The sequence below is a fragment of the Lactuca serriola genome, chromosome 9 (genome assembly GCF_051521515.1).
Source record: "Lactuca serriola cultivar US96UC23 chromosome 9, Lser_US96UC23_V15, whole genome shotgun sequence".
In the NCBI taxonomy this organism is placed as follows: Eukaryota; Viridiplantae; Streptophyta; class Magnoliopsida; order Asterales; family Asteraceae; genus Lactuca; species Lactuca serriola.
The window spans coordinates 39,479,513-39,623,691 of NC_136416.1; the positions used below are offsets into that span (position 1 = coordinate 39,479,513).

Sequence of the window (144,179 nt, forward strand, 5' to 3'; positions counted from 1 at the left end):
CCCACAATAACCTTATTCCCTCGCAGGGGAATAGGTACCAGATCCACTGAAAACTGCTCATCAAATAACTGAAGAGAACACCCTCTATGCACCTTGCCGACCCTCACGGTCCTATCATCCGCTATCTCAACCTCTAATGGACAATCCAGCTCCCCTGGAGCTCTACTAAATCTCTTGCTAAGCGCAAGCGATACGAATGATCGGGTAGCCCCCGAATCGAATAATACCATAGCAGAAATGCCGTTCACAGAGAACGACCTTGAATAAAACATACAATCATAAGCAATATACAATCAATAATAATAAAGAGATAAAGGGAAGATGCATACCCGTCACCACATCAGGAGTCGCTCGCGCCTCCTCTGCTGTCATTTGAAACGCCCTGCTCTTCGCCACTGGCGTCTCGGCTCGGCCCTGCCGGCCATCTGTAATCCTCAAGGTAGCAGGGGCAGGTGCAACCACCTTCCCTGCTGTGGCTAAGCTCGGACACTGGGACTTTTTATGTCCCCTTTGATTGCACTGAAAGCAAATCAGATCTGATGCTGCAACAGTAGTAGCAGGAGCCGTACAATCCCTACTCAAATGTCCAATCCGACCGCACTTGAAGCATCCGGAACTCCCTGCCTTGCACGCCCCTTCATGCATCTTCCCACACCTACCACATCGACCGTGGCTCAGCTGTCCCCTGGACCTGTGATCTGAAACCCTGGGCTTTTTTCCCGAACCGCCTGAACCCGAAACCACCTCCGGTTTCCTCTTCTTCTCCATCTCGAGATCAATCTCCCTCTCCCGAGCCCTAGCAATCATATCTTCCAGCGTTTTACAGCTGGACCGGCTCACAAACTGGCGGATATCGCTCCGCAACATCTCATGATATCGGGCCTTCTTCATTTCCTCATCAGCTACGTACTGAGGAATGAGAAGAGCCCTCTCCCTGAACTTGGCGGTGATCTCCGCCACTGTCTCTATAGTCTGGGTGAGGTCCTGAAACTCCCTAGCCAACTGTTGCACCTCAATGACCGGTGCAAACTCTGCCCTGAACCTGGTAGAGAAATCAGCCCAGGTCATGGCGTCCAATGCCGCATCATCCCCAATGGCATGTCCGACCTCCTCCCACCAATCCCGTGCCCTGTCCTTCAGAAGGCAGGACGCCAGTCTGACCTTGTCCCCCTCGGGACATCTGCTAGTGCGGAAAGCGTTGGCCACATCCGCCATCCATCTAGTACTTGCTATGGGGTCCCGCGCCCCATGATAGTCCGGAGCTCCACATGCCCTGAACTCCCTGAATGTAAGGGTGCGCGACCCCATCATGGCCGCCACCTCGGCACGGAAGGTGCCCAATCTCTCATCCATCAGCTCTAGAATCCCCTCCTTGATCGAACCGAAGATCACAGGGGTCTGATCTATAATGATACGCGTAATCTCCGAAGAAAGAAACTTTCGGGTCTGCTCGTCCATGCGCTCATCCCCCGAGCCTGAACCTGATCCCTCCCCGGCACCTCCACTGCCGGCTGCTGGCCTCGAACGTAAAACCACCATTCTGAAACATATCACAACTACATCAGAAAACCGAAATATCTCAAGGGATCATTGATACTACAACTAGCTTCTTGGCCTTGTCTCAGCCTTTCTTGATTCGAGTACGGATCCTCTGCTTTCAGTAGTACGGGCCCATACTACCTTCCACATCTATCCGTACTTTCTTCAAGAACTGCCTTGACTCCACCAAGTCACTTCTACTACTACTGATCTCTGCTACTCTCATCCTAGGCTTGCCCTAGGGAAACCTCAGACTCAACTCAACTAGTCCTCAGCTGCTGAAGGTCTCCTTATAATGCTAATTAGCCACCACCTGAACACCATCACATGTGACGAGGATCAGATAATCCTTCAAGTAAAAGACTCGTCCCTATAACGGTTGGACTCAAACAAGAGCTGCGCAATAGGGCCAAATCCAGCACTCTGAGATTATTCAACCCTGATCACATGTGATGTGGCGTATTCACCTAATGGCTAACTCCCACCACTCAGAGTCCCGCAAAGCACAAAGCAAGCAGCATTCGGATAAGGGAAACATACTCAGGCAAAACTATTCTCATAACGAGAAGCTACTCTAGCATACAATACTAAGCTCGCGCTACCAGGCATAACCTAAACAGGCTATCCTACTGCTGTTTACTTAATACTAGCATGCAATTCTCATAAAACTGTAACACATAAAGTAGGCACATAAGGCATCCTCCTAGATCCTTAGTCCTATACTAGCATGCTGTTCTACTGAAGCTGGAACAATTGATCATAATAATAAAACTTGTATTGGTAATTTGGGAGTACTTACTTGAGCTCGGCTGATCGCATGCACCACACCCTTATCTTGTTTAAAAATTTCTTTCCTTCTAAGTGCTTTCAAAAACTCTTTTAGAAAACATTTTCCTTTTTAGAAAAATCTTTTTATTTCCCCTTAGTTTGAGTTCAGATACACCCGGAAGTGCATCCGAATCCCTCAAACCAGGGCTCTGATACCAACTTGAAACGACCCAAAAATACGACCCAAAAATTTCGTTTTTCAACATAACCAAAAACCATAATCTGAGTGTCATATCGTAAAACCATACATGCTATATCTCAAAATAATAATAAAACACTGTGCGGAAAAACTGTATCATATCCATGTCATATAAAAATCAAGAACTAAATCAACTCCCAGGATAAAAGCTGAAGCTGTGGTGTGTGCGATGCCATCATCCCGAGCTCTTCCCTCTGCTGGCGGAAGTACCTGAAACCAAAACTGAAACTGTAAGCACGAAGCTTAGCGAGCTCCCCCAAACTACCACATACCAAACAATAACATATCAAGCACATACTGGGGCCTTGCCCCCTCCATCGGACGAAGTCCGAAGCTGGCTGACTGGGACCTTGTCCCCTACATCGGACCGAAGTCCGAAGCTAACTGACTGGGGCCTTGCCCCCTTCCATCGGAAAGAAGTCCAAAGCTGACATCGGACCGAAGTCCGAAGCTGACTGGGACCTTGTCCCCTACATCGTACCGAAGTCCGAAGCTCACATCAGACCGAAGTACGAAGCTAACTGGGACCTTGTCCCCTACATCGAACCGAAGTCCGAAGCTGTCATCGGACCGAAGTCCGAAGCTGACTGATCATAGCATAAACATATCACTGACATGAACACACATAATCCTGTCTGAGCCACGAAGACATCAGACATGCTAACTACTGCATCGAATCGAAATCCGAATACTACTGCTAGCTAAATGGGCCAGCATTGTGGCCTTAGACCCGTTCCTACTGAAAGGAAACTCACCTCGTGAACTGGCTGCTGAGTGTATGGCTCTGGAAGCTAACTGCTGCTGCTCCGGTATCTCCCCGGCTACAAGTCCATAAACACACTCAATCAAATACTAAACACTGCACTGGGTAAAATGACTCTTTTACCCTTGGTCAAAGTCAACTCTCAGACAAAGTCAACTCTCGGTCAAAGTCAACCCACAGTTGACCTGACTCGCCGAGTTGGGCCGCCAACTCGCCGAGTCCCTATTCTTACTCCTCGACCCTACTCGCTGCTACTCGTCGAGTATGGCATCAACTCGACGAGTACTCATTCGATCCAAGAACTCAGACAATCTTCATCCGACTCGCCGAGTCATATGAACAACTCGACGAGTTGTTCTTGAGCTTAAGAAGATTGCCTTGGACTCGCCGAGTTGTATGAACAACTCGCCGAGTCCCTCCATTACTGAGTCTACCCTCAAACTCGCTGAGTCCACTCCACTACTCACTGGTCCCACTCGCCACCGCTCAAAAGGAAGAAATCGGGGACTCGCGACTCGACTCGCCGAGTCGTTCTTCCGACTCGCCGAGTCACAGCCATGCAACTATTCTACACTCGATTCTGCTCGAATCCAAAACATACAAATGATAGATCTGAGTCCAATAAGCTGATTTACCACGTAAAGTTTCCAACTTTACGTGTACAAACACATGAACAAGGGAATAAAGGCTAAAAGATGCTTAAAAGGGGTAGATCTAGGGTTAATATGCAAAATAGACCCATAAAGGCAATAGATCTGGGCTCTACAACTCCTAAATAAGCAGATCTAAAGATATCTCGGCATAAGAGAGCTTCCATATCAACATAAGGCTTTAAGAAGGCATTAACAAAATCTAAAAAGGGAGGTTTAAGGCATAAAAGAGAAGGAAATCCGAAAATACCTCTAAGAGCTCTTGCTTTCCCCTTGAATCTCTGCTCTACAATCCTTCTCCTTGCTCCTTTCTTCTTCTCCTTCTTCAAGCCTTCACAATAGCACACAAAAATCACTTAGAATCACTCAAGAACGAATTAGGGTTTTCTCACAGCTTTAGAGGGTGAAGGAGGCGAGATTGGGGCTATAAGGTGGCTTAAATAGTGGGCAACCCGGGGATTTAGGGTTTCTCCCAGACGGACAGACTCGCCGAGTCCAGAATATGGACTCGCCGAGTCGCCAGCTAATCACGTGCTCGAAATCCCGACCCTACTCGGCGAGTCAGGCTATGAACTCGCCGAGTCCCTCTTGAAAAATTCAAAATAAATGCCAAGGAATTATCATACCGGAGACGGGTCGTTACAACGACACTGCGTGACGTAATAAGTGAGTTTACGATAAAGTGCTTTTTAGCCTTAGCGATTTAAACGAAAGTCGTAACATACGTTAAACCGAGATAATTTGCATAAAAATAACACCAAAATCTGACTTCGTATGAGGAAGTTATGATTTTTCTGAGATTTGGCATAACAGTGTACAACCCAAATTTTGAATTTTAGATCGATCGATTTTTGGCCAACGCAACCTAAATGAGAATTGAAGATCTTATTAATAGTAGCACAACGGTAAAAAGACAGAAGTATGAACAACTCGTCGAGTCCCTCATGTACCAAATCCATATAGTCGATAATACTCGAGCTCAACGCATCGAGAACCTAAATCTAGCCTTTTAGGGTCGACATTACATGTAAAGTTTCGGTCGATATTACATGTAAAGTTTCAATCTTTACGTGCATGCAAGGTGTTGGGAGCCAAAAATACCATTTCTAACTCTAATATGAAGTCTAGGTCAAAAAGGAAGGGATAAAGCATTATGAATTCGTGAACTTTATGGCTATAAGGACTGGAAGGAACCTGGATCTGAAGTTACAACTTCAGATCACACTGTATACTAAAAAAGGTTCACAAGATTGCTAAAAGATGGTCCTAAACTCAAACATGGAAAGATATATCAATACGAGGGTCAAGGAAGCAACTTTATACCTTAATGGGACTGGAAATGTAGCTTGAATCTTGGATCTACAATTTCCTTGGACCTTCTAGCTCCTTCTTCTTCTTTCTCTAGCTTCAAAATCACACCAACACTCTCACAAAGGATTCACACACTAAACAATGCTCAAGGGACACGAGTTAGGGCGTTCTGGACTAAGAGAGACGATGGGAGCTGCATTGGAGGCGGGTTAATGTGTTTATAGTGGGTGTAAACCCTAAAATTTAGGGTTTCCTCTAGACGAGTCTACTCATCGATTCGGGCTCTCGACTCGCCAAGTAGGTGACTTAAGTCCCGCATCTAAAATTCTCATCTACTCGAAAAGTTGGGCCTCCAGCTCGTCGAGTCCCAAAGTAAAATGTAACAACTTAAATTTAAAATACATATGGAAACTGGGCATTACAACAAGAGGTATATACCGATCCTATCTAAATCTGTAATATGTAACATGGAATTGTAACTAACATGCTAAATGAGATATTAGGTAGAAATCATCTAGACAGAAACTATGCCTGATAGCTAGCCCTTAATCCTTGTCAGTTCCATTTCTATTTGATATGTAAACATCTCTTACATGTAAAATTATATTTTTCTTGTTAATAACTATTAAGACGAAAATGATGAATTATAAGTGTGATTTTGAGAGAATAAATAAATGAATACGTATATGTGACTGATGATGGATTGTTTTGTTGCAAATGAGACTTTTATGACTTCCACAGAAGTAAAGATTTGTAAAAAAAAACAGATCATTTCTTCAACTTATGTGAAGGATACGGATTGTAAGGATATCTACCAAAAGGCTTAGCATTATGGACACAGATGTGAGAAACTTGATGGGTATAACGTTCGCAGATTCGGGCTAGTCAATTTAGAGACAATGAGCGTCAAAAATGACTTTTTGATGGAAGATTACTTATAAGTGGTAATCTTAATCAAGTTATAGTATATGTCACAAGGGTTTCGTACATATAAAGAACGCTGAAATCCGAGTTATAACAAAGAAGTTATGACCCGTCGAAGTTTAACGGGTAAACTGGCACGACACTGCGTGACGTAATAAGTGAGTTTACGATAAAGTGCTTTTTAGCCTTAGCGATTTAAATGAAAGTCGTAACATATATTAAACCGAGAGAATTTGCATAAAAATAACACCAAAATGTAACTTCGTATGATGAAGTTATGATTTTTCTGAGATTTGGCATAACAGTGCACAACCCAAAATTCGAATTTTAGATCGATCGATTTTTGGCCAACGCAACCTAAATGAGAATTGAAGATCTTATTAATAGTAGCACAACGGTAAAAAGACAGAAGAATTGAAGATCTTATTAGCCGACGGAGTCTAAAAGAAAGTTGTAGAGTACGTCTCCACCTATGCATGGATATAAAGAACGTCAAAAACGGAGTTCGTATAAACGAGTTAGAAATTATAATAGCATATTTAAGTATTAAAATAAATTATAAATAATATATACGTACACATATATATACATATGTATACATCATTAGAAAGGTATCGACGATGAGGTCATTATAAGAGTAATGTTGAGTTCTTTCGACATTATTTTAGTACAAATATCGTTAAATCTATTTAAAATAGTATTATAAGGTCATTAAGTAATTATGAGGAAAATTCAATTACTATAAATAAGAGCCTTAGGCTCTCATATTTCTTGCACCATTCTCTTGATTCAAGAGTTATTCTCTTCTTATCCCCGAGCATTTCGGTCCCTCGTGATTCGACTTCTCTTTCTGTAGTTTTAGTATAGTAAGGTGAGCGCTGAAGCGCTGCAAGAATCTTTCTTAGAAAGAATCAGCGACGAAGTTCTGCCCTTACAGAGCCCGGCTCCCAACTAAAACCTCATTGTAAGTAAGTTATGCTTACCCTACTTTAAGTATAACTTATATTTAAAATTAGTATTGTTATTATGAAATTATAATAAATATTTGGGCTATAATTATGACTTATATAAGTGTCGTTATAATATCTTTTTAAAGGTACGGGGAATTCGGTTGAAGGGCCGCTTGGGTTGCTGGATTCAGAAGTGCTATATGCCAAAATGATCTTGCCCTCCGGTGTTTCATGTTTGGCCCCTGTCTGTATATAGTGGGTGAAGAATATTGTTTTAATGCTTATATAATAATTATAATACCAAGACTAATAATTAGTCTCGTTGAACATTAGACTAAACTCTAGTGGTAATGATACTAGGTTTTGTCAAAAGAAGTTGTTTTAAGAAACGAAGCGTTGTCTGAGTCCGGAATCACCACCTTATTAGGTGAGTGCGTAGTTACTTTCATCTTACACATAGATATGAAGTATTTAATATAAATTACGTGCTATGTGTGCATCTTATTTGTATACTTGCTATCTATGTTGGATGAACGATTTTATACATGTTTTAAATGATTTAAACTGTATATGTATTTTATATCTACAAAATATGTAGGGTAAAACATGGGTAAATGTAATATGAGTTGGATGATGAGGTGAGAGGTGATATAGACCATGAGATAAGGGTGAGAGGTGAACAATGAGAGAAGCCTTTTACCCAAGTGTTGGCCCCGTCATCTAGCAGAGTATGGATGACAGCCACGAACTATTCTAGACAGTCTAATGGAACACTAGCAGACTCGCAACCTGTAGGTGTTGTGAACGACGTGTTCACCGGTGTTCTCTAAAAAAACTCATTGATATGTATTGCGATTGGACTCTCGAAAACAATACTGTCAATAAATGAGATAAACCCTGGCGACTATGAGACTTAGTGCCTAAACCCTGGCGATTATGCAACTTAGTGTATGTTGTATAAACTCTGGCGACTATGAGACTTAGTGCCTAAACCCCGACGACTATGTGACTTAGTGTCTGTTGTATAAACCCTAGCAACGATGGACTTCGTGCCTATTCCTTAGGAATGAATTAACGAGGAATTGTCGGTTCTTAGGGTAGATCCTTAAGAGTAAAGAAGATAATGGGGATGGGTAATTGGGTTGATTGTTTGATGTTTAAACATAATAATTATATTATTGTGGGTTGAAAACCCTATGTACTCACCAGGTTTCCCAACCTGACCCACTCAAGCTTATTTGTATCACAGGTGTCGATATGAAGTTACATTACACTAAGAGATTAAGGAGATATAAATCACTTGTGATAAGGAATGTAAGTTCTGTTTATGTTTATGTTACTGTATTGACGATGACATCCCAAATGTTTTAAAACGAATAAAAATACATTTCTTCGGAAATGCTTTGATAACGTATTTATCATGTTTTTCTGGGAACAAATTCCGCAACATTTTTATTAAAAGATATACTCTGATTTTATAAAGCATACACAAAATCGGTTTTTTCTTGCCGAGAAAATAAGGATGTCACAAAGGGACTCTTCGTTGTGTCTGTCTAGGAAATGACAGCTGGCATACACGAAACTATGTCACATGACTGGTGTACATTATAGTTTTATAAGTAACTTTACAAAGCATATGTTCTATGAAGTTACTTGTAAAACTATAATGTACAACAGCCACATGACTTAGTTTCGTGTATGTCGGCTGTCATTTATGATGGTGTATTTAATATCATTAAAAAGTTTGGGGGTTTTAGCATACCATGCAACTGCCATGTCTAGACTTAAGTTTATCAAACTTAGTATTCAATCTACTCTTATCAGCATATAATGAGATGATGAATTTATATAGATTTACGATGCACGTTCAAGATTAATAACAAGTTCTTTTGTAAAATTCTCTCAGGATTTTATTTTATTTTATTTTTATTATTTTTTTAAGAAACAAGTAAGAAATCGATTTTTTAAAGTTTGAAGCACAGTAAGTTTGACATTAAAATGTGGATATAATCACATCGTTTGAGGTTTCTATTCATTTTTTGGAAGCATGATTGTTCTGTAAAAGTGTAGGTAAAATATAGATCTACTAAATATGTTTACTAAATATGTTCAGGCTTTAGATTTAGATAAATAATCTTGGTTTTTTTTTGTCAAAATCACAAGAAAAAAGATTTAGATAAATAATCTTGGTTTTTTTTTTTTTTTTTTTTTGTCAAAATTACAAGAAAAAACATATGTAGATAGGCATATGTAAATTATGTCGTATGGATAGTTTTTGGATTTCTTTAAATTTTCATTATCGAGTGTTATTGAATATGGAAATAAAACGATATATATATATATATATATATATATATATATATATATATATATATATATATATATATATATATATATATATATATATATATATATAGGGGGGGGGGGATGTTAAGAGACTAAATTTGCTTTCATGTTGTATTTGTTTATTTGAGAAAAGAGAGATTTGAAGGTTAATGATTTGGTGGGTATATTTTTGTGGAGAAGAACATACATGGTCTAAATTTTGAGTTTCTACATATGAGTTATGAGTGGCATGATGTTTTCAGAAGTTTCTGTTATTTTTTTTTCAAGTTTAAAACATTTTATATTATTTTTTAGGTGAGTGATGCGATCAGTAAGTTAGAGGAATAATTGATGACGGAAGAAATGCGGCTTCACATTGACAACTAAGACCATCTCCAATGCATTGAACTCATATGGGTTCAATGGATTGACACATATACATTCCACTTACTATACAACTTTACCCATTAAACTTTACACTCCATTAAACTCTATACAATTTAATGGATTGTCACATCATTTATCATTTTCTTTTTATTTATGGTTATTTTTAAAAAAATTAATTAGCATGAAATTAAAAATTAAAAACTACAATTAAAATTAACATTAATTTAAAATAAAAAATAAAAATTAATATATATATATATATATATATATATATATATATATATATATATGTGTGTGTGTGTGTGTGTTTGTGTGTGTGAGGAGAGAGAATATAGAGTTCAATGGGGATTGAACTCCCCATTCCATTGAATCCTAGTCATTTTCCTACAATGGGGATTTTGGGTTTAATGAGATTAAACTCCCCATTAAACCCTCCATTGAACTCCCATTGGAGATGGCCTAAGGTTATATGTCCTCATCTGCTCCAGTTATGCAAAATTCCGATGATTTTTATTAGATAGTTGATGTTAATCTTGGTTTGCATGTATATGATCTTCTTAATCTTTTAGATTATGAAACAAATTACTTTCAGCCTATTTATAATGTAAGCATAAGTAGGGCTCAATAAATTTTTCATTTTTTATAAGAAAAAATAAAAGTAGCAAATTGTTGATGGATCTTTGGTTATGGGTTTGTTTATCTTTTAGCAAATAATTAGTGTCAAAGATATAGTTATACAAACTATATATTATTACTTAATAATGATATAATCTTACTCAAGTAGTTTGATGTTCTTTTTTACTAATAAACCCTTATAATTTCAGAATTTTAATTTTTTTTATTGCTTATAATTAGTGGATCTTATTAATTGTTGTTATAAATCAGTGATTGTCACTGATGGTGGATGGGGACTGCATGGGGGAGTGACGGCAGACAACCTTTCCTCTTTTTTCCTCACAGCTTTAATGTTAAAATATATTTAAAAAATGAAATGTGTTTTGTTGGAGTGTTATTATGTAAGGGTAAAATAGTAATTTAGTCTCATTCAGATATTTTATTGGTTATTTTACTGGCTCTAAATGTACGCACTATCAAGGGTGATGCTTATGGCAAAGCTTAATCAAAGTGGTATTGCATCAAGGTAAGTTGGTTACATTTCATAATATTATTTTTATATAACACAATTGACAATATTATCCTTTGCAGGGTTGTTCCTTGGGGCTCTTGGAGTAGGAGCACCTTTGGACAATGGATCCGGTCCAATTCAAGCTAAGACTTTACCATTAATGGCCCATCTACGGTCCATGTTCCAGCTTTAGCCAAAATTGTTTAAGATCTTGTTGGAAGCCCTACTGAGTGTTTACTCTTGGAAAAACAAGGTTTTTTTTTGTTTTTTTAGTTATTAATTTATCAGAATCAACATGTATTTTTTTAGCATTTATAGTGGTTTAATTTGAGGTGCATTAACAGTTTACAAACTAGAATTTGAATTGGATCAGACAAAACTCAGTACAACCAGTTTTGGTTTATCTGGTGTGAAAAGAGGTACGGAGGAATTTTAAGTCCCAATCTACTTTACTTTTCATTTGATAATTTGATCTAAGCCCAAATGATGAATGCGAATCTTGTCTTTTGGGCAAAATGACAAAATCACCTTTCACTGGATCTTGTGAAAGAGTTGAAGGTTTGTTGGATCTCATACACCTTCAGATCCACCACAAGAGATGCTAATTGATTTTATGTAACGTTTATTGATGATTATAGCAGATATGGTTATATATACTTCATCAAACATAAATCAGAAACCTTTGAAAAGTTCAAAGAGTTTAAGCACGAAGTTGAGAATCATTTAGGCAGGAATATAAAGATGTTATGATCTGATAGAGGATGAGAATATCTTAGTATCGAGTTCCACGACTACCTCAAGGAATGTGGAGTAGTTTCACAATTGAATCCTTCTAGGACACCACAACTTAATGGTGTGACTAAGAGGCGCAATCGAACCTTGTTGGACATGGTTTGTTCCATGATGAGTCGAGTCACTCTTCTCATTTCCTTCTGGGGTATGCATTAAAGACTACCACCCATATCCCCAATCTTGTCACAATGAAAAAGGTTGCCAAAACACCTCATGATATGTGGATAGGGAAACTTCCCTCGTTAGCACATATCAAGGTCTGGGGTTGTGAAACTTTTGTTAGACGAGAGGCACAAGACAAGCTAGATGACAGAAGTGACAAATGTATTTTCATTGGCTATCCACAAAATTCATTTGGATATTTGTTCTAAGACCTAGTGAAAACATGGTCTTTGTAGCACGAAGAGGAGTTTTTCACGTGAGAGAGTTCATTTGCAAAGAGGATAGTAGGAGCACAATTGACCTTGAATAGATTCAAGAGTCAACCAATGAAATAATATTAGAAGACACTAGAACTTAACCAGAGGAAGAAGTTATAGTTGAGACATTTGACACTTTCCTACCTCTTCGTCGATCCAGTAGAGTTAGCATGCCACCTCAGTTTTATGGTTTCCATATAATTGCAGAAGGTGTTATGTTTATTAGTGATCGTACAGGTGACTTTGGAAGAACCAGCTAACTACAATGAAGAAATAGCATGCCCTAAGGCTGCTAAATGGAAAGAGCCAATGGACAACGAGATCAAGTCCATGTATGATAACCAAGTTTAGAATTTAGTCGATCAAGAACCTGGTCAAAAGATAGTTGGTTGCAAATGGATCTTCAAGAAGAAGACCAACATTGATGGTAATGTGCACACATTCAAGGCACGACTGGTTACAAAGAGATTTACTCAAACCCCAAGGATTGACTATGATGAGACCTTCTCACCAGTATCTAAGATAAAATCTATTAGCATAATGCTCGCCATAGCTGCCTTTCATAACTATGAAATTTGGCAGATGGATATTAAAACTGCATTCTATAATGGGAAGTTAGCTGAGGATGTTTACATGAGTAATCCAGAGGGTTTTGCTTATGCAAAGTTTCCTAATAGAGTGTGTAAGCTTGAGAAATTAAAGCTAGTGGGAGGAGAAATTAAATATCCTCCAACTTTTTGTTCCTACAAATCCTCCTACCCAATTAAATAGTGACACTTGTAACATTTAATGTTCATTTAATGATCTTCTAATATACTAATATGACACGTGTCATCATTTAATTGGGTAGGAGGATTTATACGAACAAAAGTAGGAGGATATTTAATTTCTCAGTGGAAGTATAGTAACTTTTCTAGTATTGTATGTTGATGACGTACTACTTGTAACGCCCTGTTCCGAATCGATTCATAATTCGAGGTTGTGGCCCGAAGAGCGGTCATCATAAAGATTTGGCCTTTAAAAAGGTAAGATTTAGGCCTATTTGGATGCGGGTAATGTATATATGTGACCGAATAGTTCGATTTGCACTTTGGAGTCAAAGGGTAAAATAGGAATGTAGTGTTTTCAGACTTCTTTTATGAATTATGGATTTTAGTTCGATGTGTTTAATTCAAAAGTAATTAGATAGGGTTGTAGAGCTCCTCAATACCTTTATGTGGATATAAAGAACATTGAAAATGGAGTTAGAACGAAGAAGTTATGACCGTTTGAAGTTTGGGTGGTTTTGGGCCAAGCTGAGTACGTTGGGCATACAAAAAGGTGTATGTTGGGCGTACTAATGGAATCCTAAGTACGCTAGGTGTACCAGGAGTAAGTTGGCATACGTAATCAGTTCCCAAACCCTATTTTGTGGTTTAAGCCCTATTTAAGCTCCTTAACTCCCCCAAACCCACTCCATTCTCAGCTTCCACCCCTCCTACACCCCTTTCATGAAACCCTAACCTTAATTGAGCCTTTTGAGCTAAAAGAAGGTGATTTTGAGTGCTTTGGAGTATGCATGGTGCACCTTGGAGAAGAAGGAACTACTTATAGAAGTGTTGGTTGCATTGGAGCTTGTAGATCTGGACTTTGTTCACCTTGATCTATCTTCTAGAGGTATAAAGTTTGAATCTTGATGATGTATTTGTTAGATCTAGCTAGTTTTGGATGTTATGAGCTTTTGTTCATTTTAGTGCATAAAGTTAAGATCTTGAAAGTTTATGAACTTGTTATGGATAAAGTTGGAAACTTTAACCATCTAAACATCATTGTGATTTAGATATGAAGGTTGGAGACTTGGACTTAATGGATTAAGTTGAAAAAGATGCATTTTTGGTCCCATTTGATGCTTAAAGGCTAGATCTTGGTGGTTTGGACCATTCTAATGGATAAAGTTGGAAAATTTATCCATTATGGAGCTTTTAGGATGCATAAAAATACAATCTTGATCCTTTTATACCTTCCATGAGAGTGTCATGATGTCTTAATAGATTGATAAGTTAAGGTTTTAACTTTTGGACCTTTTCTAAACATGGAAAGTCATAAAGGTGGAAACTTTATGCTTTGAATGATGTTGTAGGACTAGATCTAAGTGTTAGATGAAAGGACTTAAGAGATTCACCATTTAATGGAAAAGTGTCATTTGGTCGGGTACGCCGGACGTAACTTCGAGTACGATGCGCGTACTCGTATGGGGTCCTGATTCTGGTTGGTAAGTACGCCATGTATACGAGCTAAGTACGTTGAGCATACTCAGCCTGAAGTTTGACTTGTTGACTTTGACTTTCGTTGGCCGTTGAATTTTGACCAAGTTAGACCTTGGGCCAAACTTGAGGGTTTTGGCCTATTAACTAAGATTTTATCTGGTTCTGGTATTGATAGCTTGGGAAGCAGGCGGGGCAGCAACTAAGGTTTTCTTCCGGGGAGCTTCTACATTCGAGGTGAGTCTCTTCACCATACCAATGGGTCGAAGGCACCAAGGCCGGCCCATTTATCTAGTTGTGATGATTATTGTGGATGTGTTATCGATATATTATGTATTTATGTGAAGACCATGCGGGGGTTCCCATGGAAATTAGTTATATGTGGTATGCTAGTTGATTTTGTGGTATGTGGTATGCTAGTTGTCTTTGTGATACTTGCATGGAAGACCCCGGGGGGTTCCCGAGGCAGTTAGATACAAGGCCATGTGGGGGTTCCCATGGCATTCCAGGCTAAGATCATGTGAGGGTTCCCTTGGCACTCATAGTAAGACCTTGGAGGGTTTCCAGGGCATCCTTATATATTTGTATGTATGATTTATATGGTAGTTAGTTAAGACCATGTAAGGGTTCCCATGGCAGTGGGCTAAGACCATGTGGGGGTTCCCATGGCACTCAGTGTAAGACCTTGGGGGGTTTCCATGGCATCCTTATATGTTTGCATGTATGGATTATATAGCTGATATGGTTTATGTGATTATGTGGTTGGTGTGGTTTATGTGATTATGTGGATTGTGTTGGGTATGTTATGGGAAACTTACTAAGCTTCGTGCTTACAGTTTTGCTTATGGTTTCAGGTATCATTGGTTTGGAAAGGAAGGGCCCGGCTTGATCGCAATGCACACACCCATGTTTCCGCAATATGTGATTTTGGGATGAACTCTGATAAATGTTTTTAATTAGTAATGTTTTTAGAATGCTTGGATTTAAAAGATATCTGTGTTTTGACTATAATAAAAATAAAATTTTTACCCTTTACTTTTGGATCGTTACAAGTTGGTATCAGAGCCTTGGTTTGAGGGTTTCGGACATACTTCCAGGTGTGTCTGAACTCAAACTGAGGATTTGTAAAGTTTTCAAAAGAAAAATGTTTTCAAGGAAAGAGTTTTCTAAGACAAGAAAGGGTGTGGTGCATGCAATCGGCCGAGCTCTAGTAAGTTTTCCCCAGAATACCCATATATGTTATCTATTATGACTTGATTTATGAATTTGTGAATCGCATGCTAGTTAGGGCTAGGAGAGATGCTTTATATGTTGTTTGATCTAGTAGACTTGCATGCTAGTGTGCCTGATATGTGATGCTTGTAGCTTTGGGGATACTGGATGCAATGTTGGAATGGGAATGGCTATTGGTATTAGTAACTGATAAGTGTATGCTTTGAAAATTGTATACGGTTAGGATCTTATAGCCTTAGAATAATTGATTTGGCCTTATTTCTTGTTTCTTGTCTGGTCGTGGTCCTAGGGTAGAGTCTATTATTCGACAGTCTATTAGATCTTGTTATGAGTATAATTTGCATGCATAAAGCAACCAATAGTGAGGGTGGATTTGGATAGCATGAGTTGTGGTATGTGGGTTGAATGTTCATATGATAGTTTCATCGGTTGGAAAGTTACTGCACGAATGCTTCTTACTTTGTGCTTTGTGGAACTCTTGGATGATGGGAGTCAGCTGCTAAGTGCATATGATGATATTCAGGAGGTTGATGGCTGGCATCATGAGGAGTTCTTCAGCAACTGATGACAGGGCGAGGTCGGAAACCTATGAAAGCCTAGGATATGATCCAGTGAGTTTAGTGAGGTGAGTTGGCGAGGTTGGTGCTTAGGTTTGAGGAAGTGACTTAGAGGATTCAAGAGGATTGTTGAGGAAAATATTGATAGGTGTGGAAGGTAGTATTGGGCCTGTACTACTGAAAACACAGGATCCATACTCAAATCGGTAAGAGTCTTGGAGAATCTAAGAAGCTTATGGGAAGGAGAATTCTTGGTAATGCTCTGATCATGCGAATAGCTGTTTTGCAAGATGAGGATGAGCATGTATAGGGAAGGACCAGGGTTTGGTCTCGGCTCCGATGGAGAGCCAGGTAGTGGAAGTACTGCCAGAGATTTGAGTTCACGTTGGTTTAAGGAGATGGAAAGTGTTTCCTGCACTAGTCCCTACCCCTTAGGAGCTAATGTTCGGTTCGCCTTGGATCTCTTGTATCGGGCAACAAGGAGTTGTTGGGGATTGATTGTGCGATCTATTACGCTTTCAAGATTGAGACTATGTCTTGGGGGTAGTTTGTAACCCAGGTTAGGGCAGAGGTTGCTCTAGCTATTGTAGTTCAGCCGTTGATGATTGAGCTGGTAAGGGTGTCAGGGTGCTAGACCCTAAATGATATGAATCCCAGATTCCAAGGGCAGGAGATCAATTTGGAGTACCTCAGGGAGAAAGGACCAGTCCATGTGCATTTAGTGGGGGGTCTCAGGAAGAGACCCCTAACTTCTGAAGAGGTTGGAGAGGCCAACAGGGTCGAGGTCAGTGTAGTGTGTGCGATAAAGGCACAATGGAGCTTGCCAATCCAGAAGTATGGGTTGCTACGAGCATAGCAGGTTGATCATGTCAGTAGAGATTTTTCTCTAGGGGAGGCAAGGCAAGCCAGTGCTTCGATAGGTGGTTCAGCGGGTGTGTTATCGTTTACGATTCTTTCGGTTTCTATCAAGCTACACTATAGAAGTTGTTTATGCTACAAATTTACCCACCAAAAAGTGTTTTTAAGGGAGTTCATATGCATTTGTATTGTTGACTTCCAAAATTAAGGGGTATTGCAGGAGGTAATAAAGACTTCTTGCATACTATTTATGGTTCTTCCGATTAATTGGCATGATTTTTTGAGTGAAATTCCAAGCTTTTGATACTTGAACTTTGTTTGCCTTCTACCTGTTTGATGAAATGCTTTTCTGTGTGAACTTTCAAAAGCTTCTGACACTTGAATTACTTAATGTCCAATGCATCAAGATATACATGTAGGATTTTATTCATTCTTGAAATATTTATATGCCCATGATGAAACCAAATTTGGGGTTTAAGTGGAAATTGCATCTTATTTCTTAATTAATTAATGATGATAACGAAAGCAAGAAACTTATGTTATTTACAAGTACTGATCATTGGTATTGTGTGAATAGATCTTTGGCAAAAGGGCTCTCACTATATAACCTTGATAGGTATCTCCAAAAGAAAAATAAATCCTCATTTAATTTAATTATTTTCATCTTTCTTATTTACTAATGTTAACATGATAGTGGCAAATTTATTATTTACTAATGTCAATATGATAATGGCAATGTTTGTATCATTGGAAAGATTGTTAGGAGTATTACAAGTTCCTTATTATTTGTTTCGTCTGAATATGTCTAAAACAGGAGTAATTCAACTATGAACATGGCAAGTCGAAATCTTACAATATTTCAAGTGTTTGAACAACCCACTTCAAACAACCATATCTCATTCATTACATATCCATTTTGTTTGATTCTTTTTCCTGTGTATTATTCGTTTTATAGTTGTCAAATTCCCAAATAAGCTTTTAATTAATTTTTGTCCAAATTTGAAACCTAGTAGATTTTTCATATGACCTCCTTTTAAGCTGATTCTTTTTGTTATTGGTTCATTTTCAAGTCTACTACAAGTTACCTTTGTAACCTTTTTCCTTTATTTTCCTCTAGGGTTGACTTTTATTGTCTCAAAGTTGGCATTTTATCACTTTTATATTGAATTAAAAATTTCATATTATTTTCCACTTTTTCCCTTGAACTTAATCCCTTACACCATAAGCATATAAAACTCGTATAACTCGTATAATTGTGACACATTTACTATTATATACCTTGTTGGTTACATAAAATAACCAATTTACCCTCTTTGACCATTTTTCCCTTTATTGTTATTTGTCAATTTCCAACTTATTTCCTTTTCTTTCTCACCTTCTAAACATCCATATGTCGGGATGTTACAGATATTCATATAGTTATTCATATTCATATGCATATAGTTATTCTTATAGATATGCATATGTATATACTTATTCATATACATAAGCATAGTAAATATGTATTTAATTACCTTATGAATATACTTATTCTTATACGTATACATATACTTACGAATATGCATATACATAAACTTATGAATATGCATATGTCATATATTAATTCTTATGCATATGCATATACATACGCATAATCATATGTATTTAATTGTTTTAGGTATATACTTATTTTATGCATATACATATGCATAATCATATGTATTTGATTGCAATATGCATGTATATATATATATATATATATATATATATATATATATATATATATATATATGCTTACTCTTATGCATATGTAGAGGCATTAAAATTGTTTTCTTAAAAAATACACATGTCTATATGCATATGTTTTTTAAAAATATGCATATACACAAAAAATATAAATACGCATTAAAAAAATATTTTTTTTAAATATTAAATTCGAAATGTAAGGAATAATTTCGTTGATTTAAAAAATAATAATATTTTTTTAAATAAGTGAAAATATACCTTATATTTCTAAATTAAGATTTGATAAAAGAATTTTTCAAAAAAGGGCATTTTTAATGCATATTCATATTTTTTGTGTAAATATATATTTTCAGAAAAATGTGCATATGTACATGTATATAAATTTTGTTTTTGTTTTGTTGCTTTTTTTTTTATTTTTTTTTTATTTTTTATTTATTTTTTTTGCATTTGTCTTAGATATATGTATGTACATTTACATGTGAAATTTAATACCTAAATTCATTATAGATAAAAAGTTTGTTGGTTCTCTTCCTCAATTTAGTTCTTTATTGATCTTCTCTCTCTCTCTCTCTCTCTATATATATATATATATATATATATATATATACACACACACACACACGTGTTTCAACCCGAAATTCTAAGCAAATCATTATGGATACATGGTGAATACAAATTAAACTCGTCCAACCTTAATATCGAAGATTTTGTGTAATTTTCACCATGGGTTCAATAAACCAAGTTAGTTTTACAGATTAACGTACTTTCATTTATGTCTATGAACGACTTATTTATTCTGGAATGCATACAACAATTACAGAATACGACTATCATCTTTGGAATGTTCCTTTCCCGTACTATTCCTCCCCACTAAGAAAAGAGCGATTGAGAATCTCGAGAACCTTTCTGAACGTCTGTCTTCGTGGGGCGATTTGAAAAGGAGTATATCTTTCTTGTAGTGCCTTCCATTCCACTATTCTGATCGAGAAAGAATCTCTTCTGAACGACCAAGTCATAATGAGATTAAAAACCGATGCTTCCTTGGCCGTGTGGAACATGGATTAGCATTATGTCATTCCTACAAGTGATCCCCCATCCAGGATTGGAATAAGTGTTATATGAGGACTTCGAGATCAAATAGAAGATGTTCCTTTCCATTCCTCGTGAGCCACTGATTTCTCCGAAACAAGAGATCAAAGTGATCTTCCTCCTTTTTCCCAATAAGTCGACGGCCTTACACCATTGGGAGACTTCGAATAAACTGGAGTACATATAGGATAGACCGGTGCTAAACCTTTTCTCAAGATATCTTCCAAACAGCATGTATTGTTATATTACTTTAAGGCATTGTTACCATGTATGTAACATAAAATTTGTAATCGATACTACATACGAAGTAAAGAACAATAGGTAATCTTGTTAAATATATTCCAGAATGTGAATAATGAGTCTGGAATACAAAGAAATGTTTTGGAATGTTCGGAATATGTAATTGAAACATCCCAAATATACAACCCAAAAAACTTTATTTTAATATTACTAAAAACCATAATATCATATGTTATAAAATAAAGCCATGAATCATATGTCTCAAAATGCCATAGTAAATGTATCAATTCAAAACTGAAGTCAATATCATATCAAAATATCTAAATAAAACTCCCAGGATAAAACTGCAGGTGTGGTGTGTGCCATGCCATCAACCCGAGCTCTTCCCCTTGCTTGCGGAAGTACCTGAAACCAAAACTGAAACTATAAGCACAAAGCTTAGTGAGATCCCTTAAACTACCACATACTATATAATAACATATAAAGCACATACTGGGCCTTGCCCACTCCATCGGACCAAAATCCAGACTAACTGGGGCATTGCCCCCTGCATTGGACCGAAGTCCAGAAACTGCATCGGACCGAAGCTCGGACTAACTGGGGCCTTGCCCCCTGCATCGGACCGAAGTTCGGCTAACTACGTCGGACCGGAGTCCGGACTAACCGGGGCCTTACCCCCTGCATCGGACCGAAGTCTGGCTAACTGCATCGGAACGGAGTCCAGACTAAGTGGGGTTTTGCCCCTGCATCGGACCGAAGTCCGGCTAACTGTATCAAACCGGCGTTCGGACTAACTGGCTGAACATAGCATAACACAATCATAACTACTAGCATAAACACATATACTTCATACTATATCGGATCGAAGTCCGGAACATATAACACAAAAACATGCTTGAATCACAAAGACATCAAGCACACTGAAATACTGCATCGGACCGAAGGCCGGAAGCTACTGCTAACTAGACGGATCGGCATTGTGGTCGTAGACCCGTTTCTACTGGAAGGAAACTCACCTGAACTGCTAAACTCGACCGATAACCCTTCGGATGCTAACCGACAACTCTCCGAAATGCTGCTCCTTTAGCTCCCTGAGCAACCAATACCAATAACAACACTTAGACTAAACTGTCCTCCCGAGGTCAACTAATTCAACTCTGGTCAAATTCCTAGTCAAAGTCAACCTTCCGGTTGACTCTACTCGCGAGTCACCTCATGACTCGTCGAGTTCAACATTCTCTGAGTCCTATCCCGTCCAACTCACTGAATCACTACTCAACTCACTGCTCTGAGTCTTAACCAGAAGAGGTTGGGGTTCTACGACTTGACTCGCCGAGTCCAAGAACAGACTCGCCGAGTCCAAGGCAATCTTCAACAGACTCGTTGAGTTGTTCTTCCAACTCGTCGAGTCCATGCCCATCTTTATATGACTCGCTGAGTCCACCCAAGGAACTCGTCGAGTCTCTTTAGTCCTTCATCCATACAGAGGCTTTTTGAGCCATGCAGGGGCTCCAAACTATAGATCCACTCTTCTAGGGCATAACCCCCACGTAAATTTGCAAACTTTGCGTGAAACCAAGGATTTAAAGGTCCAAATCACTCTAGGGCTAGGGCTTAAGACAAAGGGGCTTTACTAACAACTCTTTGACTGATGCTTTATGACATTCTAGACCAACACAAGTCTAGATCTGGAATAGCAACCTCAGATCTAAACTCCAAACCCGAAATAGATCTCAAACATACCAAAATGGCCCCAAATCTCATTCATGAATAGATCTAGATGCAAAAGAGGGAAGGTAACAACTTATTACCTCCAAGATGTGCCCAAACTGAAGTAGATTCTGGATCTACACCACTCTCTTGATGCAAGCCCTTTTGATATTCAAGTTTCTTCCACTAGAAACAACTTCTAAAGCTTCAATCTCCCTCCAAAGGCCTCACACACATGAGCTTAGCGTTTTCTGGTTTTCAAGGGCAATAAGGAGGCTGAGAGAAGGACATAAAGTCCTTTAAATAGGGTGCAACCCTCGAGATTAGGGTTTTTCTCATTCCAGCACCAACTCGTTGAGTCCAGCTTCCGACTCGGCGAGTTGGTCACTTAATTCGCGACCCAAAACCCGCACCGGCTCGTCGAGTAAGTATAGCTACTCATCGAGTCCCTTCTTCAATTTACACTCTAAGCTCTTAGCTCAAACTTCTGAAATTTGGGATGTTATAGTAATCTTGTTAAATATATTCCAGAATGTGAATAATAAATCATTCCCTTCCAATATTCAATGACTTTATGGACAAAAATAAAAGTACAATACAGAAGTGAGATAACTTTTTTTAAACATAATAATAAAATATTTTCATGCAAGTAGTTTTTAATTAAGTAAAAATAATAATAGTTTAAAATTAAGTAAAACTACAAAATAGATTATATTATATTAAAAAATGATTGTAATTTGAAATAATAATAATAATAATAATAAATGAAATAACAATACTTAAATAAATTATTTCAAAATCATTTAAAACTACCTATATTTTTTTAATAAATTAAAAACTTTATTTAATTAAATTCAAACACAACTTATTATATCTATCTTATTTATCGTATACTTAAATAATTATAAAATTAGTTACAACTTAGTGTAAAAATCATTATTTTAATGATAAATTCCAATAATATTGTTATTATAACATATAATTGTCAATATTTATATTACATTATTTCATTCAACTCAAGCGTTTACACTTCGATTACAACTCAAGAGTTTTTTTTTATTTTATTTTAAATGTAGTTTTGATTCCAAATTTAATATAATTAGTCATGTCTTTTTATTTTCCACTACATTCAAATGTTTTTTTTTTAAGTTTTGATTATTAGTGTTCAATGTTTTTTTTGTTTTCCACTTATTTATATGCACTATAGTTATATTTGTATTATATAAATAAGTTTTGATTAAAATATGTTTGAAAATATCAAAATATGTAACAACCTGATATTTCAAGTCAATGTAATGATCTAAAGTCAAGTAGTTTAACCTATTTTTGGGTTAATAAAATAGCGTCAAAAATGAAATGTTCAAAAATCTCAATTGGTATGTATAAAGTGATAGATATTGTAGCAAGGTTTTCAATAATATAAAGAACACTAAAATCCGAGGTATAACGAAGAAGTTATGACCAATCAAAGATCCGCGACAAATTCGGTAAAACATTGTTAAGCGTAAAACGCGAAATTCCAATAAAATACTTTTTAGCCTTAGGTGTCTAAATGAAAGTCATAGATATCATTAATCCGTAAGCATACATAAAAAGAACGTACAAATCTGACTTCGTATGAGGAAGTTATGATTTTTCTAAGTTTCGGAATAGCAGTACACAACTAAAAACTCTAAATAAAGATCGAGTGATTTTTAGCCGACGCAACCTAAACGAGAATTGAAGATATCGACAATAGAAGTACAACAGTAAAAAGACAGACGTAAACGGACGTCGGATAAAAAAGTTATGAATTTTTAACGAACTTTTCCTGTCCAGTCTATTAAAAATATAATATTAAAAATAAAGTAAAAATTAGCCGACAGAGTTTAAATGAAAGTTGTAGAGAATAATCTCGCCTACGCGTGGATATAAAGAACGTAAAAAACGGGACTCATATGCGAAAAATATGAATTTATGAAGTTCGGGCGCGAACTTCAACACCTGTCAGGGATTCACGTCGTGAGTCAGGAGTTCACGAAGTGAACCAATGATTGACGTGTTCCAGAGCCGGGCTATCACACGTCGATTCTACGAGCTGAATCATGACCAAGTTAACGATGTGAACAATTTCGTGTTCACGACGTGAACTCAAAATTTACACCTTATAAACAGAAACCGAGAGTCTGCGGTTTAGACTGCTCAATTCTATCCTCCCTCCTGCATTTAATCTGTTTTAATCTCTCGAGAATACCCCGACGCCCGGGTTATGTATCCAAGCTCTGAGGGAAGCCCGAAGCCCCAAAACCCAAGAAGCTGACCTTGTTCCAGTCGAAGTGTGGCCCACGTGAAGCTTAGCTTTTCATCAGATCATCACGCTTACCAAGTGAGTTCATACCCCTACAACTATACTTTTAAATGTTTTTTAAACACTTTTAGGGTGGAATACAAGTAAACACGCAAATAAGTCGTGTTAAAATATCAATCTTTTGCTATATTTTCTTGTTTTTGTTATAACTTTTATATGAAAATATTAGCATGCAAAACATCTCATGATACAATTTTACTCTCTCGGGATAAATTAATCTCTCTCTCTCTCTCTCTCTCTCTCTCTCTATATATATATATATATATATATATATATATATATATATGATTTATTTTATGTCGTTATAAACATCGTAAAAAGAGTAACCATTTCAGATGTAATGATATTCATTTCAAAAATACGTAATCTCGTTGGGAATTTGTGAGTCATTTGTCTTCCTAGTACCTATCAAGGTATACAACAAAACCCTGTTTTATAACCAGAGTCTCTGTCCAGAGAATGTGATAAGTGTGTATAGATCTATAAGAGACTGGTGATCATGCACCTTGGTTGTTATCTACAGCTCGACTGGCAGGTTAAGGGTGGCAAATGTCATAACATTTCGACGCCTGAAGAACGTCGCTACATGCAAACCTATCTTAGTACGGTTATGAAAACTCACCTGATAGACGACTTTTACGGTATTATGTTTTACGTAAGCAGTAATAATACAATTATCTTTACGTGAAAACACAAGCTTTCAAATAGTTTTATTTACTAATAAAACTATATTTTATCAAGTTAAGTATGACATATTTACTTACAAACTACGATCTTGGAACATTAAGACTACTTCTCAATTTTAGGAAAATATAGGATTTTCCGGGTTCAATACATCTATTTTATACAACAACAAATCATAACCCATTTTATAGAAAATATCGGATTTTCTGGAAACAAACATGAACTTACGAATGACATGTATTTATTCAAATAACTACTTATGAACCCACCAACTTAATTGTTGATACTTTTTCTTTAAAATAACTTGTATTCTCAGGGAATCGCTAAATCAGGTTATCAACTACTTTTGATGATTGACACTCAGAAGTTAATAAAATCTTTTGTACATCATATTGTAATTGACTTTTGAAACATGTAGCACTTACAATCATGTAAAATTTTCAATTATGTATATGATGGTTGTGTGTATTTTATTTATTATTCAAGTGTTATAATATTGTACATGACGTCATCAGCCCCAAATGTTTTCCGCCATTCAGGTTTGGGGGTGTAACAAAATATTTGTGATTCAAATATGAAAAGAATTGAAAAAAATGAGTTTTATCATATCAATGGTTATTTCAACGCAATTTTTAAATAACAATGTTTCTCTATATCAAATGTATGTTGATTTCTAAATATTCATTTTAAATGATTTATAAATGTTTAATAAGTTTTGTTTGATGTAAATGATATACTAAATGTTGTACTATTTTTATGTTGTTAAAAATTGTAGTATTTTTTCATATTATTTCTTATTTGTTTTATATATAAATCAACATATGTTTTATATATAATTAAACAAATTAAAACGGCCTACAAAATCATAAAAAGATATAGTATTTATTTTTTCAAACTAGTTTGTTATTTGAAATATATAGAAATCAACATAAGTTTGATATAAAATTTACACAACATAAAATGGTCTATAAAATCATCAATTAATAATAGAAAGAACTAATGATATAAATTTATTACAGTTAATAAAACTAATAGGTTAACTATATGTTTTATTTTGCTAATGACATTGGTTTTTGCATGTATAAATACTAAATCACAATTTATAAAATTTTATTATTTTAAATTAAATAATTATATTTGTGCACAACGCGCGAGGATTCACCTAATTCAATATAAAACCATGAGAATAAAAGTACCTTTCAATCAATATTGTCGGTGCAAATATTAAGTTTGCTTGCAAAATATGAAATACAAGTTATATTTTGTTAGAAATAATAATTAAGAGAAAATGTATAACTTTTTAAAATTTGAAAACTTACCATTTTCCATTTCTTCAAGGTCTTCAATTTTTTCAACACATCTTCATAACAAACTTTTGCAGTTTTATTAAACACACCCCGAATCCAATTTTGTGTGCATAAAAGCGGTTGCACTGTTTTAGGAGAAAGACTACTCCTAAATGAATCCAAATCTCTTCCCTCCATGCTAAATGTGGATTCCAAAGTAACTGTATAAACTGGAACAACCAAGACATCCCTTGCAATTTTTCCTAAAATCTTATATTTTGCTTCATTTGTCTTCAACCAATCCAATAAGTCAAATGACTTATAACTTGTCTCTTGATTATATGGCAAATATATTTGAAGCTCACTTAATTCTCCTGTTTTTTTTATCTTCCAAATGTGCCTTATATTTTAGCATATGCTTCTCTTGTATGCTAAGATTCTCATTAACTTTCCTTTTGATATGACTATTGTTTGAAGAAGAATTTTTGGCATGCATAGGATGTTTTTCCAAATAAAAGTCATAAATTTGAGTCAAAGTGGCTTTTAACTTTTTTTTTTCAAGTCGGCAATATCATAAATAGGGTACATTTCTTCCAAACTCCAATTGACATATTCTAACTTGTATCGAGGATCAAGAACATCTACATACAATAAAGGATTCATCTTTTCTGCATTTCCCAATCTTTATCATACTTTTCTTTCATATTCATAGCCATCGAACTCACCCGCCAATCATCACTTTTAATGCATTCATTAATATGGCTATGCAATGAACACATATCATGAAAGTAAGCACTAGAAGTTACATACAAAGACCTCGAAAACCGATTTGTCACTTTGTAAAACACCTTAAGAAAAACCATAAATGCTTGTTCAACATCCCAATCAATATCACTGGGTGGCCCGACTTTAGTGACGTCATACTTTGTTTGCATCTACGTCATTCAACAAGCTACTAGGACCTACACTAAAAAACCTTGCATAATATCCATCTTCTTCCAACCGATTAAATGTTTTTCTATACTTCAAAGCTGACTCCAACATCAAGTAAGTGGATTTCCACCTAGTGGAAACATCTAAACAAATAGCTCCTGGAACATTTAACTTTTCTATCTTCACACATTGCTTGGACTTACCCAACCTTAAAAGCGAGGATCTAACATACATCACAACATTTCTAATAACTTAAATTGCAAGATCACCATCTTTTAACCCATCACACACAATCAAGTTTAACACATGAGCACGACAACGCATATGCAAGTATTGAGCATCTAAAACCGCATGTCCCCAAATTTGTATTTTCTTTTTCAGAAAGGAAATAGATGTATCATTAGATCTTGCATTATCCACAGTGATTGCAAAAACCTTCTCAATACCCCATGTAATTAGAGAACTCTCAACCATTTTACTAATTGTGTCACCCTTATGATTAGAAATAACTTCAAAATTCAAACTCCTTTTTTGCAATTTCCATTCTACATCAATGTAATTGACTGCTATAACCATATAAGTGATGTTTTGACATGAAGTTCATGCATCAATTGTAAGACAAAAAGATTGTGAAGATTTTCGTAAAAGCTCTTTCAACTTATTCATTTTATTCACATATAACGATAAGATATCTCTAGCAATTGTAAGTTGTTAACCATATAATTGATGTTTTGACATGATGCTCTAGAACTGTGAAACTGTGATGTTAAGTTGTTAACCATTTCAATAAAAAAACACAGAGAAGCAAAATATTGAGTATGAATCAGAATCTAAACACATAGAACCTAAAGCTTTGATATCTAAACGAATTAATGATTGATTGGTGGTGTATTAGCTTTGATCAGAACATAACATACCTTATGTTCTGAAAATAACATACCTTATCAGAGAAGGAGCGACGAAGTTGTAAGCTAGAAGAGGAGCTGTTGTTGGCAGAGGCGGCGCTATTGCAGACGAAGGTGGAGCTGTTGCAGGCGGAGACGACGAGCCGGCAAGGTGTAGTCAGAGGGCTGATACTGTCTCAGAGCCTTAGTTGGCTACAAGTCAACGACAGTCAAGATAGAAACAACGAAAGAGAAATGGCGAGTTCGATTCGAGTTTTCGTTTTTACGATTAGGTTACGCCGTTACATGACTTACTTCCCATTTGGAGTCTGGATTCTTGGATTAGATTGGACACTTCTTGTTTTTTCAATTGGGCTTTATTTAGTAGTTCACAAAAGAAATTAGGATTGGGCCTAGTAGTTAAACGTTGTGGGTTTTAATTTTACTATTTATGTAAAATTAATATATAATACAGCAAAATACAATTACATATAAAAAATTTGATATATATATATATATATATATATATATATATATATATATATATATATATATATATATATGCTCCAGACCGGTTTTTATATGGTTTGAAATCTTAAAAACCGTAAGTCAAACTGTTCACTACGGTTTGAAAAGTTCAATACTGAAAGCCAAACTGTAAAACATATATATATATATATATATATATATATATATATATATATATATATATATGCTCCAGTCCGGTTTTTATATGGTTTGAAATCTTAAAAACCGTAAGCCAAACTGTTCACTACGGTTTGAAAAGTTCATTACCGAAAGCCAAACTGTAAAACAACCGAACAACGATCACCCCTAATTAAAAGTGGGGTAAATAACTTATTATGATAGTTAACTTTTCGTTTTGTTCACATTTAGACAACTTTATTTTTTTATAAACATTTGACCATTTAATTTGTTAAATGTGTTCACATATTACCATTATTAGGTGTTATAACCGATTACAATGATAATATGTAAAACATATAATAATTTAAATGGTTAAATATATAAAATAAAATAATAAGTTGTTTAATTATGAAAAGGGGACAAAAATATTATGCTATCAGTTAGTTAATTAATGTATATTCTTTATTCTTTATTTAAGAGAAAATGACAGAAATAGCCATTTACACTAATTACATTACAAAAATAGCCAAAAAAAAATCGAAATTACAAAATTAGCCCACAATTTCGCAGATGGAAATGCCTCATCTGCGAAATAAGCATCCCATCTGCGAATGTACAAGCAGCTAAAGCACAGCTGTGCTTTAGCTGCTTGTACATTCGTAGATGGAATGTTCCATCTGCGAAATGAAGCTGCCATCTGCGAAATACCTTTTCTTTTCACTATATAAACGTATTTTTTTTCTCCATTTTTCACCCTTCTCTACAAAAAAAATTCTCTCTATCTTTGGGCTTCTCTCGAAATTTTGGTTAGTTTTTGAAGAAAATGGAAGATTATGTCAACAATCCCGCAAATATGGTTAGATTTTAACTCTTTTAATGTTTAAACTTTTTTTTTATTTTATCATTTATTGTATTATTTAGTGTTAAAAAAGGGTAATTTTGTTGTGTTTGATAGTTTTAATATTTCTTTAGTATACTTGAATATAAATGCTATTTTGTTAGTGGTTGTTTGAATGTACAAGTAGAGACTGCGTAGATAATGTTTACAATTTGTTATTTTTGTTGTTTGTTTAGTTGTTGTATAACCTGAAAACTTGTATATTCTTATCGTATAATTGTTTATATAAAGTGAAAAATAGTTAAATTATAGTATGTGCAAAATAGTCGTTTGTATATATATTTGTCGTATAAGTATAACATTTGTATAAGTTGAAAATTTGTCGTATATATATTGTTAGAAATTGTTTGTGTTTGTCGTATAAGTTGAAAATTTGTATAAAGTTGTCGTATAACTTGCAAAATTGTTAATTTGGTTGTCGTTTTATTTGAAAATTTGTTTGTTTATATGGTTATAAAATGTTAGTTTATATAATTAGAAAGATAAAAATTGTTTATATATTCGTCGTTTAAGTTGAAAATTTGTTTAATAAAATGTTTATATAATTATGTATGATATTGTTTTTTATCGTAAATATATTTGTTGTATAACTTGGAAAATTGTTTATATGTATGTTATTGTTTTTTATCGGAAATATATAAATTATTAATTAAGAATTTGTATTTGCATTACTAATTGTTTATGTACTTATTGCAGTTTGTAATCATATATTTTAAAAACAAAATATTTTTTAGTTCTCTAATTTGTTTTTGTGTTTTTTTTTTTTTGCAGCATGATTTTAGTTTTATCAATATGAAAGCATTTGTGAACTTAAAAGGCTCGGGCGGTAACATATGGGAAGTATTTGAAGTTTTAGATGATGTCAGACGTGTCATTTCCAGAGATACCGTATTTAGTTATTTTTATTGATGTCCCTCGTTTACAAGGGACGCATTGTTGTTCCATAAAATGTTCCTTCATCAGATCCGGCCGGACCCTGTTTTATCTCTAGATGGAATAAAACAATTATATTTTCGAGTAGGCAATACGAAAATGGTTTATGGGCCGGAAGAGTTTTGTTTGATAACCGGCTTCAATTTTGGGGAGTATCCAAAAAACATTGGGAAAAAAGGGTCGGAAAAATTATTAAGCAGTAAAAAAAATGTTTATTACGTGAGCGACTATTTCCGGACCATACCAATAGTTTGGTGAAAATCGGCGACCTGAAACGTTTAATTTTAAATCGAACATTCCTAGAACTTGACGACGTTGATGCAGTTAAAATATGTTTGATATACATTTTGTGTGAATGTTTTTTGGGAAAAGAAGTTAATGATCGGGTGCCACAAGATTGGTTTTTTTTGCTGAGAATTTGGATCTCTGGAACAGGTATATTTTGTTTACGTTAAAAGTTTTATTTTATTAAAGTTATAATTTATATAAAAACCAATTTTGTTTTTTTCTTTTGTTAGTTTCGCTTGGGGTAGCTATCTTTGGGATTTTACTTATGTTGACCTTGAGGATACATGAAACAAAATAGATAATTATTTATCACTTTTTGAGCGTCGTCAAACTTTAAAGTACTCCGTCTCAGGATTTACGGCTCCAATAAGGGTATAAATATTTTCTTATATTTAAATTGTTTTATTGTTATGTTTTTTATTTTAATTTTAACTTTTATTACTGTAATTGTAAAAAATTGTAGATATGGATATATGAGATGATTCCGGCTGTTCGTGCATGTGGATTTGTATTGAGAAAAAAATAAAGACATGCCTCGGATGAAATGATGGAGTGGAACAAAAAAATTGAAATGGGTTGATGTGAACAAGATTAGGTCAAAGATACAGGTTTATAAATATTTCGTTTATTATTAATAAACTTGATTATTATACTTTTATATGCATTTTTAATATGTTTAATTTTTTAGGAGGGGCAACCACCAAGACAAAACATGTTACCGGGTGATGGTGAGATGACATCTTGTTATTATATGTCATTTCAAGAGTATGTATATGGTGAAGGGAAAGCAGTTCCATCCCCAGTACGGGACCATTTTAGGAGACAAGACGAATCTTCGTCTAGTATGTCGTCCAGTGGTCGCTCTCATGGTAGAGGTATGGGCAGTGGGAAACACAACCTAGACGAGGTGTTGAAACGGCTACATGCACTGGAGCAGCATGTGTTTATGAACCGACAACCTAAAGAGGTTTTTGTTGAAGAAGTGAATAATGACCAATTTTGGAACGACATTTTTTTTGATGATACGACAGTGTCACAAAGAAATTATGATGGACAGGTTAGTTACACGCTACATTATTTATTAAATTTTATTAACATATATGAATACCTGTGTTCATATTTTATATTTGAAAATATAGGTTATGCAAGATGAAGTGATGAATAAAAACAATACAACTGAAAATGTATTTGGTGATATTCAAGACGACAAGGTTGTTATAAATATTACCTTTACGATTTTAATAATTACTTTTTAATGTGTCTTTCGTTATTAAGTAAAAAGTTTTATTTTTAATGTAGATGTTGGAGGAGAGGAATGACTATGCGGGGAACAAATTTGATGATGATGTGTTTGATGTAAATGATTATAGTGAAGTTAAAGAGGTTCTTATACTTACATTAATTTATATTTTGTTTTTAGCAGATTGAATCATTTATTTAATTAGATATTATTGCTTATTAAATTATGTGTATTTCGTTATTAAGTATAAAGTTTTATTTTTAATGTAGGAGTCGGAGGAGAGGAATGACAATGCGGGGAACAAATTTGATGATGATGTGTTTGACGTAAATGATTATAGTGAAGCTAAAGAGGTTCTTATACTTACATTAATTTATATTTTGTTTTTAGTATATTGAAACATTTTTTTAATTAGAGATTATTGCTTATTAAATTAGGTGCCGGACGAAGACGAAATAATAATTACGGGAATTGTAGATTATTTTGATGAGTATGATGGCAAAGAAGTTACACCCGATAAACCGAGGACTCGAAAACCATCACAATATTTGTGCCCTCCTTACACCGAGGTATTCGTTTTATTTATAAACTCATGATTTTATGTTTATGTGAATTATCTGAAAGATAGAGATTTAAACATTTGAATATTGTTTTTAGTTGCACATGACACCGAAGCAAAAAAGAAGGTTGATATCAAATCAACAAGCCCCGTTCCTCCTCCAGTTTTTGGTGTTGCTCATGACTTCTCCATGTTGCGCCTGCAACCTTACGTAGCAGGCGGTGAGGTTGTCATCCAAAATTATTTATTTCATTCATATGATGTCCAGCATCGTTTGTTTAATTTCGTGTTAGATAGAGATTTTTGGAGCTCATTGTTTGGGCATACACACGACGGATGGTTGGAGTCAGCGGTAAATTAATTGTTAATTTATTATTTTAAAAGTTAATTGTTTTTTAGTCAATAACAAAAGTATCATGTGTGCAGAATATAACCATTTGGTACCGACTATTGATGGAGAGACGGTTTGAGGGCGACCGACATACAATAATGCCTCCAAATTTTTTTGTTTCTCATGCTTTGGAAGAAGGGCAGGACTGGAGGGCGTTTATGGCTGGTATTGCTACGTACCCCAACTTCATGGTTGCTTGGTGGGATGTTGATACGGTAAACTTAATTGTTTATATTGAAAACAATATCGTTATTTTTGTTATGTTTTTGTATTGTGATGTAAAGAAACATAATTTTATTTTCTGATCCTTATACAGGTCTTATTGCCGATTCATTCATCCCCTAATCATTGGCTATTTGGGGAACTACGATTAGCATCAATGGAAGTGCATATTTATGACAGTCTTGGTAGAGGGGCTTCTGAAAAATTCAAATCTGAAGGAATCTTTTCCAAATTTGAACGTCGGGTGGCAAATTATTTGGACAAGATTAAGTATTGGGCCCGGAGGAACATCCCAAGGATTCCATTGAATACGCAATTCATTTATGAAGAAAATGTTCCCCAACAAAGACGTCATTTGGGAGATTGCGGTGTTTTTGTTTGTATGTTTATGGAGCAATTCGTTTCAGGTCAACCAATACGTGTTCTTATTGACCCAAAGAACACAGCTTTAGAGTTCCGTCAACGGATGGCAAAAAATTTTTGGGGGTCTAGTCTTGGTCCTATGTAGTTGGATTATATAATTGTATATCTAAATTAATGTTGGATTTGATTATTAGTTTATTTTTACAATTTACTCAACGGATGGCAAAAAATTTAACGTTACGACAATTACAACAAATTAATGACCTACTAATAACTTATCAATACATACAACATAAGAACGACTACAACATTTGTTTTAACGTTACAAATACAACAATTTATTGACCTAACAACTTCAAAACCATAAAAACAATATTAAAAAGCTTACAACTTGTAAACAAAAACTGCCAAGAACAACACCCAACTACAAACCAACGCTATCTTTAACTTCTTATTTTCTGATTGAAAGAGCTTATTAGAGATAGCTACTTTAGCTATTACCATAGATGATTGGTCCTTCTCTTCATCAACCCAACTGATAAACCCACATTTTGGTCCCTGTTAAATTTAACATTGACAATAAGAAAATAAATTTTTGTCATGTAAACACGAGGGTTTAAATTTGAATGACGTTAACAACATGATACCAAATATGGGCAAGCGTAAAACAATCTTTCTGGGTTTTTAGCTGTACCTGAAATCCTAACGATACGTTCTCCTCTGCAATTGCAGTATGCCATTAGCCTTCTTTTTCTTTTAAATCGGAGTTACTTTCTCAGTTATATTTTTCATACTGAGTGACACCCATTTATAGAAGAAATCATATTACAGACAATTCTTTTTGACTATGAAATGAACTGGTTTGACTATGAATTCAAAAAGTTGAACTACGAAATCCAAACAAGTACATTCTGTAGTATTGTCATGTCGGTCAGTGAAATTTGACTATGAAATGAACTGGTTTGACTATGAATTCAAAAAGTTGAACTACGAAATCCAGACAAGTACATTCTGTAGTATTGTCATGTCGGTCAGTGAAATTTGACTATGAAATGAACTGGTTTGACTATGAATTCAAAAAGTTGAACTACGAAATCCAGACAAGTACATTCTGTAGTATTGTTATGTCGGTCAGTGAAATTTGACTATGAAATGAACTGGTTTGACTATGAATTTAAAAGGTTAAACTATGAATTTTGAACAGTAGAGATACAATATTTTCTATATATAATTGCATTTGTTTGATATTGCATTTGTGTGATGATTGTAGAGCACTATCATCGGTATTGAAAATGAGTACTTACAGCGAAAGAAGCTTTTCTCAACTACCAATTTTCTTGCATAACCTTCAAAGAACAAATCCTTATTACCTTCACAGCCATTAAGAAAAACGATACCAGCCGCTTTCAATTCTGTTTTGTGGCTTTAGGTTGCGTGGTATAACATACTTCTTTTATTGAGTTATATAATATTTCATGGTAATGTATCTCGATTAGTTTTTACTTATCACTAATATGTGTTCGTTTTTATGTAGATTCGTACCTTCCTTAGGTGCATGATACCGCTTATGTATGTGGGTTATTTACCCCTTCTTGGGAGCTATCTGACAACAATGTACTTCGCAGTGGCTTTAGATGGAAATCATGAACCACTACTATTAGCAATTGGTTTGGGAACCTTAGAGTGTGAAGAATCATGGAGATGGTTCATGATGAGGTTAAAAGATTGTTTAGGTGAGGACATAGAGTTTGGTCTCATAAGCAACCTGTGTGATAAAATAGACTTTGGTGTTCAGAGTGCCTACCCGGATTCCTATCATGGATATTGTCCTAAAGATATAGCTCGAAAGATACGTGAGTCTATCGGACATAACAATACGGAAGTCGAATCGTTGTTTTGGAGGTCATGCAATGCATATAGCGTTGATGATTTTTACTTGTGTTTGGAAAGGTTGCAAAGTACATGTAGGAAACCACCTTTCTGCACCTTGCTTAGGAGTCCAATTTACTGGCTTGACGATATACCGATTTCAAAATGGACACGAGCATTTTTCCCAAAAATACGTTACAATGTTAAATCGATTGACATCCCTAAAATTTTGCAAATTATATCCACACGTGAGTTTCCTATAACAACGATAATTGAGTTAATCACCACGTCGATACAATCAAAGTATGCTGAACGGGCCGAAGTGGCGGGTAAGGGAGATTGTTATATTTTTTATTGTGCTACTATTTTTATTAAAATATCAAATTTTACAGGGAGGTTGTCTGGTGGGTTGACCCCTTACTTTGGGAGTAAGGTTAAAAAATGTCTCAACAAGTCTTATAATTGTAATGCAAAATGTTGTATGGGGATACATTTGAAGTCGATGACAATTTTGCCACCAGCAACGTACAACTTGAACGAAGGGTATGTAGTTGTGGTAAATGGCAAAAAAGCGGTATACCATGTGGCCACGCTATAGCATGTCTAAGAACCCGTACATCTGAATCCATTCACAGAATGGTTGATTACAAGTTCACTAATTATGTGTATCGACTTGCATATGGATCTGAGTTGGTGAATACTATATCATCACATGTGCATTGGGAAATACCAAATGAAACGGTGGTCCTGTTACCTCCCTCAATGCAGTAGTTATTCATGTAGCACCTTTATGTTTTATGTAGTATTATGTATTAGTTTTTTATGTACCCCGTTTTTATTTTAGTGCCGTGTTACGTATTAGTTATCCATGTACCTTGTTTATATTTTATGTCGTATTATGTATTAGTTATTTATGTACCCCATTTATATTTTATGGCGTATTATGTATTGGCTATTGAGGAAACAACATACATTAAAAGAAATGGACGTTTATTAAATAGTAACGACTACACACATACAACAACAAGCAACTTAAATAACGAAAAACAATTAACTTAACCAACATGCATATTAAAAATAAGGGACATTCTTTAAAAGATTCCATGCATCTAAGTGGGTAAACTCGCTACCATCATATTCAAAACGGTATAGTTCCAAAGCCACCTGCCGTAGAATGTCTTCATCCGTCTTTGCATGTTCCTTATCCAACTCGTTATAAATACGTTGAAATTGTTTCACCTTTATTTTCAAATCCAGAAACTTCGCTTTGACATCTCTTCTTCTTCGATATTGAGTACGCCTCATTAAATGGTGAAACAAATGACTGACACGAGACCAAAATGATCCAGCACGAACTTGTGGGGGACCCGGTGGAAAATCCTCCTCTACAGTTATAATCCAAGCTTGAACCAAAGCGACCTCCTCTGCGTTCCTCCATATATGGGGTGAGTCCATAATTGCAAGGAGGGAAGTAATACGATACAATTACAACGGATATTAAAATCTATTTATAACAACTCCTTACTTTCCTGGTGCAATGGCTTGTCAATTCAAGCAGCAATGTATTGTGTTGTCATTCGACCGGGGATGACTTGTCAACTCGAATAGTGATATGTTGTGTTATAAGTATAGTACACTGCATTCGTCAGTTAAATTTGACTATGAATTGCAGACATATTAGAAGATTGGACTGCGATTTTGTGTAGAAACTACTATAAATTGACCTTAAGTTACATAAATACTTTATTAAATAAACCAATACAGCTGTTCAAATATTGTTTTTTAGATTCTACTCTCTTTGTTTCAATCAAAATGAGTTCTATATCATGGAGCAATGAAGAGTTCTTGGTTCTTACACATGCTTATATTCATGTGTACGAGACAAGCAAGTTGAACGATCCAATGTTTTGGAGCCGTTTAACCAATATTTTCAATGCTGAAAACCGAATGGCTACAAGAAACGATCGTGACGAACTAGACATCTTAGCAAGATGGTATGAAATGAAAACTGAAGTTCTATTATTCAACGATCTTTATACCAAAATTGACGACACCCGTTTAAATGCTACTGAGGAGGTCATCTTGGAAGCTGCTAAGGAGGAATACAAGTCATTAAGTAACGGGTTGGAATTCCAGTTTGAAGCCCCTTGGAATATTTTGAAATATATCCCGTTTGTTTAAAATCTATTTTAGTTTATTATGTGAGTACTAGGTTATTTTCATGTATTTCGTATGTATTTCGTTTGTTTAAAAACTATTTTAGTTTATTATGTGAGTACTAGGTTATTTTCATGTACTAGGTTATTTTCATGTATTTCGTATGTATTTCGTTTGTTTAAAATCTATTTTAGTTTATTATGTGAGCAACTCGTATGATTAATTTGAATTAATAAATGCCCATTGCATTAGTTTTCACAATACATTAGAATACATTACTAACAAGGATTCCATGAACCATTACAAACATTACAACAATTACATGAAAAACAACGACATAATACGAACAAAGCATTAACGTAAAACACAAGTCCATGGGTTCTTAACAGAAATTAGAGTGGTCTACATGAAATATTGTTTATCTTTAACAACCTTCCAAACTTCCTCATATTCGAAGTCTCTGCCGTCATGCTCACAGATGTAAAAATCTGTAACAACTTCCAAGAACTCTTCTTCGTCCCGATAACGAACATTGTTACTTTTCGCATAATTACATGCTCGATTAAACCATGTCACTTCTTCCTTTACATCCATCCACTTAGTAACAACATCTGATTTTTCTCTTTATTGTCCTTCTCCCATCTCATGGTTAAACAAAGATGTTATGCGAGTCCATTCATCACCAATTAGGCAATACGGGGGAGCAAGTAACGATACACCATCCTTAACACTTAGCCAGCATCGTGTTAGAACTAACACCTCGTTTGTCGTCCATGGCCTTTCAGAATTGGAACCAGGTACTTCATTCGAAGAACTTGTTGCATTCGACGGCATTTCTAATAATGGGAGTTCGTTTCGTTTAGGTGATTTGGGTGTTTGGTTTTTAGATCTTAAACATCTATTTATATAAATAAATAGACTATGAATTAATACTTTGACTACGAAATGGTTATATTTGGACTACGATTTTCAGCTTTATGCAGTGTTTTATCATGTCAAGCTGTCATTTATCTCTTGTCACTTAGGGGTCCCACTACGATGTGCAGGTTACTACAGTGACTTGTCATTACTGTCTAGTCATTTCAAAGTTGGACTTGTCATTACTGTCTAGTATGTATAAATACCACTTATAGCTCCAGTTTAATACAATATCGACTTTATTATGAGTTCCTCACACAAATTCGAAGTTTGCTCATGCAACAAAGTAGATTGTTACTACTGTGATTCGGTAGACCCTTTTTTTACACCCTCTTCAGCCGGGCCATATATGTCACATGAAAATTTTGAAGAATTAAAGAAGGCTGAAGAACAACAAGAAAAGGACAAAGAGTCATCCCGACTTCTCACTCAACTTGCTAATGATATTGAATCGGAATGCAAACAAGCTCAAGAATGGATTGACCTCAATAAAAACAAAATCAAAGAGCATAAAGATTGGATAAAAAAGAGTAAGAAGGCAATCAAAACGACTGAAAAACGGCTTGCTGAGAAGGATGAGCAGTTGATACACATTATGGTAAAAAGGATCGTTTGGAAGACAAAATGAGAATTAGGGATAACTATATAACAATGGAGAAAGAGAAGTGCCCATTGCAATTCCCTGAGTTTAAAAATTAGTTACAAAGTTGTTGTAATATTAACATGTTGTAACTGTTAAAAAAAATCTGCAAACTATATTTTATAATATAAAGGCTTCATTAATTGTTATAACCAACAAACTTAACTAAAATATGAAAGCATAGCAATGTCTTGTAAGAGTTAATAAAAATATTACAATACATAATAAGTAAACAAGTCATCATTACTCTTGATTTCAAGGTTGTTTTATATCAAAATCAGCGTTATAGGTTTGTGAGCAACCCGCTGATCCACCAATATTAAATGTCATTTTTGCAGTAGAAATTATGTGACGTGCTCCGCTACCGGACGCCCTTCCAGTACAATTATTTCTCGTGTGTCCTAGTTGACCACATGTAGAACACTCTTTTATAATTGGACCCTCGCCTTGGGATGGAATGCGGTCTGTGTTTCTTGGTCTGCCTAGCTGACGTTTATCCATTATAGGTGGCTTAAAAATCATCAAATCATCGGGGATCTCCCATTCGGATGGCTTTGGTAGAGGGTTTATTGATTCCTCATATGTTTTCCTCAGTGTTTCGGTAAAGTAAGCATTTAATGCAAACCTCAAGCAGTCTTGGTAATTGTTCACTGTTAAACATCTTATGACATGACCACAAGGTATCCCATCAAGTTGCCAATGCCTACATGTACATGTCATATGTTGAAAATCAACAATCACATTTTGTGCCCCCTTTTTGACCTCGCATTTCGTATTTGAGATCATGCGAACATCCCATTTGGTAAAAGTTTTCTTGTTTTCTTTTACAACTTCATCCGCCCAAGGGGTAAGTATTGTTGTTGCTTCCGCTAAAAAAACAGCCAAAATAAAGAAGTTAAGATCAATAACATCAAAATTAATAAAACATTAATATTACAAATTTACTTAATACCTGCAAAGTTACGTCTTTGAAACCACCATTGTTGCATTGTAGCACGAAAAAAATCGATCAACATAAGTATTGGCACCTTACGTGCGTGTCTATATAATGCATTTATAGACTCCGCACTGTTGGACGACATAAGATTGTATCGGCTCCCTTTAAAATGTGCACTTGACCAAGTTTCTGGATTTATACTTTTTAAGTACTCCCATACTGGTTCTTTTGTCTTTTTCATAACATCCATGGCAGCATCAAAAGCATCAACTGTGTACGCCCTACACGCCTCCCAAAAAATTCCTTTAACCGTCTTACTCTTGCCGAATCTAAATAATATGTTGAAATACAAATGGACACCACATATTCCATGATGAGCGTGAGGAAAAATGTTGGCAATGGATGTTGCTATAGATGGAGACCTATCAGATATAATTGTAAGCTCCTGTATATTTCCTATGCAATCATGTAGTTTTTGAAAAAACCATGTCCAAGAATCGGTACACTCATTTTGCATATACCATATGCAACCGGTAATATTTGGTTTTGTCCGTCCTTAGTAACTGCAAGTAACATGGTACCTTTGAACTCGCCCTTTAGGTGAGCTCCATCTAACGAGGGTCGGCTTATGATATGTGCATATTTAGTTCATATTAAGTATAGATTTTTATTCATTTATTAGCTAAATTATTGCATTTTATGGACAAAAGGTACTTAAAAGTGTTTGAATTATATTTTCAGTCTAAAAATGAAGCTCGGAAGCAGAAGGAAGAAGGAGAAGCGGTTGAGAGATCAAGAATGGAATAAAGAAGAAAAACACCATAAATAACACCTACTCGGCGAGTAGGTTCGACTACTCGGCGAGTCTGATCGAAGAATCGAGAAGATAATGACTCGGGATCCCAGAGACTTATCACAATACGGGGACTGAGAGATGGACTCGACGAGTCGCCACCTGACTCGACGAGTCGATTCGTATATATATAGATAACTCCTCAGAACGATGGGGGAGAATTCTGGAATGATTCAGAAGAGTTTAGCTGCGATTGAGAAGGCAGAAAAACCCTAGAAGACGACGAGAGAAGCTTGAATTCAATCTCGAAGAATAATTGAGGCAAAATTTCATCATTCCACTTATTCTTTTGTTTTATCATTATGGCTAAACAATTTGACTTTGTTTGTTTGCTGTTATTTACTTCAATTATGAGCTAAAACCTTTAGACTTCTGTTTGGGGATACAAAGTTGACAATATGGTTTGATTGATTGGTAGGATTAATTCTAAAGTTGGTGAATTTTTTATTTTAGCTTGCTAAAGAACCTTGTGTGTGGATAATAATTAATTTTCTGTTAATAGGAAGATAATTGATTAGCATGAACATCTATTGATTATTAACCTCATATGCTATGTGATCACTATGCCATATGTCTAGGATTAATGAATATGAAACTAGAGTTAATAAGAAAATTGAGTAAATTCATGTGCAAGCTTGTAAGATGACCATCAAACAAGAAGTTAATTAAAAGAATAACTTAGTTAACTATTGCAAGTCTAACTTAACCCGAATAATTAATCTAGTAAATTTAATTAAATTAGACAACTGGCCACTGTTTAAGTTAGTTTATTTGCTAAGGATCAGTGTAGTGAATGCGAATCTAATCACTTGAATCGGTAACCAACGAAAGAATTAATCCATTGCACCATTACCTTGAAATCAACCATAGAATCAACTAAGTTGAACTAAACAGAAGTTCCTTCCCAATTATTGAATCTAGTTAAGTCTTTATTTTCTAGTTCTTAAATTAGTAATAGTTAGCAAGTTTCTAGTCTTGTAAAACTAGATAAAACCCCTACTTATTAATTAACTTAGATAAAATTAGTTTTTAATTTTAATTTGCCGCTCCCTGTGATCGATACCCTGCTTATTTAACTATACCACAATTGATAGGTTCACTGCCTTTTGTGTGTTATTTGATAATTAAAAGTAGGTTTAAAACTAAGTGAGTTTGCACACATCAAGTTTGTGGCGCCGTTGCTGGGGAACGGTTCTAAACTAACATTAAATTCTAGTTTATTCGATCCTTTGTGTGGGATTTATCTTACACAAAGTTATTTAAGAAGCAATTCAGTAAGTAGAATTAGTTTTATTAAAATTTCGTTTTTAGAGTAACTAGAAAAATTTTTCTGTTTTTGCCTTGAACTTGCCGAGTGCACTCGTGCCGACTCGGCGAGTACATCGCTGTTTCTGTTTTAAATTTTTATTTTATTTTTGTTCCTTTTACGCGTTTTTCTGTTTTGTTTACAGTTGTTTCATGACCCGAGGATCTGATACACCTCTGGTCCCCCCTCTTGAAGACCCGGAATCCGCGCTAAGGAAGAGCAAGGGCAAAGCCGTTGGAGAATCTGCTTCTTCAAAGAACTCGCCACTCAAAAACCTCAAGTCCGTTTTCAGCAAGAAGAGGAGCAGCAAATCCGGAGCATCCAGTGCCTCTTTGACTATCGAAGACCCAATTCAAGAAGATATCGAATATGAGACCGAGGAAGAAGAAGAACCCACATTCGAGCACGGCTCCGAGTTTGAAGACGATTTAGTCATCACTATGGCTAATATCGATGAAGTCCCCATGGGGGAATGGAAAAAGAGGATGCGCGATGACACCGGCCCGGGACTTGTGCAATTCGCAATTCCCGCGACCGCCACTTTCGAACTAAAAGACCATATTCTCGCTCAACTCAAGGAGATTCCTTTTTATGGGAAGGATCATGAAGACGCCTACAAGCACTTAGACGAAGTGAATGATGTGGCCGACTACTTCAATGTACCAAATGTCCCCCGCGAGACCCAGCTTCTTCTCATGCTCCCGGTCACATTCAAAGGAACTGCAAAGGATTGGTTAAAGTCACTTCCTCCCGGATCAGTCACCACATGGGCCAAGATGAAAGAGGAGTTCATAGATCACTTTTGTCCGCCCTCCAAAATAGCCAAGCTAAAGAAAGCAATTGCCAACTTCGAGCAACATCCCGGAGAATCTCTTTATGAAGCATGGGAAAGGGACAAGAGTTTGCTTAGAAATTGCCCACATCACGACCTTAATAGCCAACAAGAGGTCTCCATTTTCTACGATGGAGTCAATGTCACCACAAGGCAATTGCTAGATTCTCAAGGTCCGCTCACGAAGAAGGCGCCCCCGGTAATCAAGGAGCTAATTGAAGAATTCTCTAAGCACTCTAGAGAATACCACAATCCAAGAAACGAAGTAAGTCGGGGAGTAGTGAACGCGGCAAATGATAGCATAGCGGCGGTGATAGCTAAGCGTGATAGTCTTGATAGAAGAATGACAAAAATGGATCAAACAATCCATGCTATGAGGGTGGGATGTGAAAATTGTAGAGGGCCCCATCTCACCAAGGATTGTGATTTGGATGAGAATGGAAATAAGAAAGCTCAAGTATTCTATTCAAGTGGCGATCGATACGACGAAAATTGGCGAAAACCTAAGAAGGAATGGCTCCTATACGAAGAGTATAAGAAGGCTAAGGAGGAAAAATACAAGCAGAAGGAGAGAGGACTATATCAAAGAGAAGAACCGGTAGAAAAGAAAGCTGATTTGGAAGAAATGTTCACTAGATTCATAGCCGTGTCCGAAAAGAGACACAATGATCACGATGCTGCAATACATGAGACCAGAAACATGCTAAGGAATCAGCAAGCATCCATTCTCAACATTGAGAAACAGCTGGGACAGCTTGCACACCAAGTGAACGAAAGAAGACTGGGCCAACTTCCAAGTAATACCGAAACCAATCCGAGAATGGAGAATGTGAGTGTTGTGACCTCCAGTCAAGAAGAAATATTCATAGATACACTAAGAATCTCCAAAAGGAAGACAGAAAGGGCAGAAGAGTCGGCTCCAACAAAACCCGATCTGACTCGCCGAGTCCCTCTAGTGGACTCGACGAGTCCATGCGTGAATGATAAAACTGTCAGTCCTTTAAAGCCATATAATCCTCCTTTGCCATACCTAATTAAAGCCATGCCTGCGGAAAAAGTTGAAGCATATAAAACCTTCTTGAAGCATGTTAAAGCCCTACAAGTTAATGTGCCATTTGTGGAAACGATGCTCCAGACACCCAAATACTTCAACTTGCTAAAAGGTCTTTTTGCTGCTAGGAAAGATTTGGCTGAAGTTGCGGAGATACTATTGGGTGAGCTGCCCGAAAAGAAAGGCGATCCGGGGAATATTATAATTCCGTGCCAGTTTGGTAATGAAGTTGTCACCCAAGCATTGACCGACTCAGGTGCAAGCATCAATCTGATGCCTTTCTCTTTCTTTAAGAGGTTGAATTTACTGGAGCCAAGACCGGTAAATATGAAGATCCATTTGGCAGACAAGACAATAATTCATCCACAAGGCGTTTGTGAGGATCTCCTTATTAAAGTAGACAAGTTTATATTTCCGATAGACTTTGTGGTGGTTGACATGGAAGAAGACCCCAAAATTCCAATCATTTTGGGGAGATCATTTTTAAACACCGCATGTGCCTTAATTGATGTATGCGAGTCTACATTAACATTGAGGGTGGGTAATGAGTCCGTAATATTTAAAGCTTTACCAGAAGCCAAGCAAAAAGAGGAAAGAAAAGAAAACATCTCATTTATCCATTTGGATGATGAGATATTACAAAAAGAACATGAACTTTTGCAGAAAGAAGATCCAACCAAGTTTCTGCTACATTCTGGAGAGGATGGAGATGTTAACAAGGACTTGGAGGAGTTAGAAAAGCTACTGGAAGAAGCCGACTCATAAAACACCCAAGAAATGGTGGAATACGATCAGACTCGCCGAGTCACTTTACTGGACTCGACGAGTCCAATAGAATTTGATAAAAACTTAGACGGTTTGGATCTGCTGGTTGCTAGTCCTCTGTATAATTTGGATTTGGAAATTTTTCCTCATTCTTTAGGAGAACAAACAGAAAAAGAAGACATGGATACGGAAGTTCAACACGCCTATATAGCATGTCTTAATGCAATTACACTTGAAGATGTGGTGAGCACAAAGAAAGAAGAGGAGGCAAAAGAAAGGAGGGTGGAAGCTGATCAACCATTCATTACCAAACCTAGAGCCCGCACCTTCACAAAATACGAAGTAATTCAGTTTGAAGGAAAAGAAGTGCAAAAGAAGGTGAAAATGCATGGGGTAAAGAAGAAAAAGCGGAGAATGGAAGCCCAAGCAGGTGAGGATGATGCTGTGAAAAAGAAGAGAGAGGAAGCAAAACGGGCTTACAAAAAGAAGATTCACGCGTACAAAACGAAGTACAAACCACAAAAGACTAGGCGTGCATTCCCGATGCTGGAAGATGACGAGACGTAGATGGGAAGGAGTCCAGCTAACGACTCCTTAAAAAGAAGCGCTTGGCGGGAGGCAACCCGTTATTTAGAGTTTGCTTTCTTTTACCTTTTGAGTTTTGTTTGGATTTTTTTTTTGTTTTTTTTTAGAATTTTAATCTTCCAATTCGTCGGACATGTCTGCTTGAGAGTGTGTATGGACTAAGTGTGGGGTGAAATAAATTTTCTTTTCTTAATAAATAACAAAATTTTGAAAATTTTGAATTGTTTGGAAGAGACTCGTCGAGTCTGACCGTGACTCGACAAGTCCATATAGATTTCAGAAAAAAATTAACATCGCGACTAGACTCGCCGAGTCTGCCCCGACTCAACGAGTCGGTATTATTTACAGAAAAAAATAATATTGAAATTACTTTTACAACCAGTAACTAGGGTTTTAACCCTAATGAATCAGTTTCTTTTTTCACACACACTCGTCGTGCGCCTCTCCCTCAATTCTCTCTCAAGCATTCAAGTGTTCCTCTTCCATTATTCTTCAAATTTTTTCAAGTTTCATCACAAAAGGTAACGAATTTCTTTCTCTTTTCTGTTAAAAGTATGATTTTAATGCTATCTATAATGGAAATTAATTGCATAGAAAGAACCGATTTTGAAAAATATTAGATTTCTAGGGTTTCGATTTGTCAAAAATTATGATGTTTTGCATGTTTATTCTTGTCTAAAAACCTTATATACATGTGTCTGGACAAAACCCTTGAAGAAATTTTGAGATTTCCTGGTCCAATTTAGACCGACCCGCCAACTGACTCGTGCAGTTCTTGCGACTCGCCAATTCGTACATGGACTCGACGAGTCGAGTCGGGAAACATGTGCATGACATTTTTTTAATCATACTCTATGTTTCTGGGTTTTGTATCTTTGTTTTGCAGAAAGAATGTTCAGCAGGGGGCAAAGTTTTAGGGGACACTAAGGTGGCTTTCCTTGGTTGAATTTCCCACAAATTGAGTCCGCTTCAACAATGCGGAAGTGGAAGAAGAAGTTAGACGACATAAGGAAGAAGGAAATATACGTGCCCAATAGGATAGATTGGGATTGGTTGCAAGGAGTATGCTGTGAAGAGGAGTTAGCTCCTTATCTTTTAAAGGAGTTTACCTACGAAGGAGAAACAATGATTTGTGATGGGTGGATCCGGGTCTTTCGAATTAAAGAGCCGGTGTATTTGGAGCTATGCCTAGAGTTCTTCTCCACAGTATCTTTCACGGGGGGGGGGGGGGGGGGGGGGAGTGGATTGTTATCACCCAACAAGTTTCAGTTTCTGTCTTGGGGGTGAATTTCATCAATGTTCCGTGCTCGACCTTGCCTGTCGATTGGGAATTTATGACCATCCCTTGGTCTCAACAGCTGTTTTTCGGGCCTTTTTGGAGCAATCCCACATGGTGTTTCCCGATGGAGTTACAAGCACGGGGTGGTGGAACACGAATGACAACAAAGTTTATATTCCGAAATCGGCACAAGAGGGGAACATCCGATCACCTACGCACCGCCTTATTCATCGTCTCATTTCATCCACTATTAACCAAAGGAAGGATGATGACAAGGTTTCTAACCTTGATGTCTTCTATTTATGGAGCATTATCACACCCGGCATTTTTTTGCAATATTCCATGGTGTTTGGCTTCATATCTATCGGAGGGTGCGGTCAAGGATTGCAAAACTTCTCGAATCAATGGTGGTATGTTTGTCACCTGGCTAGCCAACTCGTTTGGGTTGATGACCCGTGGTGCATGGAACTTTATGACGATGATTCCTACGCCTCCATTCAATCCAATTCTTTTCAGGTGGGCCAGGATTATTGAAGACTATGGTGGTGGTCATTATGCTATCCCGCATGATGATCCGGTAGTTGCTCCCGAAGCACCGGGAAGGAGGGTCCGTTCGAGGAAGGAGCGGGATGTGGAGGAAGAGCCGCCGGTGATTCCGGTTGATAATGAAGAGGTACCAATGGATTGGTACAATGTGGAGATGAGGCGGCTACAAGATCAAATGGCGCGGGGCATCAATTTTAGCAATCAATCACATATCCGGCTTTTCGATCACTTCAGCATACCGCATATTGATGGCGGTAACTTTTCGTACATTCCATCGTGGGACGAGGTGATTAGTGCAAGGAGTGGTGCGGGAGGAAGTGGAACAGCAGCGGATCATGACGAGGAGGAGGATTGATTTCTTTGCATTATTATTGAACAATTGTCAATTTTTATTTTTTTTATGTTTTGTGATTTTGGTTTGTTTGAATGTGTTAAGACTTTTTATTGTATCGAGTCCGGTCCTTAGGGACATGAGCGAGTGAGTCCAGAAGTGAGGAGAAAGTTTTGAAGATTTATTGGAGGCTGGAACAAATGCAGATTTCCAATTTTTTTCATCCAGCGATCTACTCGTCGAGTGCACTAAACTGACTCGACGAGTCGCCTTGTATTCTCACACATACGAAGATGTCCGCGCTTATACTCGACGAGTCACATATATGACTCGACGATTCATTCATTTTTAACCGAAGGGGACTGCTGATTTGATGCTGATAAGAGTACCACTTGATCATTTATTCTTCCTATATTGATTCTTGAAGATCGTACACTGTTTTTCCGCGCATTTGGAGCGACCCACACGAGATTTTGACACCCAAGACATGGATGAGTTGTTCCCATGTCTAAAGTCAATTAAAGTTGGAGCTAAAATGAAAGTGACCAACCTATCGACTGCTATCCCAGGGGAGTTTGTTCCAATTCCCTCTTTATTCTCTTTTTATGTTTTTATCATGCATGATATGCAATGAGGGCATTGCATAAAATAAGTGTGGGGTAGGGGGTTGGTTACATATTAGAAAATTTAGAATCTTAATTTAGGTTAATTTTAAAAATTTGTTGCATACTAAAAAATATTACTTAGGATTTAAATTAGAAAATTTTGGTAAAAGTAATTAGGATTCCATGTTAGAATTGTGTTGATAATTGCATGAAAACCCAAATGTTTAGTTGAGCCTATATACGTTCTAGTGCATTTGTGGCTTCCTTATTCCAGTGAAATCATGGGACAAAAACACGACCTCGCTCGGCCTGAGGGATGCAATATGTTTAGCAGCCTAAACCTGAAATGTATCAAGGAAGATTGTTATCATTAGCTAATAAAGGTTGAGATTGAGCGCCCCTGCTTAAGCATGTAGGGATTTGAGTGAAAAAAGTGAGGTACATGTAAGAAAAAAAAAGAGAGAATTACAAGAAAAGTTGTATGAATTTTGGAGCAAATAAAGTGTGAAGATCAAAAGATCAAAATTCCAAGAAATTCAAAAAAGTTGAAGATACCAAATAAATAAAGGTGGTGCATTCAAAGAGATCAAAGATCAAATTATCAAGGAAGTGAAGAATTCGGAAAAAGCTCCATAGTGGTATCGAAAAGTTGTAATTCTAGATTATGTATGCTTGGGTTGCTCAATTAAAAACACCTTAAGGGTAAGAGGATTTCTGCGGATGGATTCGGAGGGTTGCATAAAATGAGCATAGTTCGGGGTGAGTCGGCGAGTGTTTATGAGGATTGTGAGTATTTGGAGTATGGGAGGTCCTTAGGAAAAAATTTAGACACAAATGCATGCGTTGCGGTCTTGGCATAATGGTTGGGTTAGATTGGAGTTGTCATATGTGATTCTAATGTTTTAAAATTTAGTTTTGCTTGGGGGCAAGCAAAAGTCAAGTGTGGGGTATTTTGATATGTGCATATTTAGTTCATATTAAGTATAGATTTTTATTCATTTATTAGCTAAATTATTGCATTTTATGGACAAAAGGTACTTAAAAGTGTTTGAATTATATTTTCAGCCCAAAAATGAAGCTCGGAAGCAGAAGGAAGCAGGAGAAGCGGTTGAGAGATCAAGAATGGAATAAAGAAGAAAAACACCAAAAATAACACCTACTCGGCGAGTAGGTTCGACTACTCGGCGAGTCCGATCGAAGAATCGAGAAGATAATGACTCGGGATCCCAGAGACTTATCACAATACGGGGACTGAGAGATGGACTCGACGAGTCGCCACCTGACTCGACGAGTCGATTCGTATATATATATATATATATATATATATATATATATATATATATATATATATATATATATATAACTCCTCAGAACGATGGGGGAGAATTCTCGAACGATTCAGAAGAGTTTAGCTGCGATTGAGAAGGCGGAAAAACCCTAGAAGACGACGAGAGAAACTAGAATTCAATCTCGAAGAATAATTGAGGCAAAATTTCATCATTCCACTTATTCTTTTGTTTTATCATTATGGCTAAACAATTTGACTTTGTTTGTTTGCTGTTATTTACTTCAATTATGAGCTAAAACCTTTAGACTTCTGTTTGGGGATACAAAGTTGACAATATGGTTTGATTGATTGGTAGGATTAATTCTAAAGTTGGTGAATTTTTTATTTTAGCTTGCTAAAGAACCTTGTGTGTGAATAATAATTAATTTTCTGTTAATAGGAAGATAATTGATTAGCATGAACATCTATTGATTATTAACCTCATATGCTATGTGATCACTATGCCATATGTCTAGGATTAATGAATATGAAACTAGAGTTAATAAGAAAATTGAGTAAATTCATGTGCAAGCTTGTAAGATGACCATCAAACAAGAAGTTAATTAAAAGAATAAATTAGTTAACTATTGCAAGTCTAACTTAATCCGAATAATTATCTAGTAAATTTAATTAAATTAGACAACTGGCCACTGTTTAAGTTAGTTTATTTGCTAAGGATTAGTGTAGTGAATGCGAATCTAATCACTTGAATCGGTAACCAACGAAAGAATTAATCCATTGCACCATTACCTTGAAATCAACCATAGAATCAACTAAGTTGAACTAAACAGAAGTTCCTTCCCAATTATTGAATCTAGTTAAGTCTTTATTTTCTAGTTCTTAAATTAGTAATAGTTAGCAAGTTTCTAGTCTTGTAAAACTAGATAAAACCCCTACTTATTAATTAACTTAGATAAAATTAGTTTTTAATTTTAATTTGTCGTTCCCTGTGATCGATACCCTGCTTATTTAACTATACCACAATTGATAGGTTCACTGCCTTTTGTGTGTTATTTGATAATTAAAAGTAGGTTTAAAACTAAGTGAGTTTGCACACATCAGCTTACAAAAATTGACAAAAGCGCGTACCTACAATACATTATATATCTATTCAAATACACCAAAATAAATATTAAAAAATTAATATAATATGATAATACTAACCGAGCAACCGAGTGCGACGTACAAAAACTCAAAGCGATCATCAGCATCTGTTTTAATATGTGTGACAGTACCCGGATTATGTTTGGCCAAGTTGTGACAATACGCCGGAAGTTTGGTAAAAGAATCCTCTTTCGTACCCCTTAACGACAACAATGCATATTGCTTCGCACGCCATGCCTGATGGTATGAGATATTGATATTCAATTGAGCATTCATATCATTAACAATTTCTTTTCCCCAATAAACTCTACTATAGTCTTCAGCCAAAACATCAGCAACATATTCACCCAAAACATATTTGTTTGCTTGTCGATGATTAGGTTGCAACAATGTTGAAGAACATGTGTGTACTTCAACAAATTTATTCACTTGGAAAAGTCCATTAGAATTTTTAATTGCTTTTGCTCTTAGTAACCAAGAACAATTTTTCGAAACACACACAACTTCATACCTTGATTTGGTGGATCTACTTGTCCTCGTCTGGAAACCTTCTCGAAGACATTTTTTACCAATACACTACTTTAAAAGTTCTTTGTTCTTAAATATACTCTCACATTGAATCTTTTGAAGATTCATGTCTACCATTTGTGTTGGGATATCTTCATTAATATCAACTGGGCATGCTGGTACAAGGGGCATACCATGAAAAAGGTTATCGGGAAACTTAGCTTTAACTTCATCACCCAACTCATCTCTATCGGAATTACTTTGTAGCTCGGTTATATCTAAACATACATCACCAACATCAACATAATGCCCGTAAACATGATTTTTTTCATTTTTTTGACTTGATTTTTTTTCTTTTTAGTTTTATCTACATTCATAAGTTTAACTTCTTGTTCGGCAACATCATCACAACGACCACCCACATGATTAAGATATGTACCAACATCATCATCACCAACAGACTTGTAATTCTCAGGATCCACATAGTGAATAGGTGAATAACTAACATTAACATTTTCAGCAACACTGTGAAACTGAGGTACACTAGGAGTATTGAAAGTACCTATCGGATCGTTGCTTCCTTTATAACCGCATAAATTACCAACAAACTGGTTTCCAATTTCACCACCCCCATTAACCTCCTCAACTTCATCAACCACCACAAACACTTTCACAGCCCTTCCTCCACTACATTTGATTACGTTTATCAACATTCTAACATCCATGTGTTCAACTATAGCTATATAATAATTTAATTCAGGATGGTGGAAACGAAGACTAATTATATATTTGTCTAACAAATCAATTTTGCTTCTTACCAAAAATACAAAATCAGTATAACTAATATACTCAGAAAATATCAAAGCAAGTTCAGAAATACCTCCCTGTGGACATATGTATTCCAGATTAGTTTCATTAACTTGTCATCTCCCACCGGTTACAAGACAAACCAAATATTCAATCATTTTTTAAGCAAATTGTAGAGAAAGTTCCTAAACAAATAACAACCAAAATGATAATTTTTCTACAAAACTTTTTATATAGCAACATGATTTCATAGTCAAACCAATTCATTTCATAGTCAAACTAAAAAAAAAACAAAAAAAAAACCACAAATTCGCAGATAGAATGAGAGTAAATCGAGATGGACCTATTCTATCTGCGATTTTACCCCTATATATAGAGGAAAAAAAATTAAAAAAAAAATTAAAAGCACCTGCGAATGTACAAGCAGCTAAAGCACAGCTGTGCTTTAGGTGCTTGTACATTCGCAGATGGGATGCTGATTTCACAGATGGGACATTTCCTTCTGCAAAATTATGGGCTAATTTTGTAATTTCGATTTTTTTTTGCTATTTTTGTAATGTAATTAGTGTAAATGGCTATTTTTGTCATTTTCTCTTTATTTAAAAAGCAAACGGTTTATACATATTTCCCCTCATCGTTCACAAAAACAAAGCAACAACAAGAACAAGAGTCATAGGTTAGATCCATGCGAAGTGACAATAAAAAGCAATATATTGTTCCGCTTGATTTGTCAAAAGTTACAAACTTTACAAGATAGACGTAATCATAAAACTACATCGGTGATGATATATATTTATCAACGGAATCTCCAAAAAACGATTTTACGAGAAGAAGCCAAAGGTGTCAAGGATAGTAGTGTGAAGTGGATCACTCAAATGAGTAACCCAGTTGTTGAGAGGACCTTTTCCGGTGGCCGCTGCTTGAACGGCAAACCCAAGGAATCCCACCATGGCAAGACGGGCATGCTTGATCTCCGCCAGTTGTAGGATGGCTTTCTTCTCGGGGTCGGCGGCTAAGTTCAACGGATCAAACGGACCACCGGGGTATAACCTCTTTTCAGGATCAAGCTCAGCGTTTCTTTGAAACTCAATGTAGCCGATGATCAAAACCTCAATCCAGATCAAAGTGGTGATAGAGAATGGGAGTGGTTGACCAAGGTACGATGATCCATCGATTAGTTCAACCTAAAGAAAAACAATACAAGAAAATCGATTAATTTTCATGGTTTATGCTTAATCATCGACTAATCAAATTTATAACATGTACGTACGCACCTTTCCGGCATCTTGCCATGTAACACCGGTGACGGATTCAACGGTGAGAGCGCCGAGGGTAGCCAACATAGCCCACCGGCCATGGATGAGTTCGCACTCCCTAAACCTCTGAAGCCCGAACACTTCGCTGTATGGTTGGAAAGGTGTCGATTTCACATCCGCATCTTCGAACCGGGTTCCGATCACGTCTCCGGCCAAATTCTTCGCTAAGTTTTGATCCAACGAGTCCAAATCAAACTGTAAATACTCTGCCGGTTTACCTAAACCGAAAGGGTCAAACCCGTAGTCTCCGACCAGACTCCCGTCTAGATACTCCGGTGCTTTTGCGCCGGGATACCATAAGGGGCGATCAGATGTTACGGTTCTCGATGCTTTTTTGGGGGCGGCTTTCTTCTTTCCAAATCCGAATCTAGCTGTAACTCGGCCGGAGTTGGAATGTAGGTCCGGGAGACGGGTTCCGATGAAGGAGGAGGCGGCGGCGGCAGATGCGGCGGTTGCCATTGGTGGTGGTGGTGGTGGGTTGTGACTTGTGTGTAGTGGGCAAGAAGTGTGGCGTGATGTATAGAGTTTGATGGGTGTGAAGGGATTAGATAAGCGAGGAAATTTTGGCCGTTGGATGAAGCGAGTATCCATCTGAGGGATGAGAGAACGTAGGCCTTATCTAGGCCTTATCTGGTTGAAGAATGTCTGATTTCTACTGGTGGATTGAGGAGGAGTACGTGTCATGGTAATTTGTGGTTGATATTTGCCAAATTAAACCATTAATAATAAGAACTTGCAAGATTTAAAAGCTAGCCAAAACATTTTCAAGGAGAAGGTGGCTAAAGATAAAAGGTTAATTTCATGAAAGATATAAAACTTTGTTTTGTTTTCTTAAATCAAATGTTTTATTTTTTTCCTTTAAAAACTATGGCTTTTTCAGAAAAAGAATTATATAATTTTGTTCGATAATTGGATTTGTGGTTAATTATTGGTAAACAGTTACAAAAACAAATTTTGATAAACTTATACCTTTTATTTTTTCTGTAAGCAAAAGTTTTAGTTAAACTGAAAATTGGTTAAATTTATAGATTTTTATAAAACTTTTTTAACTTTCTCAACCACTATTGGTTTCAATAATAAAAAATTAGGAAAGTTCTATCATCATCATTATTATATTTATATATATATATATATATATATATATATATATATATATATATATATATATATATATATATATTTTATAGGTTACAACCCGTAGTAACCATGGAAAAAAATTTATAAAATTTTATTAAATTGATAAGATTTAAGTTTTTTTTAGACTTTTGTGTTTGTCGATTAAAATTAGTGTATATATATATATATATATATATATATATATATATATATATATATATATATATATATATATTTGAATATCCGATATATACCATTTAATATGATTATAATTTATAAAAATAACAAAATTGGAATAAAGAAATATATACTTCACGATATATATTTATAAAACATTATATTAGGGAGCGATAACTTTTTAATTATCAATAAAACTTTTTCAAAATATATTTTTATTTGATTCTTTTTATTTTTATTTATTAATAGAATAGATTATTATAATAATAAAATTATTGGATCAATACAAAAGTTATGAAAGCCGATGGACTCATATAAATGTGGTGCAAATGGATGGACTTATTTAACTAACTAAAACCAAAAAAGGTACCATCAATTTTATAACTTGTTCTGTATGGTTTTGTTTTAAATGTCATAATCTAAAAGAAAACTTTTAAAAGAGGTTAAAAATTGAAGAAAAATATAAATTTCACAAGATATGAATGTTTTTTTTCAATATATGATATAAGTTGCAATATATGGAGGTGTTATAAAATATAGAGAAAATAATAGCCAATTACACTAATTGCATTACAAAAATAGCCAAAAAAAATCGAGATTACAAAAATAGCCACCCATTTCGCAGATGAGAAGGTCCCATCTGCGAAATTGGCTTCTCATCTGCGAAAGTACAAGTCCTTAAAGCACAGTTGTGCTTTAGGTACTTGTACTTTTGCAGATAAGATTTTTTTTTTTTAAATTTTTTCTGTATAAATAGAGGTAATTTCGCAGATGGAATAGGTCCATCTGCGAAATCCTCTGAGCCTATCTGCGAAATGATGCAATTTTTTTAATTTTTTTTCTTTTTTTTTTTTTAAGTTTGACTATGAAATGAATTGGTTTGACTACGAAATGGGCTTTGCTATATAAAAACTTTTGTAGAAAAAATATCATTTTGGTTTTTATTTGTTTGTGAAATACTCTCTACAATTTGCTCAAAAAATGATTGAATATTTGGTTTGTCTTGTAACCGGTGGGAGATGGCAAGTTAGTAGAACTAATCTGGAATACATATGTCCACATGGAGGTATTTCTGAACTTGCTTTGATATTTTCTGAGTATATTAGTTATACTGATTTTGTATTTTTGGTAAGAAGCAAAATTGATTTGTTAGACAAATATATAATTAGTCTTCGTTTCCACCATCCTGAATTAAATTATTATATAGCTATAGTTGAACACATGGATGTTAGAATGTTGATAAACGTAATCAAATGTAGTGGAGGAAGGGCTGTGAAAGTGTTTGTGGTGGTTGATGAAGTTGAGGAGGTTAATGGGGTGGTGAAATTGGTAGTTTATGCAGTTATAAAGGAAGCAACGATCCGATAGGTACTTTCAATACTCCTAGTGTACCTCAGTTTCACAGTGTTGCTGAAAATGTTAATGTTAGTTATTCACCTATTCACTATGTGGATCCCGAGAATTACAAGTATGTTGGTGATGATGATGTTGGTACATATCTTAATCATGTGGGTGGTCGCTGTGATGATGTTGCCGAACAAGAAGTTAAACTTATGAATAGGCGTGTGGTAGATAAAACTAAAAAGAAAAAAAATTCAACTCAAAAAAATGAAAAAAATCATGTTTACAGGCATTATGTTGATGTTGGTGATGTATGTTTAGATATAACCGAGCTACAAAGTAATTCCGATAGAGATGATTTGGGTGATGAAGTTAAAGCTAAGTATCCCGATAACCTTTTTCACGGTATGCCCCCTGTACCAGCATGGCCAGTTGATAATAATGAAGATATCCCAACACAGATGGCAGACATTAATCTTCAAAAGATTCAATGTGAGAGTATATTTAAAAACAAAGAACTTTTAAAGCGGTGTATTGGTAAAAAATGTCTTCGAGAAGGTTTCCAGACGAGGACAAGTAGATCCACCAAATCAAGGTATGAAGCTGTGTGTGTTTCGAAAAATTGTTCTTGGTTACTAAGAGCAAAAGCAATTAAAAATACTGATGGACTTTTCCAAGTGAATAAATCTGTTGATGTACACACATGTTCTTCAACATTGTTGCAACCTAATCATCGACAAGCAAACAAATATGTTTTAGGTGAATATGTTGTTGATGTTTTGGCTGAAGACTATAGTAGAGTTTATCGGGGAAAAGAAATTGTTAATGATATGAATGCTCAATTGAATATCAATATCTCATACCATCAGGCATGGCGTGCGAAGCAATATGCATTGTTGTCGTTAAGGGGTACGAAAGAGGATTCTTTTACCAAACTTCCGGCGTATTGTCACAACTTGGCCAAACATAATCCGGGTACTGTCACACATATTAAAACAGATGCTAATGATCGGTTTGAGTTTTTGTACGTTGCACTCGGTTGCTCGGTTAGTATTATCATGTCCTAATTTTTTTTTAATATTTATTTTGGTGTATTTGAATAGATATACAATGTATTGTAGGTACGAACTTTTGTCAATTTTTGTAAGCCGACCCTAGTAGTAGATGGAGCTCACCTAAAGGGCGAGTTCAAAGGTACCATGCTACTTGCAGTTACTAAGGACGGACAAAATCAAATATTACCGGTTGCATATGGTATATGCAAAAATGAGTGTACTGATTCTTGGACATGGTTTTTTCAAAAACTACGTGATTGCATAGGAAATATGCAGGAGCTTACAATTATATCTGATAGGTCTCCATCTATAGCAACATCCGTTGCCAACATTTTTCCTCACGCTCATCATGGAATATGTGGTGTCCATTTGTATTTCAACATAGTATCTAGATTCGGCAAGAGTAAGACGGTTAAAGGAATTTTTTGGGAGGCGTGTAGGGCGTACACAGTTGATGCTTTTGATGCTGCCATGGATGTTATGAAAAAGACAAAAGAACCAGTATGGGAGTACTTAAAAAGTATAAATCCAGAAACCTGGTCAAGGGCACATTTTAAAGGGAACCGATACAATCTTATGTCGTCCAACAGTGCGGAGTCTATAAATGCATTATCTAGACACGCACGTAAGGTGTCAATACTTATGTTGATTGATTTTTTTCGTGCTACAATGCAACAATGGTGGTTTCAAAGACGTAACTTTGCAGGTATTACGTGAATTTGTAATATTAATGTTTTATTAGTTTTGATGTTATTGATTTTAACTTCTTCATTTTGGCTGTTTTTTTAGCGGAAGCAACAACAACACTTACCCCTTGGGCGGATGAAGTTGTAAAAGAAAACAAGAAAACTTTTACCAAATGGGATGTTCGCATGATCTCAAATACGAAATGCGAGGTCAAAAAGGGGGCACAAAATGTGATTGTTGATTTTCAACATATGACATGTACATGTAGGCATTGGCAACTTAATGGGATACCTTGTGGTCATGTCATAAGATGTTTAACAGTGAACAATTACCAAGACTGCTCGAGGTTTGCATTAAATGCTTACCTTACCGAAACACTGAGGAAAACATATGAGGAATCAATAAACCCTCTGCCGAAGCCATCCGAATGGGAGATCCCCGATGATTTGATGATTGTTAAGCCACCTATAATGGATAAACGTCAGCCAGGCAGGCCAAGAAACACAGACCGCATTCCATCCCAAGGCGAGGGTCCAATTATAAAAGAGTGTTCTACATGTGGTCAACTAGGACACACGAGAAATAATTGTACTGGAAGGGCGTCTGGTAGCAGAGCAGGTCACATAATTTCTACTGCAGAAATGGCATATAATATTGGTGGTTCAGCGGGTTGCTCACAAAACCATAACGCTGATTTTGATATAAAACAACCTTGAAATTAAGAGTAATGACGAGTTGTTAGCTTATTATGTATTGTAATATTTTAATTAACTCTTACAAGACATTGCTATGCTTTCATATTTTAGTTAAGTTTGTTGATTATAACAATGAATGAAGCCTTTATATTATAAAATATAGTTTGCAGATTTATTTTAACAGTTACAACATGTTATTTTAAAAAAAACAACAAACGATCCTTTGGCAACCTAATCTGTTTCATGATAATATTACAACAACTTTATAACTAATTTTTAAACTCAGGGAACTGCAACGGGTACTTCTCTTTCTCCATTGTTATATAGTCATCCCTAATTCTCATTTTGTCTTCGAAACGATCCTTTTTTTACCATAATGTGTATCAGCTGCTCATCCTTCTCAGCAAGCCGTTTTTCAGTCGTTTTGATTGCCTTCTTACTCTTTTTTATCCAATCTTTATGCTCTTTGATTTTGTTTTTATTGAGGTCAATCCATTCTTCAGCTTGTTTGCATTCCGAACCTATATCATTAGCAAGTTGAGTGAGAAGTCGGGATGACTCTTTGTCCTCTTCTTGTTGTGCTTCAGCCTTCTTTAATTCTTCAAAATTTTCATGTGACATATATGACCCGGCTGAAGAGGGTGTAAAAAAAGGGTCTACCGAATCACAGTAGTAACAATCTACTTCGTTGCATGAGCAAATTTCGAATTTGTGTGAGGAACTCATAATAAAATCGATATTGTATTAAACTGGAGCAATAAGTGGTATTTATACATACTAGACAGTAATGAGAAGTCCAACTTTGAAATGACTAGACAGTAATGACAAGTCACTGTAGTAACCTGCACATCCCAGTGGGTCCCTTAAGTGACAAGAGATAAATGACAGTTTGACATGACAAAACACTGCATAAAGCTGAAATTCGTAGTCCAAATATAACCATTTCGTAGTCAAAGTATTATTTCATAGTCTATTTATTTATATAAATAGATGTTTAAGATTTATAAACCAAACACCCAAATCACCTAAACGAAACGAATTCCCATTATTACAAATGTCGTCGAATGCAGCAAGTTCTTCGAATGAAGTACCTGGTTCCAATTCTGAAAGGCCATGGACGACAAACGAGGTGTTAGTTCTAACACGGTGCTGGCTAAGTGTTAAGGATGGTGAACCGTTACTTGCTCCCCCGCATTGCCTAATTGGTGATGAATGGAGTCGCATCACATCTTTGTTTAACCATGAGATGGTAGAAGGGCAAAAAAGAGAAAAATCAGATGTTGTTACTAAGTGGACGGATGTAAAGGAGGAAGTGACATGGTTCAATCGAGCATGTAGTTATGCGAAACGTAACAATGTTCGTTGTCGTGACGAAGAAGAGCTCTTGGAAGTTGTTACAGAGTTTTACATCTTTGAGCATGAAGGCAGAGACTTCGAATATGAGGAAGTTTGGAAGGTTGTTAGAGATAAACAGTATTTCAAGTAGACCGCTCTAATTTGTGTTAAGAATAAGTCATGGACTTGTGTTTTACGTTAATGCTTTGTTCGTATTATGTCGTTTTTTTCATGTAATTGTTGTGATGTTTTAATGGTTCATGGAATCTTGTTACTAATGTATTCTAATATATTTTGATAACTAATGCAATGGCCATCTATTAACTCAAGTTAATCATACGAGTTTCTCACATAATAAACTAAAATATATTAACTCAACTTAATCATACGAGTTTCTCACATACTAAACTAAAATATATTTTAAACATATGAAATACATACGAATTACATACGAAATACATGAAAATAACCTAGTACTCACATAATAAACTAAAATAGATTTTAAACAAACGAAATACATACGAAATACATAAGAAATACATGAAAATAACCTAGTACATGAAAATAACCTACTACTCAAATAATAAACTAAAATAGATTTTAAACAAACGGGATATATTTCAAAATATTCCAAGGGGCTTCAAACTTGAATTCCAACCCGTTACTTAATGACTTGTATTCCTCCTTAGCAGCTTCCAAGATGACATCCTCAGTAGCATTTAAACGGGTGTCGTCAATTTTGGTATAAAGATCGTTGAATAATAGAACTTCGGTTTTCATTTCATACCATCTTGCTAAGATGTCTAGTTCGTCACGATCGTTTCTTGTAGCCATTCGGTTTTCAGCATTGAAAATATTTGTTAAACGGCTCCAAAACATTGGATCATTCAACTTGCTTGTCTCGTACACATGAATATAAGCATGTGTAAGAACCAATAACTCTTCATTGCTCCATGATATAGAAGTCATTTGGATTGAAACAAAGAGGGTAGAATCTAAAAAACAATATTTGAACAACTATATTGGTTAATTTAATAACGTTTTGCATGTAACTTAGGGTCAATTTATAGTAGTTTCTACACAAAATCGCAGCCCAAACTTCTAATATGTCTGCAATTCATAGTCAAAATTAACTGACGAATGCAGTGTACTATACTTATAACACAACATATCACTGTTCGAGTTGACAATTCATCCCCGGTTGAATGACAACACAATACATTGTTGTTTGAGTTGACAAGTCATTGCACCAGGAAAGTAAGGAGTCGTTATAAATAGATTTCAATATCCGTTGTAATTGTATTCTATTACTTCCCTCCTTGCAATTATGGACTCACCACGTATATGGAGGAATGCAGAGGAGGTCGCTTTGGTTCAAGCTTGGATTACAACTGTAGAGGTGGATTTTCCACCGGGTCCCCCACAAGTTCGTGCCGAATCATTTTGGTCTCGTGTCTGTCATTTGTTTCACCATTTAATGAACCGCACTCAATATCAAAGAAGAAGAGATGTCAAAGCGAAGTTTCTGGATATGAAAATGAAGGTGAAACAATTTCAACGTATTTATAACGAGTTGGATAACGAACATGCAAATACGGATGAAGACATTCTACGGCAGGTGGCTTTGGAACTATACCACTTTCAATACGATGGTAGCGAGTTTACCCACTTAGATGCATGGAATGTTTTAAAGAATGTCCCTTATTTTTAATATGCATGTTGGTTAAGTTAATTGTTTTTCGTTATTTAAGTTGCTTGTTGTTGTATGTGTCTAGTCGTTACTATTTAATAAACGTCCATTTCTTTTAATGTATGTTGTTTCCTCAATAGCCAATATTTAGAAAGCAATAAAATAAAACTGGGGTACATAAATAACTAACACATAATACGACATAAAAAATAAATTGGGTACATGGATAACTAATACGTAACACAGCAGTAAAATAAAAACGGAGTACATAAAAAACTAATACATAATACTACATAAAACATAAATGTGCTACATGAATAACTACTACATTGAGGGAGGTAACAGGACCACCGTTTCATTTGGTATTTCCCAATGCTCATATGATGGTATACCATTCACCAACTCAGATCCATATGCAACTCGATACACATGATTAGTGAACTTGTAATCAACCATTCTCTGAATGGACTCAGATGTACGGGTTCTTAGACATGCTATAGCGTGGCCACATGGTATACCGCTTTTTTGCCATTTACCACAACTACATACCCTTCGTTCAAGTTGTACGGTGCTGGTGGCAAAAGTGTCATCGACTTCAAATGTATCCCCATACAAACGTTTTGCATTACAATTATAAGACTTGTTGAGACTTTTTTGAACCTTACTCTCAACGTAAGGGGTCAACCCACCAGACAACCTCCCTGTAAAATTTGATATTTTAATAAAAATAGCAGCACAATAAAAAAACAAAATATAACAATCTCCCTTACCAGCCAGTTCGGCCCGTTCAGCATACTTTGATTTTATCGACGTGGTGGTTAACTCAATTATAGTTGTTATAGGAAACTCGCGTGAGGATATAATTTGCAAAATTTCAGGGACGTCAATCGATTTAACATTGTAATGTATTTTTGGGAAAAATGCTCTTGTCCATTTTGAAATCGGTATATCGTCAAGCCAGTAAATTGGACTCATAAGCAAGGTGCAGAAAGGTGGTTGCCTACATGTACTTTGCAACCTTTCCAAACACAAGTAAAAATCATCAACGCTATATGCATTGCATGACTTCCAAAACAACGATTCGACTTCCGTATTGTTATGTCCGACAGACTCACGTATCTTTCGAGCTATATCTTTAGGACAATATCCATGATAGGAATCCGGGTAGGCACTCTCAACACCAAACTCTATGTTATCACAAAGGTTGCTTATGAAACCAACCTCTATGTCCTCACCTAAACAATCTCTTAACCTCATCATGAACCATCTCCATGATTCTTCACACTGTAAGGTTCCCAAACCAAGTGCTAAGAGTAGTGGTTCATGATTTCCATCTAAAGCCACTGTGAAGTACATTGTTGTCAGAAAGCTCCCAAAAAGGGGTAAATAACCCACATATATCAGCGGTATCATGCACCTAAGGAAGGTACGAATCTACATAAAAACGAACACATATTAGTGATAAGTAACAACTAATCGACATACATTACCATGAAATATTGTATAACTCAATAAAAGAAGTATGTTATACCACGCAACCTAAAGCCACAAAACAGAATTGGAAGCGGTTGCTATCGGTTTTCTTAATGGCTGTGAAGGTATTAGGATTTGTTCTTTGAAGGTTATGCAAGAAAATTGGTAGTTGAGAAAAGGTTCTTTCGCTGTAACTACTCATTTTCAGTACCGATGATTGTGCTCTACAATGATCACACAAATGCAATTATAAATAGAAAATATTGTATCTCTACTGATCAAAATTCATAGTTTAACCTTTTAAATTCATAGTTGAACATTTTGAATTCATAGTCAAACCAGTTCATTTCATAGTCAAATTTCACTGACCGACATGACAATACTATAGAATGTACTTGTCTGCATTTCATAGTTGAACTTTTTGAATTCATAGTCAAACCAGTTCATTTCATAGTCAAATTTCACTGACCGACATGACAATACTACAGAATGTACTTGTCTGCATTTCATAGTTGAACTTTTTGAATTCATAGTCAAACCAGTTCATTTCATAGTCAAATTTCACTAACAGACATGACAATACTACAGAATGTACTTGTCTGCATTTCATAGTTGAACTTTTTGAATTCATAGTCAAACCAGTTCATTTCATAGTCAAATTTCACTGACCGACATGACAATACTACAGAATGTACTTGTCTGCATTTCATAGTTGAACTTTTTGAATTCATAGTCAAACTAGTTCATTTCATAGTCAAATTTCACTGACCGACATGACAATACTACAGAATGTACTTGTCTGCATTTCATAGTTGAACTTTTTGAATTCATAGTCAAACCAGTTCATTTCATAGTCAAATTTCACTGACCGACATGACAATACTACAGAATGTACTTGTCTGCATTTCATAGTTGAACTTTTTGAATTCATAGTCAAACCAGTTCATTTCATAGTCAAAAAGAATTGTCGGTAATATGATTTATTCTATAAATGGGTGTCACTCATTATGAAAAAATATAACTGAGAAAGTAACTCCGATTTAAAAGAATAAGAAGGCTAATGGCATACTGCAATTACGGAGGAGAACATATCGTTAGGATTTCTGGTACAGCTAAAAACCCAGGAAGATTGTTTTACGCTTGCCCGTATTTGGTATCATGTTCTTACCGTCATTCAAATTTAAACCCTCGTGTTTACATCACACAAATTTATTTTCTTACTGTGAATATTAAATTTAACATGGACCAAAATGCGGTTTTATCAGTTGGGTTGATGAAGAGAAGGACCAATCTTCTATGGTAATAGCTAAAGTAGCTAACTCTAATAAGCTCTTTCAATCAGAAAATAAAAAGTTAAAGATAGCATTGGTTTGTAGTTGGGTGTTGTTCTTGGCAGTTCTTGTTTACAAGTTGTAAGGTTTTCAGTATTGTTTTTATGGTTTTGAAGTTGTTAGGTCAATAAATTGTTGTATTTGTAACGTTAAAACAAATGTTGTAGTCGTTCTTATGTTGTATGTATTGATAAGTAATTAGTAGGTCATTAAATTGTTGTAATTGTCGTAACGTTATATTTTTTGTCATTCGTTGAGTAAACTCTAAAAATAAAGTAATAATGAAATCCAACATTAATTTGTATATACATTTATATAATCCAACTACATAGGAGCAAGACTAGACCCCCAAATAATTTTTGCCATCCGGAGACGGAACTCTAAAGCTGCGTTCTTTGGGTCAATAAGAACACGTATTGGTTGACCTGAAACCAATTGCTCCATAAACATACAAAGAAAAACACCGCAATCTCCCAAATGACTACTTTGTTGGGGAACGTTTTCTTCATAAATGAATTGCATATTCAATGGAATTCTTGGGATGTTCCTCCGGGCCCAATACTTAATCTTGTCCAAATAATTTGCCACCATACGTTCAAATTTGGAAAAGATTCCTTCGGATTGGAATTTTTCATAAGCACCTCTACCAAGACTGTCATAAATATGCACTTCCATTGACGCTAATCGTAGTTCCCCAAATAGCCAATGATTAGGGGATGAATGAATCGGCAATAAGACCTGTATAAGGATCAGAAAATAAAATTATGTTTATTTACATCACAATACAAAAACATCACAATACAAAAACATAACAAAAAAACGATATTATTTTCAATATAAACTATTAAGTTTACCGTATCAACATCCCACCAAGCAACCATGAAGTTTGGGTACGTAGCAATACCAGCCATAAACGCCCGCTAGTCTTGTCCTTCTTCCAAAGCATGAGAAACAAAAAAATTTGGAGGCATTATTGTATGTCGGTCACTCTTAAACCGTCTCTCCATCAAAAGTCGGTACCAAATGGTTATATGCTGCACACATGATACTTTTGTTATTGACTAAAAAACAATTAACTTTTAAAAGAATTAATTAACAATTTATTTACTGCTGACTCCAACCATCCGTCGTGTGTATGCCCAAACAATGAGCTCCAAAAATCTCTATCTAACACGAAATTAAACAAACGATGCTGCACATCATATGAATGCAATACATAATTTTGGATGACATCCTCACCGCCTGCTACGTAAGGTTGCAGGCGCAACATGGAGAAGTCATGAGCAACACCAAAAACTGGAGGAGGAACGGGGCTTGTTGATTTCATATCAACCTTCTTTTTTGTTCTTCTTTTTTGCTTCGGTGTCGTGTGCAACTAAAAACAATATTCAAATGTTTAAATCTATATCTTTCTAGATAATTAACATAAACATAAAATCATCAGTTTAAAAATAAAACGAATACCTCGGTGTAAGGAGGGCACAAATATTGTGATGGTTTTCGACTCCTCGGTTTATCGGGTGTAACTTCTTTGTCATCATCATCATCATGGAAAAAATCTACATTTCCCGTTATTATTAGTTCGTCTTCGTCCGACACATCATCATCAAATTTGTTCCCTACATTGTCATTCCTATCCTCCCACTCCTACATTAAAAATAATACTTTATACTTAATAACAAAATACACATAATTTAATAAGCAATAATATCTAAATAAACAAAATATTTATATTAATGTAACTATAATAACCTCTTTAACTTCACTATAATCGTTTACATCAAACACATCATCATCAAATTTGTTCCCCGCATACTGATTACTCTCCTCCAACACCTACATTAAAAATATAACTTTTTACTTAATAACGAAAGACACTTTATTAAAAAATAATTATTAAAATCGTAAAGGTAACATCTATAACAACCTTGTCGTCTTGAGTATCACCAAAAACATTTTGAGTTGTATTGTTTTTATTCATCACTTCATCTTGCATAACCTATATTTTCAAATATAAAATATGAACACAGGTATTCATATATGTTAATAAAATTTAATAAATAATGTAGCGTGTAACTAACCTGTCCATCATAATTTCTTTGTGACACTGTCGTATCATCAAAAAAAATGTCGTTCCAAAATTGGTCATTATTCACTTCTTCAACAAAAACCTCTTTAGGTTGTCGGTTCATAAACACATGCTGCTCCAGTGCATGTAGCCGTTTCAATACCTCGTCTAGCTTGTGTTTCCCACTGCCCCGACCTCTACCATGAGAGCGACCACTAGACGACATACTAGACGAAGATTCGTCTTGTCTCCTAAAATTGTCCCATACTGGGGATGGAACTGATTTCCCTTCACCATATACATACTCTTGAAATGACATATAATAAAAAGATGTCATCCCACCATCACCCGGTAACATGTTTTGTCTTGGTGGTAGCCCCTCCTAAAAAAATAAACATATTAAAAATGCATATAAAAGTATAATAATCAACTTTATTAATAATAAACGAAATATTTTTAACCTGCATCTTTGACCAAATCTTGTTCACGTCAACCCATTTCATTTTTTTTTGTTCCACTCCATCTTTTCATCCGAGGCAATTCTTTATTTTTTCTCGATGCAAATCCACATGCACGAACAGCCGGAATCATTTCATATATCCATATCTATAATTTTTTACAATTACAGTAATAAAAGTTAAAATTAAAATAAAAAACATAAAAATAAAACAATTTAAATATGAGAAAATTTTTATACCCTTATTGGAGCCGTAAATCCTGAGACGGAATACTTTAAAGTTTGACTACGCTCAGGAAGTGATAAATAGTTATGTATCTTATTCCATGTATCCTCAAGGTCAACATAAGTAAAATCCCAGAGATAGCTACCCCAAGCGAAGCTAACAAAACAAAAAAACAAAATTGATTATTATATAAATTATAACTTTAATAAAATAGAACTTTTAACGTAAAGAAAATATACATATTCCAGAGATCCAAATTCTCAGCCAAATAAAACCAATCTTGTGGCACCCGATCGTTAACTTCTTTGCCCAAAAAACCTTCACACAAAATGTATATCAAACATACTCTAACTGCATCAAAGTCGTCAAGTGCTAGGAATGTTTGATTTAAAATTAAACTTTTCAGGTCGCCGATTTTCACCGAACTATTAGTATGGTCCGGAAATAGCCGTTCACGCAGTAAACATCTTTTTTTACTGCTTATTAATTTTTCCGACCCTTTTCTCCCAATGTTTTTTGGATACTCCCCAAAATTGAAGCCGGTAATCAAACAAAACTCTTCCGGCCCATAAACCATTTTGGTATTGCCTACTCGAAAATATAAACGTTTTATTCCATCTGGAGATAAAACAGGGTCCGGCCGGATCTGATGAAGGAACATTTTATGAAACAATAAAGCGTCACCTTGTAAACGAGGGACATCAATAAAATAGCCAAAGACAGTATCTCTGAAAATAGCACGTCGGGCATCATCTAAAACTTCAAATACTTCCCATATGTTACCGCCAGAGCCTTTTAGGTTCGCAAAGGCTTTCGTGTTCATTAAACTAAAATGATGCTGCAAAAAAAATACAAAAACAAATTAGATAACTAAAAAATATTTTTTTTTAAATATATGATTACGAACTGCAAATACAATTTCTTAATTACTAATATATATATTTCCGATAAAAAACAATAACATACACATATATAAACAATTTTCCAAGTTATACAACAAATATATTTACGATAGAAAACAATATCATACATAATTATATAAATAATTTATTAAACATATTTTCAACTTAAACGACAAATATATAACCGACAAATTTTCAACTTAAACGACAAATATATAAACAATTTTCCAAGTTATACAACAAATATATTTACGATAGAAAACAATATCATACATAATTATATAAATATTTTATTAAACATATTTTCAACTTAAACAAATTTTCAACTTAAATGACAAATATATAAACAATTTTTATTTTTCTAATTAAAACTAACATTTTATAACCATATAAACAAAAAAATTTAAAAATAAAACGACAACCAAACTAACAATTTTGCAAGTTATACGACAATAATACAACAAGTTTTCAACTTACACGACAAATACAAACAATTTCTAACAATATATATACGACAAATTTTCAGCTTATACGACAAACACAAACAATTTCTAACAATATATATACGACAAATTTTCAACTAATACAAATGTTATATTTATACGACAAATATATATACAAACGACTATTTTGGACTTTATATAAATGTTATATTTATACGACAAATATATATACAAACAATTTCTAACAATTTCTAACAATATATACAAATGTTATATTTATAAGAATATACAAGATTTCAGGTTATATAACAACTAAAAAAACAACAAAAATAACACAACAAATAATACAACAAATGATAAAATAAAGAGATTGTTGACATTAAAAGAGTTAAAATCTAACCATATTTGCGGGATTGTTGACATAATCCTCAATTTTCTTCAAAAACTAGCAAAAATTCCGAGAGAAGCCCAAAGTTAGAGAGAGTTTTTGTGTAGAGAAGGGTGAAAAATGAAGAAAAAAAAATGTTTTTATAGTCAAAATAGAGGGCATTTCGCAGATGAGAAGCCCATTTCGCAGATGGGGCTTCTCATCTGCGAAAGTACAAGTCCTTAAAGCACAGTTGTGCTTTATGTACTTGTACTTTCGCAGATGAGAAGCCCCATCTGCGAAATGGGCTTCTCATCTGCGAAAGTACAAGTACCTAAAGCACAACTGTGCTTTAAGGACTTGTACTTTCGCAGATGAGAAGCCCATTTCGCAGATGGGACCTTCTCATCTGCGAAATGGGTGGCTATTTTTGTAATCTTGATTTTTTTTGGCTATTTTTGTAATGCAATTAGTGTAATTGGCTATTTTTGTCATTTTCTCTAAAATATATGATTAACTCATATCAATTTTCTTTTTTTACTTGAATTTTTTCAAAAATGTTTAATATTTTTATAATTAAACCTAATCCTAATGTCATTATTACTTTCCTATTGTGCATACAAAATTCTCATAAAATCGAGATGTAACCCTTAATTTACATTATGATATGACCTATAGAATGATATGAAATTTTATATCTTTAAACTTATTTGCTTTTAGAAGTTACATACAAGCATTTGTAATAAAATTATTTTAAAATTTTAGAAACCGAAAAAGAGTTAAATCAAACTATATTAGCAATTTTAGTCCCTCACTCACACAATGCTATAATTGGTTAGTTTAAAAAAGAAATAGTCATAGTGCAATACTTGTTTAGTTTCTAAAAAAAAGTATGATGCTACAATTGGTTAGTTTTTCATAATAAAAAAACTCAAAGTGCAATGATATAATATACAAACATAAAAGTATGTTTCTATTTGTTGCAAACATTTGACTATACAACAAACATTTTGCTTAGATGTACATGTAATAAAAAAACCTTTAATTAAACATTCTAGTAACTTTATGAGATTGCAAGTGAGATGTATTTTTTTAATAACACATGTCATCTTGTTGATGGCCTCGCCCGCTACAATGGCCCCGCCGCTCCAGGCCTCGCCTGGCTTCGAGCCCCGGTCGGATACAGATCTGTTTCACTTAGGCCTCGCTTGTCACAGGATCTCGCTCGCTAACACATAATAGCACACAAACATATCATAACACATAAGCTAAACACATACTAACGGAACTTGTCCTAAGGCCTCGCCTATCCTGAGCCTCGCCCTTGTCCTGCTACTGATGAGTCATGGAACCCTGTCCACGCTCTTACTGATAGTGAGATACAGGCCCGACCCACACTCACTCTTTCCCTAACTTGGGCCTCGCCCCTGATCTGTTGCTAACGAGATGTGGAACACCATCCACACTCTACTAATAGTGAGATACGGGCCCAGCCCACACTCACTCTTTCCTTAACTTGGGCCTCGCCCCTGATCTGTTGCTAATGAGATGTGGAACGCCATCCACACTCTGCTATTGGTGAGATACGGGACCTCGCCCACACTTACCTCCCTACCAGGCACATACAAGTATCACATAGACAACAGGTATAAACTATCACATAAACCATTCCTTGGGCACCCGCCCGCTATCATTGGACCTCGTCCTGAATATGATACTAGCATACTGTGCCTAGGGCTAACCCCCGGGTCTTCTACTCAAAACTACATGGGCTGGCATTGTGGCCGTAGACCCATTCACACAAAAAGGAAACTCACCTGCTCTTGCTAAACTTGTTGATAACCCCTCTGGATGTTGAACGACAATTCCCTGAACCGCTGCCCCGCTAGCTCCCCAAGCTACCAATATCAATGCAACACTTAGTCTAACTGGCCCCCGAAAGTCAACTCTGGTCAATGTCAAAGTCCTGGTCAAGGTCAACCTTCCAGGTCAACCCTAGTCGCCGAGTCAACCTACTGACTCGCCGAGTTCATATGCTCAAAGTCTTTCCATTCGCGACTCGACTCGCCGAGTCTACCGATTTCCAAGTCCTGACCTGTCCGACTCACCGAGTCTCCACCCGACTCACTGATTCGAGTCTCAACTCGAAGGGTTTGGGGTTTCGCGACCTGACTCGCCGAGTCCAAGAACAGACTCGTCGAGTCCAAGGCAATCTTCAACAGACTCGCCGAGTTGTTCTTCCAAGTCACCGAGTTCCCAACCAACCTCGTCGAGTCGCTCCAGCTCTTAAACCATGCAGTGGCTTTTCGAGCCAAACAGGGGCTCCAACACATAGATCCATACTTCCAGGTCCTATTCTTCACGTAAAGTGGCAAACTTTACGTGTAGCTATGGAGATCTAGGCTCAAAACACTCTAAACTAGGGTTTATGACAACCATGCTTCACCCACATACCAAGACCTGATACTTTATGGGATTCTAGACCAAAACAAGCATGGACCTAAGGTAGCAACCTCAGATCTAAACTTCTAGCTTGAAATGGTTACTCATCATGCCAAGAATGCCCAAAACTCACACATAGATCTAGGTGCAAAGGAGTCCAAGAACTAGTTTATTACCTCCAAATGTTCAGAAATGTCTTCCCAATCCTGGATCTATAGCCTCTTCTAGCCCTCCAAGATCCTTCTTCCTTCTCCAAGATTTAATGCACTCTTCAAGGCAATAATTAGCTCAAAAATGGATATGGCGGCTAGGGTTTGGTGTTCTGGGTTAGAGAGGCAGTAAAGGAACCCTAGGGAAGAGAATGAGACGCTTAAATAGGCTCCAAGTCCCGAATTTAGGGTTTTCCTCGTTCAGACTAGACTCGCCGAGTCTCCTTAGCCGACTCGCCGAGTCGGTCACTTACTCCTTGACCCGGATCCCGCTCGGACTCGTCTTGTTCCTCCTTGGACTCGATGAGTCGTCCCTTAAACTTGGGGTTTCCTTTCCTTTCTTGGCCTTCCTGACTTTGGGTGTTACAACTCTCCCCTACTTAAACTAAACTTCGTCCTCGAAGTTTGCTATGGCCCACTGCGTACGATCTGCTTCCAATACCCTACTAATTACTCCAACACCAGCTGCCTACCTTCGCTGGTCTTCCGCCTGGTCATTCCGACTAACATTAATCCTTGCGGATAATAATCTCGGGTCAACCCTGACCTTGAACATTGTGGAAACACAACTTACTCAACCGAAAATCCTTCTGGTACTCTCCGAGTACTGCACTGAACCTATAGGGATTCACCCCTTCTTTCCTTTCGCGATTTCCTTGACTTCCCAAGGCAATGCTCCATAACCAACTATTTCCTCTGTCACTGTGAAGATCCTATCTTCACCAAATCCATTACTCCCGCTACCTCCACTATGGGTCATTATCGCCAGTATCCACTGGGCATTTCTTTCTACGCTAAATTAGTGTCGAGTACCCCACGATCAACTAACTGAATTCCACCATACACTGCTTACCTGCACTGCTACAGACTGGAAATTCTGCTATTCCTTATCTGCTTTCCGGATGAACTGAGACCACCCGGGTCCCTACCAACCTATCAATATCTGGATTACCGGCTCCCACTGGTAGCTAGTCCCAACACAACTCCTAGTCGCTCACAGCGACTTTCGAAGAAACTTCGACCACCTATAACTGCTCAATCTATTATGCCATACAGGCACTACAATCCTGGGATCCTCAATCCCCTATCATGACACTAAGATCCCTACCAGGTCCCACCTGTGCTGCTAAAACTCACGGGCCTCGCCCACGGGCCCCACCCGCCTCTATCCTTCTAGTCCCACTTGTCTAACCACTCTCGCTCGGGCCCCGCCCACGGGTCTCACCTAACCATACTACTGAGCAACCCTGCTCTCAGGTCTCACCTACACTGCTAATCTCATACAGGCCTCGCCCACGGGTCTCACCCTACTATATCCTGGAGCGGCCTCCCCCAAGGTCTCACCTCTCTAGGGCTATACATGCAAACTCCCTACCATTCTCGTCCACTACCCATTCCTGATCTCTATCTGATCACTAGGAGATAAGGGCCTCGCCCCAACTCTGCTAACGAAGCTACCATGGAATGCTACGACTTACTCGCAGTCTTACATCACCTTCCATCACTGACTGCTAGCGAATGCTACGGCTGCCCCGTAGTCTTACAACACTCTCTACCACTGACCTCTAGTGAATGCTACGGTTGCCCTGTAGTCTTACAACACTCTCTACCACTGACCGCTAATACGAAAGCACCCCATGCTATCAATTCTCAAGATCCTCATTCCGACTCTCTCGAGTGCTACAGGCGATCCACCAACCTGAATTCCCAACCACATACTAACCATCACCATCACACGCACTAGCTGATGGGGAGTTTCTCAAACTCCTAACCCTAAACTCCTCAATCCATCAAACGTTGTACTACTTCTTTTCCTTCTCAGAGGTCGCGCACTCATCCTGGATCTGCGTGCTCTTACCTTTGCACACTCGAAGGATTCTCCCCCACTTCGATCCTGCTTACCCTTTGCTGCTTAATGCTTGGGAAGAAATCCCAATCCTTTCTACCATTCCATAATCAATCTGCTGAGGAACCCAAGCTTACCATAGCTAGGGATCTAACCAATCCATCTCTAAAACTATACAACTCCGAACTAGCGAGGCGTACCAAGTCCCTCCCAAGCATGCTACAGTTATTTCATCCTATGTAACCTTCTCCAATAGAGCACATCCCCTCACTATCATTCAAATTCCCAAGGTATGCAGATGGCATATAACTCGATCACAATCACGCCGCTAAAAAAAAAATAAAATACTCATACTGATAATGATGCAAAACCATAACAATATATTCATGCACAAATAAAAGAACTGAAAATGGAAATCGCATACCTACAACATCCGGTGCTGCTCGCGCCTCCAAGGTAGTCATCTGAAAATCCCTGCCTCCTACCACAGGCGCCTCTGCACGGCCCTGATTGCCGTCTGTGATCCTCAAAGTTGCAGGGGCAGGTGCCATCACTCGTCCTGCCGAAAACAAACTGGGACACTAGGCCTTCTTGTGGCCCCGCTGAATTGCAGTGAAAACATATCAAGTCTGATCCCTGTGTGGTGGTGATAGTATAATCCCTGCTAAAATGACCAGTCCGACCACACTTGAAGCAGCCAGACTCATCACCGCTACCACTCCTGCACGCGCCCCCATGCGCCCTGCCACACTTCCCGCACCGACTGCGGTCCTGATAATCCCTCAATCTCGGATCCGATCCCTTGGGCCTTTTGCCTGAACCTGTGGCTCCCTGAACCTCATCCGACTTCCTCTTCCGAATCTGGTCCAAATCAATTTCCCTCTCTTTAGCCCGAGAAATCATATCTTCCAGTGTCTTAAAGCCGGATCTGCTCACGAACTTCCTGATGTCATCCCTCAACATCTCATGGTATCGGGCCTTCTTCATCTCCTCATCCGCGACATACTGCGGTACAAGAAGAGCCCTCTCCCTAAACTTGGCGGTGATCTCCGCCACAGTCTCAGTGGCCTGTGTCAAATCCTGAAATTCCCGTGCCAACTGCTGCACCTCAATAATCGGTGAAAACTCAGCCTTGAACCTGGCCGAGAAATTTCTCCATGTCATCGCGTCCAACGCGGCATCATCCCCCAAATCATGACCAATCTCTTCTCACCAATCCCTCGCTCTGTCCTTCAGTAGATATGAGGCGAGTCTGACCTTGTCCCCCTCGGGATACCGGCTCGTACGTAATGCGTAGGCAACATCAGCCAAACATCTGCTGCTAGCGATGGGGTCCCTAGCCCCATGATAATCTGGTGCCCCGCAAGCCCTAAACTCTCGAAATGTCAAGGTACGCGCTCCCATCAAAGCCATCATCTCCGTACGGAAGGCTCCCAGCCTCTCATCCAAAATCTCCAATATACCCTCCTTGACCGTGCCAAAGATCACAGGAGTCTGATCTACAATATTGGGCGTAACCTCAGCTGATATCAACTCCCTCATTCGCTCCTCGAGCTGCTCGGCTCCTGAACCCGATCCTGATCCCTCTCCGGCGCCTGATCCGCCCACTGGTCTCTCTCGCAACGTCACCATGCTGAAAATATAATACATCCTCTATCAGAATACTTATCACTGCTGTGCGACCAAACACACGCACTACCAGGTCCCCAGTCTTGTCTCGGCCTTTCCCGAATCGAGTACGGATCCTCTGCTTTCAGTAGTACGGGCCCATACTACCTTCCACATCTATCCGTACTTTCCTCAGGACTTGCTTCAACTCCACTAGGTCCCTTTTTCTACTACTACTGCTCCCAACACTATCTCATCCTAGGCTTACCCTAGGGAAACCTCTGACTCAACCCAAACCAGTCCTCGGCTTCTGAAGGTCTCCTTGCGATGCCAATTAGCCATTACCTGGATACCATCACATGTGACGAGGCTCAGATAATCCTTCGGGTAAATGAGTCGTCCCTACAACGGTTGGACTCAAACAAGAGCTGGGAAATAGGGCCAAATCCAGCACTCTGAGATTATTCAACCCTGATAACATGTGACGTGACGTATCCACCTAATGGATAACTCCCATCACTTAGAATCCCATATTGCACAAAGCAAGCAGCATTTAGACAAGGGGAAAATCTAACCACAACACACTCAAGCAATCATATCCACATAGCAAGAATCTGAACTGGCATGCAACACAAACTCATAAACTCAGGCATAACCTAAACAGGCTATCCTACTACTTTCTAATCAGCGCTATCATGCAACTCAAAGCACATATAATAGGCACATAAGGCATCCTCCCTAGATCCTTAGTCCTAATCTAGCATGCTGTTCTACTAACTGATAATCTTAACATAAACTTGTATGGGTATTTTGGGGTACTTACTTGAGCTCGGCTGATTGCATACACCACACCCTTTTTCTCTTTTCAAAGTTCTTTCCTTTCTGAATTCTTTTTGCTTTTCTAAAATTGTTTTCTTTCTCAAAACTCTCTTCTTACAAAACTGTCTTTTCTTTTTGAAAACTTCTATACCAATTCCTCAGTTTGAGTTCAGACACACCCAAGAGCATATCCGGATCCCTCAAACCAAGGCTCTGATACCAACTTGTAACATCCCAAAATTCAAGACTAAAAATTTCTTTTAATAAAACATTACTTAAAGCAAAATCGTCAAACCAAAACATAATCAGAGTATTAGTTTCCAAAACACATATTCGTTATCAAAGTAAAACATTCCCAGGCTGCCTAAACTATGGTGTGTGCCATGTGATCACCCCGAGCTCTTCCCTCCGCTACCGGGAGTACCTGAAACCAAAACTAAAAACCGTAAGCACGAAGCTTCGTGAGTTCCCCACCCTACCACATACCATGCATAACCACATACTGCACATACTGGGCCTCGCCCCCAGCCTCGGGCTTCGCCCGCTACAACGGCCCCGCCGCTCCAGGCCTCGCCTGGCTTCGATCCCCGATCGGATACAAATCTGTTTCACTTAGGCCTCGCTTGTCATAGGGCCTCGCCCGCTAACACATAATAACACACAAACATATCACAAGACATAAGCTAAACACATACTAACGGATCTTGTCCTAAGTCCTCGCCTATCCTAGGCCTCACCCTTGTCCTGCTACTGATGAGTCATGGAACCCCGTCCACGCTCTTACTGATAGTGAGATACAGGCCCAACCCACACTCACTCTTTCCCTAACTTGGGCCTCGCCCCTGATCTATTGCTAACGAGATGTGGAACACCATCCACACTCTGCTAATAGTGAGATATGGGCCTAGCCCACACTCACTCTTTCCCTAACTTGGGCCTCGCCCTTGATCTGTTGCTAATGAGATGTGGAACGCCATCCATACTCTGCTATTGGTGAGATACGAGACCTCACCCACACGCACCTCCCTACCAGGCACATACAAGTATCACACAGATAACAAGTATAAACTATCAAATAAACGATTCCTTGGGCAGCCGCCCGCTATCATTGGACCTCGTCCTGAATATCATACTAGCATACTGTGCCTAGGGCTAACCCCTGGGTCTTCTACTCATAACTACATGGATCGGCATTGTGGTCGTAGACCCATTCACACAAAAGGGAAACTCACCTGCACTTGCTGAACTTGCTGATAACCCCTCTGGATGCTGGCCGACAATTCCCTGAACCGCTGCCCCGCTAGCTCCCCGAGCTACCAATATCAATGCAACACTTAGTCTAACTGACTGCCAAAAGTCAACTCTGGTCAATGTCAAAGTCCTGGTCAAGGTCAACCTTCCAGGTCAACCCTAGTCGCCGAGTCAACCTACTGACTCTCCGAGTTCATATGCTCAAAGTCCTTCCATTTGCGACTCGACTCGCCGAGTCTACCGATTTCCAAGTCCTGACCTGTCCGACTTACCGAGTCTCCACCCGACTCACTGATTCGAGTCTCAACTCGAAGGGTTTGGGGTTTCGCGACCTGACTCGCCGAGTCCAAGAACAGACTCGCCGAGTCCAAGGCAATCTTCAACAGACTCGCCGAGTTGTTCTTCCAACTCGCCGAGTTCCCAACCAACCTCGTCCAACTCGCCGAGTCCACCCATGTGACTCACCGAGTCGCTCCAGCTCTTAAACCATGCAATGGCTTTTCGAGCCAAACAGGGGCTCCAACACATAGATCCATACTTCCAGGGCCTATTCCTCACGTAAAGTGACAAACTTTACGTGTAGCTATGGAGATCTAGGATCAAAACACTCCAAACTAGGGTTTATGACAACCATGCTTCACCCACATACCAAGAGCTGATACTTTATGGGATTCTAGATCAAAACAAGCATGGACCTGAGGTAGCAACCTCAGATCTAAACTTCTAGCTTGAAATGGTTACTCATCATGCCAAGAATGCCCAAAACTCACACATAGATCTAGGTGCAAAGGAGTCCAAGAACTAGTTTATTACCTCCAAATGTTCATAAATGTCTTCCCAATCCCGGATCTATAGCCCCTTCTCTCCCCTCCAAGATCCTTCTTCCTTCTCCAAGCTTTAATGCACTCTTCAAGGCAATAATTAGCTCAAAAATGGATATGGCGGCTAGGGTTTGGTGTTCTGGGTTAGAGAGGCAGTAAAGGAACCCTAGGGAAGAGAATGAGACGCTTAAATAGGCTCCAAGTCCTGGATTTAGGGTGTTCCTCATTCAGACCAGACTCGCCCAGTCTCCTTAGCCGACTCGCCGAGTCGGTCACTTACTCCTTGACCCGGATCCCGCTCAGACTCGCCTAGTTCCTCCTTGGACTCGACGAGTCGTCCCTTAAACTTAGGGTTTCCTTTCTTTTCTTGGCCTTCCTGAGTTTGGGTGTTACAAGGTTCTTGGCTATTGATTTGATGCTTCCAGAACATTTCCCCCAAAAACATTCAGTGGTTTCCATTAAGCATTTCAACCAACAAAAAAGCTAGATTTTCACAACTTGAAGTTATATTTGCATTAAACAAATGTCAACATTCACTTCTTGGTCATGTTAAGAAAAAAATACATACTTTGGAAGGGGAAGTAAAATGGCAGAATTACCCTTGTTTAAGAGACATATTTTATCAAATGTTTTGAGAATTGTGTACCAGTACATATGTTAACAGATGCAAGATCGCCATATCCATTATCAATGTTAGGTGTATTACCATCTGGATCTTTAGTGACTTCTTTAACCAATGTCTTGTGAAAATAAAATGCTATTACATGTCTTCTCTGAGCAGCCATATCATACACGAAGTGAAAACCAACATGATAGATGTAATTCATATGAAGTTATACTTCGTAAAAAAGCACATAAACATAAATTAAAAAAAAAACATTTTTATTGGACTATTTTTTTAGTTTACCTGGAGAGAGGCCATGCAATCGAGACTCAGGTTGGGGCATAAATGAGTGAACCGAAGGGTTTTCTTAATCAGGTAGAAAAATAAGGCATCAATGTATCTTTGAGACATTTAGTCTAACAACTGAACACTACCTTTTAACAAAATTCTCTATTTTTTTGAACTTTTTTAAATCCCATTAACAACCACATACATAGGTCAAATAAATACAATCACACACACCCATAATTACACATATTCATATACGAACACACTAAAAACCATATACATATAATCAAATACATAGACTCGAACACAATTCTTGAAAACTTTGATTATTGTTTTTAGAGCCTCGTTATGCAATTAGGTAGCTTGGACCTGTAATTTAACAGCATTTTGGTATGAATAGACGATCAATATAACGATTAGGAAGAAACTTGAAACTACCATAATCTTTTATTGGATTTAGGTGACTGGGTATTTTTTTAAATCTAAGTTTACTCGAATGATTTTAGCATCATGTTGAAAAGGGCATTTTCGATTCGAATTGCGCATTAGAGGAAGGTCCATGGAACCAAAAAGAAAGACAGATAGAAAAAGATTTGAAACATACCACACATCAGAATAAAAAAGAAGATGAAAATGTTAGGGTTTCTGATTAAGTTACCTGTGGATCATCGCGCCAGTAAAGGAATCATCAACAATAACCTCACAACAATCTGCACATTCAAAGGGTATTTTTTATAAATTTGTAAAATTTGCAGATATAAGAGTTGGACCAAAATCTAATATGGTCAAAATCAGAAGAAAAAAAATAGTTGATCATCTTCTTTTGAAATTTGTTTTTAAATCTAAGAAACACATCCACCAGTACATCAATATTCTACATTGTCCATATGTACCATAATGGCTTCCTCTGCTATCACCGCGCTTCTTCCCAAATCCATCCAAGAATCTACATTGCCATTGACATATGTGTCTTAGACTAATCTAATACATCTATGATGATTACCTGGGATTTCAACCTTATTATAAAAAAAAATAAGCATCTGTGATGGGTTACAAGTTAAAAGAAGACCCACAAAACAATAATCGAGAAAAATTGCAACAACTATTAAAATGAAGTTATGTTTTCAAATAGAATTTGCAAGAAAAACAATCAGGCACATAAAATGAATAAAATTATCAAATAGAAAAATTACAAGCATTTAGCCTTGTACATTAAGAAAAAGCAAGTTTGATATTTAACCTGAAATTGGATGAAGGAAACGGGCCTCCAATTCTTCTTTTGGTCCTTGTGTCGTCGAGCACCTTGCTCCTGTCAATAGTCGATCCTGCTTAATCTTCATCACGACAATAAGGAAGAAGGTCAGGGGAGAAGAACAAATGTAATAGGAATCCATCATGTCAATTTCAAAAATGGTTGCAATGGTGAAGTTGAATCACGCTAAAACCCTAAATATAGGTAAATAGACAGGGCGTAGCCAAGATATACATACTACAAGTGGACCTTTGGATTAAAAAAAATAAAGGCTAAGATCTTTTATGGCACTTTTGTAAATAAGTGGAAAAAAACACGGGAGGGTATCTCAAAAAAATAACATAAGGACATTTTAGGGATTTAGAAATTATCCCCCAAATAAACATATCAGATCGATCCCTAATTATTTCTACTGCTCATTCCCTTTTCCTGATTCTTCATTGAGTCCATCGACCTCCTCCCTGATTCCATCGGCACCTCCCCCCGCCTCTGCCTCCAATGCCCACCCTTACCTGTATCAACAACCAACACGGTCTTGTATTCATTGTTGTCGATCATCTCGACTCCATTAAAGGTGTTGTCTCTTCTCCTTCATCCATACGTCTGTAGAAGACCACTCATACATCGACCTACCGTTCTCTTCGCTGGAGATCATCCAACCTCTCTCTCATTTCTATCAGCCATTGATAATTCATCATTAATCGAAAAAAACCTGATTAATCTCATGGATCGCAAATACACGCCTAACTGGGAATCGATTTCTACAAAATCAATTCTTCAAAATCGATTGTCGATAGAGCTTTTGTATCGATTTTCTAGTCATGATATCAAGAAGTTATGGATTAAATCATTAAAGGTAATCTAAAATCGATTCATTTATGTATTTTTCTCTCCTTTATCGAGTCAACCAGTCACATACCCTGTGGTCTATTTTTCTCTTCTTTACTTCTTCCTCTTAGTTTCTGTCTCTTATTTGACCATTTTTATGGCTGATTTATAGGTTTTTATGGATAGTTGTAACCACTTTCTGGAATTTATGAAGAGGAGCAGCTCTGTTAGTCCTAAAATTGTTTATGAAACAGCAACTGCTTTGCAGGTACGGTTAGATGAGCTTTAATAAATCCAACTATATATCTGAGAAACTAATATCTCGTTCTGTGATAAAACTATTATGAAAAAATATTTTCTAATTTCCTATATTTCTTCTAGCATTTTCAGATTTGCTCTTGATATTGACCTTTCCTCAACAACGTAAATTCAGTTGTTCTTATGTGTGCTTAGATTAATTTTCTCATATAAACTGTTTTTTACAGGTATCAGGAAGGATATCAGAGCTAAATCACATTCTACATGAGATTCACATGTAAATTACATGTGATTCACATGAAAATGATGAATGTTGTTTTGATTCTATCTATGTTTAGTTATTAGGTATGTTCATTGTTGATTGTCTGGTTTTGATTATGTTGTTATTATATTATTATTTATTTGTTGCAGGGGTATGTCATCTGTTCATGCCATCTTCATTACAACAATGTATTTGTACTTTGTGTTCTGGTCATATCTTTATTCTGATTAGTATATTGTGGGTCCTGTTACTTTCAAGAGCTCACCACTCTCCACATTTGCTTTAGGGGTAAGTAAGTCTTAATAATTTCAATCTGTTAAGTCTTATTATGATGTGTTTGCCAATTCAAATGTCAAATGTTTGTTGTTGTTTCTTAATCTTTGAGCAATGTATTTCAATTATATTTTTCTTTTTCACAGGTTTCAGTTGGCTACTTCCTATCAGACCTTGGAATGATCATTTGGCTATATCCTTCTTTGGGTGGATTAGAATATTTAAGTTAATGATTAAGGATGAAAAAATTCATTAAAACATTATGCTACTTCCTTTTCTTGCATCAAATCAAATCTGTCCTCTCTAAAGGGAAACAAAAATCACTTCCAATTTAAACAAATATCTATCATTTACCATAAAATTTCAGTCTAGATTGTTTTGTCATATTAGAAGTTTTGGGTGTATATTCCTTTTATGTTATTGATGCTAATTTTTAATGGTGGTTTTAGGTTGTTCATCACACACTTTCACCAATTGCAGTAGGATATGCCATGTTCACAGGAGAAGGTAAACAATTTCTAAACAATTTAGAAAAAGTTTAGGATCTACATGAGATTCACATGTAAATCACATGTGATTCACAAGTAAATGACATGTGAATAATGTGAATCACATGTAAATCACATGTAAATGACATATGATTCACATGTAAATCACATATGATTAACATATGAATCACATGTGATTTATATGAAAATCAAATGTAATTCACATATGATGCTATATGTAAATGTGATTCATATATGAATCGCATGTGATTCATTTGTTAATCACATGTAAATCGCATGTGTATTTTTATGAGTGTTTTTTGCATCAATCAATTTTTTTTCTAATTTTTCTTGTAGATTTGGAAGAAATTGTGGTGAATATTGAAGAGGTAAAAATGATAAATTGAAGAAAATAAGGAAATATTGACACGAAGACATGAAAACAATTTGAAATTTGTAGCTTTTTTTATTTTTTATATTTTATTTTGTATCGAAAACGCTTTGAAATTAGTCATGCTTATGCGTAAAGATGGAAACTTTACATGGCCATCTAGCTTTATGGGGTCAGATCTGCATTTTAGGTTTTGTCCTTGTTGATTAAGTGCTTACTGGCTAAGCCCTCACCCTTTTGAGTTTAGGGTTTGGGTTTGGACCCCTTTAGGTGGTTCCTAGGGGTAAAGTTGGAAACTTTACCCTTTTTGATCTCATATTGGTCAAGGATCTAAGTTATGGAGTCCCTGGAATCAATAATGTTGACTTAATGTATTAAGATATGGATTTCTGGCGAACGCGGTGAGTTTATGGATAAACTCGGCGAGTTGAATCGACTTTTATCGACTTCGCGGATTGTTAGATGAACTCGACGAGTTGAAGGATAAACTCGGCGAGTTGGGTTAACTCAGGCTGTTGAATTTGACTTTTGACTTTATCCTTTGATCAAGTTTGTCACAAGGGTTATTTGAGGTAATCCGTATTGTAATTAAGGAAAATATGGGCCTAGGATAAGGCCCATATAGTATTTGGCCCAATTTGGAAAATTTGGCCATTGGTGGCCCATTGTGGATCTTTTGGTTTTGTGCCTTCTTGGTAACTGGAGTTGGGCCTCAGTTTTTGTTTATGTTGGGGTCAGGGGTAAAATGGTCATTTTACCCTAAGTATGGTTGGTGGGCCTTGGGATGGATTCCAATTCCTAATTGGGTGTTATTTTGATCTGTTAGTTCAGAGGTGTCATCAGGGCAGCAACTAGGGAATTCTTTCAGTGAGCTTCCTACGTTCGAGGTGAGTATCCTCACTGTCTATGGGTCAAAGGCACCAATGTCGGCCCATCTGGTTTCTGTATGGTAGGAAGACCTAGGGGTGACCCTTGGTATTTTGTATGGAAGACCAGGAGGCGGCTCTTAGCACTTGTCTGCAAGAAATGTTAGTTAAGTAGTAGTAGATTGTATTTCGGTTGTCTTTTTGATACTTGCATGGAAGACCAGGAGGTGGCTCTTGGCACTTGTCTGTAAGACCTAGGGTTATGGCCCCCAGCTTAGCTGAAACGACCAAAAAATACGACCCAAAAATTTCTTTAAAAACATTACTAAAAACATATTTATAAAACTGTATCACAAGTCATAACATATTTTCTCGAGTATTGGTTCAAAACATAATATCATTATCAGAGTCAAACATTCCCAGGCTATCTGACTATGGTGTGTGCGCTGCAATCTTCCCAAGCTCCTCTTTTGAAAACTGAGTACCTGAAACCAAAACTGAAAACCGTAAGCACGAAGCTTAGTGAGCTCCCCCAATCTAACACATACCATGCAATAACATATAAAGCACATACTGGGCCTTGCCCACTGCATCGGACCGATGTCCGGACTAACTGGGGCCTTGCCCCCTGCATCGGACCGAAGTCTGAAAACTGACTGGGACCTTGTCCCCTGCATCGGACCGAAGTCCGGACTAACTGGGGCCTTGCCCCCTGTATCGGACAGAAGTCCGGAAACTGACAGGGACCTTGTCCCCTGCATCGGACCGAAGTCCGGACTAACTGGGGCCTTGCCCCCTGCATCGGACCGAAGTCCGGAAACTGACTGGGACCTTGTCCCCTGCATCGGACCGAAGTCCGGACTAACTGGGGCCTTGCCCCCTACATCGGACCGAAGTCCGGAAACTGACTGGGACCTTGTCCCCTGCATCGGACCGAAGTCCGGACTAACTAGGGCCTTGCCCCCTACATCGGACCGAAGTCCGGAAACTGACTGGGAACTAGCATGAACACATATACTGCATACTACATCGGGCCGTAGCCCGGAACACATAACACATAGCACATAACACATAAATCCTGTCTGAGCCACGAAGGCATCAAACATACTAACTACTGCATCGGACCGAAGTCCGGAAACTACTGCTAACTGAACGGGCCGGCATTGTGGCCTTAGATCCGTCCCTACTGGAAGGAAACTCACCTGAGACTGCTGAACTGATGCTGCTAATCCTTTTGACTGCTACCCAACCTCTGACTCCGAACTGCTGCTCCACTAGCTCTTCGAGCTTCAAAAGCCAATATAACACTTAGTCCAACTGACCTCCAAAGGTCACTAGGTCACTCTAGTCAAGGTCAAAATCCTGGTCAAAGTCAACCTTCCAGGTCAACCCTACTCGCCGAGTCTACCTACCGACTCGCCGAGTTCATATGCTCAGGGTCTTTCTTATTCGCGACTCGACTCGCCGATTCAGTCCATGACTCGCCGAGTCCAACTAGTTCCAAGTCCTGTCCTGTCCAACTCGCTGAGTCACCACCCGACTCACTGATTCGAGACCCAACTCGAAGGGTTTAGGGTTTCGCGATCTGACTCGCCGAGTTCAAAACAGACTCGCCGATTCCAAGACAACCTTCAACAGACTCGCCGAGTTGTTCTTCCAACTCGCCGAGTTCATGCATAGCTTCATCCGACTCGACGAGCTGTTCATCCCACTCGTCGAGTTCCTCCTCATCTTCAAACTACTAGCCGAGTCCACTCGAAGGACTCGCCGAGTCTATTCAGTCCTCAATCCATGCAGTGGCTCTTCGAGCCAAACAGATCTTCCAACTCATAGATCCATACTTCTAAGGCCTATCCCCCACGTAAAGTGGCAAACTTTACGTGTAGATTAAGAGATCTAGGCTCAAAACACATTCAACTAGGGTTTATGGCAAACATACTTCTACAACATACCAAGGGCTAATACTTTAGGGGATTCAAGACCAAAACAAACATGGATCTGAGGTAGCAACCTCAGATCTGGACCTCCAATTCGAATTGGTTACATATCATACCAACAATGACCAAAACCCACACATAAGAATAGATCTAGGTGCAAAGGGAGTCCAAGCAACAACTTATTACCTCCAATTGGTCGGAAATGACTTCACAATCCCGGATCTATAGTCCCTTCTTGCACCTCCAAGGTCTTTCCTCCTCCTCCAAGCTTTAGTGCACTCTTTAAGGCAAGATCTAGCTCAAAAACGGATATGGCGGCTAGGGTTTGGTGTTCTGGGGTAGAGAGGCAGTAAAGGAACCCTAGGAAAGAGAATGAGACGCTTAAATAGGCTCCAAATCCCGGATTTAGGGTTTTTCCTCGATCAGACCCAACTCGTCGAGTCTCCTTGGCCGACTCGCCGAGTCGGTCTCTTACACCTCAACCCAGATCCCGCTCGGACTCGCCGAGTCCCTCCATGGACTCGTCGAGTCTCCCTTAAACTTGAGGTTTTCTTTCTTTTCTTGGCTTTCCAAACTTTGGGGTGTTACAACTCTCCCCCACTTAAACTAAACTTCGTCCTCGAAGTTTGCTATGACCAACTGCCTGCGAACTGCCTCCAACTCTCTGTCTGGGAAATCTAACACCCTTTTGTCCATCACTCCAGCCACTCACAGTGCCGATCATTACCGATGGTACATACTGAATCCTTCTCCTTTTCATAATTTTCTTAGCGTTACTTCCTCCAACTGGCAATTCTGTTACCCCTCATCCGCCTACCGAATACACTGAGACCACCCTGGTCCAACTATTCTGCCAATATCTGAGTTACCGGACTCCCACCGGTCACTACACTCCATCGCAATCTCCTAGTCGCTCCCAGCGACTCCGGAAGATACCTCGACTATCTATAACTGTTCTATCCATTCTGCCATCCACACTGAGTCGATGCTGCTGGAACCAGCCCACTTATCTCTCATATGAATACTAACTCGAGCCTTCCATCCTGAATGAAAAGCTACCTGCCTAGCTACCCTTACAGATCACTTACACTTGGAAGGAGAGCTCAACTGATCCTGCTGAGAGGACTTGCCATATTCAAATCAACCAACTATATTGAACATGCCTGAAACTCTAAACCGCCTGAAACACTGAGCTACCCGAAACACTGAACTGACTGAAGCACTGAGCTCCAACTCAATTGTGGAGTCAAAGGACTCCTCACTTAGTCGCTCCCACGACTCCTGAACGAAATCTTTCTCTGAAACTAGTTTCCACTAGTTATCCTGTCACTGAGGCTCTAACAACCTCCCGATCCACCGATCAGGTCCTTACGTCACATCCTGACATCATAACTTCCACGACTAACAACACGACGGCTCCCGGACTGACGGTAGCCCTTAACATACCCGAACCCCAACGGTCCACTACTACTCTAATCTCACTACTGATGTGACGATCTATAGCCAAAATTGCTGACTTAGCCATAACCGAACCATTTGGGAAATCCGAAATCTAACCCGTGGATTCCCATATCCCCACTGATGCACCCGAACGGGTGGGAACTACTGCTTCCCCGCGTTCAACGACGCGCTCATGCTGCCTACCCATCTGATAAAAGCCACGGCTATACCCGCTGACTCACAACTCTACTACTACTATCGGACTGCTAGTGAATGCTACGGCTACCCCCGCAGACTTACAACACTACTACTACTATCTGACTGCTAGTGAATATTACGGCTACCCCCGCAGACTTACAACACTCTACTACTATCTGACTGCTAGTGAATGCTACGGCTACCCCCGCAGACTTACAACACTACTACTACTATCTGACTGCTAGTGAATGCTACGGCTACCCCCGCAGACTTACATCACTCTACTACTATCCCGAGGACATCCTGACTATCCCTAGTCCCACTAGTGATTCCTCATCCTGATTTCTCAAAACCAGCTCTCAGTCTTTGAATTACTGCATCATCCTTGATATCCTATATCCTTGAATGCTTAGCGCTTCGTTGAGGAACTCTTCGACTTGGTTCCCGAACCAACCGTCTACTAATCCAGATATAAGAAGCTATTGTTGGGAAGTTTCCAAACTCCCAACTCCTGAATCCACATAATCCCGCATGCTGACTCTGCCACTGGCTACTAATACGAAGACATCTCCTGCTAACCGTTTCTCCGGATCCTCATTCCGACTCACTTGAGCCTCTACAGATGGTCCTCAATCCTGGATTCCCAACCAGATTCTAACCATCTCGATTACATGACTAACTGTTGGGAAAGTTCTCGAACTCCCAAATCTGAACTCCTCAATCCATCCATCACTGAGCTACTACCATTTCTTCCCAGAGGCCGCGCACTCATTCGGGGTCTATGTGACTCTTATCCATGTATACCCGGAGGGTTCTCCCCCACTTCGATCTTGCTTACCCCTTGCTGCTTCACACTCAAAAGAGATCCTGATCTTTACTACCATTCCAAAACATCTACTGGGGAACCCAAGCCCGCCAGGTAGGAATTTAACCAATCCATCCCAAACACTAACCACTCCGAACTAGCGAAATGAACCAAATCTCTCCCAAACATGCTACAATTACTGCATCCTCCGAAACCTTCTCCATAAGAGCACATCCCCTAACTACCAACCAATTATCCGAGGTATGCAAATGGCATATAACATAAACACAAGCAAGCCACTCCATAACACAACACTTATACTACATTTGATGCAGAACCATAACAATATAATCATAACATAAGCTGACAGAAAAAACAAAGTTACATACCTCCATTACTCAGTGCTGCTCGAATCCCTGCTGAAACCTACCGGAAAAACTCGGCTCCGAGCCGTAGGCACCCTTGCCCGGCCTCGACAATCGCTGGCGGTACTTGAAGTCCCAAGGGCATGAGCTGGCGCCTGCCCTGTTGAATACAAACTCGGACAGTGGGCCTTCTTGTGGCCCCTCTGACTGCAATGGAAACATATCGGATCAAGTCCCTGGGCGATGGTAATAATGCAATCCCTGCTAAAATGGCCAATCTGGCCGCACTTGAAACATCCGGCATCGCCACCACTTCTACGCCTGCACACACCCATGTGCGTCCTTCCGTACTTCCCGCATCGACTGCGGCTCTGGTAGTTCCTCGTCCTCAAATCCGAACCCTTGGGCCTCTTACCCGAACCTGTGGCTACCTGAGTCTCACCCATTTTCCTCTTCCTTTCCGACTCCCTGCCCGACTCTCACTCCTGCGTTACCCCAACGGCAACGCCTGCCGACTGAACAACAGCTGTCTGATCCTGAAACCTCGCTATCAATCTATCAGTGATCCTCACGACCATGTCGGGCAGATCCTCACGAATGGCTCGCGAAACTTCCTCAACTATCCAATCATGCAATGGTCTCTCTTGGAGACAGAATGCCCCACTCACCCCTGCCCCCTGATGGCAGGAACTAGAAATGGGGTCTCCCTCCCTGATGGATCCCTGAACTCCATAAGATTCGGGACCTAGACGAGCCCCAATCTGTCCTGAAACTAACCCGGCCTTAAAGGCCTCAAGATGACTGTCCATGAGCTCCACAATGGCCTCTCTAACTGAATCGAAAATCACTGGAGTCTGATCAATGATGTTGCGCATAATCTCTGCGGAAATGAAATCCCTCTTCTGATCATCAAGCTGCCCGGCTCTGAAGCCCGAGCCAGACCCCTCCTCGACACCTGAACTGCCAACTGATATCTCGCGCAACGTCACCATACTGAAAATATAACAATTCCTGATCAATTTTACACACTACTGCTGAGGGATCTCTCACATACTCTACTAGTTCCTTGGTTTTGCCTCGGCCCTTCTTGAATCGAGTACGGATTCTCTGCTTTCAGTAGTATGGGCCCCTACTACCTTCCACGTCTATCCGTACTTTCCTCAAGAGTTGCCTCAACTCTACCAAGTCCCCTTTACTCTTCTACTGATCTCTGCTACTCTCATCCTAGGCTTGCCCTAGGGAACCTCTGACTCTACCCAAACAGTCCTCAGCTGCTGAAGGCCTCCTTGTAATGCCAATTAGCCACCACCTGAATACCATCACATGTAATGAGGCTCGGATAATCCTTCGAATAAAAGTCTCGTCCCTACAACGGTTGGACTCAGACGAGAGCTGCGCAGTAGGTCCAAATCCAGCACTCTGAGATTATCCAACCCTGATCACATGTGATGTGACGTATTCACCCAATGGCTAACTCCCATCACTCAGAGTCCCACAAAGCACAAAGCAAGCAACATTCAGATAAAGGAAACATACTCAGGCAAAACAATTCTCATAAAAAGAAACTGCACTAGCATACAATGCTAAGCTCATGCTATCAGGCATAACCTACACAGGCTATCCTACTACTGTCTACTTAATACTAGCATGCAATTCTTATCAAGCTGAAACACATAAAACAGGCACATAAGGCATCATCCTAGATCCTTAGTCCTATTCTAGCATGCTGTTCTACTGAAGCTGAAACTGAAACTGAAACTGAACTGAAACTGAAGCTGATACTGATAATCATAACATAACTTGTATGGGTAAATTGGGAGTACTTACTTGAGCTCGGCTGATTGCATGCACCACACCCTTTTCTCTTTTCAAAGTTCCGTCTTTTTGAATTCTTTTTACCTTTCTAAAACCGTTTTCTTTCTCAAAACTCTCTTTTTACAAAACCGTCTTTTCATTTTTTGAAAATCTTTATACCAATCCCTCAGTTTGAGTCCAGACACGCTCGAGAGCATGTCCAAATCCCTCAAACCAAGGCTCTGATACCAACTTGAAACGACCCAAAAATACGACCCAAAAATTTCTTTAAAAACATTACTAAAAACATATTTATAAAACTGTATCACAAGTCATAACATATTTTCTCGAGTATTGGTTCAAAACATAATATCATTATCAGAGTCAAACATTCCCAGGCTATCTGACTATGGTGTGTGCGCTGCAATCTTCCCAAGCTCCTCTTTTGAAAACTGAGTACCTGAAACCAAAACTGAAAACCGTAAGCACGAAGCTTAGTGAGCTCCCCCAATCTAACACATACCATGCAATAACATATAAAGCACATACTGGGCCTTGCCCACTGCATCGGACCGATGTCCGGACTAACTGGGGCCTTGCCCCCTGCATCGGACCGAAGTCTGAAAACTGACTGGGACCTTGTCCCCTGCATCGGACCGAAGTCCGGACTAACTGGGGCCTTGCCCCCTGTATCGGACAGAAGTCCGGAAACTGACAGGGACCTTGTCCCCTGCATCGGACCGAAGTCCGGACTAACTGGGGCCTTGCCCCCTGCATCGGACCGAAGTTCGCAAACTGACTGGGACCTTGTCCCCTGCATCGGACCGAAGTCCGGACTAACTGGGGCCTTGCCCCCTACATCGGACCGAAGTCCGGAAACTGACTGGGACCTTGTCCCCTGCATCGGACCGAAGTCCGGACTAACTAGGGCCTTGCCCCCTACATTGGACCGAAGTCCGGAAACTGACTGGGACCTTGTCCCCTGCATCGGACCGAAGTCCGGACTAACTGGGGCCTTGCCCCCTACATCGGACCGAAGTTCGGAAACTGACTGAACATAGCATAGCATAACATATCAACTAGCATGAACACATATACTGCATACTACATCGGGCCGTAGCCCGGAACACATAACACATAGCACATAACACATAAATCCTGTCTGAGCCATGAAGGCATCAAACATACTAACTACTGCATCGGACCGAAGTCCGAAAACTACTGCTAACTGAACGGGCCGGCATTGTGGCCTTAGACCCGTCCCTACTGGAAGGAAACTCACCTGAGACTGCTGAACTGATGCTGCTAATCCTTTTGACTGCTACCCAACCTCTGACTCCGAACTGCTGCTCCACTAGCTCTTCGAGCTTCAAAAGCCAATATAACACTTAGTCCAACTGACCTCCAAAGGTCACTAGGTCACTCTAGTCAAGGTCAAAATCCTGGTCAAAGTCAACCTTCCAGGTCAACCCTACTCGCCGAGTCTACCTACCGACTCGCCGAGTTCATATGCTCAGGGTCTTTCTTATTTACGACTCGACTCGCCGAGTCAGTCCATGACTCGCCGAGTCCAACTAGTTCCAAGTCCTGTCCTGTCCAACTCGCTGAGTCACCACCCGACTCACTAATTCGAGCCCCAACTCGAAGGGTTTAGGGTTTCGCGACCTGACTCGCCGAGTTCAAAACAGACTCGCCGAGTCCAAGACAACCTTCAACAGACTCGCCGAGTTGTTCTTCCAACTCGCCGAGTTCATGCATAACTTCATCCGACTCGACGAGCTGTTCATCCCACTCGTCGAGTTCCTCCTCATCTTTAAACTACTCGCCGAGTCCACTCGAAGGACTCGTCGAGTCTATTCAGTCCTCAATCCATGCAGTGGCTCTTCGAGCCAAACAGATCTTCCAACTCATAGATCCATACTTCTAAGGCCTATCCCCTACGTAAAGTGGCAAACTTTACGTGTAGATTAAGAGATCTAGGCTCAAAACACATTCAACTAGGGTTTATGGCAAACATACTTCTTCAACATACCAAGGGCTGATACTTTAGGGGATTCAAGACCAAAACAAACATGGATCTGAGGTAACAACCTCAGATCTGGACCTCCAATTCGAATTGGTTACATATCATACCAACAATGACCAAAACCCACACATAAGAATAGATCTAGGTGCAAAGGGAGTCTAAACAACAGCTTATTACCTCCAATTGGTCTGAAATGACTTCACAATCCCGGATCTACAGTCCCTTCTTGCACCTCCAAGGTCTTTCCTCCTCCTCCAAGCTTTAGTGCACTCTTTAAGGCAAGATCTAGCTCAAAAACGGATATGGCGGCTAGGGTTTGGTGTTCTGGGGTACAGAGGCAGTAAAGGAACCCTAGGAAAAAGAATGAGACGCTTAAATAGGCTCCAAATCCCGGATTTAGGGTTTTTCCTCGATCAGACCCAACTCGTCGAGTCTCCTTGGCCGACTCGCCGAGTCGGTCGCTTACACCTCAACCCGGATCCCGCTCGGACTCGCCGAGTCCCTCCATGGACTCGCCGAGTCTCCCCTTAAACTGGAGGTTTTCTTTCTTTTCTTGGCTTTCCAAACTTTGGGGTGTTACACTAGCAAGGAAGACCACGAGGCGGCTCGTGGCATAACGACAAGACTATGGTTGGCACATAACACTCCTACTGATTATGTTTATGTGTAATATATGTGGCTCATGATTATGTGTGTTATGTAAGGCTCGTTTGATATGTCTAGTATGTGGTATTTGGGGAACTCACTAAACTTTGTGCTTATAGTTTGTGGTTTATGGTTTCAGGTACCCCTGTTTCGAAAGGAAAGGGTCTGACTTGATCACAACACATATACCCGTGTTTTCCGTAATGTTTGATCTTTGGGAATGAACTAAGTTTTTTTTTTTTTAATTATTTTTTTATAGGTTATTACTATTGACTAATTAATAATGAACATTTATTCGTATTGGAGTAAATGATTTTTTTGCTTATTTTTATTGACCACTCAATATCTATTGAGTGGTCAATATAGTTTAACCATTTGTATATTTTATCCTCTCATCTTCTAATCATGTTTTAATGTAACCCTTCTTTATATTTTAGCTTTCAATTTATTTATTTGTTTACTAGTTAATTAACTCTACCAAATATTTAGTGATATTTTAATTAAAAAATATATATATATAGCGATAATATTAATTAGAATAGTTTATATTAAATATGATATGTGTTTAAAAATGACCAATTAAATGGAGGAGATTATATAAAAAATTTTAAACAGATAAGGATAATTAAATTTAAAAAAATATATATTTGAAGAGTTTAACCATTTTAGAGACCATTTATTTAAAGGTTAAAAATATTAGAATAATGATATGACAATAACTTTATTAAACTATAGATCCTCTCAAATATTATGGACCAAAGAAGTGATTTTGTCTTAAAATTACTAGAGAGTAGAGATGCGAATATGGATGGGTAATGCCGTAATGTGGCTTTAAAAATTAAAACTTAAAGTAATCAAGACTTTTTGGTACGGATCAAAATATGTCGGCTTGGTTGACTCATGGTAAAATCATTATTGTCATTTTTGTCAAAATTTATAGAATGTATATATGTTAAATATGATAACCGACATAAAAAAGGAGAAAGATGAACATAATCCACACTAAATGATCTTTTTGATATTTTGTAACTTTGTATATAAAAATGTCAACCCAAATGAAAAAAGAAAAAGAAAAAGAAAAAGAAAGACATGTACAAAAAAATAAGCCAGCAAATCACGAGGAGCAACGTAAGCCGGTAAAACCGTACAAAAACACAAATCTCGCATTTGAAGAGTTAGTGGATCGAAAATCCTAGCTAATAAATGAAAATACTTTTGACACATGTCATTTTCTCATTAAGTTGGACACATGTCATTTTTTGGTATTTTTGAATAAATGTTTTTTCTATTCGTCATTTTTTTCATTTTTTTATCTTTTCTTAATTAACACATTATATTTATACCTTAATTAATAATTACCTTAATTGAAAATAACCAATAAATTACAATATTACAACTCATATAATATTTAACTAGATTATGACACGCGTTAAACGCGGAGAATATAAATTACATACACATCACATTAATAGATGATATTGTTTTAGGTGAAATTTTAATAAAAAATGTTAGTTAGATTCATTTTGAATTTTTGAACCAAACTTATTAAATAAAAATATTTAATATTTATATTAGAGCAATTTGATGTTTTAATATAGTAATTTTTAACATAAATGATTCACGTGATATTTGTTTTATCACAACATGATGCGACTCATTGATTAAAACATATTGTGTAGTAGTTTTATGAATTAACTTTGTTCGGTATACAAACCCTCATGGAGGCTCATATGACACTTTTCATATTGGTCATGTAAAACCAAAAACAATAATAAGTTGTTATATATACCAACAAAGTTAAATTCTGTAAAGAAATTTGATAAACATTACAATTAAAGTGCATTGTCATAGCTATAAACATCAAACTCAGACATTGTAATTTGGTCAATTTCTAAAGTATATTTTCCTTATAAGAACAAAATATGATTTTTCAAGCTACACCTAATCAGATATACATATCATCTGATCAAAGAAATTATTACAAAAAAAGCCTTGTTATGAACAAAAATATAATATTATTTTCATAATTTGCCAAAAGTTAACACTAATAAATAATAATGAACTTTCACAAATCTTGCATTTTGGTCACTGCATCTAACTAACAAATGAATTTCAGTTTAGAGAATTGATTCAAGAAGTACATCCATGACTTCTTGTAGCAGAATTTAGGAGAATGCTAAGACCTATTAAGATATGTGAGAATGGTCTATGAGACTACGATTGGTTTCTGGAGGGCAATACAAATTCAAAATGTTAGCACGTATCTTTCCTCTAGTAGATTGATTAATTTTTTTTATGACATCTCAACAGGAATATAATAATAACATGTAATAAGAACATAGTAAATGCATGAAATTAGAGAAGAAGAAGGAGACAGAGTAAAGAAAAAAGCTGGAAAAAAGAAATGGAGAAGAAGACCATTGAAGAAGAGCATTATAAATCGTACGACTCAATCCAAAATCGTAAGAATAAAAAATTCAATGTAATTCCATATAATTCAAATTTAAAATTTAAATAAGTTTTTGTTTAAACCTTCATGTTTAATTTTTTTGTTTTATCCAACCCGTATAAAATACGGGTTTCACATTTTTGTTTTATCCAACCCGTATAATATACGGGTTTCACGTCTGGTTGAAATCTATAAATAGAAGATCAAAATGCAAACTTGTACAAACATGAGGGTCCAATATGCAAAAACATCATTCTTGTACCACTGATTACTGATTCCTCTACTTTTGTCTGAAACCGGCTACACCCGGTAACCTGTATTCTTTTGGAAGATCTTTATTGAGCCGTTGCGACATATTCGGGAACAAGTCAACCGGCTTGTCCGGTCACTCTTCGTAAAAGTCTTCTTCATTCTCCCGGTTCTCTGCCCCTTCCTCGCACTTCTGTTCTCTTCCACTTCACCGATCACAGATCGTTTCTCACTTCTCGCTCTAGGTATCTCCTTCTTCAGATCTGTTCTTCAATTTTTTATTTTGTGAATTTGAGTTTAATTGTCTTTTGAATTGAACAATTTGTGACTAGTTACTGTATTATTCACTTCGAAGCTGGTGAATTGCTCCGTTTTTTGTTTGATTTTTGCTGTTTTTGTTATTGTTCGTTGTTTCTTTTTGTGATATTTTCATTTAAATGGTTTTCAAATCGAACAATTTGTGCTTAATTATCGTATTAATCGCTTCGAAGTTTGTGAATTTCTCCGCTTTTGGTCCGATATCTGCTGATTTTCCTTGTTCTGTCTTGCTGTTTATGTTTCAGTTTTTTTGAACTTCAGATTTTGAATTTCATATATTCTTTCCTCCAACGAATTGAATTAGGGTTTCTGTAGCTATTTTCTAGAAGCGATTCGATTTGTTTTTTTACGAGAGAGATTGATACCCTTCATGTTATCTTTTAGTGCTTTGACTTATGCTTATTCCTTCTTCAATTTGCTTTGGAATAACATAACGCAAGTGCATAATTTCCATCTCATTATGCTTCAGGTCCATCAGATCAAATGTTATTTTAGAAATTTGACTAACAATGAGACAATTTTTCTTTCAAGTGGACTAATGCAATGTCGATTATCAAATTTATAATCTCAAATCGCTTTCCTAACATACATCTTTCTCAAAATTTTGTTTATAAACTCTTTGATGCTTTATAGATATGAAGGGTGCCAAGGGTAAAGGGGCAGCAAAGAGGGACACCTTGAAGCCTGTTGATGACAAGTTAAGATCACTCTTAATTTCATGCTCAAATTATTGCTCTAAAGCAAAAAGCCAACATGTTTTTCTATGAAGTTAATTTCCCAAATACCTAATTATCTTGATAATTGATGTACTCTTTTCAATCTTTCAGAAAAGTAGGGAAGAGAAAGGCACCTCCTGCTAAGGCTGTTGGCAAAAGCAAAGCCAAGACTGCCAAAGCAGCTAAAGATCCCAACAAGCCAAAGAGACCTCCAAGTGCTTTCTTTGTCTTCCTGTATGTGTATTCATTAAAAAAAAAAAAGAAAAAAAAAACATTTTTTGATTGTTTGAAATGAACTTTACACTTATATTCCTACTGATACTGATCATATAACATTTACAGTGAGGAATTCCGAAAGACATTCAAGAAAGAAAACCCTGATGTGAAAGCTGTTTCAGCTGTAAGTACTACACAATCCTTGTTACATTATCTTGCTGTTTGTTTTTTTACTTTTTACTTTTTTATTTTTCCATTTTATTTATCTTTCTGTTTATACAGGTTGGGAAAGCTGGGGGAGAGAAGTGGAAATCCCTTACTGCAGCTGTAATTTTTTTTTCTTTGTGGAAAATAACTTTTTTATACTATAAAGTTTACTCAAAATAATATAATGGAACTTAGTTATTCTTTATCTAATCTTATCAGGAAAAAGCACCATATGAGGCCAAAGCTGCAAAAAGGAAGATTGATTATGAGAAACTAATGACTGCATACAACAAGAAACAGGTAATATTTTCATTGTAATTAAATAACAAATTAACAACAAACATCATGACTTGTTTATTTACAAAGATTTATGTATAACTCAACAGGATAGCATTGCTGATGATGATGAAGAATCTGAAAAGTCAAAGTCTGAAGTAGATGAGGAAAGTGGACAGGTATTGTTAATGTTTTTAGTAAAATAGACAATTGACTACAATAAAATAAACAAATATTGGTTTTTAATTTTTGCATTGTAATAATTACAGGAAGGTGGTGATGATGATGAAGATGATGAGGATGATGATGAAGATGATGATTGAGATCAATGCTTTTTTTTTCAGCAAAATCTGTCTGAATTCATTTTCAGACCAAACAAATATTTGCTGGAAATTTGCATGTTCATGTTCATAGATTATGGTCATGTCTTATCTATGTGTACTTTGCATTTTACACTTCAGCTCTTGCAGAGTGTTTAGCTTAGATTTTATTAATGATCTTTTATTTTATGTACTTTATCTATGATTTCTCTTTTATTTTGAATTGAGTGTTAAATTTTACGTTGTTGTTAAGTGAGTTTCCTTTCAAACCTTTGTAGGTAAACTAATTATTTGGCTTTATGAAACAAAAAAAATGTTTTTTTTTGAAAGTATGACTGTTTATTAAAACTTCACATGTAAATTGAAAACGAGTCCATGGTGGAAGTGTCTCTAGTGGGGTATTTTGTATTGAAGTCCATGATAAACCGTTATGCATAAAAGAAGTGATTAAAATACAATCTACTAAGGCTGTGTTTGACACGCCACAGCTAGCTGATAAGCTAACTTATTTTTCGAGCTTTTTTATATTGTCGTGTTTGGTAAGCCAAAAAAAGTAGCTTATAAGATAGCTTTTTGAAAAGCTACTTAGACTAGCTATTTAGGAGCTGTTTTAAAATTTTCCAAATACACCCCTTAATTAATTATAGAAACATATATTTTTTATCAGCTAGCTTTTCAGCTATCAGCTAGCTTTTTATTTAATAGCTAGCTTTTCAGCCATCAACTAGCTTTTTATTTAACAGCTAGCTTTTCAGCCATCAGCTAGCTTTTCAGCTAGTCCGCCAAACATAGCCTAAAACGTCAATGAATTTGATTATCAACTAATCCTATTTCAACAACTAATCCTATTTCAACCCTGTTTCCATACTCAGATACTCTACTATTTCCAAAAGTTTTTTAAAATATATAAATACACATAACTGACCCCAACCCACCTACACTAAAATATATAAATACACACACCCCATCAAATAAGAAACTTTCCTTATTACAAGATTTGTTTATATATATAGTTTACATAAGGTATTTTATGAAAACTTGATATAGACGTTTTTAGTTTTGGTATTGGAATAGGAATTCTTTTTTTTTTTTTTTTTTTTTTTTTTTTTTTTTTTTTTTTTTTTTTTTAATAGTATAAACTGTGGGAACTCCGGTTACAAAATTAATTAAAACTTTATAGTAAAAATTTAAAATTATTAATCAATTGTTTTACATAAATTATTTTAAATAAATTATTAATTAAGAAATATTTTTTAATTATGTAAAATTATAATCATTGATTTAAATAAACACGTGAAACTATATCATCTTATAATTTGTATTAATTTTAATTTAATTTTTATTCTAATGTTATTAATTTAATGTAATTAGAGTGAAAAATTTGGAATTTGAAATTTGAAATGGAAAATCAATAGGTTCACAAGTGACGTGCATTAAATAGGAGGTCTAATAGGGTAACATATGGTAAAAAAAGAATAAAATATGCATTAATTACAACCTAATAGGATGACATATGACAAAAAGAGAATAAAACTGTTTTTTTATTAGAATAAGGAGATATGTCTAGGTCTAGCTAAAAATCACATTAAGTTTATTTCTGTTTTGTGCTTCATGCATATTCACAAGAGAATCAAGGAAATAATCCTTTCAAGATTTCTTTGATTCGTTCTTTTACGTTGCTGCATAAAGTTTTTTATCAAGTTTTTGTCAACACTTGTTATCAAAGCATGGTTACGTTGAAGGAGGTGTGATTCGAGGTTGATTACAAATAACCTCGGTTTCTCTTAACCAGGCTTGTGAGAAACTAACCAGAGGTGCGTGATAAATGGATGGGAATACATCAAAGCGGCTGGATTTGATTCGGTTCGTTTTGCAGGTGACGGAAGACAGTAAAGGTGATTGTGACATTGTCTTGTTCTTCAGTGGAAGAGTGCTCTTTAAACAAGCTTGATTAAGGAGGCCGAGGTTGTCAAAAGGAGAATAGGATATCATTGGTTAAAGAAGGAGGTTCGATGATGTATCAAGTTCCAGTTTTGACTCCAAAAAATTATCCGGTGTGGGCAGTCAAAGTCAAGTCGATTATGGATGCACACGACATATGGGAGACTATTGAATTGAGAGCGTTAAGTGAAACATCGGATCAAAAGAAGTCAAAACAAGCCCCTTCCTTTCTATTTCAAGCGATACCCGAAGACATGGTGTTGAAAATAGGGAGTTACACTGACCTAAAGCAAATGTGGGATGGGCTGAAAACATGGTATTTGGGTGTGGATCGAGTGAAAATGGCTCGACTTGCAACATTAAAAGGAGAGCTTGAAAGTTTGTACATGAAGGAGGGTGAAACGATCGATATTTTGTGATGAAATTATCCGGTTTAGATTAAAAAGCAAGGGGGCCTTAATTATGAGCTTTGTAGCATCTTCATTTCCAGGTATTCCATTTTTCACATTTGTATTGAGTATGGTTTGCAAATTTAGTCCTAAGAGACATTTTCGTAATTTTTGGGCAAGGCTTGCTGTAACACCCCGTTTATTAAATAAATAAATAGATAAAGTTGATGAATGGATAGTAGCCCTAAATTCAATAATTATACAGTGAGGTGTTGGTTTCGAGGAGTTACTTGGCATAATTTAGAAGTTGGGGGTTAAAAATGTAAGTTCGGGATTAAAGTGATAAGGATTTCGGAAGTTAGGGTGCATTTGGTAATTTAGGGATCGATTATTAAAGAAATTTATGGGATCAGGGTTTGAAAGGTAAGTTTTGGATTCAGTTTGTAAATATTTCTCAGGGCAAGGTCTGTTTGGTATGTTTTGGATTTAAGTTGAAGTGGATTTGGGAAGGAGGGACTGAATATGTCAATCTGGGTGAACTTTTAAATGGGACGGGAGTTTAAGAACCGTCTATTCCTCCTGTGTATGGAAGCATCGTTCAAACCAAAACCCTAGGGTCGCCACTCTTTAGCCGCCACCATCGCTTTGGAGCATCTCGGCAGCCGGTTGCATCACTAAACACTACCGCCGCTTCTTAGCCATTATTGAAGTCACAAGCCACTCGAGCCCTTTTTGTATTCTAACCAGACGAGTTCCGAGCGACGCCAAGATGGTTGAAGATGAAGGTTGCCTTGGTCGTTAGGGCAGTGGGCGAAGTAGAAGAACATGACCTGTCGTTGCTGCCGTTCGCCAGATGGGGTCGCGACCTCCCTCCTCTTCCCCCGTTATTCTGTTATGTGCCTCAGCTCGTGTTACTGGCGCCACTGTTGTCACTGTTTCATTTCCGTTCATTTCAGTTCTAGCTTGTGTATGTGTCCGTGTTTCAGTGGTTGTTGTGTGATGTTGGACGGAGAGCAAGAGGGCCACCATGGCAGCCAACCATGGTGGCTATCGACATCCAAACTCCTTCTACCGCCACCAACCACCATGAGTGGTGGCTGTGGGTGTGTGTAATGGTGCTATGTGTGCGCTAATTTTAGTGAAGTTGTTCTCCTTGGGTGTTGCTTGATCGAAATCCAAAAGAAACCACCGCCACCACCGTGAAGTGGTGGCTGCGACCCTTTACCACCACCGGTCACCACTAGGGTGGTTGTGTGTGTATTATGTTAGTTAGTGTGTGTGTGTGTATTTTGGTTTAAAGCATTGTATCTGTAATTAGCAAAGAATAATGAAAAAAATAATAATAACCACCACAGTAAAGTGGTGGTCAACGGCGGTTGGTGGCCGCCGCCGTGAACCGCCGTTGACCACCACTACCCGAGGTGGTAGTGGGTGGTGCCCCCTAGCAAAACCCTAATGGGCTTAAAGATTAATTTTGGGCCTATTGGGCCATGTTTGTGTGAAAACCCTAATTAGGGTTTAGAAAACCCAATTGTGAGTATTTGGGCCTTGTACTTATTGGGACCACTTTTGGGCCATTGGGATGGATTGTGTATTAAGTCCAACTACTCCATATCATTTATCTAATAGAGTAAAGGACTTAATGGATTAAGTCCTTAATGAGTTAAGTGAGAAACACTTAACCTTAATTGTCATTTTATGTGAAACCCTAATTTCACTTGGGCCTTAAGTTGGGCCTCTCTATTGGGCTTTGGTGATTGGGCCAATAATGGGCCATTTAAGGACAATCATATGGACTAGAATAATTTAATGGGCTTAAGGGTAAGGCCCTTGTAAGGGGTTTGGGCACAATTTGGAAAATTAGGCCATAGTTTGGGCCTTGATGATTATGGGATATTGGACCATCAGAATGTCAAGTATTGGACCAAGAATAAGATGTTGGGCCTTAAGGCAAGACCATGTAGAGACTTGTGCCTAATTGCGAAAATTAGGCCATAGATGGGCCATAGTTAGGCCTTGGTTCATTATTAGACTTTTAGGCCTTTTTATTGGGCCTTGAGCTTGAATGGGGTAAAGCAGTCTTTTACCCCAAGCATGGACTTATGGGTATATATGTTGGAACCCAATCATTAATTGGGTGTTATTTTGATGCTGACAGATTCGGGAATCTGTCATCCAGCAGCTAGGGTTTTGTCAGCGGGACTTCAGCAGTGTGAGGTGAGTTTTTCCTCCAGTAGGAACGTGTCTAAGGCACCAATGTTGGCCCGGTTAAGTAGTAGAGTATGCCGGGGTAAGCCCGATGTCGGGGTTAGCCCGATGCAGTTTATATGTTACCGGACTTCGGTCCGATGTCGGGGAGGTCCCGAGAAGTAGTTATGTATGCTTGATGTCTTTGTGATTCATGCATGTTATGTGTTGTGTGTCATGTATTCCAGAATCCGGTCGGATGTCGGGCAAGCCTGATGCAATAAATGTGATTATGTTATATGTTATGTGTTCCTGGGCAAGCCTGATGTATGTTAGTCATTATGCCATGTGTTATGTGTTTCGGGGCGAGCCTGACGTATGCTAGTTTATTTGTTATAAGTTATTTGTTCCAAGTTTCGGTCCGATGTCGGGGAAAGCCCGATGAAAATTATGTGATTATGTTATGTATGTGCCAGGGTAAGCCCGATGACGGGGTGAGCCGGATGCCGGACAGGAGTCCGATGCCAGGATTTGTCCCGATGTAGTTGGGAGTAGTCCCAAAGTTATGTTATTTGTTATATGTGCTTTGTATGGTATGTGGTAGGTTGGGGGAGCTCACTAAGCTTCGTGCTTATAGTTTTCAGTTTTGGTTTCAGGTACTTCAGCTAGTAAAGGGAAGGGCTCGAGTTGATGGCATGGTACACACCGCAGTTTTATCAGCCTGGGAGCTTACTCTGATATTTTTATTTGAGACAATTATATGTTGACAGTTTTTATGAGTTTTTGAGATACATGTTTGATAATCTTATTTTATGGTGATAATGTTATGTTTGTTAAATGGTCTTAAAAACGAAAATTTTGGCCGTATTTTTGGGAAGTTACAAGTTGGTATCAGAGCCTTGGTTTGAGGGATTTAGGCACACTTCCAAGTGTGTCTGAACTCAAACTAAGGAAGTGGTATAAAGTTTTCAAAAGAAAGAGTTTTATAAAAGCGAAAAGAATTTTTAGAAAGAAAAGAACTTTGAAAAGAGAAAAAGGGTGTGGTGTATGCAATCAGCCGAGCTCAAGTAAGTACTCCCAAATTACCCATACAAGTTTATGCTATGTTATGATTATCAGCTTTATTAGAACAACATGCTAGATTAGGACTAAGGATCTAGGAATGATGCCTTATGTTCCTGTTATATGTGTTTCAGCTTTATGATAATTGCATGCTAGTACAGAACTGTCACTATAATAGCCAGAGTAGTATATACTTGATTATGTGTACTCGATGGTCGAATGCTGCTTGCTTTGTGCTTTTAGGAGTCTTAGTTATCTTTTACTAACTAGTAAATGAATATGTTATGTTACATATTGTGAGGATTAAATAATTTTAGAAGGTTACGTCTAGCTCTATTTGGCAGCTCTTATTTGAGTCCAACCGTTGTAGGGTAGTATCTCTCATTCAAAGAATTATCTAGTCTGACTAATATGTAATAGTATTCGCGAGCTGGTTAGGGGAAGGAAGCTGGGACTTCTTATGCAGCTGATGGCGGAGAGTAGGTTGGTGATTACCCTAGGGCAAACCTAGGATGAGAGTAGCAGAGAGCAGTAGCAGTAGAAGGGACTTGGTGCAGTCAAGACAGTTCTTGAGGAAAGTACGGATAAATGTGGAAGATAGGATGGGCCCGTACTACTGAAAGCAGAGGATCCGTACTCGAATCAAGGAAGGCTGAGATAAGACCAGGGAACTTGTAGTGTGTGAGATCCCTCGAGTTTTGATGAGTATTGTGATGTTAGTGATGGTATATTACCGAGTATAGTGACACTACGTGGTAGACCAGATGGTAGTTCTGGTGTCGACGAGGGATCAGGCTCGGACTCTATAGCCGGGCAGATCAATGACTAGATGAGGGAGTTTATTCCATCTGAGATTACACGCAGTAACATTGACTAGACTCTTGTGATCCTCAGTATGATCAAGGAGGACATTATAGAGATTTGTGATGAGAGGCCGAGTGCAATCTGCACTGAGATAGCAGTCATGATAGGGACTCGTACGTTGATGTTTCGGGAATTCAGAGTTTGTGAGGCTTCAAATTGTCATGGGGGTTAGGGACCCCATTGTTAGCAGCAGATGGTTGGCAGATGTCACCAACACTTTTCGTACCAAACGTTGTCTCGAAAGGAGACAAGATTCGACTTGCTTCTTGTCTCCTGAGGGACAGAGCACAAGATTGATAGGAAGAGGTCGGTAGAAGGTTGAGTGATGATGCGGTTGATGCTATGTCATGGGATGAATTTTAGACCAGATTCTGGGCAGAGTGTGCCCAGGCAATTGAGGCGCAACAGTTGGCGCAAGAGTTGCTAGATATCCACCAGACGATTGAGACTGTGGCAGAGATCACTGCCAAGTCTCGGGAAAGAGCTTATATGGTACCACTGTATGCAACAGATGAGGAAATGAAGAAGGCAAGTTATCAGAACATACTGTAGAATGATAGCAGGGAGATTATGAGTGTCTCAGGGTGCAAGACCCTGAATGATATGACTTCTAGAGCTTGAGAACAGGATATGGACTTGGAGTACATTGGTAAGAGGGAACCAGATCAGTTGCTTATATTGAAGGGTCTCGGGAGGATACCCTAGATTTAGGATTAGCTTTCAAGAGACCAGTAGGACCAGATTCGTGATGGGTTTTGGCCATATGAACATTCTGTTGGATAAGGTGTCTAAGTCCATAACTTATTTGGTATATACTTGACCCGACCCGGCATGGTCCATTTGGGTTGCACTTCACCCGAACAATTTATGGATAATTTTATGAGAGTTATACACATATGTTTATTAATATATTATAAGTTATAATATATTAATATGAAGTCATGTTATTTAATTAGTCTTAGTCTTAAATTAATTATGAATTAATTTAGAGATTAAAAGGAAGACTAATTAGATTATGGGCTATTGGTTTTATATGGTGTGGGCTAACACTCATTTGTTAATGGGCTAGGCTTGGATGGAAGTCCATGGATGATCCATGGAGCTTTTAACCCATGGGTCCTTGGAAAAGGAAAGGTCATGGGTTATTAGGGTTTCACCCTAACCATGTACACTATATAAGCATGCTTATGTTGCATGAAATAGCCACTAGTGTGTGTGCTTGTGTGTGGCCGAAAATATAAGTGTGTGTACACTCTCTCAAAGTTTCCAAGTGTTTGTGGTGATTTGTGATTCCATTTGAGGCATTCACATTATTGGTGCTTGGCTCTCAAACTCCAAAGAATCAATCTCATCAAAAAGGTATGTAATCTCATCTAACTCTTTTATGTTTAAATGTTCCCCATGCCATGTTAGATAGGTTATGAACCTTGGAAAATTATTATTTTCATGTATTTAGACAAACATAGATCCAAGGTTTATTAGGGTTGCATGCACACTTAGGAAGTGTTAGATTGCTCAAAACCCAACAGTGGTATCAGAGCCTAGGCTTGTTTGTTTGATACTTGATGCAAAATAGTGAAAAAAGTTGAAATTGTTGTTGTCTGGCTGATGAACTTGCCGAGTCCATGGGGGGACTCGCCGAGTTCAAGGCAAAATGCATCCTACTCGGCGAGTAGGTTCGTGCACTCGGCGAGTAGAATGATCAGAATGCAGAATTTCGACTTTTGCTGCTGGAAATGGACCAGAAACATTACCCTAAACTTTTTGGTGTTTTAAAACTTGTTTTAGTTGGTGTAATGGTTGTTCTAATCCATTTACAATAGCATATATCAAAATTCCATGATTTTTTATGTGTTCATATAATTCTTGAAATTTTGATGATCATGTTCATGTTCTTATGAATTTAGAAGATGATAGGAATTATTTGCTGAATTGTTTAGAATTAATTCTTGATCATTTATGTATTTTAATGGAGTCCATAATTTGTCCTCAAGTTATGGATATCCAAAGGTCACTTTTCTTTAACACACACATTTAAACACATAAGTTACATGAAAATGAAGAGTCTTCATTTTTATGAACCTTTAATTCATAAGTTATGAAATGAAAAGTTTTGGATAGTTACAAAACTTGCCCTCAAGTTTTGGAATTTGTAAAGTTTCACACACTTTAATAAACTTTAATTCCAACCCTTAGAGTTTTAATAGTTAAAATTCAACCCTTATACTATTTATAACATTAATGGTTAATTATTATATATATATGTATAAGAATAAGTCGTTCTACCGTTAGTAAGCCTCATTCACGAAGCCGGTCTATAAGGTGTGTATAAGGTTGTTGCCTATAAAATGGCAACTTAATGGGTGTCCACTCTCACCCACCGCTTGCTTGACTGGTGGAGGGTCGTTAGCCGAACGGGTAGGACAATGACTTTAAATCCTCATTAAAAGTATAATGATTATTATAAAGTAACTAAACCTCTTTAATTCCCAATCTTAGTTATTTTAGGAAAAATGTGAACATGGTGCTAGTCCATGGAATTCACACTTCGTACCTTACCAAGTCGTTGGTGGAGCGTGTGTGGTTAACCGACACACTAACTTGGACTAGTAAGGATCACGAAGGGTGACTTAATGTTTGTCATAGATCAATGGAGCGCGTGTGGTTAACCGGCACATTGATTAGGTGATAATATTAAGGGTACCAAGTGAATTAGCATGGTTATTCACACCTTGTTTTGTGATCCTCGGCATCCCAGTCACAAAACTTGAAGGGCACAATCGAGATTGAAACATGCCATTGAAAAGTTCAATGAATCTCAAAAGAATCTAGGAATTTCAAATCCAATTAAAACCTAATAATTCATTTTGTTTTTCATGGTGGAAATTGGCGAATCGTCATTCACCTACCTTTCAAATATATTATTACTTAGATTACGACATCCCTCTTCTAAGTATAATATATTGTGATTGGGTCCTAGCCTTAATATTACATTTGGGTGTCTTATTAAGGATTCTATATATCTAATCTAAACTTGCTTTCTTCTTTCAGATGTCTTCCAACACTAATGCTTCAGGCTCTAACCCAACTGGTTCTTTCTCTCTCATGAATCTTTGTGGGAGGGTCATCTTTGATGGTTCCAACTTCATGGATTGGATTAGGAACATCAGGATGGTTACTCGTTATAAGGACAAGGAATATGTCCTCGATAAGGAGTTAAAAGAGCTTGATGAGTCTACTGCTACTCCTGAGGAGATCGTTGAATTCAGGACACATGAGAGAGATGCTACTAAGGTGGCATGTATCATGATGGCCACGATGACAGCCGAGCTCCAAAAGTCATATGAAGATTTCTACCCTTTTGAGATGCACCAAGACCTGATGGAAAGGTACCATCAGAGTGCTCGTCAGGAGCAGTATGAAATAATCTCCTCCATAATAACTACTCGCATGCAGGACGGTGAATCCGTCACGGCTCACATGCAAAAGATGCAAAGGTATGTGGACCGTTTGCTGAAGCTAAATGTGAACATCCCTGAGGAGTTGGCAATTGACATCATTTTGCACTCCTTACCTTCTTGTTATGACCAATTTCGTATGACATATCATATGAACAAGGAGGAAGTTACCCTCAGCAAGCTTCAAGGACTCTTGAAGACCGCTGAAACCGGTCTTAAGGGCAAGGCGGTTGTTACCTCTACTACTAATCCAACATCTTTCCCCTGTTTTGGCTATCGGGCAAGGCAAAGGGAAAAAGAGGAAGCACCCTTCGAAGGGTACCAAGGGAAAGTCTCTTGAAGGCTCCTCATCGAAGACCAAGAGCGGTTCTGTCACTCATTCTGCCATTCCCAAGGATGCTGATTGCTACTATTGCCTGAACAAGAGGCACTGGAAGCGAAACTGCCCTAAGTACTTGCAGGATCTAAAGGATGGGAAAGTGAAACCCACCCATGCAGGTATTTACACTATATTGTCTAATTACTCAACATATTCTAACTCTTGGGTGCTTGATTCAGGATGTGGTATTCACATATGTTCTGATTTGCAGGGCCTAAGAAGAAGTGAGGATGTGGAGCACGGGAAGATAAACTTGATCATGGGGAATAGGAAGGCTTCACCTGTTTCCAAGATTGGAGTTTATACTTTGTTGCTTAATAATGGGTTAAAATTAGATTTGAATAAATGTGTGTACTCGTCTGAAATGACGAGGAATATTATTTCTTTTCATTCTTTGTACAAACAAGGTTTTACCTTTTTGTTTGATAATGAATGTGGTGGTATTAATGCTTTCTTTAAAAATGTGTTTTATTTTAAAGCATTACCTTGTGATGGTGTGTATGAAACTGTGTCGATTGTAGACAACTTAGGAAATAATGTGTTGTATATTGATTCTTCTACTAGCCTAGATAAAGCATCATTGTGGCATTGTCATCTTGGACATGTAAACAAGAAACGCATAGGCCAACTCCAAAAGAGTGGAGTCTTGGAGTCATTCGACCTTAAATCGGATGATAGTTGTGAATCTTGTCTACTTGGAAAGATGACAAAATCACCCTTCACTGGAACTTGTGAAAGGGGTGAGGGTTTGTTGGACCTAATACATACTGATGTATGTGGGCCATTCAAAACCACCACAAGGGATGCTAATCGGTATTATGTGACTTTTATTGATGATTTTAGTAGATATGGGTATGTCTACTTAATCAAACATAAGTCAGAAACCTTTGAAAGGTTTAAGGAATTCAAACAGGAAGTAGAAAATCAATTGGGCATGAACATTAAGATGCTTCGATCCGATCGAGGTGGTGAGTATCTTAGTACCGAGTTCCTTGACTATCTTAAGGAGTGTGGGATTGTCTCACAATTGACTCCTCCCAGGACACCACAACTAAATGGTGTAGCTGAGAGGCGTAATCGAACCTTGTTAGATATGGTTCGCTCTATGATGAGTTGAGCTTCGCTACCAATCTCTTTTTGGGGGTATGCCTTAGAGACTGCCGCACATATCCTTAATCTAGTCTCTACAAAGAAGGTTACCAAAACACCTCATGAGATGTGGACTGGGAAGGTTCCCAATTTAGACCACATCAAGATTTGGGGTTGCGAGACTTTCGTGAGGCGTAAGACTCATGATAAGCTCGAACCCCGAAGTGAAAGGTGTATTTTCATCGGCTACCCACAGAAATCCTTCGGTTACCTCTTCTACAGACCCAGTGAGAATGTGGTCTTTGTAGCGAGAAGAGGGGTCTTTCGTGAGAGATAATTTATAAGCCAAGGAGACAGTGGGAGGCAAATTGATCTTGAAGAAATTCAAGAAGCAATTGGTGAATGAACCTCAGACACTAGCAATCAACCTGAGGAGGAAACTCCTGTTGAGCAAGTTGACATGTCTGTACCTCCGAGGCGTTCCACACGGGTTAGGAACACACCTTCGTTTTATTATGGCTTTCATATTACTACGGAAGGTGATACGTTTATCAGCGATAGTACACTGGTAAATTTGGATGAACCTAGCAGTGTTAAGGAAGCCATGGCAGGCCCGGAGTCTGCTAAATGGAAGGAGGCTATGGACAGCGAGATACAGTCCATGTATGACAATCAAGTTTGGAACTTGGTTGACAATGTACCAGGCCGTAAAACAGTCGGGTGCAAATGGATCTTCAAGAAGAAGACCGACATGGAAGGAAAAGTGCACAATTATAAGGCTCGACTGGTTGCGAAGGGTTTTACTCAGACTCAGGGTATTGATTATGATGAAACCTTCTCGTCGGTAGCAAAGATTAAGTCTATTAGGGTTATGCTAGCCATTACAACATTTCATGATTATGAAATATGGCAAATGGATGTCAAAACCGCTTTCCTTAATGGAAAGTTGGCTGAGGATGTGTACATGAATCAGCCAGAGGGTTTTGTCAGTACAGAGTACCCTAATAGAGTATGCAAGCTTGAGAAATCCATTTATGGATTAAAACAAGCATCTCGTAGCTGGAATCTTTGTTTTGATGAGAAGGTCAAAGAGTTTGGCTTCTCGAGAAGTGAAGATGAGTCTTGCATGTATGTCAGAGCTAGTGGGAGTATAGTTAGCTTCTTGGTAATGTATGTGGATGACATACTACTTATAGGAAATGACATCCCAACCTTGCAGGAGGTTAAGTCCTGGCTTGGGAAGTGCTTTGCTATGAAGGACCTGGGGGAGGCTGCCTATATCCTAGGGATAAGGATATTAAGAAAAAGGAGTAAGAGACTAATTGGACTTAGTCAGAGTAACTACTTGGATAAGGTGTTAAAAAGGTTCAACATGCAGAATTCCAAGAAAGGAGATTTACCGATCCAAAGCAATGCCAAACTAAGTAAGACTCAGAGTCCGAGTAGAGAGGCAGAGATAGCTGAGATGAGCCAATTACCATATGCTTCCACTGTTGGCTCGATCATGTATGATATGACTTGTACCCGCCCTGATGTGGCCTTTGCTTTGAGCATGGCCAGCAGGTATCAGGGGAACCCTAGCAAGGCTCATTGGACCGCGGTAAAGAACATTCTCAAGTACCTGCGGAGGACTAAGGATTGGATCCTTACACTTGGTGGGAGTGATGACTTGAGAGTATTAGGGTATAGTGATGCTAGTTTTCAGACTGATAGGGATAACTTCCGCTCTCAGTCGGGCTGGGTCTTTACCTTAAATGGAGGGGCAATTTCTTGGAAGAGTTCCAAGCAGGAGACAGTGGCCGATTCGACTTGTGAATCAGAGTATATAGCAGCGAGTGAAGCAGCAAAGGAGGCGATATGGCTAAAGAACTTCATCGGAGACCTTGGAGTTGTACCAGCTATTAAAGAACCTATGGAGATTTTCTGTGACAGCAATAGTGCGGTTGCCTTAGCCAAGGAACCAAGAGATCATGGCAGATCCCGACACATTGACAGAAAATATCACTTCATAAGACACAAGATTGAAGAAGGACTCCTCGTGGCAAAGAGGGTATCGTCAGATGAGAATCCTGCAGATCCCCTTACGAAGGGACTGACGAGGGTTAAGCATTTTCAGCATGCGAGGCGCATCGGGCTAAGGGACGATATTAGTTTTACAGATTAGATAGTTTTCCTGAAACTTGTAAAATGTAATCGACATTTGATGATGAATAAAATTTGTGATTTATTTATGAGTAAAGTGTTACTATCATTGTCAATTATTTACTATTGTTTCAGTTTTGCATGTTTTGACTTCCAGAATAATTAATTTATTCAAACTTCCACAATCGGTCATACGTCGGAAGTAGGTATGAATCAAGATTGTCATGAATTGGGTTTGTAGATGGCTAAAGGTGTTTAGACATGGCAATGGTTGCTGCAACGTTCATGAGTACTCATAAGTTATGAGTATTGGTATAAAACCACGCTCACTTGTATCACTTCATGGAATTTATCTCGAGTGATCGTGAGACGATAATATCATATAAGTCTTCAAACCTAGAAATATGAGTTGTTACCTATGAGTTGGTTGTGCATTGATTGCACGTAAACACATCAGTAACTTGATGTTATAAAACGTGCCTTTGTGTACAATTTAACAAGTAGTAGAACAAGCATATGAGTCGAAGTTTATCTGTTCCTTCTAGAAATAGAAGCGATATATGGGCCCCTCGATGATTTTGTGTTGAACCATGCACCGGGCCCGGTCAGAACTAAACTGATGTGTTCAGTAAAATTCTTTGTCAAACAAATCGGAAATCGAGAAACAACTGCCAGACAATAAGCAAGACATAGTTCCATGTGTTTGTCCGGCTGATATCATGAGAACAGAGGATTATATGATCACTTGTCTTAAAATGGCGCTTCATAGTTCAACAGAGTTTTCGAGAGCTACGATTGCTGGTTGGTTCCTGAAGTTATATAGGCAAATACAGTTATTAGACTTATCCAAGTGGGAGTCTGTTGGATAAGGTGTCTAAGTCCATAACTTATTTGGTATATACTTAACCCGACCCGGCATGGTCCATTTGGGTTGCACTTCACCCGAATAATTTATGGATAATTTTATGAGAGTTATACACATATGTTTATTAATATATTATAAGTTATAATATATTAATATGAAGTCATGTTATTTAATTAGTCTTAGTCTTAAATTAATTATGAATTAATTTAGAGATTAAAAGGAAGACTAATTAGATTATGGGCTATTGGTTTTATATGGTGTGGGCTAACACTCATTTGTTAATGGGCTAGGCTTGGATGGAAGTCCATGGATGATCCATGGAGCTTTTAACCCATGGGTCCTTGGAAAAGGAAAGGTCATGGGTTATTAGGGTTTCACCCTAACCATGTACACTATATAAGCATGTTTATGTTGCATGAAATAGCCACTAGTGTGTGTGCTTGTGTGTGGCCGAAAATATAAGTGTGTATACACTCTCTCAAAGTTTCCAAGTGTTTGTGGTGATTTGTGATTCCATTTGAGGCATTCACATTATTGGTGCTTGGCTCTCAAACTCCAAAGAATCAATCTCATCAAAAAGGTATGTAATCTCATCTAACTCTTTTATGTTTAAATGTTCCCCATGCCATGTTAGATAGGTTATGAACCTTGGAAAATTATTATTTTGCATGTATTTAGACAAACATAGATCCAAGGTTTATTAGGGTTGCATGCACACTTAGGAAGTGTTAGATTGCTCAAAACCCAACACATTCCTATGTGCACATGCAAACCCTAATGCTTGGATATAGGTTTCTCTAATTAAACATGCTTTGAATCCAAGACTTCTAATGACTAATTAAGTATAAGAACAATACAAAATCAGATCTAGAAGTTTACCTTTGAATCTCTTGTTTGATCTTGTTGTCTTGGAGCTCTAGAGTCACAATTGTCACTCCTCTAATGGATTACAAACACCAACTAGAAAGGAGGATGATTTGAGAGAGAGGTTAGGGATTAGAAATCGGCCAGGGTTTCTTTGCTTTAGCAGAGGTGCCGATTTCCCTTGCCCTAGGGGTCTATTTATACTTGTAAGGCTCCTAGGGTTTCACCCTTAAACCCTAGTTGGATAATCTTTCCTTAAAGCAATCCAAATCCTTTCCATGATAATGCCTTGGACGATTTGTGGCTTATCCCAAGCCCTAGAAATCGTCCAACCCTTATCCCTTAAGGATTTACAGCCCAAAGTGCAACTATCAAACAATTGACATTTTATACCCTCTTATTTAATTAATCTCTTTAAGTCACCAAATTAATACTAATTAATCTATGACTTATATTAATCAAATAACAATATTATTATTCCTTATATTATTCTCATAATATATTAATAATATTTATTCTCTCATAATAAATCATCCCATCAAGTTGCTATGGTGAAGGCAACCCAAAAGGACCATGCACAATCGGGTCAAATACTTGCCTAATATAGTTGTAGCCTTAGACAGTATTCCAACAGTCTCCCACTTGGATAAGTCTAGTAACTATATGCACGAGTACAATCCGATTCGCAATCGTAGCTCTCAAAGACGCTGTCAAACTCTGATCTAATCAATCTTGTCCTTTAGATAAGGGATCGTACAGTCCTCTGTTAGATATCGTGCTGACAATTCTATGGAATAATTAGTCTAGCATTTTGGTTTCTCGATCTCTGATTTATTTGACATAGAACTTAATCGAACACATCAATTCAGTTCTGACCGGGCTCGGCACATAAGTCAAATCAAATCATCGAGCGGCCGAGATATCGCTTTTACCCTCTTAGGATAAAAGTTACAGATAAACTTCGACTTATATGCATTTACTTATTCATTAATCAACTATACACAACAATGCGTTTTATAACACCAAGTTACTGATGCGTTTTTGCATTATCAATGTATAACCAATTAACAAATAACAAACCATATATCTAGGTTTTAAGACTATATGATATTATCGTCTTGCAATCACCCTTTTATATCATATTCCATAAGGTGATTCCAGCAGGCGCGGGTTTGTTCCAATGCTCAAAACTAGTTCATAAGCACTCATGAACGTCGCAACAATCTTTTGCTATGTCTAATACCATTTAGACAATCTACGCACCAATTCACGACAATCTTCATTCATATCTACTTCCAACATATGAACGATTGTGGACAATTTGAATAATTCGATTATTCTTAATAAACTCAATTATTCTGGAAGTCAAAACATGCAAAATGAAACAATAGTTAAATAATTAACATAAGATAGTAACATTACTCATAAATAATACTCTTTTATTTAATCATCAAATGTCAATCACATTTATCTATTACACGTTTCTACTACTATCTAATCTATGCTAATATCATCCTTCAACACAATACTCCTAGCATGCTGCAAGTGCTTTAACCCTACTCAGTCCCTTCGTAAGCGGATCTGCTGGGTTATCTTCTGATGATATCCTCTTCACTACGAGTTGTCCTTCTTCTACACGATGTCTAATAAAGTGATATTCTCTGTCGATATGTCGAGATCTACCATGATCCCTTGGTTCCTTGGTCAAGGCAACCGCTCCTTCATTATCACAGAAAATCTCCATGGGCTCCTTTATGGCAGGTACAACTCCAAGATCACCGATGAAGTTCTTCAACCATATTGCCTCCTTCGACGCTTCGCTCGTTGCAATGTACTCTAATTCGCATGTTGAATCAGCTACGGTTTCTTGTTTGGAACTTTTCCAAGTCACTGCTCCTCCATTCAGGGTAAAGACCCAGCCCGACTGCGAACGGTAGTTGTCCCTGTCGGTCTGAAAGCTGGCGTCACTATACCCTCGCACCTTCAAGTCATCACTCCCTCTGAGGACTAAAAACCATTCCTTCGTCCTCCGAAGGTATTTAAGGATATTATTTACCGCAATCCAATGGGCTCTGCCAGGGTTCCCTTGATATCTAATAACCATGCTCAAAGCAAAGGCTACATCAGGGCGAGTACAAGTCATAGCGTACATGATTGAGCCAACTGCGGAAGCGTATGGAACTCGGCTCATTTCAGCTATCTCAGCTTCGGTACTCGGACTTTGAGTCTTACTCAACTTGGCATTACTTTGTATCGGTAATTCTCCCTTCTTCGAGTTTTCCATACTAAAACGTTTTAGTACCTTCTCTAAGTAAGTGTTTTGACTAAGTCCTATTAGTCTCTTACTTCTTTCTCTCACTATCCTTATTCCCAAAATGTAAGAAGCCTCTCCGAGGTCCTTCATAGCGAAGCACTTCCCGAGCCAGGACTTAACCTCCTGCAGAGTCGGGACGTCGTTTCCTATGAGTACTATGTCATCGATATACAAAACGAGAAAGCTAACTATGCTCCTACTGGCTTTGACATATACACACGACTCATCTTCGCTTCGTACAAATCCAAACTCTTTGACTTTCTCATCGAAGCAAAGATTCCATCTGCGAGATGCTTGCTTAAGTCCATAAATAGAGTTCTCAAGCTTACACACTCTATTCGGATGCTTCGGATCCACAAACCCCTCTGGCTGAGCCATGTAAACATCCTCAGCCAACTTCCCGTTAAGGAAATCGGTCTTGACATCCATTTTCCAAATCTCATAATCATGAAATGCGGCAAGAGCTAGCATCACTCTAATAGATTTTATCTTTGCAACTGGTGAGAAGGTCTCTTCATAGTCAACTCCAGGAGTTTGAGTAAAGCCCTTCGCAACCAATTGTGCCTTATACGTATGTACTTTTCCATCCACGTCGGTCTTCTTCTTGAAGATCCATTTGCACCCAACGATCTTACATCCGGGCACATTATCAACCAAATTCCAAACTTGGTTATCATACATGGATTGGATCTCGCTGTCCATTGCCTATTTCCATTTTGCAGACTCCGGGCCTACCATGGCTTCCTTATAGCTATTAGGTTCATCAAGGTTTATTAGTGTACCATCACTAATATACGTGTCCCCTTCGGTAGTAATATGAAAACCATAAAACTGGGGTTGAACTCTAACTCTTTCGGAACGTCTAAGAGGTAAGGATTCGTCAATCGGTTCAACCGGAGTTTCCTCCTCGGGTTGAGTGCCAGCGGTAGAGGTTCCTTCATCTATCGACTCTTGAATCTCTTCAAGCTCAATTTGCCTCCCACTATCTCCTTGGCCTATGAGTTCTCGCTCTCGGAAAACTCCTCTCCTTGCAACGAAGACAACATTGTCCTTCGGTCTATAGAAGAGATATCCAAAGGATTTTTTCGGGTAGCCGATGAAAATACATCGCTCACTACGAGGTTCAAGCTTGTCGTGAGTATCTCGTCTTACGAAAGCCTCGCAACCCCAAACCTTGATATGTGCTAACGAGGGAGCTTTCCCTGTCCACATCTCGTGAGGTGTTTTGGCAACCTTCTTAGTAGGGACTCGGTTAAGGATATGGGCGGCAGTCTCTAAGGCATACCCCCAAAAAGAGATAGGTAGTGAAGCACGACTCATCATAGAGCGAACCATATCCAATAAGGTTCGATTACGCCTTTCTGCCACACCATTCAACTGCGGTGTCCTAGGAGGCGTCAATTGTGAAACTATTCCACACTCCTTGAGATAATTGTGGAATTCAAGACTTAGGTACTCTCCTCCTCGATCGGATATCTTGATTTTCCTGCGCAATTGATTCTCCACTTCATTCTTGAACTCTTTGAACTTTTCAAAAGTTTCTGACTTTTGCTTGATTAAATAGATATACCCATATCTACTATAGTCATCGGTAAAAGTCACGTAGAAGCGGTTCCCATCCTTCGTGGTTGATCTAAACGGTCCACATAAATCGGTATGTATTAGGTCTAATAGACCCTCACCCCTTTCGCAAGAACCAACGAATGGTGACTTAGTCATCTTTCCAAGCAAATAAGACTCACATGTGTCATCTTCCCTAAGGTCTAATGACTCCAACACTCCATCCTTTTGGAGTTGGGCTATGCGTTTCTTGTTGACATGTCCAAGACGACAATGCCACAAGGATGATTTATCTATACTATTGGAAGAATCTATGTTCAAAACATCATTTCCTAAGTTATCAATAATCATAACAGTTTCATAAATTCCATTACACGGTATTGCTTCAAAATAAAAGACACCATTTAGATAAGCCAAAATAGAACCATTCTCATTATTAAAAGAAAATCTAAAACCTTGTCTAAACAAACCATGAAATGAAATGTTGTTTCTAGCCATTTCTAGCGAATACCAACAATTGTTCAAATCTAAACTTAAACCATTCCTAAGCACTAAAGAATACACTCCAATCTTGGTCACAGGCGACGATATTCTGTTTCCCATGATTAGATTAATCCTTCCATGCTCCACATCCCTATTTCTTCTTAGTCCATGCACATTAGAACAAATGTGGTAACCACAACCGGTATCAAGAACCCAAGAAATAGCATGAGATGAATCGTTAGATTTAATTATGTATATACCTGTGAAAGACGGCTTGATCTTTCCTTCCTTGATGGCTTGCAGGTACTCCGGGCAGCTTCTCTTCCAATGTCCTATCTTGTGGCAGTGGTGGCACTCTGCCTCCTTTGGGTTAGGGTAGGGCTTAGCAGGATCAACTTTGGTCCCACTAGAAGAGGCACCATCTCGGGCTTTAACCTTGCGATAGTTCTTAGACGAAGCCTTCCTCTTCTTTCCCTTTCCTTGTCCAATAGCCAAAACAGGAGCAGCGGGTGGATTGGGAGTTGGTGCAACAAAATTATCCTTGAAGTTGCTCTCAGCGACCCTCAAGAGACCTTGGAGTTTGCTTAGGGTGACCTCCTCTTTGTTCATGTGGTAGGTCATCCTAAATTGATTGTAGCTTGGAGGCAAAGAGTGAAGCACCATGTCGATCGCCAAGTCTTCCCCAAAGTCAACATTCAACTTGCGAAGACGGTTGACATACCTTTGCATCTTTTGCAGGTGCACGGTAAGAGACTCTCCATGACCCATCTTAGCGGAAATCATGTTAGTGAAAATCTCATAACGCTCTTGTCTCGTGTTTTGGTGGTATCTCTCCAATAAGTCTTGGTGCATCTCGTACGGATACATGTCCTCATAGGACATTTGGAATTCAGAGTTCATAGTGGCTATCATGATGAAATGTTCCTTCGTTGCATCTCGCTCGTGATTTTCAAAAGCGGTCATTTCAGCCGAAGTAGCGATTTCAGGATTGATTTTCTCGAGCTTCTCATCGAGGACATACTCCTTGTCCTCGTAGCGAGCAATTGTGCGAATGTATCTTATCCATTCGCTAAAGTTCATCCCATCGAAAGTGACCTTTTGACAAAGGCTCATCAATGTGAAAGAACTAGCAGCAGCGTTGTTCGCGTTTGACATCTACAAATAGAAAGGACGAAGATAGATTAGAATATGAATCCCTAATTATCACCTAATAAGAAAAATTAGGGCTATGATCCAACAACAATATTTACATATTAGAAAAGGGATGTCGTAATCTAACATGCAAACAATTTGAAGGTAAGTGAATGACGATTCACTAATTCTCCACCATGAAAACCTAACTTTAAGTTCTAAATGAATTTGAGAATTCCTATGTTTAGATGAGATTCATTGAAACATTTCAATGGCATGTTTAAATCTTGATATGCCTCTCTTATTTGTGACTGGGATACCGAGGATCACAAAGCGGGTGTGAATTACCATGCAAATTCACATGGTGCCTTCATTGTAACGATCACCTATTCGATGTGCCGGTAAACCACACACGCTCCATTAACTTCTTAGCAAGGGTGCAAAGTGTAATTTCATGGGATTGCATCAATTCACTTTTCCTAAAGTAACTAAGATTGGGAAATTTTAAAAAACATGTGTAGTTACTTTGTATTTCATATTATACTTTTAATGAGATGATGAGGTTGCCCTATCCTACCCGTTCGGGTAATGACCCTCCACCGATCAAGCAAGCGGTGGGTGTGAGTGTACACCCATTAAGCGCCATTTTATAGGTCGCAACCTTATACCCACCTTATAGATCGGCTTCGTGAATGAGGCCTACTAACGGTAAGACTAGCATTTTAGTTATACATATATATATATATATATATATATTAATGTTGTAATATTATATTAGTATAGGGTTGTATTTTAAACTTGTAAAATTCTAGGGTTTGAAATTTAAATTTTCTAAATTAAAACTTTTAATCACAAAACATAAATTTCAAAACTTGAGGACAAGTTTTAAACATTTAAAACATGGAGGATCAAATAACAAATAATCTTAATTAACAATTAATTCCATAATTATCCATATTTGATTTATTTAAGATTTCTTTCATAATAATTTACCAATTTAATCAAAATAATTAATTAATTATCACATAAGGAAATTAAATATTTTATTAATTGATAAATATCTTTAATTAGATCAAGATTATAGTCATATATATCAAAATATCGGATTAGGGTTGATCTAATATGATAAAGGCAAGTTTCCATAAGATAAATATCTAAAAAATCCTGAATTTGGCCCTTCCTGACGCTCGAACTCGCCGAGTGCACCATGGGACTCGCCGAGTCAGGCCAACTCGCCGAGTCCACTATGGGACTCGACGAGTCCATGACTCAGAAACACAAATTTCGAATTTTGCAAGTAAGATTCAAACAAACAAGCAACAATTTAATAGAAACCAATCTAGTCTCTGATACCACTGATGGGTTTTGGCCATATGAACATTCCTATGTGCACATGCAAACCCTAATGCTTGGATATAGGTTTCTCTAATTAAACATGCTTTGAATCCAAGACTTCTAATGACTAATTAAGTATAAGAACAATACAAAATCAGATCTAGAAGTTTACCTTTGAATCTCTTGTTTGATCTTGTTGTCTTGGAGCTCTAGAGTCACAATTGTCACTCCTCTAATGGATTACAAACACCAACTAGCAAGGAGGATGATTTGAGAGAGAGGTTAGGGATTAGAAATCGGCCAGGGTTTCTTTGCTTTAGCAGAGGTGCCGATTTCCCTTGCCCTAGGGGTCTATTTATACTTGTAAGGCTCCTAGGGTTTCACCCTTAAACCCTAGTTGGATAATCTTTCCTTAAAGCAATCCAAATCCTTTCCATGATAATGCCTTGGACGATTTATGGCTTATCCCAAGCCCTAGAAATCGTCCAACCCTTATCCCTTAAGGATTTACAGCCCAAAGTGCAACTATCAAACAATTGACATTTTATACCCTCTTATTTAATTAATCTCTTTAAGTCACCAAATTAATTAATTAATCTATGACTTATATTAATCAAATAACAATATTATTATTCCTTATATTATTCTCATAATATATTAATAATATTTATTCTCTCATAATAAATCATCCCATCAAGTTGCTATGGTGAAGGCAACCCAAAAGGACCATGCCTAATCGGGTCAAATACTTGCCTAATATAGTTGTAGCCTTAGACACTATTCCAACAATTCGGTGCAACTCTCGTGGGAAACTGCACAAGGGAGCCTTTCGTTCCAAGGGTTTGAGTAAGTGTGACTTTGGGTTATCCTCTGTTTGTGTTTGAATTATACTTCCAAGAAATGGCATATGCTAATTACATACTGAGAATTATTAGCGGATAGCTAAAGATCATTTCCCAAATTGCGGGATTAGGAGAGTACAACGTTATCTTGGTTTATTCCAAGACTGAGCAGCAGCACGAGAAGCACCTGAGGGAGGTGCTAGAGACTTTGAGGAGGGAGAGACTTTTGCAAGGTACTCCAAATGTGAGTTCTGGTTACGCGAGGTGCAATTTCTTGGGCACCTTGTCAGTCAGAAGGGTATTCTAGTCGATCCGGCCTAGATAGAGTCCGTGATGCAGTGGGAGATTTTGAGGTCTCCAATTGAGATTCGGAGCTTCCTGGGTCTAGCGGGTTATTACCGGAGATTTATTCGGGTTCTTGGAGGTGGTGTGATCTTTTGGACTGGCTAGTATTGAAACACTAGCAATGGTAAACGTGATTTTCAGCAGATTGGGCATAGAATGGTAAGAAGGATTTAGAATCCTTCTAGTATTGTGTGCTGTAAGACGTTAGTTGAATAAAAGTGGGGGAGAGTCATCCAAGGATTCAGAAGTAGGAGCAGTTTCGTAACTGGGATAAGTTTCACATCCTTTTTTGGAAGGAAGACAGCCCAAGCGACTGTATGGTTTGAGGATAGTGTGTGATGGAAGTTCGGAAAAACTTGCCAATAAGGAGATCGTGTTCCCGTACTGTTTGCTAGCAAGCCTTAGGGAATCAAGTTGGGGATTCCAGTCAGGACATGAGTTAAGTTGAGTGTAGTAAGCGTGTATTCGGCCCAGTATGAAAAGTGTTGTAAGTCTGCGGGTGTAGCCGTAGCATTCACTAGCAGCCAGATAATGTTAGAGTGTTGTAAGTCTGCGGGTGTAGCCATAGCAATCCCTAGCAGCCAGATAGTGTTAGAGTGTTGTAAGTCTGCGGGTGTAGTCGTAGCATTCACTAGCAGCCAGATAGTGATAGAGTGTTGTAAGTCTGCGGATGTAGTCGTAGCATTCACTAGCATTCAGATAGTGATAGAGTGTTGTAAGTCTACAGGTGTAGTCATAGCAGTCAGATAGTGATAGGGTGTTGTAAGACTGCAGGTGTAGCCATAGCATTCACTTGGATGGTAGACAGCATGAACACGTTGTTAGGACGCGGAAAGAACAGTAGTACCCACCAGTTCGGGTATAGCAGTGAGGATATGGAAATCCACGGATTGGATTTCGGAATTACCCAGACAGATTAGACCTGGTTAAGCCAGTGGTAAGACTGTAGAAGCACCACTACAGCTAAGAGAGTAAGGAAGCAGTGGACTGCTTAAGGCCATTCATGACATAAGGCTACCAATGGTCATGTAGCAATCACTTTTAGCCTTGGGTTTGGTGACGTGAGGATTCAACGCATGGAACCAATCAGGTAGATCAGAAAGTTGTTAGAGTTATAGTGACATGATAACTAGTTGTAACTAGTTCCAGAGAAGGATTTCATTCAGAAGTTGTGTGAGGCGACTAAGTGGGAGTCCTCTGGCTCCGCAGCCGGGCCGGAACCCGGTATTTCAGATGATTGGAGAAAAATTGAGACCATGTAGGTCTCGGTAGATGTTAGAAATCAGCCATGTGGCAGCATTTAGTTTCAGGTAGTTTAGTGTTTCAGGCAGTACAATGTTCAGACAGTTCAGTGTTTCAGGCAGTTAGTGTTTCAGGCAGTTCAGTGTTTTTAGGCAGATCAGTGTTACAGACAGTTTTGGGTCTCCAGTAGTAATGGTATTTGAGGATCTCATGTATGGTAAGCATAACAGATTGCTGAGTAATGCTAAGGCACCCACCGTGGGGTTCATCTATAATGATTTAGTACGAGTGGGCTGTTAGGAATTCAGACCAACTCGAGACAACAGATTTCAGACGGAGTAGATATGACCTAGTTGCAAGAAATCGTTCATCTATAGAATTTAGGGCCATGTTATATGAGTGATATGACCTAGTTGCAAGAAATCGGTCACCCTGGGGAAGACTAGGGTGTGCACAGGATTGTGGCCATGTTATATGAGTGATTTGGCGTGTAAGGAAAGGTAACGAATGATTTCGAGGACGAAATATGATTTAAGTGGCGGAGAGTTGTAACACCCCATTTATTAAATAAATAAATCGATAAAGTTGTTGAATGAATAATATCCCTAAAATAAATAATTATTTAGTGAGGTGTTGGTTTCGAGGAGTTACTTGGCATAATTTAAAAGTTGGGGGTTAAAAACGTAAGTTCGGGATTCAAGTGAAAAGGATTTCGGAAGTTAGGGTGCATTTGGTAATTTAGGGATCGATTATGAAAGGAATTTATGGGATCAAGGTTTGAAAGGTAAGTTTTGGATTCAGATTGTAAAGATTTCTCAGGGTAGGGTCTGTTTGGTGTGTTTTGGATTTAAGTTGAAGTGGATTTGGGAAGGAGGGACCGAATATGTCAATATGGGTGAACTTTTAAATGGGACAGGAGTTTAAGAACCGTCCATTCCTCCTGTGTATGGAAGCATTGTTCAAACCAAAACCCTAGGGTCGCTACTCTTTAGCCGCCACCATCGCTTTAGAGCACCTCGACAGCCGGTTGCATCACCACCCCTACCACCGCTTCTTAGCCATTATCGAAGTCGCAAGCCACCCGAGCCCCTTTTGTATTCTAACGAGACGAGTTTCGAGCGACGCCAAGATGGTTGAAGATGAAGGCTGCCTTGGTCGTTAGGGTAGTGGGCGAAGTAGAAGAACGTGACATGTCGCTGCTGCCGTTCGCTAGACGGGGTCGTGACCTCCCTCCTCTTCCCCCGTTATTCCGTTGTGTGCCTCAGCTCGTGTTACTGGCGCCACCGCTGCCACTGTTTCATTTACGTTCGTTTTAGTTCCAGCTCGTGTATGTGTCCGTGTTTTAGTGGTTGTTGTGTGATGTTGGCCGGAGAGCAAGAGGGCCACCATGGCAACCAACCATGGCGGCTGTCGACATCCAAACTCCTTCTACCGCCACTAACCACCATGAGTTGTGGCTGTGGGTATGTGTAATAGTGCTATGTGTGCGCTAATTTTAGTGATGTTGTTCTCCTCTGGTGTTGCTTGATTGAAATCCAAAAGAAACCACTGCCACCACCGTGAGGTGGTGGCTGCCACCCTTTACCACCACCGGCCACCACTAGGGTGGCTGTGTGTGTATTATGTTAGTTAGTATGTGTGTGTGTGTGTGTCTATTTTTGTTTTAAAGCATTGTATCTGTAATTAGCAAAGAATAATGAAAAATTAATAATAACCACCACCGTGAACCGCCGTTGACCACCACTACCCGAGGTGGTAGTGGTGGTGCCCCCTAGCAAAACCCTAACAGGCTTAAAGATTAATTTTGGGCCTATTGGTCCATGTTTGGGTGAAAACCCTAATTAGGGTTTAGAAAACCCTAATTGTGAGTATTTGGGCCTTGGACTTATTGGGACCACTTTTGGGCTATTGGTGGTGAAGGAGGAACCATGAAGTTGTGGTGCTTCACTTATGACTTTGGATCCAACAACTACTCTCTCTTGTGCATCTTCTGGAGGTATAAAGCTCCAACCGTGATGAATATCTCATTAAGATCTAGTTCTAGCTTAAAGTTGGCACCGTTTTGTCTTAATCTTCATCATTGTGAGTATGGCATACTCCAAGACCTGTGAGTTGTCCTTTCAGATGTTTTAGGGTGTGATAAGTCATAAAAATGTGATCCTGGACATTAGTTTCTTTCTATGCATGATCTAGGCTGTCTTAGTGGTTCAATAAGCTAGGGTTTTTGATGTTAAGGTCTTAATAGCCATGCAAAACCATAAAGTTGGAAACTTTATGGTTAAGAACACCTTTTAGGAGCTAGATCTGGATTTTGGATGAAAAAGCTTAAGGATTAAGCTCTTAATAGGTTGAGTGGGTGGTAGCCGCGTATGGTGAGCATACCAAAGGGTACGTTGCACGTACATAATCAGCCCCTCGCTTTTGGTCAAGCAAGTAGTACTCCCCGCATACGTGTTGAGTACGCCCAACATGCGCACCGAGTTGTCCTGGTTGACTCGGTTGACTTTGACCTGTATTTTGACCAAAGTTTGATCTTGATGTATTTTGGGTATTTTGATATGTATTTTGAGTTTTGGTCACTGTATTTATAAAGGTGATTGGTAGACTTGGTTCTGGAGCAACATGTTGTTTCAGTTTCACATCTGTCTGTGAGGAGAGTATTCTCATTGTATCCATGGTCGAAGGCACCAATGTCGTCCCATTGTTGTGTTATTTAGGATGATAGTTGTTATGTGTCTTATATGTGTTTGTATGATGGGTTGAAATAGATCCCAGAGCGGGGACCATTGTCATATGTTCGGGTTGAAATAGACCTTAGGGTGGGGCCCATTATTGTATGTTCGGGTTGAAAGATACCACACGGTGGGGCCTATATGTGTTGCTTGGGTTGAAATACACCTTAGGACAAGGTCCCACAGCGGGGCCCATATATGTATATCAGATTGGATTATACCTCAGGGTTAATCCCAGTTGTATGTTTTGGTATGTGGTACTTTTTGGAACTCACTAAGCTTTGTGCTTACCGTTTATGTTTATGGTTTCGGGTACTTATGATTCGAAAGGGATGGGCCCGACATGATGGCACAACATCCACCCTTCATGATTTTCACATTTTGAATAATTATGCTCTGATGTTTTGGATATTATATTTGGTGTTGGATTTTTAAACAATTAATGAATAAATTGACGGCCTTTCAATGAAAAAATTTATCATTGTTTTTGTGATGTTACAAGTTGGTATCAGAGCCTTGCTTTGAGGGATTCGAGCACACTTTCGGGTGTGTTGGAACTCAAACTAAGGAAATGATAATTTTTTTGAAAAACAAAATTGAATTTCTTAAAAGATTCTTACTAAACAAATGGGGTGCGATGCATGCAATCAGACGAGCTCAAGTAAGTAGTTCCAAAAATTACTCATAACTATGTGTTATGATTAGTATGCTTAATATGAGAATTTCATGCTAGCATAGGGCTAAGGATAAGTTCAGGAATTATATGATATGATTGTTTGATTTGTATGATGCCTTATAGTCTAGGAGGATTGGATGTTATGTATTACTTGGGATTGATATCATACTAGTAAATTGCTAAGTGTATGCTTTCAAAGTTGTATACGACTAGGATCATATAGCCCTAGAATGATTGATTTGGCCTTATTTCCTATTCCTTGTTTGGTTGTGGATTTAGGGTAGAATCATCATTGACAGTCTATGTGATTCCATTTGTGTATAACTTGCATGCATAAGGCAACCGAAGGTGTTGATTAACGTGGGTAGACAAAAATAGTTGGTGTGTGATGAAGGATGAGTTTGAGGATGAGACGAAAGATAAACCTCGGTAGCTACGAATTTAGTACTGTAAAGATAAGCCTCGGTAGCTATGGATTTAGTACTGTATATAGATGAACCTTGGTAGCTATAGATTTAGTACCGTATAGACGAACGTAGGTAGCTATGGAGTTAGTATTGTTAGATAGATGATGATAGCTATGGACTTAGTACCTGTTAGATAAACGTTGGGAGCTATGGACATAGTACCAACACTGGTAGCTACGGATTTAGTACCTGATGAATGAACCATAACATCTATGGAATTAGTGCTTTACGAAAGAACCTTGGCAGCTGTTGTCTTAGTGCCTAATAAAAAATCCTGGCAGCTATTGTCTTAGTGCCTAATACAGAGTGAACGAATAGATGACTCTTAGGGTAGGCCCTTAAGAGTAAGGAAGATAATGGGATGGGTAATCGAAATGATTGTTTGATGATTGAATATATATATATATATATATATATATATATATATATATATATATATATATATATATATATATAAGATATAATATCGTGGGTTGAAAACCCTATATGCTCACCAGGCTCTCAAGCCTGACCCACTCAGTTTTCTTTGCATTACAGGTAATCGCACAAGAGTATAAGTTGGTGGACTTGACGAGATATTTTGGATTATAGATCAGTAGTTATAAATAACTGTTGTAAAGTCTATTTTATATTGGTTATGCTTTTGGTCTGTATCGGAACATGACATCCCGAGATTTTGTTATTTAATGAAAATACATTTCTTTAAAGAAATGTTTTGATAAATTCTTATCGTATTTTGTTTTGGGAACAAATTCCGTAACCGTTTTCTTCAAACGGATACTCTGATTTATAAAACAAAGCATAAAGAAATCGGTCTTTTCTGGCCGTGAAATTGGGGATGTCACAGTTGGTATCACAACATTAGTTTAAGCGAACTAGGAATTTGTAGAAAATTTCTAGACTTAAACTTAGAATGCTAAGTAATGATTATGAGGAGTGTCTAAAATATGTTAGGTAGTACACCTAAATTGACACAGGCACTAGTTTATTTTAGGAATGATGCCTAAAATGCTTTATGTGCTAAATGTCTTGTGTGATAGCTATATTGATGCTAATATTTGTTCGGATCTATGGTCTGTTGCCGACCGGATCTGGAAACCTTATGTGTTTAGGATTCTAAGCGTATGACTACGATATTTGAACTAGCATGTAAACGTTTCGGAGTGATAAGGAGATTTATATGTTTATCGCAATTAAAGCTTTCGTATCTTAAATTCTCGCTTGGTACACTGAATGTATGCTTGGGTGCTCAAAGGGTCATGGTGAAGACTCGTAGAGAATTGAGTAAATGGAGGAAATGAAAAGGCTTATGATAGTGAATGACACCTATCAGAAGATATCGTAAGAGTGGTATCTTGCCTTTAGAAAGTCTTATAAAATAACAGTACGTTTAAAGGAGTACGATACGTCTAAAGTACACCTTCGATTGGCAGGATGATCGAACGATTGGTGAAATTCTTGTAGTTGTCTCATCGTCTGGTATTTCCATCACCAATCGAGTTAAAGTAGAGTTGATGATTGAAGATTGAGCAATGAAGAAGTCCTAGTAGAGACTAGGGAAATTTTTATGATTATTTGGACACATTCGTATGTGTTAAATTGTTTTGTGATTTTCTTGTATGGTGACTTGGTCGACTGTGGGACAATACCTGGGACGAGTATGGGTAGGTGTGAAAGGTAGTAGATGCATATACTACCAGAAGCACAAGACTCACACTTGGATTGGGGAGAGTCACAAGGTTACCAAGAAGCTAGTAATTTATTCCGTTTTATTCTGGTATGTCATTACTATTGTTTCAACAATGACTAGTAAGATGATTGTTATTCCGACCCTAATGGTCATGTCCAATTGGGGTCCGACTACGGTGAGTATGTTACGGGGTTCAGAGAACCAAGTTCGATGTAACGTCTGACGTAAGTCAGAAGATTGAAGTCAATGCGATCATTGGTATCGCGCTCATTGTTAAAAGAAGTTTGCAGATAGAAATGCTACATGCTGAAACGTGATTATATCACATTAGAATATGAAGGAAGGTATATTCCATTCTGGAATTTGACTCTAAGAGACTTGAGTCTAAGCGTTGCATCATACGATGAGAGGTCATTACAACACGACCCATCGGTCTGTTACAATAGATAAAGGAAAGTACTTATCCTAAGAAGAAGAAGGAGTCATCAATAAGCATTTATTTTGTAACTTGTAGGTTACGATTGAAAGTCCAACATGGTACGATAAGCAGATGCAAGATTGGGCATCGTCTTCGGTCAAGAAAGACATAGAGTTAATTACTCTTTCGAGGAAACATGGAAGTTACGATTATTACTTAGGATGAATAGGTAATGTATGGAATCATTATCCAAGCCCTATTTTCATTGATGATTCCGGGGCGTAATCGTCCTAAGGGGGAGATAATTGTAACGCCCGTAGATCCGGGCTAGTTAATTTAGAACCGATAAGCGTCAAAAATGACTTTTTGATGAAGATTATTTAGAAGGATTAATCTTAATTAAGTTTTAGTATATGTTACAAGGATTCCGTGCATATAAAGAACGCCGAAATCCGAGTTATAACGAAGAAGTTATGACCTGTCGAAGTTTTGCGACAGAACTGGTACGACGCTGAATGACGTAAAAAGTGAATTTACGTTAGAGCAATATTTAGCCTTAGAGATCTAAACAAAAGTCGTAGAATACGTTAAAACAAAAGCGTGCATAAAACGAACGCCTAAATCTGACTTCGTATAAGGAAGTTATGATTTTTCCAAAGTTTCGACTTATCAGTATGCAGTCCGAATCCTCGATTTGAGATCGAGCGATTTTTAGCCGAAACAATATAAATGAGAATTGACGATCTCATCGATAGTAGTGAAACGATAAAAAGATAGGCGGAAACGGACGTCAGATGAAGAAGTTATGAATTTATAACGGAGTTTTCCTGTTGCGGCCTACTAAAAATAATATAAAAGTAATATATTTATAATATATTAAAAATAAAGTCAAAATTAGCAAACGGAGTCTAAATGAGAGTTGTAGAGCATATTCTCACCTACGTGTCGATATAAAGAACGTTGAAAACGGAGTTCGTATGCGAAAGTTATGAATTTCTGAAGTTCAGGGCGCGAAACCCCAAAACTGTCAGCCACCACGACGTGGCAGGAGCTCTGGAGTCTGTCAGACCCATTTGCAATGACGCATGCAGTGACGACCCAGCCATCACGATGTGGTAAACCGTACCACGACGTGGCAAGGGAAAATTTTGCCCTATAAATAGATTTGAAGGGTCAGTCGAGTTTGGGTTGTTCCAACTCCTCTCTCTCTCACTCCTGATACCCTCTATAGTCATTCCGAAGTATCCCCGAAGCCGCGGTTTCATCCCAAGACCCGAATCAAGTCCCGAAGCCCGAAGATCCCGAGAAGTGAGATTCCCGAGCCGAAGCTCTGCCCGTGAGAAGCCCGGTTTTGTGAAGATCTTCCAGATCTACCGAAGAATACGACCTCTACAAGCCGTAGTGCCGTCCGATCATCTTCTGATTAAGTGAGTGTGTGGCCACTTTCTTCTAACACATAAATATTAAGTATTTTCTATGAAATACGTGCTATGTGAATAATATAAAGTTGTTTATATGTGTGGGTGTATAGTCCCTTTCATAAACACGAGTATAATACATGTATTGTTTGAATGTATTAAGTATATGTTTGGGTGAGTGTGTAGTTACTTTCTTCTAACACATAAATACGAAATATTTGCTATGAAATACGTGCTATGTGTTTATATATTATTTGTCTATTTGAGATGGGCATGGAATTGAAGTTTTATATAGGTTTTAAATGAGTTAAAATGTATATGTATTTTATCTCTACAAATATGTTGGGTAGAACATGGGTAGACGAAATAGTTGGTGTGTGATGAAGGCTGAGTTTGAGGATGAGACGAAAGATAAACCTTGGTATCTATGGATTTAGTACTGTAAAGATAAGCCTTGATAGCTATGGATTTAGTACCGTATATAGATGAACCTTGGTAGCTATGGATTTAGTACCGTATAGATGAACATTGGTAGCTATGGATTTAGTACTGTTAGATAGACGATGATAGCTATGAACTTAGTACCTGTACCTGTTAGATAAACGTTGGTAGCTATGGACTTAGTACCTACACTGGTAGCTATGGATTTAGTACCTGGTGAATGAACCATAGCAGCTATGGAATTAGTGCTTTACGATAGAACCTTGGCAGCTATTGTCTTAGTGCCTAATAAAGAATCCCGACAGCTATTGTCTTAGTAATTTTGACAAACCACACCAAACCGCACTATGTGGTTTAGAATTTCGCGGTGCGGTTTGCGATTCGTAATTTTGTCAAACCGCACTATGCGGTGCAGTTTGCGGTTTATAGTTATTAAACACCGCTTCAAACCGCACCGCGTCGTATATATATATATATATATATATATATATATATATATATATATATATATATATATATATATCAAAGTTTCCAATCACCAAATATTTCATACTGTCCAATAACTTTATTCTATATCACGATGGTTAAATATGGTAATTAAAGACTTAAAAGACTATGATATCAAATTTCATAAGTCATAACAACTTAGCAAAACAACTTATCAAACCGCATAAACCGCACATAAACCGCCTAAACCACCCGCATGAAACCGCAACGCTTAATGCGGTTTAGAGCTTTTGTGGTGCAGTTTGCGGTTTCAACTCTAAACCGCACCGCGAACACCCCTAATATATATATATATATATATATATATATATATATATAAGATCGTGGGTTGAAAACCCTATATGCTTACCAGGCTCCCAAGCCTGGCCCACTCAATTTTCTTTGCATTACAGGTAATGGCACAAGAGTATAAGTTGGTGGACTTGACGAGGGATTTTGGATTATAGATCAGTAGTTATAAATAACTGTTGTAAGGTCTATTTTATATTGTTTATGCTTTTGGTCTGTATCGGAACATGACATCCCGTGATTTTGTTATTTAATGAAAATACATTTCTTTAAAGAAATGCTTTGATAAATTCTTATCATATTTTGTTTTGGGAACAAATTCCACAACCGTTTTCTTTAAACGAATACTCTGATTTATAAAACAAAGCATAAACAAATCGGTCTTTTCTGGCCGTGAAATTGGGGATGTCACAAAAATCTCCCAAATCTCTCCAAGTATGTGAAATCTCTCCTAAATCTATCCAAGTATGTGAAATCTCTCCAAGTATGGGAAATCTCTCCCAAATCTCTCCAAGTATGTGAAATCTCTCCCAAATCTCTCCAAGTATGTGAAATCTCTCCAAATTTCTCCAAGTATGTGAAATCTCTCCCAAATCTCTCCAAGTATGTGAAATCTCCCAAATCTCTCTATGTACCTTCCTCAGTCGAAAACAGCCCACAACAGAAGGAGAAAACCTAAAAGGACCCTCTTGGTCCTTAACCTCTCGTCTGGAACCCTCTTGGTCCGGAACACCTTCTAAGGAACCAAGAGGACTCACAATGTCGGAACCCCCCCTCCCCTTCGGAACCTCTGAAGTGACTGCGGAAGACTTAAGGCTTGCTCCGGAAGGACCTTGTACCAGATAATTTCGCATCTCGGAATGCCTTGGTCCGGACAATCTTGTAACTCCGGATGCTCCTTGCTTCGCCTCACTTCGGAAACCCCTGGCCGGACCGGACTTCGCCTCCGGACTTTGCATCTGACTCCAGAATTGTAGGGAGAGCCTCGAAATTTGATTATTGACTCTGGAACTTTGAGGATGACTCCAGAAGTTGAGAATGACCTTCGAAACTCCTAAAATGGCTCCAGAACTCACTTCTTGACTTCGGATTTTAGACCATTTCGCAACATTTCATCACTTTAAGGCATTTTGACGTCGTAAATCGCACCAAACTCATATTTTTCATATCTTAGACCCCTTAAACCCATATTTTATGCCAAAATCAATTATTTGAAACATATTTAAATAAAATAATACCCAATATTTTTAAAGAGATTTTTAGAGGATAAAGGGGTTTGACTTTATGATGTGATGCAAATTCCTCATTTCCCATGCAAATCCCAGTTAAACACACAAATACCCATGGATATAAGCATTGTACACCGGTCCTCCATGCAAGTGTCAAGTCACCCTTATCCTTCCCTTTAGATAAGTGAACTCCTTTTTCTCTCCAAGTTCCACTTCTCTCATTCACATTTAGTAAACTCCCAAGAATAATCTCAACACCTTCAAGCTTCAAGTTCATCCCTTCAAAGAAAAGTCCTAGCTTTTTTTTTTTGTAAGTATTTTCTTCTCTTTGAATAATTATTCTTCACATTATTCTAAGATTTCATTATATTTACACACAAAAATTATTCTTAGAATCCTCTAAAGACTTAAGAATCTTCCAAGTTTTGGAGCTTGGAAACTTCCTCATCACTCTCCAAATTACCCAGCAAGAAAACTAAGGTGAGCTTCATACCCCACCTTTTTCAATGTTTTAGTGTTTTTGGGGGAGAGTACAAGTCAAATCTTGTCTAAATACTTGAATAATTTCATGTATACGTATGTTTGAATGTGTGTTTGAAATATTATTAAATTATTATTTTAGTAATATTCTCATGAACGTAAGATTTCACAACTTCATAAAAAACAGAGGATACTTTGTGTACGAAAGAGCCACCCAACTAATGGGTGTGTCCAACTTAACCCCTTTAATTATACTTTCATGTCCAAAGATAAAAGTTATAAAAAGGGACCTTGATTAGTTGACACTATTTCTAGTGATTTTTCTAAAATGGGAACTTTGTGACTAATTGCAAATTACTAGGGATTATTTATAAATATTTGGTAAATAATTTCACCAAGGAAATACACAAATGGAGCCTTTATGACAGAAAATATTTGCATGTCATAAACTGCTGTCGTGAAACCTTCATGAACATAAGTAATGTTCTATATGTCATAAAACAGAAAATGTGTGTCATAATCTTCAGTCATAAGTTTACACCAATTATAATTGACACTTTTCTCTTGACTAATATGGGCCTGGGCCGACAATTTATAGAAAGAAAAGTCTATTTTGTCAATTCTGATAATGTTGGGTCATTTTGTTAAACATTCAAGATGGCTTATTTTTCAATAAACGAAGCGGAACGAACATGAAGCACCCAGTTAACGAGCACAATAAACGAGATGGAATGAGAACGATATTTCTATTAAATGAGTACGAAATTCATTATTTTATCTAACAAATAATGGATCTCAAATGATTGCTCAAAAGGTTGTTAATATTCTAGTCAGACAAGTCTCAAAAGTACCTAAATATAAAAATATTAGTGTACGCCTAAAATCCTGTATGGAGTTATAGCCAGAGTCTCCTAGAGGGAGAGCGGGAATTTGTGTATAGATCTATATGGGGTTGACACCCCGCACCTTCGTTGTTCGCTATAGCTAGACCGACCAGTCTAGGGAGACAAATGTCTTGGGACAAAATGAGGACGCTTGAGAAACGCCAAAACAGGTTACCGTCATAACAGTATGGTTATAACGACTCACTAGAATATGTTATGTTATCTAGAAATTTATGCAAGGAAAACCTCATAAATATATTTGGCAAGTTGTGTTGACTGTCCTACACATGGTAGTGATGGTCCGCATTTGTTACGTTGACTGTCCTTTTTCTTTGCATAGAACGTCCATGATCGCCATGTCAATTTTTTTCACTTAACAAGTATAGAGTCTTAATACTACTATTTTACAAATCAGAAAACGTAGGAATTTATGGAAAACGTTTGTAAACAATTTTAAAAATGATAAACTAACACACACATATGCAAGTATACACAGTTGAAAACAGAACTTACGAATATTTTATAGCAGAAAATATAGGATTTTCTGGAGAAAATGATTTTATACGATTTTGATAACGATAAGCTAGAACGCACACTCAATTTCACTCGATAAGAAAAACAAGACGTTCAACTATATTCTCTTTTTGAAAATAGGGGATTTACTGGAAATGGTTGACTATTATTATACAAAAGGACTATTCTCGAACACAGCTCGCCTTTACAAATTACATCACTTTTCGAAATCACTCATTATAAGGATGAACAAAAGTAATGACATGCACACACCTATATCCATGATTTCCAAAGCAAGGCTTCAAACGATTTCATAGAAAATATTAGATTTTCTGAAAGTGCAATGAGAACGATTCTAAACAAGTGTAAAACTATTTATACAAAAATGCTTATGAACTCACCAACTTTTTAGTTGGCGCTTTTCAAAATGACTTGTATTCTTAGGGATCTAGTAAACAATGTAAGTTTGATATCTCAATGTATGATGTTTGGAATTCTCTGTTTCATTTATATTCAATTGTTATGATACTGCACAAGGAAGTCACCTGCCTTCGTACGTTTCCGCCGTCTGGTCCGGGGGAGTGACATAAGTGTTTTTATTTCTTCTTATTTCTTTTTATTTATTTTAAATGTAAAAACAGTCAATAGAAAATGTAAAATAAATTAAAAATGGTATAAAAGTCTTTTTATATTAGTGAGAGACCAACCACAATAGAAATTAAAAACCGCTAGGACCTTCCATGAATTTTTTTAATGTTAGGGACTAAAGTCCATATTTTAGGAAAACAGAGGGACCATTTATGAAGGTTTTTCTTTTTAGGAAGAATGTACAAGACCCACTTAGTTATTTGAGTAATGGGAAAGAGTTGGAAAAGAATCATGGGAAAGAATGAGAACGAATCTTGATTTCTTAGAAATAAACATTTGTGTGTCTCTTGTGGATGATGGTGGTTTTATGTGTTTGAGAGAGATATAAGTGTGTGTGGGGCGGGGTGGAGGAGGAGGGTTCTAATTTTATTTATTTAAATATATAAATAATTAATAGGAAAAGAAATAATATATATATTAAAAAGGATAAAATGTTTGTTTCATGTGACTCATGGGCCAGAAGCCCAACAAATGCAAATCACATTATTAGCCTAAGTCAAAACGTAATATAAGAACCAAATATTAATTTACAATATATATATATATATATATATATATATATATATATATATATATATATATATATATATATAGCACAATTTATATAGTTAACGTACATGTGGTATGCAGGGTCGTACCCATTGGCATGGGAAACTTAGGTAATGGTCGAGGGCCTCCTAATTTCAATGGTTCCATTTTTATATATCTTATAAAGATAGCATAGAAAAAACTATGATATATCGTGTATAACAGCTGAGCAGAAAAAGGAAAGGAGATGGAGTCAAAACAAAAGAAGCGGAGAAGACTAATCGACGTGTGATTTTCTGGAATAATCATCACACTAGGCCTCTTACCATCACCAATCGAAGAACTCTATGAACCAATTTTGATTTTTTAATGATTACAAAAAAAATCGATTATGATTTTTTCATGTAACCTTCTGAGTTTCGGTTTCAATTTCTGTTTTCTAATTTTGATTTCAATATTTCTTAGTTCATTAGTTATGATAATATGATTTTATGCATCCATCAAAAAAAAAATTAGTCATGTATTCGTGTTAATATGATTTGAGGTAGCCTCACCAATTTTAGTGTATGATTTATGATTTGTTTTAATCTAATTCATGTTAATCTAATTTGTGTAAATTGTAAGATTTTATTATTGTTCTTCACTTCACTTCTTTGATGTTAGTATTCTGATAAAAAGTCAGTTTTTGTGATTTCTTTCAAACTTTATATAGACAACTTGAAACCTCAAAATTATAAGTTTTGAATCCTTGTTGTTGGAGTCTGGAAAACGATTTAGAAACCTTATGTTTGTTATTGAAAAATGATTCGACATCACAAGTTCACAACTGATGTAACATTTTCTTTACTTGTTTTTTTCATTGACATTGTTTTATAAGTTTAAAATAGTAATATGTTGCATAGAAAACATTTTTATGGTAGTGAAATTTTGTTCGGGTCGGCTTTCTTTGTCGGACGTTTTATAGGAATGGACAGCTGCCCCATAATTTCCACCGTCATCGTTTTATTATTACTTTTGGTCACTTTAATACTGGTTTATATAATTTGAGTTTCCAAAGGGAAGAAGAGTTCTTTTCTTTTCTTCGTCATTCTCAGGGTGGGTCTCTTCTCATTGGGCCCGCTTGGGTTATGGTTGGGGCACGCCCCACTGAGGTTTTCTTAAGAAATCATATCAGAATGCTATTCTCCGCTCATCCATCGGAGAGAGGAACAACCCTAGTTGAGCTTTAACTCCTCGATTCAAGAAGAGTTCAAGGGTAGGAGGAGAATAAGAGGTTAGCAACGTACGAACGTTTTCCAGAGTACTTCGCGCCACAACCATCTCTTTTTTATAGGTTCTACGGACCGATGCCTACTGCTTCATCTGGGAGAAAATAATCATAGATATGCTATTTTTTTTCTTTTATATTGTGTAACCCAAAGCGCATTCCTTTAAGAATGTATCTGGTTTCATTTTTCTTTCGTTAGTTAAGCCACCTTTTTCTAAAAGGGATTGTAGTAATTCTGTTTTTATACTCTTTAAAATGGCTCTCTCATATTGAGAAATTCTGTCTAGTGGCATTCGATCACAGAATCCATTGACAGCTGCATAAATGACTAAAATTTGTTTTTCAATTGGAAGTGGTGAGCTCCCTAGCTTGTTTTGATGTTCAGGGTTAAGGCCTTTATGTCCCCCCCCTTGTCTTTTCTTTTTTTTGCAATAAATAGCGAAAGCGAGACGATAGTTCTCTGTCGGGTGAGAGAAGAGATAGAGCACGGTATTCTCACGGGCCGAAGTGTAAAGCCCGGTAGCCTATCCGTAGTTTGGAATGAAGCCCCCTATGGTCTAAATCAAGTTGCTACTTTCCCTCTGCGCTTATAAGTAGATAAGGTCAGACTTTGCTTGCTCTGAGACATCTTGAAAAGGGAAATACAATATCAAAATGGAAATGTTTGAAATTGCTCCTTGACCCAAGAAAGGAACAAACGGGATTCGGAGCTTGACACATCTCATGTTTGCCGAATCTAAAAACCATCGCCTTTGCATCCAAACACTTCACGACGGCTATGATCAGATCCCAGTGTTGGTTCACTTTTGACTTTATCCTCCACCAAATCTTCTGATCTCCTATTCTCAATGATGTTAAGCAGCTCCTGATCGCAGCAATCATGCCTTCGAAGGTATGTTTTTTTCATTCGGGGTCTTACCTTGGGGATAGACGATGGACCCGCCATTCAACATGATGCAACATTTTGAAAGGAAATTCCATCAAATAAAAGGAGTTTACATTTCTGACATCTCTTGAAACCCTTACTTTTAATAAGTCCAAAATTGACTAAGGACAGAAGCAAGCTACAAGCATTAGCAACCGCTTTCGTTTAATCTTTTGTAAAAAAAAAATAAGCAGCGAAGAAAACAAGACAGTAAGTTGTTGCGCTAACTCGCTAGCTCAATAGCTTCAGTCTTCTGCTACTAGTCTAATTGGTAATTAAATTATGCTCCAGTCTCTTATTCATTCGTATCAGAAGCTTGGGGATCATGCTCTCATGCTATCGGTCCGAAGGTAGGCTCAAGCTAAGATTCTGCTCGTGAGCGTAATGGTATAAGCCTGCCTGACTGTGAGACCGACTGGTCGAACAAAGACGAACGTCGGCCATAGTGATCCGGGAGTCCCGTGTGGAAGGGCTCTCGCTTAACGGATCAAAGGTACGCCGGGGATAACAGGCTGATGACTCCCAAGAGCTCTTATCGATGGAGTCGTTTGGCACCTCGATGTCGACTCATCACATCCTGGGGGCCTGGAGAATTCAACCTTAACGTACCCGGGTAGTACACCTGGAACAAGAAGGTTCGTCGTACAATTTCGGCGATTACAAAAAGAAAGGAGTATATCCCTCTCCCTTAGTGTCTTTCCACTTCCGTCGTTCAGGAACAAACACTTCTGCTTACTGCTATGCCATGGTTGAAGCTTTAGGCTCCATAGACGGAACTATGTATTAGGTATTAGGGAGGGGAGGACACCACTCAGCACCCCACGGAGCGGTGGGGTTCAATGCCAAAAAAAAGAAAGAAAAAAAAGGGAGGAAAGATGACTCTATGGCTGAGGGGAGGAGACAAAGAACGCATGCATGGATATTCTGTCTGTCGGAGGTTCGATAATCTATGAAAGGACATCTAAAGTGGAATGCCAGGCGGAGGAGTGTAACCGCCTTATCGCGCTATCCAACTTGTATGTGAAAAGCCTTTCGTACTCGTAACTGATCCCTTCCTAGCGAAAGGTGTGCTCCAATGAAAAGTACACAACACTAGTAGTGCCCCTTTTGACGACCAAGTCACAATGGAAACAATGTATCTCTCTGGGGATGCGAAGAATATTTGAAAGCACTTTCGAACCATCAGGGATCTTTTGTTTGCTCCGCAAGGTAGCCAGAGCCAACCAGTTTTTCACTAAATAGGCATAAGAGTATTTGAACTGCAGAAAAGTAGTGTGGAGAACTAGTCAGAATTGGGCCTGCCATCCAATTCATGACGTGGATGATCCGCCGAATCCATTGCTAACTTCACCACGATCGATTAGGTGAAACGGTTCTGAAAAGTTTGTTTGTTCATACAGGCAGCGTGGTTATAGTAGTTGCCAGCCATGCAATTCGTACTGCATGGAGAGATTCCTCTACCACTCTATAAATGGAGGCTCGATAAGTGTCTTCACTTCATCAAATTCAAATCAAAGAAATTGAGTACTTGCACGTATGGCTATGGATGCTGCAAACAGGTAGCTTGCTTACCAAGCCACCCACTTGAGAAGCTGGTCGCTAGAAAGAAGCGACGAGGAAGCGAAGCTGTCTACGAAGCTTTGCTTCTCCCCCTGTAGTCGTAATACTAGGCTTGTCGCTACTTTGATTCAAAAGGTAACTGATGGTTCCCGACTTTCTCTGGTTTCCGCAACTGTAACCATTTTCCGATTACATAGCTCTCTCCTTTGGTACTCAATTGGGTATATTTCGTAGTGAGATAAGGAATTCAATCATATATGGTATTGTACAAATACAATATGGCAGGATTGACTAGCGGGATGGTTTCAAAAGAAGGATTTCTTGCGGTATCGGTACTCAATAGGGAACTTAAGGGATAGGAATGTACTTTGAGTTCTCAATTCTATTGCATTAGAAAGTGGGGAATTCAATCGGTATGGTCGAAGGCAATCAGAAAAAGGGCTTCCCAGAAGAAAGAATTGAATTAGCTAAGTCAGTAAGAATGACTAGGACCTAGCACAATACGTTCTTTGATTCGACATTCCCGGTCAAAGCATTGATTCTAAGCCTTTCGTTAGCTCGTTACTTCAGGGTATTCTCAAATACTTTTTGGTAGGAGAACTCTTCCTATTACGTACGGATAGTACTACTACTCTTTGTTATCCACGTAGTATCTTCGTAACAACCACACTAGCCAAGTGGATCAAGGCAGTGGATTGTGAATCCACCACGCGCGGGTTCAATCCCCATCGTTCGCCCATCAATAAATGGACCATTTGTTACGGAGACAGAAGACAAACCTAGAAAGCTTTTTTTCTGCAAGTCATCTCGAGGCTTCAAACCCATCCAAGCAATTGGTATCCGATTGAAGCATAGAAATAGATTCGCGTCGCCTACTTGCTGAAAGCACAAATGGAATGGCCGATCATGAATTCTATGAAGTTTTTAAGACCTTCACTTTTGACTTCATAATGAATTAAATGAACCCCCGAATGAGGAGCAAATCTCCCCTCCCTTTTACTAAACCATGGGGAGCCCCTAGTAGTTTACCGGACAAATTGAGTTGTCGTGACGAGACCTTTCTTAGTGGAAGATCGGAATTCTCTTCATCACGAGACTGATCGGATCAGACACCCGAGAGACCTCCACAGTTATGAACGACTAAAAAATTCAAGTCAAATTGACTAATCCGGTATATTTTCCACGTTCATAGGAGTGCATCTATGTTTCTGCTTTATGAATATGATATTTTTGGGCATTTCTAATCATATCAAGTCTTATTCCTATTTTGGTATTTTTCATTTCGGGATTAGTCACCTAGAAAGAGGAAAATTGCCAGTTTAGTTCCATCTCCTTGAGTTTCAATTGGAATGCTAGGGTAAGTCCCAAAGTCCTAAGTTCTTCCTTTCAATAAAAGTAGTAGGGCTAACGATATTTCTTTAGCTTAATGCTAGGCGTATAGATAGGTTTCTGGATCTCGAGATTAGTTTCATTTCTCTGGCTAGGAATAAGCAAAAAAACAAGGAAAGCGGATTCTCTTCTCGGGTAAGCGGTGCTCTCTTTCACATAAGCCCTTTCTTAAGTAAGGTGATGGCGCTCTTTATCAGCTGCTTTCCTGAAGGACTCTCGCCTAGTTTTGAAACTCTTCCCGCAGCCTTGCCCTTATTGCCCTGCCTACCTCGGCAGGCATACCCCGGAACCAATTCATCAGTATGCTCTTTATGATCTCGGCTTATGATTCAATTGCCATGTATTTAGCTATTGAGCCTCAAAGTTTATGTTTTTATGTGATCGCAACATCAAAAAGAAAGTCTGAATTTTCCACGGAAGTCGGCTCGAAATATTTAATCTTAGGTGCATTTTCCTCAGGAATCTTATTGTTTGGGTACGACCGGACAACTACCGATATCTCGTAAGGGAAGGAGTACATGGTCATTCCTCGATTCTCGATGGGTCTGCTTCTTCCCGTCATCTCAGCTCTCGCCATTTCAACCCATATCTAATGTAGCCCACAGCTCGCCCCAAACCCTACCAGCTTTCCAGGCCATTCAATCCCCTATTTAGCTCACCTCCAACCGGAAAGCTTTTCGCGATGATGTTTTCCGAGAATACATCCTTCAAAAATGGGATTTGGTTGGATGGAGTCTCGTAGAAGAATATCATTTTTATAAAGGGGCGCTACAACTAGCAGCCACTTTAAAGACTGGCTACCTATAATATAAAGATCCCTCACTGCACACTTTAGATATAATGAAAACCTTTAGTTTAGGAGTCATTCAGGCTAGATCTAAAAAAAAACATAGCCTTCGTATGATCCCTTTCTAGTTCCCTATCTTGAGCAGGAAAGTGTTCAGAAGGAAAAGACTGGAAGAAATGGGATTCGAACCCATGCATGATGCAATCTTCTTGTACCTCCTTTAGATAGAGCCCCCCCTGCTCCTAATGTAGAGCTAGAACTACTGCTACCGTGGAATCTGCGATCACACATAAGTATCTCGCCTTCCAAAAAAAGCGGCTGCTAATTAGCACTAATGCTAATGGGGACCATCGATCAAGAAGGACTTCGGAGACTGCAATCGAATTGATCAAAAAAGAGAAATAGGGCCAACTCTTCTAGTTGCGCCTCTAACCTTCAAGGGCCTCATGTAGGGGCGGAAGCTAAGAGGGGCCATGACCTCCCAGGTTTTAAGGCTCCTAATACTTTATATATTTTACCCCATAACATCAATCTAATCAATCTTTTACTTTTGATTTGACATCATTTTTGTACTTTTTCTTTTACTTTTTTTACTTTTTTTTCATTTTCATTTTTGTTTTTTCTTTTATTATTATTATTATTATTATTATTATTATTATTATTATAAATTTCGATAACATCAATTCCGTTTTATATAGTCGTTCGAATTTTATTATGTCGTCCAAATTTATAATGTCGTCAAAATTTTAAAATTTCATCCGAATTTTAAAATGTTGTCTGAATTTTATACGGTTATCGAAATTTATAATAATAATAATAATAATAATAATAATAATAATAATAATAATAATAAATAAATAAATAAATAAATAAAAAAAATAGGAAAAAAATAACAAAAGACAAAAAAGTCACATCGGAGGTGGAGTTGGAAAAGAAGAGGGGGTACTTGTAGCATTAACCTTTTATATATATATATATATATATATATATATATATATATATATATATATATATATATATATATATATATATATATATATCAAAGTTGTAAAAATCACTCGGCGGTAGCTCGACGGTCGACTAGGGTCAAACGATTAATCGGTTTGGCGGGGATTAATCGGGGACCATAAATTACTAATAAAACTATTTTATAACTTAATATATCCTAAGAAAAAATAGTATTTGAAAATTTAAAATTTTTAAATTTTGAATTTTTGAAATATTTGGTATAATATTTGAAATTTTGAATATTTAAAAATTTAAAATTTTGAAGTTTTGAAAATTTTGGTATAATATTTGAAATTTTGAAAGTTTGAATTTTTTAAAATCTTCCCGCCGAGGACCGCCTAGCCCGAGTTTAACCGATATTGACCAATTTCCGCCTAGCACCCCTAATCGTAATCAGTTGTAGACCGCCTAGCGCCTAGGCGGCCGCCTAGGCCGATATTTACAACATTGATAAGTATATATATATATATATATATATATATATATATATATATATATATATGGTTAGGTTCATGTGAGACGGTCTAATTTTGTGAAACCGTGAGACGCAATTTTAACCATTCATTTAGTAGATAAAACAAAAAATATTTTTAAAATCCAAAATAATTGAAAATTTTCAAATATTATTTTTGGAGTTTATATTTTCCAAAAAAAAAATCCCAAAAAATAAAAAAAAATACATTTTTTATATATTCTAGTAGGATAATAGAATATTCTACATATCTGAGAATTCTATTATAATATTCTAACATGCTAAAAAGATATTAGAATATTTAAACTGTAATATTCTATTAGAATATTTCACGTATTTAAAAAAACGATAATTTTTTTATATTTTTATTTATTTATTTTATTTTTTTAGGTATTTAAAGTTCCGAAAATAATAATAATTTTTTTTGGATTTTTTCCTTTTATTTTGCATTTTAAAATTATTTTTAGATTTGGTTTTATGATCTTACAAAATTATTATGGTCTCAAATGAACCTGAATATATATATATATATATATATATATATATATATATATATATATATATATATATATATATATATATATATATATATATATATATATATATATACAAAATAGCGCATTCCATTTCTGTGAAGAAATAGACTCTTCACAATCTTATATTAATATTATTTATTGTTTTTAAAACTTGTGGTAATGTGGTATGCAAATATGTAAACTATGAACGATTATGCTTGTATATGAGTGTAATTGAAACTAATTAAAACCATAGTATATTGTTTATTTAGGTTCTAATATAATAAAGAAAAGCAGTAACTTATATTCTTATATTTTTATAATTGTTTGATATAATATATTTGTTAGTTGTTATTTTATTTTGGTATGATGTTTTTATTTATTTATTAATTATTTATGTATTTCATATCAACATAAAAAAATCAATCAACTATTGACGGGTTATTTAAAAGAAACGTGTCAATTCGTTTCAATATCCTGAAAATCAATCAGAGATTGTTTTAGATGAAAATACTCTACCGTCTAGTATTACTGTTGCGGTAAACCCAACATCTAGTATTCCTGTTGCGGAAAACTCATCCAAAAAAGCTCAACTTGAAGCGAATGAAATTTATCTTAATACAGTCGAACGAGATCCCGGTTTGCGTATGCAAATTTATGATAATCCAATTAATCAACGAGATTGCATCCGCCAAGCGTATATAAATCTTGGTCCTTTTCAACCGAAACTTCCGGTAAATCTTAGAAACCCATAAACGCAACTTTCAAGTTTCTTTGTTTAAGTTATTTCCTTGGCTTGAATAGTCAAAGAGTTGAGATACTGCATTTTGTTTCCCATGTTTTATATTTAACAAACCTTCTGGAATGGGACAATACGGCCAACGAGCATTTACTATAGATGGTTTTCAGAATTGGAAGAAAGTGAGTGGGAAAAAATGTGTCTTTTTGAATCATATGGGGATTGAGTGTACATCTTTTCACAAAATTGCACAAAAATATATGATGATTTTTTGAATGACGCACAAGATATACGAAATGTGTTTGAAAAGTTTACAGATGAAGATCGTAAAAATAATAGTCTCAGATTGATGAATATTATTTTTTTAGTTCGTTGGTGTGCCTTTCACGCAGTTCCATTTTAAGGTCATGATGAAAGCTCAAATTCCATCAACAAAGGAAATTTTCATGAAATGTTAAAGGCAATTAGCTTTTATAACAACGAGATGAAAGAACTCTTTCAGACTGCTCCTAAATATGCATTATATACATCACCGTCAATTCAAAAAGAGATTCTAAACCTTATGTCAACTAGGGTGAAGCAAATGATTTGTAAGGAGATTGATGGTGGAAAATTTTGTTTACTTGTTGATGAAGCACGTGATGAGTTTAAAAAAGAACAAATGTCAATTATTTTGAGATTTGTAAATAAAGATGGTGTTATTGTGGAGCGTCTTTTTGGACTAGTTCATCTACCAGACACTACATCACAAACTCTTAAGAATGGAATCTATTCAATATTGTCATATAACAATCTTGATTTTAAATCAATTCATGGCCAAGGGTATGATGGTGCAAACAATATGCGAGGTCGGTTCAAGGGTTTGCAAGCATTGATTTTAAAAGATAGTCCATATGCCTATTATATTCATTGTTTTGCTCATCGATTACAGTTAGCATTAATGGCCGCATCACAAGGAGTTGTTGCGGTGCAAACATTTTTTTACTAAGTTATCTTA

The 144,179-nt window shown here is 37.6% G+C and overlaps 4 protein-coding genes, 2 long non-coding RNA genes and 1 other non-coding gene across 8 annotated transcripts in view; 4 read left to right on the forward strand and 3 right to left on the reverse strand.

Annotated features, from left to right (window-relative positions):
* Positions 1-43,048: 43,048 nt before the first annotated feature.
* On the reverse strand, positions 43,049-43,155 carry LOC145077596 (small nucleolar RNA R71). The gene has a single exon (XR_013693338.1). It is a non-coding gene; the product is annotated as a small nucleolar RNA R71 (small nucleolar RNA).
* Positions 43,156-52,656: 9,501 nt separating this feature from the next.
* On the reverse strand, positions 52,657-53,787 carry LOC145072179 (chlorophyll a-b binding protein CP29.1, chloroplastic-like). The gene is made up of 2 exons (XM_079018563.1): positions 53,238-53,787; positions 52,657-53,147 (listed from the first exon to the last, which is right to left on the reverse strand). Exons 1-2 carry the CDS (start codon positions 53,736-53,738, stop codon positions 52,785-52,787), a joined length of 864 nt encoding a protein of 287 aa, XP_078874689.1. The 5' UTR covers positions 53,739-53,787; the 3' UTR covers positions 52,657-52,784.
* Positions 53,788-54,728: 941 nt separating this feature from the next.
* Positions 54,729-58,486, forward strand: LOC145077122 (uncharacterized). 2 transcript variants are annotated; one of them, XM_079022896.1, is made up of 4 exons: positions 54,729-55,940; positions 56,235-56,959; positions 57,035-57,674; positions 57,758-58,486. In XM_079022896.1, exons 2-4 carry the CDS (start codon positions 56,321-56,323, stop codon positions 58,369-58,371), a joined length of 1,893 nt encoding a protein of 630 aa, XP_078879022.1. In that variant the 5' UTR covers positions 54,729-55,940; positions 56,235-56,320; the 3' UTR covers positions 58,372-58,486. The 2 variants fall into 2 exon arrangements, with proteins under 2 accessions (XP_078879022.1, XP_078879021.1); XM_079022895.1 differs by having other exon boundaries at positions 54,729-56,959.
* A 19,650-nt stretch (positions 58,487-78,136) lies between these two features.
* LOC145074655 (uncharacterized) lies at positions 78,137-79,963 on the reverse strand. The gene is made up of 3 exons (XR_013691955.1): positions 79,771-79,963; positions 79,189-79,240; positions 78,137-78,899 (listed from the first exon to the last, which is right to left on the reverse strand). It is a non-coding gene; the product is annotated as an uncharacterized LOC145074655 (long non-coding RNA).
* A 1,132-nt stretch (positions 79,964-81,095) lies between these two features.
* Positions 81,096-82,399, forward strand: LOC145075164 (uncharacterized). Its single transcript, XR_013692363.1, has 4 exons — positions 81,096-81,213; positions 81,280-81,418; positions 81,550-81,910; positions 82,249-82,399. It is a non-coding gene; the product is annotated as an uncharacterized LOC145075164 (long non-coding RNA).
* Positions 82,400-95,146: 12,747 nt separating this feature from the next.
* Positions 95,147-97,349, forward strand: LOC145073620 (high mobility group B protein 1-like). Its single transcript, XM_079020156.1, has 8 exons — positions 95,147-95,301; positions 96,008-96,071; positions 96,202-96,324; positions 96,433-96,490; positions 96,589-96,633; positions 96,733-96,813; positions 96,900-96,968; positions 97,059-97,349. The coding sequence occupies exons 2-8, from the start codon at positions 96,010-96,012 to the stop codon at positions 97,110-97,112; spliced, it is 492 nt and encodes a 163-aa protein (XP_078876282.1). The 5' UTR covers positions 95,147-95,301; positions 96,008-96,009; the 3' UTR covers positions 97,113-97,349.
* Positions 97,350-143,633: 46,284 nt separating this feature from the next.
* LOC145075571 (uncharacterized) overlaps positions 143,634-144,179 on the forward strand; it is a 1,028-nt gene continuing 482 nt past the window's right edge. Inside the window, exon 1 of the mRNA XM_079021771.1 lies at positions 143,634-144,149. Coding sequence (XP_078877897.1) covers positions 143,634-144,149 — 516 coding nt within the window. The remainder of the gene's footprint in view (positions 144,150-144,179) is intronic.

Coding starts and splice junctions, on each gene's coding strand:
- LOC145072179 (XM_079018563.1), bottom strand. CDS start 53,738: ATGGCAACCGCCGCATCTGCCGCCGCCGCCTCCTCCTTCATCGGAACC. Junction 53,148..53,237: donor CATGGCAAGATGCCGGAAAG/GTGCGTACGTAC, acceptor GTTTTTCTTTAG/GTTGAACTAATCGATGGATC.
- LOC145073620 (XM_079020156.1), top strand. CDS start 96,010: ATGAAGGGTGCCAAGGGTAAAGGGGCAGCAAAGAGGGACACCTTGAAG. Junction 96,325..96,432: donor AGTGCTTTCTTTGTCTTCCT/GTATGTGTATTC, acceptor TAACATTTACAG/TGAGGAATTCCGAAAGACAT. Junction 96,969..97,058: donor TAGATGAGGAAAGTGGACAG/GTATTGTTAATG, acceptor TAATAATTACAG/GAAGGTGGTGATGATGATGA.
- LOC145077122 (XM_079022895.1), top strand. CDS start 56,126: ATGAATAGGCGTGTGGTAGATAAAACTAAAAAGAAAAAAAATTCAACT. Junction 56,960..57,034: donor ACGTTGCACTCGGTTGCTCG/GTTAGTATTATC, acceptor AATGTATTGTAG/GTACGAACTTTTGTCAATTT. Junction 57,675..57,757: donor TCAAAGACGTAACTTTGCAG/GTATTACGTGAA, acceptor CTGTTTTTTTAG/CGGAAGCAACAACAACACTT.